The 139,276-nt window shown below is 43.8% G+C and overlaps 5 protein-coding genes across 6 annotated transcripts; 4 read left to right on the top strand and 1 right to left on the bottom strand.

The window, feature by feature from the left end:
- Positions 1–16,422: 16,422 nt before the first annotated feature.
- Positions 16,423–21,985, top strand: LOC119178070 (uncharacterized). The gene is made up of 4 exons (XM_037429233.2): positions 16,423–16,532; positions 16,896–16,957; positions 18,578–18,714; positions 21,610–21,985. The coding sequence occupies exons 2-4, from the start codon at positions 16,906–16,908 to the stop codon at positions 21,919–21,921; spliced, it is 501 nt and encodes a 166-aa protein (XP_037285130.2). The 5' UTR covers positions 16,423–16,532; positions 16,896–16,905; the 3' UTR covers positions 21,922–21,985.
- Positions 21,986–42,664: 20,679 nt separating this feature from the next.
- Positions 42,665–44,732, bottom strand: LOC119178147 (uncharacterized). 2 transcript variants are annotated; one of them, XM_037429314.2, is made up of 5 exons: positions 44,610–44,732; positions 44,377–44,436; positions 43,770–43,782; positions 43,632–43,672; positions 42,665–43,071 (listed from the first exon to the last, which is right to left on the bottom strand). In XM_037429314.2, the coding sequence occupies exons 2-5, from the start codon at positions 44,423–44,425 to the stop codon at positions 42,824–42,826; spliced, it is 351 nt and encodes a 116-aa protein (XP_037285211.2). In that variant the 5' UTR covers positions 44,426–44,436; positions 44,610–44,732; the 3' UTR covers positions 42,665–42,823. The 2 variants fall into 2 exon arrangements, with proteins under 2 accessions (XP_037285211.2, XP_075743461.1); XM_075887346.1 differs by lacking the exons at positions 43,770–43,782; positions 44,610–44,732 and having other exon boundaries at positions 44,377–44,396.
- A 19,521-nt stretch (positions 44,733–64,253) lies between these two features.
- On the top strand, positions 64,254–74,796 carry LOC119178080 (uncharacterized). Its single transcript, XM_037429246.2, has 5 exons — positions 64,254–64,349; positions 65,402–65,464; positions 73,956–73,968; positions 74,093–74,136; positions 74,366–74,796. The coding sequence occupies exons 2-5, from the start codon at positions 65,416–65,418 to the stop codon at positions 74,674–74,676; spliced, it is 417 nt and encodes a 138-aa protein (XP_037285143.2). The 5' UTR covers positions 64,254–64,349; positions 65,402–65,415; the 3' UTR covers positions 74,677–74,796.
- Positions 74,797–74,945: 149 nt separating this feature from the next.
- LOC142797548 (uncharacterized) lies at positions 74,946–86,428 on the top strand. The gene is made up of 2 exons (XM_075887345.1): positions 74,946–75,732; positions 83,313–86,428. The coding sequence occupies exon 2, from the start codon at positions 85,488–85,490 to the stop codon at positions 86,340–86,342; it is 855 nt and encodes a 284-aa protein (XP_075743460.1). The 5' UTR covers positions 74,946–75,732; positions 83,313–85,487; the 3' UTR covers positions 86,343–86,428.
- Positions 86,429–98,498: 12,070 nt separating this feature from the next.
- LOC119178218 (uncharacterized) lies at positions 98,499–138,993 on the top strand. The gene is made up of 6 exons (XM_075887344.1): positions 98,499–98,712; positions 100,933–101,214; positions 119,521–119,595; positions 138,074–138,086; positions 138,251–138,294; positions 138,752–138,993. The coding sequence occupies exons 1-6, from the start codon at positions 98,587–98,589 to the stop codon at positions 138,839–138,841; spliced, it is 630 nt and encodes a 209-aa protein (XP_075743459.1). The 5' UTR covers positions 98,499–98,586; the 3' UTR covers positions 138,842–138,993.
- The last annotated feature ends 283 nt before the right edge of the window (positions 138,994–139,276 follow it).

Below are 139,276 nucleotides of genomic sequence, written 5' to 3'. Positions count from 1 at the left end.
AATCAAATGAAATTGTGAGCCCAATTTCGCTGGTTCCATGCACCGCAGCATTTTTATAAAGCCGGAATGCGAGAACGTGCATACGCTTACGCTTAGGTAAATGTCTACGTAAAATGAGGGAGACTCGTCGGGAGGTGTCTCAGTGCTAATGCTTTTTACAAAACACGGTGCAAATATTTCGTCCAGCGTTGTTAGAGTGCGCAAACAAAGCAAGGGACGTGTATACGAGTCTCGAGGTTGAGAGACGTTATCACACGTGCGAAAAGGATGAATAGAGAGAGAGAGAGAGACTCTCGTTTCGGCTTCGCGAAAGCTTGAAATTGATAGATAATAAAGACAATTTTCTGGCCCAGCAGACGTCAGGGAAAGTCTCCGCAAAGGAGCGTCAGATGCTCGGAGAGCATAAAAAAGTAGAGTACGCGTTATATGGGAGTGACAGCCACTCAGAAAGCGAGATGAAGTGTGACTGTCTTTAGATGTGAGAATCAATGCTAATTAGGAGAGTTGCGTTAATGAGCCAAAACTTTCCTAAATAACGATAATGGAAGCAAACTGAGCATTCATCTAGTGAAAGTGACACTAGTGACAGTGAACTCATAATAGTTGATTAGCGTTGTCACAGGCCGATATATATTTTTATTTGCTTATTTATATTTGGCAAACTATGAGAAGGTAGCCTACGTTAGAGCCGGCTATCCCAACGTCATGACAGTAATGTACAATAGTAAATAGTGCACGGTTATACAGTCACACGTGGCGGTTTCTATCTTCTAGTAACCTTGGGCAAACGCATTCTAACTATTTTTTCTATTTTTGACAAAGTTTCAACGGACGTTTTTGCATTTGGCTTGATTCGAAGAAATGACGATATATCAGCAATAGGGCAAATGCAAGTACTGCTGCAGTGACGAGCGGTTACAGTTCTCAACTACAATCTAGGAGGTACTTGGTTGGATTCGCAGAATCGCTGAGCACTTTTTTTTTTCAAAAGGTTGCTCGGCCTGACAATATGCGTGGTGGCGGGTACTAATTTGTTGAGGAGTAGGCTTTCGCACTTGCTTCTTTTACTCCCCTTTTGACCCAAAAGCGCTGTACTGTGCTCCTTCAAAAATTAAACAATTCAGGGTTCATAATTTTCTCCTCCATCCTCTCTTATCGCAAAAGTGTCCAGTGCTGAAATACCAATATCATACCTGGTATATTAGTTTTCACGTGTTTGGATATTCGACCAGCAATCAGTCTTCACGGTGTTTTGAAGAAAATCTACACATGCAGTGAGCTAGCTGCTTGCAGCCAAGTTGACTGCCTTTGTAGGGACACGCTTACGTGCTAATTTGGTGGACATCATCACATGCAGCAAGACCAAAGAGCACGGACAGTTAGAGCTGACGCAAACAGAGTGATTAGTTTGTTGTGTCTTCTCTCCCGCTATTTGTCATGCTGCACGCTTCAGTGTAATGTCTCTGTCAATGGTTAAATGAACTATAGCAGTTAATCGAGTTCTGCTGAGAGGGTCCCCTATTGTCAAGATTGGGACAGAACAATGGCAATTTGATTTGTGTGATAAAGAAATACTCTGCTTTTGGTTACTAGAATAAATTTCTAAACTGGAAACTGGTAGGTTGGTAAATGAAACAACTTCTTCGAACACACATATTCTGTGTAAGGTTACATTTATTTTTATGCAGTACAAAACAAATTGAAATGTATAATGTCTTAAAAGAGAAATAACTAGAAACAAATTCAGCCAAATCATTACCAAACTTACTCACCAATGATAAACGAATTTTCATTTAAAAGATACATACATACATACATGCATACATCATCATCATCAGCCTGACTACGTCCACTGCAGGACAAAGGCCTCTCCCATGTTCCGCCAGTTAACCCGGTCCTGTGCTTGCTGCTGCCAATTTATACCCGCAAACTTCTTAATCTCGTCTGCCCACCTAACCTTCTGTCTCCCCCTAGCCCGCTTCCCTTCTCTGGGAATCCATTTAGTTACCCTTAATGACCAGCGGTTATCCTGTCTACGCGCTACATGCCCGGCCCATGTCAGTTTCCTCTTCTTTATTTCAACTATGATATCCTTAACCCCCGTTTGTCCCCTAATCCACTCTGCTCTCTTCTTGTCTCTTAAGGTTACACCTACCATTTTTCTTTTCATTGCTCGCTGCGTCGTCCTCAATTTAAGGTGAACCCTCTTTGTAAGTCTCCAGGTTTCTGCTCCGTAGCTAAGTACCGGCAAGATACAGCTGTTATATACCTTCCTCTTGAGGGATAGTGGCAATCTACCTGTCATAATTTGAGAGTGCTTGCCGAATGTGCTCCACCCCATTCTTATTCGTCTAGTTACTTCAATCTCGTGGTTAGGCTCTGCGGTTATTACCTGCGGTTAGGCTCTGCGGTTATGACATTGCATTGCTGAGTAACTCAGGGGACGAATTGCAACTCATGATTACGGAGTTAGACAAGGAGAGCAGAAAGGTGGGTCTTAAAATTAATCTGCAGAAAACGAAGGTAATGTACAACAACCTCGGAAAGGAGCAGCGCTTCGAGATAGGTAATAGTGCACTTGAAGTTGTAAAATACATGCATACATACATACATACATATACGCACACACACATATACATATGTACACCCATACATACATACATACATACATACATACACTCAGGTGTAAATATTAAAATGAATGGCTATAAAACAACAATTCTAATACACTCATTTTGAATATACGACAGAAAGTACCTTACGAGAGAAATTCACCGGCACTGTTATGTCTGAACACGGTGTTTCTCGAACCATCTCGCAAAAGCTTGATGCATAGTTTTCCGCTGCTGCCCAGTGACAAGCAGTTTTTATAAAAAACACAAGAATAAAGCCCTTGACAATGTCATGCTAAAGAAAAGGGCTGTGCATCAATATTTTGTACATGTCTGCAATATCATTCTGTTTATTTACATATCTTGGCTCATTCACAACCCACTAACAAAGCATGTTAGGACACTTGGGCTGAAAGTTGGCACAGCGCGAGTGAATTCTAGACAATACATGAATGATACAATTATAAGCTACTAAGCTCCTTGGTGCAAACAGTGTTTATATTGACAGCTATAGGTGCCATTTCGTTTCCCCAAAACACTTCTCAAAAGCAGAATCAACTTTATTTAGCTAAAAGTTTCTATTCTGGAGCGTCGTGGTGGCTCAACGGTGGAAGTGACTCTTTCGGCCAAGAAAACAAAGACCAACTATTTTTCCAGTTCGTGAATTCACCCCATGCTTACATTGAGGCAGCTGGTAGGAGTGCTTTTGGAGAAAGGAAACCACCACATTCCCACCAGTTGTGGCTTTGCGTAGCTACTTCACTTAGACAAAAATGATGAAAAACACTCCTCAAGAAGACTTCAAAGTTTGCACATCAACACAGTTTCCATACAGCTGTCTATTAGCCTGCTTGAAAAATGTTGAGTTTACTGGTGGGCAAAAACTGTACACTATGTGAGGTGATGCTCCAGTGCACTGCATGTATGTCTTGCTGCTGGCCTCAACTGCGATGTTGCTAAGCACATATGTGTAAAATAACAACTAATACTATGCCACTGCAAAGTAATTATGTGTCATTTGCATGAAACAGGTACCACAATAAGAGAACATAACAACATTTGCCTTCACAAAGTTCAAAAAATGTAAATAAATTTCTACAGAGCTTTCACAGTTCATCTGAGGATAGTAATATTGGTTGTAAGCACATTCTTACTTCCACTAACAAACTATTTTAAGATGCCAGATTCAATATTAGAGTATACCAGCACTTTTGTAGGGCTAAACAATTGTACAGGCACCTAGAAAAACACAAGTGAATGCATGCTATAGCTACATATAAAAATAGATACTTTTATTTCTAGTCTGAGTAGAGCTGCATAGATGATAAGTCACTTGCATCACATTATGAACAAACCTATCCGAGCAAAGTATACATTTAAAAAGTTACACTTACACAGTAGATAACTAGACTGTTGAAGGACGGACAGGCAGTGGGATAATACCCAAGCACTAAAATCTACTGTTAAGATATACTAGGAGTAGTGATGATCCTCTTCCTTCCAAATAAAATAATCCACATAGATTCATTTCCCAGAGCTTATACACTCATGGCATCATTGGTGCTATACAAATGAGTGTACACAGAAGGATTACATCTACTAAGTACATGATTACTGCATCAATGGATTTACTTCTTGTACTACAAAGAATGCAAACACAGTTATCATTGGCGACCATGGATGCTGTGAATTCTGGCATGTAAATGTAGAGGCACGCAGGCACTTAACACACATGTTAAAAACATCAGCTCAAAAATATTCGCCCACTAACACTACAGCAGCCTTTAAATTAGTGTCATAATTTGGTATCTTCCATGCAAAATTTAAATAATTTCGAATGCAAGCCAATGAACTGCTGAATAATGCACTGCTAAGAAGTTAAGCAGCAGCTGCTCCTGACATCACAATGTGCTCTTTCTGCTGTTGTAAACTTTGAGCAGGAGAACAGTCACTGGCAGTCCCTTTATACTTGTTGGTCTTCTGTGCTCTGTTCTTGATACACTGTACATGACCGCGAACCCCTTGTTACTGCTGGAACTTAGAAAAATACAGATCATCGTTACAACCATGCTACATGCAAGAGTGTATAGTTGTCAATTATGTGCTCATATTTAAAGATATTGTATTTTTAGAAGCCAATGACAAGCCTCAACACACACACACACAAACAGTGAAGACTGAAAATATATTCAATATGATACAAGAGCAAAACTACAATGTTATAGATGGAGGCATGAAACTTCTGACAGGCATAAAAAGCCAATAGAGTTTCTTCTATTTCGACTTTACACTAGGTGCGAGAAGTAGACCACAAATAAGTTCACTAAGAAACACAAGTTAGACTGCATTACAACACAACAGCCAATGTTCATAACTTTAAGGCTGTCTAACATAGCAAGCTCACCATACCGCATATAGGAGCAAATGGGCAGTCTAGAAGACACAAAGAGCTTGTGGATTATGAGTGTGCTTGTTGCTGACATCTATTATTCTAAATGAAGGAAACCTTTCAAAAATGCACTTCATCAGGGGAAATAATCATACGCAACAAACACAACGGGCTCCTACAGGTGCCACCAACACTCACCATTATTGTTGATCCCAGTGTGTTGCCGGATGGATATGCTGCGTCCTGCACAGAACACTAAAGGAGCGCTCCATGACTTGGATTGCATGTGTGCTAGCTGCATCGCTCTGCTGCTGAAATAGGCTAGCCACAGACAGAGAAATGAGAAGCCATGGCTTTGAAACACACTGAACGTCACCTTTAGAGATCAACAATGGATACTTAGGTCAGGTACAATTTGTAGAAAAATATATATCACTATGCAATCGTGGTGAACATGTTCGGCTGAAACACAAGCAACAGCACCGAGAGAGAAAAAGCTACATTAGGTAAAAGATGCAGTTACTGGCCCTATGTCATCTGAGGCTTCTTCAATAGGTCTTTCTCCTTGCAAGTTGTGAACAGCCAGGCAATTTTCACCCACTTGCTATTTCCTTCCAGAGCACTTGATCCACAGAGGGAGTCACAAGCTCGAGAGCTCAATAAGGAATCAAAGTATTTGTGCTCGTTTCAAAGCACAAGCTTTTGAGTCTCAGATTATTGGAGTTTCATTCATAAGCTGCAGGCTTTCAGCTTTCAACATTCTCAATTTTCTTGCAATTTAGTTCTATAAATGTTGAATAAGAATTATGTGTAAGAATATTACAGGTATCCACTGAAAGCAACCATGCTTGGGTTTTCAATTTGTGCACAGTAAGTGGTGTTCACGTAATCGTATGCATTAAAGAAAAACTAACCTTGCAGCCAGCGGTTAGGCAGTTTTGTGCCCTCGAAGCTCCCAAGCAGATCGCAGTCCTTCCAGATGAGGCTGCCATGCATGCTTTCACGCCACATCCGCTGAATGATAACAGTCCCAGCAGTGACATAGGCTTGCACAGTTAGGGAGAACGTGTCCTTTCTATTTTTGTACAGGTGCTCCAAGTAATGATGAGGATTGATGTGCCAGAATGTGCAACCGATGCATCACAGGACCTTAACAAACCAATCTCTGCGATCTGTGAAGAGCCAAAAACGAGATATTTAAAAACAATCATTAAAAGCACTCACTTCTAATACTTATTTGAGGAAGCTATCACTTCGTTAAAGTGACCAAAATCTGCTATAATCACTTTGAAATAAACTGAAGCCTCATGTAAAATTTACGTACCGCAATATATATGTCCTACTGAAGTATCGTACTACCACAGTGGTAATTGTCTATAGAACTAATTTTCCAAAATAACATACATTTTTTTAAGCGCAACCTGGCTCCTGAAAAATAAATTCCCATTAACTTTCCAACTATCAAACGTGTCAATCGACAGGCCCAACCTCATAATCAAACAAGAGCTCACTTGTATCAAATCACAAAAAACTTTTTATGTATTTGCTCCATTATATGTATGTATATAACAGTAGTAGTAAATTTTTTATGCTTTAACTTACCATAGAGAAACATTACATCTGATGGGCTTAAAAACTTGCACACGTTATAGAACTGCGTGAATTATAGTAGCGGTGAAATTTACTTCTGCAAGGTGAACTCACCGATGGCAGCATTTAGTAGCCGTCGGTGTTATGAGGAACCAAGTACGGCCAGCAGGCAAAGGGCAACTGCAGACTGGAAGCTGCCGATGACAGCAATGAAGGGCTCGCCAGGTGTGCAGGTCCATTGATAAAGTGTAAGAACTGGCCATGACCGGCTGTTGTCAAGGCTCTAGTGCCGTGCAAAACGATGGCCAGACGAGCTCAGAAACCTGTAGTTAGGCGATATTGGCCTACAACTTCATCCAAAGCAAGGCACCGGTGAAATCTTTGCTTTTTCTGGGGGCCGGAGGGAAGCTTGACGTTTACGGGCTCTCGCTGCCACATAGAACTCTCAAGTTGTTACCGGAGAACAGTCTGGGCGCGCTTCCAAAGTAACACGATCCACAACAGAATGTAGCATCTCGCAGCTTTGGTTGATCACATCACAGCGCTAGGTCTGGGGGCCGGAGGGAAGCTTGACGTTCACGGGCTCTCGCTGCCATATAGAACTCTCAAGTTGTTACCGAAGAACAGTCTAGGCGCGCTTCCAAAGTAACACGATCCACAACAGAATGTAGCATCTCGCAGTTTTGGTTCACCACATCACAGCGCTAGGACTATGGTTATCACAAAAAAGAGAAGTGACGACTTAACAAACAAAAGCGCAAAGCTGCCCCACCACAACTTTGCAGGGCAAAACAGTTATCAACGCTGTCTTTCAATTTTCGGTCACACGAGCACACCTTGTTCACAAGTCTTGGAACGTCAACACAGCACCACTGTTCACAACGAACATCGTTTCACTCCCGCACAGTACATTGCTCTCAAGTAAATAGAAGCGTACGGGCTAACTAGTGGCGAAGCAAGAACCGAGCGCGTAGTTCATTCGTTTCCGTACGTACTTGGGGTCACTCAAGTAACGTGTCAAAACGCTGTCAATCCAAAATGTCGCACAGCACCCAACTGAGAGACTGGAAAGTCAAGTGAACGAACTGTTACCGGCACACAAACACACATTGCAGGCTTCTCTAGTGCTAGTTGCCGTCGATACATCGACGCCGATCCCCGCTTGATAACCACATCGACGCACAGGCTTCGCTGCGCTTCACTGTACACCATTGCACTGCCACAGCTTTCCGCACTGCTTACACGCACCGAAAGAGCTGCTGTAATCACAACACATCCGGTCAAACGCTGAAGTAACTCGTGCGAGAAGCGTTTGCTGAAAGTCGCACCGACCGATATGCTGTTTACGACGCCATGTTGTTTTCGACAACTGCGCAGCACATAAGAGAGCTCTTAGAAAGTACTTGAACTATTTTCACGGCGTGAAAAAATTTTCTCTTATGTGCGAGGGGGATGATATGACGAACAGGACAGGCGTGCCAGATGAAAGAAGTGTTTTGGCAACGTCACGGAGTGAGCTGATGTAGAGGGTATTGCTTCACAACCAATTACAAGCTGCGCTTGTCGGCCAAGCCGTCGGCTGCTCGCGTTTGTCGTCTGCTTCGATCACAGCAAGCGACAGGGGATTCGCCTTCGCAACGGTATTATTCTCAGGTCAAGTGGTCGCTGCGTCGCACAAAATACATGTCAGTGGCTCGCTCTACCTTTGAATGATGTTCGTGCGCCATGTTAAATGGCTGGTAATTGACGTAGGGATGAATTCAGCCAAGGTTTGCTCCAGAATCGTGAGGGTTTGCATATTTTCGGTGTCATACAAAGTTACTAGGGTCATTTCACTCCGATTGCTTGCCATATTATCACGGTTCATATCGGTGTCTGAACAGTGAAGGTGAAGATGCATGATTTGTTTGTAGTTCCATGCGTAATCACGCACACCACTAATACGCTTTGGTTTACAAAGTACGCTTTGTTCCAGATCGTCCCAAAGTGTATCGACAGCTGTATTTCAGAGATCGCAACCATTGGACAGTTAGAGCCATTGAAAGTACACTAGAGCACAAACTTTATGAACCACTCATTGAAAACTTCCTCTCATTTTTATTTCCAATAGCGTGCAAAGAATGTGCTCCCATTAACCTCTTTGGTGGTAATTTCCACCAATGAGGCAAGGATCTCGAGTCGCACTTTTAATTGGATGAGATGGGGCGCAACACAACAACATAACAAATAAGGTTGATCCTATGCCATGCCGCGTTCGAATGCACCGACCATTCACGTGTCACATTGGTTTTCATCCAACCACAAATCTTTGCATGCGTAGTTTTATGCCATTGACGCCCAATATAATTCTTCAATTACTGCGACTTCGAACTTATTGGACGACGGTGGTTGTCAACACCATTCACTGCGTACAAGAAAAACAACACGCGAAGCTCAAAGCGCCGAAAGAAATAAAAACGCACCAGCAGTCATCAGGCAGCCCTTAATGGGCGTGAATTAATTCAAAACCAGCCAGGGCACCAAAGTATACCACCGCGGCAACAGGGTTCTAAGTAGCCACAATTTTCCTACGAGTGGTCCGGACCACTCTTAGGATTTTCTCTCAGCCATGCTGTTTTTACGCACAATTTCACTTCGTGAATCCACTTACGAGCACGTTTCGGTGACGTAAGCAAATATAGCAACTGCATCACCATCGCCGACATGTTCCCGGGCAGTCACAGCGCACTTTATTTGCAGCGGCCGATGTGACAACGATGGCCTCTTACGAGGTTTTTTCGTTTCGTGAATCGACTTACGCAACAAAATTTCTCTTGCGCAAAAATGTTTTCGTAGGTTAGCTTTGTGAATCCGGCCCAAGGTGCGTAGAAATAAAATCGAAAGTAATTGATTTCTTGCTTAGGCATCAATTTAACACCCCGGGATCGCTCTTCTATGCGATTATTATTCAACCTTGAAGAAATGTCTCACTTTCCCTACTGCAAAAAACAGCATCCCCAGCGTGATGCCAGTACGTTTTTTAGCACTGGTAAACGCTGGAGACCACGGTAAACACTGGTTTTACTGGTACTTTGCAGGGCGCACTGGAAAACTGCTGTGTTGCACTGGTAGGAGCGCTAACTTAACCGTCATGATGGTGGGGCACTCCGAGAAGTGCTGAAGCGCTGGAATTTTCCATGACTAGCTCTGGTGAATATTGGAGCAAGAACTGCTTCCACCAGCGCAGCGTGCACATTTATTTAGCGTGTTTCGTGGTATGTTTCACGAAACACGCTATGTTTCGTGTAATTGAACATAAAACGCTTGATCCAACGGCACAGATAGATTCTACACTAACAGATCATGAGTTTACGTAAAGATTTTGGTGCGCATGCCTGTCGCAGCAATTAATGCACTTTTTCTGCATGCCACCATGTAAACGGCAATATTCACATCAGCCATGTATTTCTGAACGATTCCATGTTGAAGTGTTTATAAGCCTAGAGCTGGATGCCACTCCACGTTTCTGTTAGAAACAAGAAATCATTAATGCCGCCAAGCTGAAGAAACGTACATGAGGTCTCCGATCACTTCGCAAGGTTTTCCAGTGGATGCGAGATAATTAGCTGTTGTTCGATACCGGCACAACGCATAAATAGATGTCTGGCCTTGCTCACCCTTCTACGTACTTCAGGTAACAGTTAGAAATGTTCCGAACCTCAAATACAGCAACTTCGACCGACCCAACTGATCGCGTCGAGAGCGGTCGTACCTAGTGCCAGGCCAAGCGAGCATTAGGCCCATTGTGCCTGCCACGTCGGTGTATATGTTCCCGATGCTTCTTGTTTCGTGTACACATAATGTTGAAGTGTGTGAAAAACTCTAAAGCATAGTCTATGAACTTAGATCAACTATTTCGTAATGTGTCATTGCCGACACAAGGAGCGCTGACGATTGATGCGTCGCGCGTCCAGCTACGCAGGCTGTCACCGAAAGGTGCCGGGCGCCCTTAGCCGGTACTTCTTTGACTGATATGTAAGAACACGTAACTTCCAGTTGGTAATTTTGTAGGCCTTCGTGAATTTGCTCCCTGGCATACGTTTTCAGTGGATAGCATTCGTATTTCTTTGGGCGTATTTATGGTTGTTGGTATTGATATAACTGCAACTCTGTACACTGGCACGCCTGCGGTGTACTGCCAGAGGAGGACAGAAAAACAGCTGTTGCTTGGTATAGGTACACCAGAAATGCATGTATGGCAATGATTGACATTCTACTTGCTCTAGGTACAGCTTCGGTAACAGTTAAAAATGTTGCGAAGCTTAAATGCAGAAACTTCAAGTATTGCAACTCAGCTGCGTCAAGAGCAGCTTTACCCAGTGCTCTGTCTTACCAGCCGCGTCGGTGTACCTGCTACCACTGCTTCTTGCTTTAGGTAGGCGCAATTCTAAAGTGTAATATTGACCGTTAAATACAGTTTAATAATCCTTGAGCCTAAATCAATTATTTCGCTGCGTGCGCGTTGCCCGCACAGGGATCGACAATGATTGATGTGTCGTGCTTTCAGTAACGCAGGCTGTTACTGAAAGCTTCCTTCCCAGCGCTGTAGCGGGTAGATATTATTCATATGTGGGATAACATCTCAAAACCACCATATGAATATGAGAGACGCCCTGGTGGAAGGCTCCAAAGATTTCGACGACCTGGGGTTCTTTAATGTGCACCTAAATCTGAGCACACGGGCCTACAACATTGCTGCCTCCATCGGAAACGCAGCTACCGCAGCCGGGATTCATTCCCGTGACCTGCGGGTCAGCAGCCGACTGCCTTAGCCACTCTACCACCGCGGCGGTGCAGCAGCCGGTACATCTCTCACTCGTTTGTAAGAACATGCATTTTTGAGTTGTTAATTCGGTGCTCCTTAGTGCATTAACATATGGGCATACTTTTTCAGTGGATTGCATCAGTATTTTCTTCGGCGGATTCTTAGTTACAGGTATCTATATAACTGCAAATCTGTACACTGCATGGCACGCCGGATGTATACAGCTATATTGTCGCTTGCGCGAAAAAAATACATAATATTCAATCGTGTGCGCGCATGTCTAACCAAACGAGTCATTGTAAATCATTTGTACAAGTCGACCAGTAGCAAGTGCTAGAAGCTCCTATCAAAGAAAAGAAATATCGGCAGCAACAGCCGACAATCTGCGGTTGCTCCTTCAGTCAATTAAGAATTTTTAGAGATAAGATGTAGATTTTTGAAAAATGTTGCGCTCTTGCCAATACAGGCGCGTCATTCAGTGCCCCGAAGCCGTTTGCCACTGTCGAATTGAGACGCAACTGTTATTTAGAAAGAAATATCGCGTCAATCTTGATTGTGCGACCTGTAAACATTGTCGAACGGCGCGTTTTTAGGATTAGTAGTCCTTTCGCAACCCAATCCACATATCATGGTGCGGCTCAAAGAAGAAAAACAAACAAAAAGCTGTGGCTTAGTGGACAGAGTACTCAAATTGAAATTCGAAGAAACAGAATGCTGTCGTGGGGTATTATTTTTTTCATTTCTTAAACTTTTTATTGTTAATGTGCGCAATGTTGCTTCTTTTACTTCTACATTTATTTATGGCGAATGCCCCCCCCCCCCCACCGTTCGACCCTGTGAAACCATTTTGCGCAGAGTACCCAGTGCCTCCCAGCGCTGGTTCCGGGATGCTGCTGCTCCTGCATTTCGGTACCAGCACTGCGAGGCGCTGGTACCAGCGTGATACTAGGCCCATAATCAGGCATGGCACCGAAGGTTGGTTTTCGCAATAGGGTTCACCTGAATAAATGTTCAACAGGTTTGATGGTGCATCAAATAGTCACTAAAGTATGAAAAGAAGCCAACCAATACATATTGTACGGCAAGAATTCGCAAGTGGCGTAAAATCGTGTGGGCATATACATGTTCAAACCACAAAGTATTAAAACTGTAAATGGCATACAAGGGACAATGCCTTGTGTTAGGTAATGACACATTGATTTTTTTTTTACCAAAAGCTTTCGTAAGATATATGAAATCATATATAAACGGACGAAAAATAACGGCTGCTTTTCTGATACATTTAGAGCACTAATTTGTAGTCACGGACCTGCTTATAGAAAAGATGGACAGCAGAAAGGCCCACCTTTTCGAAGCCAAAAAGTCCCCCCTGGCCCGGTGGAACGGGTGATGCTTCAATCGCAGGCTCCGCAAAAAGATTTCCGAGGTCAACAGAAGCATTGAAGGACACTGTAAGGTCCTTTTTAAACAACAATGGGACAATATTTCCAATATCGTAGACAGAAAGATGTGCAGTGCAGGTCTTTGGAACCTTGTGAAGCACCTGTTGAATGACACCAACATCATATCAAAGCAGAGGTGCATGGTCAGTCACACACTTTATTCAGCCAGGCAAAAATTCTCGGACAATCAGGTACTGGAAGAACTGGTTTGAAAGTACCTGTCAATCGCTTCCGGTCAGCCACCTCCATCTCCCATCAACGAAGAGGTGAAAGGCGACGGAGGTGAAAACAAAAGTCGAAGCCAATATTTTCCGCGGATGTGAATTATCTCACTACAGAGCCACGCCTGGTCTTAGAACAGGTATTCAAACAAACGCTCATGCTCGTGAAATGTCAACTATGGTTGTAGTGCTGGCTATCCACACTTAGACAAATACGTAAGTTCTCCTTATATTAGCCACCTCTGCAGGTTAACGTCAATGGTTGCGAAGCGTCATTTGCTGAAGTTGATATATCTAGCTCTGTGGAGGGCTACTAAGCTCGTAAACAGAAGAAATGACATGCCAGCTTACTGCTTCTGAGGTTCCTAATACCCATAATGATCATTACGCAACTGTGAACAACTGGGTATGTAAAACATGTGCGCCTGCTCAACGTATGTCTGTTCGTACAACATTCGTACATATCTGTAGCGATGTGACGACGTCCGACGTGGACGAGCTGTCATTGCTGGTTCAATGAGCTGACGAAGACATCAGTTGAGGACGGAAGTGAGCTGCTGAAGTACAGCAGCGGCCGTGGCGTCAAGCCAGCCTGAAGCTTCGAATATTCTAGGCACCTCGTGCCACGAGGTACTGGCACTCGTCTTCTTTTTCTCTATCTGGTTAGCCGCCACTAGGGCGACGCGACATATCTTTAGTGTCATGCCTTAATGTTTCGCTCAACAACACATTTACAACACAGATACCTTGCTTAGGCATGCATCGTGTCATATCGATTTCGAAAATACGCAAGATCTAATAAAACTTTTCGGCGTGACTACTCACATGTGGCGTGCCAACTTTTTGTAAGAAGAGATGCTCCCCATTCTAAAGCTTGTGTGATCCCCTATCGCAGTATGCAGGGGGTGGGGAAAATAGGAAATGCATTTTGTACGGTAGAGAGAGGGTTGCCACGTGGTCTTCGCTACACTATAGTGGTCAAAAGGCAGAGTAAAACGAAGAAAAGAAAACAATTTCAATAAATTTCTGATGAACCAGCCAGGCAGGACCCAATGCAGGCAAGGTTTCTTTTATATGCGAAGCATTTCTTTGCAAACTTCGGTTACCTTGGCCATATCTATCTATCTATCTATCTATCTATCTATCTATCTATCTATCTATCTATCTATCTATCTATCTATCTATCTATCTATCTATCTATCATTTAACTATCTATCATCTATCTATCTATCTATCTTTCTATCTATCTGTTCTCCTATACAAATTTCAGCTCCCGTAGCTGTTTCAATTAGAGGATCTATGCCAAAAGTGGTATGGCATAACCTGCATGCATGATGAGCATCAGTGATCAGTCGTAACATAAAAGTCATGACTTGTACGTCATGATTGTAACCATTTACATGTCATGGTCTTGCTGCACTTGCGGTGGTTTCTTTCCCATGACATATTGCAAAATAGTATGGTGTGACATCAGTGCGGAGCAAACATGAGTGACAAGCTCTAACGTGGGAATGATGACATGCAAATTGTGAGAACACGCCAGGATCATAATGAGCTCGTCGTCGTTTCACTAGCTTCACTAATACCAAACTAGGTTTAACATGATGTGAACGAATTACGACGGTACATGACACGTCCAAGCATAATTATTATGATAAGCATGTCATCTATAATGTGACTTTATGCTATTCTCATGGCGCACTCGCAGCGGTTTCACTAGCTTCACATATACAAAAGTTTAAGTCACGGGACTTGAATGGATGACGATGGTGTGTGTGCAAACAAGATAATCAGGACAGGCGTGTCATGTAAGAAGATGACTGCATTTCACTCTCATGGCTTGCAGCCTTTAGGCTACCTCAACATATACCAAATTTGGGGTAATTATATATTGCGAGGTCTGACTTATGTTTGAAGATCAGATATTAGACTTCCAACAGGAGAGCACGCCGTTGGCATTGTACTATGGCTGTAATTTGCTTTATTGGGAAAGGGTCCAACCAATAACAATTCAGTGCTTCAATGCATGCGAAAAGGGCCTTCAAATTATCGACTCATAGTCGCGAGACAGTACCTCCGGAATCATCAGTGACAACTTCACATCTACAGCACTTATCCACTTGTAAAACACAAAAAATAATCATCAAGTAGGAACTTCGAAACTCTCCAGTGCTATCGCTATACGAGTAGATGAAGTATTTAAATAGTGAGAGCCTGAAGGATAGGTACAATAATCAATGCCTAATATCTCGGCCATGCGCCATTTTCCGATAACATTGTTCAGTAGCGTGCTGCTTAGAACCTATGCAAATAATAGAAAACCTGCGTAGAAAACTTCAACAAAGACTGAAGACTATTCTCAAGATGACAAGAAAGTGAGCGATGCTAAGTAGCCTGGTCAGGTAACGAAGAAAATTTATGTGCGTAGCACTTCAGGGGGCATTAGGCGGAAACAATTCCACCTCATTGCTGAACAGACACGTTGAACACTTGTGTATTTTAACCAATAAAATATGCCTTTGGTTTCGGAAAACTTCTTCACAAATATTGCTAAAAATTCAAACTACGAGTTGAAATAACACATTTATTTTTTTTTTCAAAAATATTACATATACAGTGCGAAATCAACTTTTATTGGTGAGCTTATTTTCTACGGCCATTTTTCTTTCTGTAGCACATGGCCATAATGAATATGCTTTATTCGAGCAGAGAGTTACAAAATAATTGTGCCATTTATTTGGCACATTTATTTTGTAACTCTCTGCTCGAATGCAAGAGTGGACGAAAGGGCGCTCAAACGCTACTTTTGTCCAACCACTCTTGCCAATTGTACATATTTGTGTATTTTCAGAGGTACTAATAGACAAGGCAATGCTAAAAAACTTCACTTGATCAATTACACTTGTAAAAAGGCACACTGGCATCTTTGCCCTTAGTTGTCAACGCAATATTCGTGCCCAAGTGTTCAAAAAAGTTGTCAACGCAGTGTTGACGCGTAACAACTTCTCTCGCAAAATAATGAAAGGAGAATGTTCGAGATCAAGATCAACCAGACATGCCTCGATATCCTATATAAGAGAAAAGCTGCTAGCGAATGGCTGCTTTTTCACATAAAAACACTTACCGGTCCCGTGCATAGCAGGCCCAGAGATGAGGCACTGATAAAGGGACGTCGAACAATACAGCACTCAACTTCCTTTCAGGTGTGATAGCAAGTATTGCGGTTTTCGCGCGGTATCATTTCAGAACCTAGTCTTTTGTTAAATGTTCTTATCACCATCGAGCGTGTAGAGCGCTACGCTTTTCAGAACAGCAGAGCATGCCATCTCTTTATCAATGGCAAAGACTATGCCTGCCCCCCTACCCCTGTATACCACTCAGTCACCACTCAGTATCGCATATAAAAGCCAGAACTTCAGAGGCATAAAGGCGGTTAACCTAGGACGTCGACGCGCTAAAAGGTTTCTTCAACAGGTGAGTCCAGTGCCATTTGTATTATGACCACATATTTGATTGGTAACCAATATTTCGTCATATCTCACATACCATATGACAAAAACTGTACTGATGTTTTTTGGTAAGACTAAAACTCCAGTGGTAGTAAAGCTTATGTGCGTAGGCTGATTCAGCGCTTTTTCATCTCAACATTCAATTTTAACTTAACGCAACCTTTCATCATTCCTGAAGCAATGGGAATGATTGACGAAAAATGCCATGCACTATTGCATATTTCGTGCAATTTTCGAAGTCTGCTTGCTAAGAATCAATAACATTTTTCACTGCAGAGTTTATAAGATAGAAGCTCAGACATAATAGTTCGGCACACCTGTCTTTCAGGGCCAGCAAAATGAAGTCTGCCGTAGCTACTATTCTTGCTGTTTGCTTTGCTGCAGCAACCTGTGAGTATGAATATATTGTTTTTTGAGTGTTGATCCGAAATTTTATGAGCTAGTAAGAAAAAGCATTTTCTTTGTTAGTGCATGCTTGTTCTATATTACAACAATTGGTATCAGCAGTTGATCTGGAAAAATACAAGATCAAAACACAGCCCATTATATTTCATATCTTGAACTCCCCTTAGTTGTTGAATATCGCGCATCAATAGAATTCCCAGTTTGAGAGAAAATTTAACATGTTACGTGTCTTTGTACAATAAAAAAAACACAATTTAAGATTGTGTAAACGCCCCTCTTTCTCTGCACTGTTGCAGACAGAAAGCGATGCTAACGCTTTGCGCTGCTCAGCTTGTGGACACAGTTTCGCTTTTAAGACATTAAGGTTAATGTTTGGATAGGTGCGCTATGCGAAAACATCGCAGCTAGACTGCAGTGTTCGCTAGAAAACAACGAATGATTATCAGAAATCACTGCTCACTTTCACACTGCAGTATGCCCAATAATCATACAAGTTTTTGGCCCACTAAACTACCAAATATATTGTGTTGTGCTATTTTCTTGTCACTGCAGTACACCCGATAGTGGTACGCACAATTTTCTCATGTTGCGTTCACTTGCCGAGGAAACAATGTGTTTTAGTGACTTTTTGTCAATAACAGATGCAGATGAAGTTTTATTATTTCTGTGACCAACCGCACAATTTTCATTCGTGATCACCTGGTGGACGAAGCGGCCTCTGTGCCTTTTTGTGTGTCACAGTGCGTAGTATTGTGTGCCTTCTAGTCCCGTGTAATTTGTCCTTGTATACTCTCTACGCAGTTTTTTATGGGTAATTTGATGTGTTATATTGTGTCACCCTGCTAATCATCAGTATGTGATCCAGTTCATCAAGTTTCTTTATAATGCTACTGTTACTATAATTCACCTAAAAAAACATGCAATTTTTTACAAGATGAATGCAACGCACATGCAGTATTGAGTGCTCGGTTTGCTTCACTGCTCGACAAAGATAATAGTTTTTTTAAGATTTAATGTACCGATAATAATATTATATAGTCAGGCAGATCATATAGGTGAACTCCCCAATGATGGCGATTTTGTGTTTTTCGGTAACGTGAACAAAATGCAACCACTCTTGTGCGGTCCTTCACATTTTGTCCTGTACACTGCAGCACTCAAGCTGGCCGGGTGTTAAATTTGTACCGTCCCGATTGGTTTACACTGATTGAGAATGAGATACAGCATTCAACTATGAAGGTGCGTTTTTTATTACAAGGAGTAATTTGAAAATAGGCTGTAAAGTCATAAAGCGCAAACGTCTCAACTTATAATTATTCTGTAAAGATTATTTAATACCTGTGGCGTGACTTTCGTATGTATAAATAAATGGCGGTGACGTACTAAGCGGGCACGTGCATGAAACATTCAGGTAAAAGTGCACCTAAAACGTTTCTTGTTTCTGTCTTAGAGAACCAATTTAATGCTGGTATTACAAAGTGCACGAAAGGTATTGTCTTCACCCATGTATTTGGTCTTCTGAGCTGCCCCTCAATCTTGAACCCAGAAAGCCAAAATCGTAACACTGTTGTGCATTTCAAATTTTTATTGCGGTTATTTCTACAGGCTCGGCACATGTGCTCTCAGGCAAGCCGACGGTTGCTGTGAGTGCGCAGGCCCAGAAGCTAGCCAAAGAAGCCACGGACGTCGGAAACATTCTTCTTGAAGTCGCTCAAGGCCTTTCTAAGGACGAATCGAAGCTGGTAAGCTAAGGATAATCATTAATCACGACAGGGCACATCAAATGATCCCACAAAATTAGAAGCTAATGATACAAGAGATAGGAACAGCACTTTGGTCAATTAAGATTATTTATTTTTCACAGCATTCATATAAATTGAATAAAGTTTGATGGGCTCCTTAAAGACAAAAATTATTTTCTAACGCTATTTTCTGCGTAATACCATCACCACAATAATCGCCGTAATCAGCCAGTTTTATGTCTACTGACTAATACCAACAGGGTTCAAGCTCTACTAATGGTCCACCTACTCTCTTGTGCGAATTGGTTCAATTTTATATCTTCGGAGTTTTTATTTTCGCTGCTGTTTTAACTCTCTGTCATTCGCGGCTGCACAGCTGCTGTCCATTCTGTTGTTCGCAGTATTTCAAACATGCATACGTGTAATGAATTGAGTAATGTTTATCTGCCGTAAATATTTCATGGCCGGCCCAGATACAATTGCCTGCTGGAACAACCAGGACATTGATAGTCGTAGACATACTCAGTCAACAGTTGTTGTAGAGGGTGGTTGGCAACTAAACTAATCAACATATTTCCGATAAAAAGCACACTTTAGGAATGAAAACGCTCAAAGTACAACACAAAGATTCTAAGCCACAGCGGCCTGTCACGGGGTTCAAGCTAGTTTGTTTGACAGTAAACATAAGAAAGAGGGCGAGTAAAAACTAAATATCCCGGTGGCCCTGACTATTGCATTTTGAGGCGGACAATTTTTGTCATTCTGGTGTTTTCATCAATGTTACTGCAAGCATAGTGAGTCAACCAAGACACCATGAATGTCGACTAAAAAAAAAAACTTTCGCAACAAAAATGGAGCTCATGACGGTTGCGTGTGGTGAAGCTTCTGTGTTATCATCGCAGGTAGCCTAGATAAATGTAAATGCAAGATAATGTAATAAATTTATTACGATGAATACGTTGTGGTTAAGTTTTATGAGGCGCGCAATTTGGGAGCTTGCAAAGGTGGTCAGTATTTAAAACGTGCGTCGTGCATGTTTTTGAGTAATTATGTGTGAACGTGGTAACTAACACATTCTGACTTCTTTCTGCAAAAAAAATGAAATCTTTAGCTTAACCGCTTCAAGTTTCTTACATAAGGGGCAAAAATGGCTCGCAGTACTTGTGGCCAGAAATCACTTATGTTGGTTTCTTCTAACGAAAGAAGCTGTTGTGGTTTCGTCACACGAAAAATGAAGTTTTGCTCTATTCTTCACACAAACGTGTGCTGACCATGCGACACTGCAAGAAACATCACTAACAATTTTCTCACGTGTAGAGAATACTGTGAAATAAGCATACCGAAGACAAATATGCCGAATGATGTGCAATTGCGCTAAGCCTTGGTAAATACTTTCGTAATAAGTTAACATAGATAAGGCGTGGTTGAAGGGTAGTTAATTAAAACGGCACACATAAATGTGTCTAAAGAAAAAAAATATACACAGCGCTTCTTGTTTTGTGTGTCTTTATTCATTTATTCTAACTCTGCGCTACCAAAATTGGCTACGAATAAATATTATTACACCTAAAAGTAAGGCAAATGACTGCAAAGCAGCTGACAAAGAGAGCTATGTTCTTGGTGTACACAGAGACATACAAAAACATTTATTTTGAATCGGTATCTTTAGCAAACTTAAAAATACTCCCTCACAATGAGTCTGGAATTTCAAGGCTCGCTTTTAAGAAATATATGCACGCTGTGGGATGAAAGACCTTAATTTTAAACATTTACGACACAATTTTATACCTTAAACAAGTACACTGACCTTCTATTTACCTGTTACAATATTGACATTCTGCAGCCAGATAACGCACCATAAACTTGCTCAAGGTTCTGATCCTTTCAACGCCAGCATTAGGCAAGTTGACGGCGTGCTTCCAGATGCAGGTGTTTTGCACTGATAGTCAATGCACTCTTTGACAGATGACACCACAGTGTGTGTTGCGCAGTAGCTTCACCTCTCACCGTAGCCGTGTATGATAGGCAAGCTTAGATATTTATCTCGCATAGGGACAAAAATGTAATCTATATGAACGATTGCACAGTGTGTAATGGTGCAGTTGGCTGTGCAACCTTGTGGTGCACAAGCAAACATGTAATGCTGCAACCTTGTTGCACCATTACATTGCAACACCATATTACCATTGTTACACCATTGTTACACCAACACCATTGTTACACCATACATTACATTGCGAGCATTCACAAGGTTGTAAATAATGTTATCTGTAAGCAGTATGTCGCGCCAGTACACATTTTACGGTTTCGTAACTCTAGAATATGGCAGATGTAACGTATGAAAAGACCTTTCGGAATTCTGAAGGACTGATATTTAATAGAGTCCGAGACGCTGCAGGCCAAGGGGGTGGCTACGCCAATAATTCGACAATAATTCGGTAAACTGGTCGATTTCAGAGACATGGCCAAGTGCCTATAAAACTAAAGCTTTTTAAGGTCCTGCCGCGGTGATATAGTGGCCAAGGTACTCGGCTGCTGACCCGCAGGTCGCGGGCTCGAATCCTAGCTGCTGCGGCTGCATTTCCAATGGAGGCGGAAATGCTGTAGGCCCGTGTGCTCAGATTTGGGTAAACGTTAAAGAACCTCCGGAAGTCAAAATTTCCGGAGCCTTTCAGTACGGCGTCTCTCATATTCATATGGTGATTTTGGGACGTTAATCTTCACATATCATCAAAAGCTTTCTAAAAAAGTATATATTAAAAACAGTAATTCATTTTTCAGCGGTGCCTAAATACTGCCCGTTTCTTAGAAGTTTGTTCAGAAAGGATAAATGTTAAAATTGTGAAGTGTTGAAAACTACATCATATCAGTTCAAAGGCATTTACGTCCGTGCAGGACACTGAGTATTTCCTGAAAGACCTCTTCGTGAAGGCGTCCAACCACATAAAAGAGGCAGTCAGGAAGATCAAGAATGTGATTCAAGGCACTGCACAAGACATGAGGGATACAATCAAGGAAGGAGCTGACAAGGCAAAGCAGAAGGCGCAGGAGAAGGCTTTCGAAATTCTGGCCAAGATCATGGGAGACTCCATGGGTATGTACGCGGCAGAAGACTCGCAGGTCGCTTTTCGCAAGGACGTGTGCGCGAAGCTTGAGCGAGTTGGCAGGAAACTCATCGTGGAGGGTGAGCAGCTCTCAAGGTATTAGGAAAAGTGAACGATAGCTTCACATTAAATAAACGCCTCAATAAAACATGAACAAAAACTGCTGATTACATTTTATGTCTCACTTTATTCTCCGCAATAAGAGGGGAACTTCCTGAGATCAGAGAATTTTTGTTCGGACAGACATTGGGCATCAGTAACCTGTGAACAAAACATTTCAACATAACATTCCGTACAATATGCAGATTCTTGCGACAGAATGTGGTTACTTTGTCACCGCACATATTCCAAGATTTTCAATTGACTTGGTTGATCATTATATTTGACCGTGCACATAATAAAGAATACGCGGGGCATTTCAGGGTTTCAAAGACAAATAAAGAGCGTCATATTAGGAACTTACAGGCTAGCCTACTGTTTTATCTTCCTTGTGTTGTGGATAATGTAGTGTTATTGCTTATTGTATAATTTTTAATGGCTTGATAGCTCATCTCTTAGGCATCACTAGGAAAGGAGAGAGAGCTGCTAAACTCCCCCTCCCCCCTCTAGCTTTCCAGATATTTTTCAGTTCTTCATATGCATATATACATTTACACATACAAATGCACACACGAATGTAGATAAAAAAGGCTGACATCTCATTTTCCAACCCACGACGCAGCTCAAAAATATTTCTTTTGCTATGCTACCCGTCCCTACACTCTAGCCACATTCCTTCCAGCGCACCTGTGTTGGCAGTAGAACACAGATGATAACTTCATTTCCTTTAACTTAAGAATGCTTTATATTCAGCACAAAGATTGCCGTCTACATATCTATATGTGGGCTTGGGCTGAAGATTGCTTTTGCAATAGCATCATGCAGAGTTACGTAGGTAAAAAGCTGTGAAAGAAACATAATTTAAAAAAAAAGCATTTGTTTATCTATAACTCTTTGGTAACTGCACCTACGTTCAGCTAATACATAACGCTTTCAAATGAGATATTATGCATACTTTTTTCCAGGCATCAAATTGACGTTTTGACACTGAATATAGAACTTCCCCCCCTCCCCGAAAAGGAAAATCGCAATTTCTTTTTTCAGTCTATCTGCTATAGTTTCAGCACCTAAATTATTTTTAATTTTTAGCATCTCAAGCAGGCCAGCTGCACGTAATTTATTTGTGCTCTTTGAGCTAGCCATGTTTGCTGAAAAAAAAACGAAATTGGCAACTATTCAGCATTGCTTGTGTGATAAGCTTTCGAAAAATTGATATACATAATTGAGTCACTATTTTACAGCTACATTGCTTCATCACCTTACCACAAATACCGTTTTATTGAGGGAATTTTTAAGCACTTCATAAATTTTTTTTCACGCCTTCTAGCTCACTCAGCACAAAAAGTTGCAGAGTGACAATAGGCACGATATCTCTTGGCAACAAAAATAAACAAACAGGGCGAGTTTTTCAAAAAACGTGAATTTTTTCGGCCATATTTGTGATGGTCTAAAAACGCTGGTTGGGTTGGCATGTCATGGCCAAATTATAACGCTCTAACTGAATGCAAATCACCAAAAAGGGGAGCGTTTTTGAGGGGTTTATTTTTTTTGTTAGACACAACAACAGTAATTCAAGTTACATTTACGCCAGGAAAAACATTCTGGACAATCACTGTATCAACTATAGTGTGCTAATGATGATGGTGTCCATTCAAGAGGTCATGGCAGGTGAAAATGGCTGCACTGTCTGCACTGAATGTAACACAAACCAACCTTTTAGCTTTACCAAAATTGCACATTGAGCTTGCTTGCAACAGTTTGCGAGAGGGAATATACTAAACATGTATGCACGGGTCAATGACCTATTTGTACCTAGTCACAAAACTGTTAGGGTATTCAGGAACCATGGCTCCATAAAAAATAATATTGAGTCAGCATTTACACAACACATGTGTAGTGGTTTAGATACCCTGCCACTACTTCTAAAGTAAAGATAATGTCAATGAAAACACTACCATAAGCTGCAAGCAAACTTATGAATAAATTACTAGGTGAAAAGAACTTTTGTTAAAAAGAAGAGCAGCAGGGCAAAATATGCGCCACTCATTTTGTAAAATCGTGTCAAAACCTTCAAAATGCAGCTGTTGTATAAAAGTTGAATAATGCATGCTCTGCGTACAATTCTCTCTGTACGTTTCATGTGTATTCCACTTGAGGTGCAGGAAGGTAGGCTATTCCACAAAATAATGATTACAATTGCAAAACAAGCTGTGCATCATAATGAAGCGCTGAGACAATATGTGATTCTGCACAAGGTAAGGGCGAAACAACAGTCGTTTCTGCGATAAAAGAAAAAAAGCAACACTTTAAAAGAGTTGATGATTGGGCTAGCTCGTGTTTGGACATAAAAGCCGTTCTTGCTCGCCCATGGCTTTCGTGGTGTCCGCCATCCTAGTAGGTCCTCGCTGTCCTGGCTGTCCTTGAGGTTTCCTCCAGAGATTCTTGAGGCCTGAGCGTCCGGCTTCAATTCGGAATCTACTCCTACTGCTACTTCAAAGGCGCCTTCGTGCTTCATCCTGTGGGGGAGCGGCCGGATAGGGCGGTGCTGTTAAACCTATTAACCTGATGTCAATTTCATCTCCCGGCCAGGCATATTCGGCCTGGTCAGCTTCCCTTCCTAACAGTGATTTTACAATCAATCTATTTTTGCGCAGTGGTCGGAAAAGCGTTCCTGTGGCCCTGGTTCCAACCAACGGCGAGTCTATTCGCATGAAAAATCCGAAACTAATTCAGGAAGAACTCCGGAAGATTTCCTATTATTACCAAATGATTACTGAGGTGCGTCAATTTGGACGTGGAGGCATCTTGTGCTGCTCGCCGGACCAGGCCTGCATCACAGATGTTCTAAAATGCACAACGTTTACCTCAAATCTGATGAGCTGTTTCGTACCTGTCCATTTTGCCTGTGTGAAGGGACTGGTTCGAGGAGTGGACTTGAGCTTTGCACCACCCGAAATACTTGAAATGTTTGCGGCCGCAGGAGCAGTCTCTGTATTTCGATGCTCGCGAAACGTTAAGAACAAAAAGGTCCCCACAGAATCAGTGATTGTGACTTTTGCCGGCACGGCTCGACCGACCGAAATTAAGGCATGGCCACTAATTTATCGTGTAGATGCACTATCCCCTCGTCCACTGCAGTGCAAAAAATGCTGGAGGTATGGGCATACCATCAAGGGATGTAGATCGGATGTGAGGTGTCGCACATGTACTGACCAACGTACACCCGACAAATGTTCAACCCAAGAGGTGAGATTCTGTCTATGCAGAGGAAATCGCGCGGCTGACGATGAAAGTTGCCCCATGAGGACGTGTGAGTTGCAACTTCTAGAGATCATCGAACAACAACGATGCTCCCGGCGTGAGGCCCGATCTATTCTTTCTGAGCACTCACGTGGCTATGCCTCCGTTGCCAACCGGGCAAACCAGATGCATGAGTCGTCGTTGCCTGATTTAATAACATCAACAGTGAAAAAGGCCATGGCGAAACTTATGGAATCTCTATTCGTGAGCCTAACGGAGTCATTGGCACAAATAGTGAGCACTCAGTTGAATCAAATATTGCAGGGGGGTAACCAACCTGCCGTGCCCCCTTCTCTACCTTCACCAGTTAAGGTTACTGATATTCCATCGGAACCAGGCCCTTCGAAGTCAAAGCCAGACACGCCGAACACTGGCCATAGAATAATTATGCCTCCTGTACAGGACTTACATTGGAGCTCGGACTCCGATTCTCATGTCTCACAACCAGAGTAAAGGACTCTGACTCAAGAAATATGAAACGACGTGCTTCTCCTGAGGCACAACGCTCCTAAATTAGTCCGAAATCAAGAAATAAGAGATATCAGAAGGAAAACCCATCAAAAAGGATTTTTTCAAGCATAGCATCTTAGAGAAAGGAGTGAGTGCTGCTGGTATCTTTTCAAAATAGGAAATTTAAAAGTACTACAGTGGAATTGCCGCTCCATTTTTTTCAGCAGCTGCAGACTTACTTCAACTTTGCGATAGTTATTCCCCTGATATTGTTGCTTTACAAGAAACTTGGCTTGCAGAAAATAAGTATTTTAGGATTAAAATTACCGCACATTTTGTCTAGACCGCCCAACTCGGGGTGGAGGTTTGGCAATATTTATCTCATCTAAAATCGCCCATAGAGCTAAAATTATTTCTCAGTCATTGACTTCAGAAAGCGAGATTTCAGCAATAAGCATTACTATTCCTGGGTCCCTCCCATTCTTATTTATTAATGCTAATTTTCCTGCGGGTGTTCTATATTCTTCTGTCCTAGATACTGCAGTTCACTATTGCTAAAAATATATTGTATTAGTAAGTGACTTCAATTCTCATCATATTTTGTGGGGTTTTAAAACTGATCTGAATGGCAAACGTTTATGGGATTAGGTGAACAAGAATAACTTTATATGCATAAACACCAAACTCCTACTTTCATGTGTAATCAGTCCTCCTCGGTACTCGATCTAACTTTTTCTAACGCTAACCTCTCCATCTTATCATGGTCTGCGATTAACTCGGGAACAAGTAGTGACCATATGCCAGTATTGTTCGAAGTGTTATGTCCAATAACCTTCAAGAATAGATCTTCCGTAACACATGTAAATTTTAATATTTTCGAGAAATAGTTACGAGGCACTTTATATAACCAAACGAATGATGCAGACTAGATGCGATCAGAATTAGCGACATTTTAAAAGAGTCGCTAAATAAATCAAAATTCACCTTTGAAAGCTCTCAACCGTCTACCAACCCTTGGTGGAATGCGGACTGTTTGCGGGCTTATAGACTAAGAGAGGCTGCATGGAAAAAAATTAATCTTCAACCAGTGTTCCAGGAACTGGAGTGATTATAAGTATGCCGCCGCTATTTTTAGGAGAACCATCGCTAATGCGAAGGACAAATTTAACAACGACAGATGTGAGTTCCTGTCAAAGCCGGTCAATAGAAAAGCACTTTTTCGCTTTCTGAGAACTAAGAAAGTTCTTCCGGTACAAAGAAATATAGAATCTGTAGAATCATCACCAGTTGAACTGAAGGCCCTTCTAGAAGATATAGCTCAGGGTCTAGAAAGTCGCTTTACGACACTTCTCTCATACCAAGCCCAGTCCCCTCATAGGGCTGAGGATTTTGAAGAGGTTACGCCTGCAGAATAAGCAAACGTAGTCAGAACACTACCCCATTCTGCTCCTGGTCCTGATGGCATAACGACGTCAATGATAAAATCAGTAAATAAAATATACCCACTTGGCCTACTCGAAATTATTAATCACTCAATTAGAAGCTCTTGGTTGCCACCTGATTGGAAAATGAAAAAAGTGATTCCTATAATAAAAAAGCAAAGTTCTGGGTTTACCTTAGATAATATCAGGCCTATTTAACTTATATCAAACCTAGTAAAACTGATTGAAAGAACTTTATATAGACGTATAGATCGATGGATGTCAGAAAAACTGACACTGAGCTCATGTCAAATCGGATTCACGCGTGGTTGCTTCATTTGGTGTGCACACGTGGATCTCGAAAGCAGAATTCAACTTGCTCGATATCAGAAACAATACTCCGCTTTGGTACCCTTGGATATCACAAAAGCCTATGATAACGTGGAGCATGTTACCCTCCTAGATTCATTTTAGAATTTAGGACTGCCTCAATACTTTGTGGCCTGGATCCATGCTTTCTTAGGTGATAGAGAATTTTACCGCTCGCAATCTGCTGTCAACTCTTCAATATACAGGCAAACGAGAGGTATATCGCAAGGGTCCGTGCTATCGCCCTTATTATTTAATTCACTACTATGTACCATTCCCATACAGCAAGATGTACAGGTCTATGTGTATGCCGATGAAATTGCATTTTTTGCTGCGTTGGCGGACATTCACACACTATACCTGATTCTGCAGACATACATGAATAGTCTGGAAACGTGGCTGGAGGATATCAACCTATGCCTCAATACAAACAAAAGTACAATCATAGTTTTCGCACAAAACATCCCAGTGCGAATTTCACTAATGTACCGACTGGACGCCATACCTCAGGTCGAGTCAGTTAGGTACTTGTGGGTAACCTACAACGAAACACTTAACTGGAGTCCCCACATAAAATACATGGCTGCTAAAGGAGCACGTGCCGTAGGAATGCTGCGCAGGCTCAGTAATTATCGTGCTGGTTTGCGTAGAGACGTGCTCGTTATGATATATTGCATGTACATTCGACCAATATTAGAATTCGGCTGTTTTTCTTTTCGGGCGCTCCGGCCTATAAAGTTCGACCACTGATTCTGCTAGAACGCGAATATTTACGCTTATGCCTAGGGCTACCCAAATATGTTGCCAACAATATCCTATACGAAGAATCCTGCCTGCCTTCTCTTATCAAAAGATTTCATATTTTAACAGTACGTACATTTCTTAAAATCTATGCATCACCTCAGCGTAGGTCACAGTATGTGTTCATTAACCAGCAGACCTCATTCTTCAACCACCAATGGCCTAAATTAAGGTGTCCTCAAGTAATATTTTCTCAGAAACTTTTAGATCCCTTAAGAGTTAACCTTTGGGAAACACTTGTGCTCAACACTGTAGATGCAATTAGGATAAAGTTTGACAGTATATATCCCAAGAATGCAAAAAATTTACCATATCGATATATAAGTGGCATTTTGGAAGATCATTTGGCCACTCTAGAAACATCCATTCTGATAGCGACTGACGCTTCGGTTTATGAAGAGAAGGCTGGCGTAGGAATCGTATCATCCTCTCTAGATTGGGATTTCTCAATTCTATTACTCGACTTTAAACCTATTCACAGAGCTGAACTATTGGCGATAGTCCCAGCATTGTGTAAAGTGCCGCAAGATCCATCAGCGGTGATTGTTCTAACAGACTGTCTCGTGGTCTGTACTGCCTTAAGCTCACCAACTTTTTCGCGTACCTTAGAAACTTTCTATTCGCTCATTCCTTCACATGTGCGACTCGTCCGACTAGTTTGGGTACAAGGCCATAGAGGTTTAGCTCTGAATGAGCATGCAGATGCACTAGCTGTATCTTTCCTTGATTGTCCTGTTTTACCTATTTTGCCTACTTCAGAGTATATCACAGCAGCACGCTTTGCAAAACGCACAATGGCCAATAACTTTGAAAAATCCCTTTTGTTTGTACCAGACTTCCCACAGCTAAAGTTCCCTTGGAAAAACAAGTGGTGTTCATCAAGAAAGCAAGAAATAGTGATTACCAGGCTGCGTTGCCGAGTCCCCTTATTGAACTTTTACCTTCACAGGTCGGGTCTGGCACAGTCGCCTTTGTGCCTTTACTGTAATGAGAGGGAATCTTTGGAGCACTTCTTTTTGTCATGCTAAAAATTCAAAACTCAAAGGGAAAATCTACTAGAAGAACCCCTACGAAAGTTGGGCTTAATCATGACACTTCCGGTGGTTTTTTCATTTGGTGTAGTCGAATTTGGATTCAGCCACTTGAGCGTTTTTAGCGCTGTTACAAATTTCTTACGAGGATCTAAAGATTGGAATGCTAAAACTAAGTAACTTCAGTTGTTTTATGTATTTTTTCCTTTTTGTATGTTATGTTTCCTTTTCAAGGTTTTTTTTGTTTAGAAATTTAACACCTTTTTATTATTACCTATATTACCTAAATATTCAAACCCTCTCTTTCAAGAAGTGAATTAATTTAAAAAACAAGGCACCTTCCTATTCATGGCCTATCCCCCTAAGTGGGTTGCGCCAAGGTGTTGAGGAACCAACCAACCAACCAACATAAAAGCCATTGCGAGTAGCACAACTAGACGGGACATCAGACAAAAGCGGACTAGCAACAATATTACAACACTAAACAAAACTGAGAAAATTTGTAACCTTCAGAGGGGATGCTGTCTAATCAATAAACATATTATTTAACCACGCATGGTCCATCCAAGTAAGGTTGACAAGGCATGCTGCAGGTCTCACAACCACTTCTTCTTTTGGTGGTGTCACAGAAAATTATATCTGTTTTGGATGAAGAACGTGTCAAGCGCTTCATGAGCCAAAATTGCAAAGATTGCTACAGAGTGGCGTTCTAAAAGAACCGACATTTGAAAGGAAGATTCTACTGAAGTAATTTTTTCAATTGGTTCATTGCCGACTATAGGCACTGATATATATTAGCTCCCACTTTGCTAATGTACGGTAAGGAAAAAAGGCTAGTTCCGAAAACGAAAACAAGTTTCTAAAAAAAAAATCGAAGCTTGTTGCCAAAGCGCCCAACAAGAAAGCTGGAAGCATTGCCTTACCACAATGTTACAGAATCGGAAAATAGGGTAGAAGGAGGACAATGAACTAACTGTTTCCTTAACCCCTCCTAATATTTGTTTAAATTTCGGAGGTGAAGCCTGAGTTCCCCTAAATAGATGCATGCTAGGCCTTTGTTTTGTGCAACGTGCACATCATCAATAATTTCTTATTAGTAAGGAATGAACGAAAGAACGAGGCATGTTAAGAGCTTGTTTTGTAACCTTAACAAACTGTTATTATTAACAAGAAAACCGATTGAAATATAGTGGTGTATTTCAAGTAATTAGAGTGCTATTGTGAGAAAGGTGGACAAAATATAGTTTCACTTTGGCAGAGACCAAACCTGTCAATTCGGAATACATCCGATGCTCCATCAACTTGTTCATTAGTTCTAATTAACGTGCCTAATGCAAGTGCGCAAGCGCTTAAAGTTCCCCTTATTCTGTAGATTCATAGTAAGGGTCTCGTTCTGTCAGAATGGATGCCCTAAAGTAGTGTGCGAAGATTATTATTCAGCTACCAACTGATAAAATATTACGTGCTTTACCGTTCCAGCAGGCACGAAAAGTGTTCCATACTCACCGTCATGGCTACTAGCAGTGTTAACACTTTCAGCACTTAGGTGGGTCAATCACCCATATATTTTTTGCAACCTCTACTTCTGTGTGGGCGTGTATTGTTTCCCTGAAAATACGAGCTTACATTGATAAGCCTTTTGTATTTGAAAAAGTCTTAGAAAAGCAGGTTTATTTAAGACGCTGCATAGTCATTCAAAAGTCATCAAAGTATTCAGCACCGACGCAGTTTTTCCAAAGGCTTTTTCATTACTGAAATGCGTCCTTGTAGGTGAACTTCAGAGGAAATTAAACGACCCTGGACAGCAAATTTGGAAAGTCGAGACGCTTGTGTGTTTTGACAGTCCAGCGTGCGGAGGCACTCATGACCAATTATTATTGAATAGCGATGTCTCTAAAGTATTTTATTTTGGTTTTAAAGCAAGAATTGGTGCTGCAGGGTAAGATTGAGCTATAGCAGTGTAGCTCAGATGAGCAACAAGATGTGCTTCTGTTTAAGTTGCAAAATTTTTCAACACCGACTTTCCCTGACGAAGGTTTTGCCTCTAGAATGTGGTATGGTGTGTATCAAAAATGCTGCACGCGATATAGAAGACTCAAAGCTCGACTAGTGCGTGCTACCCCCTCCCTACTCGTGCATATACAGCATCACTGTTTGGAAAGCCTGATTTATGCAGAAAAAGCCATAGGAATATTGTAGGTAATATCCACTCTCTAGGGTTAACATGTGACAACATAAAAGTAAGGTGTCACAACTGGCACGACAGCTCACATTCACATCACACCCTTCATTTTTTAAGTCACGGCTTCGGTAACGGCCATTAGCAGCAGCATTGATAGCTTGCAGCAAGAACATGATTTTACCTGACCGTTAAAACTGTACTGCATTTTACACTCGCATAAGCTTTTGAAAGCAGATTTCATACGCAACGACACATTTTAATAACTTTTCAATTGGTTGGCCTAAATCACACAAGCAGTTGGCACAGGATCACTTCTAGCCTTGTTGATGTTCAGTGCAGACATAATAAAATAAAATGGGAGAAGAGGAAGAAGAACCCTTGAACTTGGCACACACACAAGTGCCTGGGTGTGTCCTCCTTCGCTTTGCCCTGTAGTGACAAGTCTGCACTAAATACCATCAACAAAGCTGAAAGCCTATGTCGGCGTCATTTAGGACTGCCCATCAGAAATTTGTGAAGAGAGGAATTCTGTCATGTACGAAATCTGTTTTCAAAGTTCATGTGAGCATAAGGTGCAGATTTTTGGCATTCAGGTAATACAAGCTATTTTTAGCTGCAGGAAACAACATGACGCTAAATACAGATGGTCCTGGAGCCTTGATTCAAAAAGAAAAAAAACCAGTAAGAGGGTGACCTGTGAACGAGAACGATTTAGGTCATGTGCAGTGACTTGACTTTATCATATGGCACTTTAGCTCTAGAGAGTTGCTAGAAGGCACGATATCTCTCTTGACGATTTTTTACAATGAGCAGGCTTGCTCAGCTGTGGTTTCAAACAAGTGGTGGTGTGAAACCAGTGGGCACAACATCATTGAAAGACGTAGGGAACAATCCACAGAAAATAAATAACACTTTTCACAAAAAGCACACTTTATTATACATCATAATAACTGTTGCAGCTGTGCATTGCAGCTTTTTCAGACGTGGACTTGACTCCCTACTCCTACTGCAAAAACATGCAGCTTGGTACTTAGTAAGGAGGGCATTTTTGCACTTGAAGATAAATTCACAGACATCTTTTAGAAGTACAGCAGTACGAAAGATAGAAAAGTAAACATGAATTCGCATGCAGCTATTCATCTCGAGTACCTGCTGGGCTACTTGATACTATAGATTCCTATGAACTTCACCGATCACAATGCTGTCGTGGCTTGAAGTTTTTGACAGCAAAACGCGGTTTAAAGGCATGTGAAAGCTCCGTGTACATATTATCTACTCTGTCCTTGATGCACTGCAAAGAAATTATTAACTTCAACAAACCTTTTTAAGGCAGCAGTTTTACAGCAACAAAGGTAACTCCTATTCACTTTCTTTGAGAGCACTTTACGAAACAGCAGGTGGCCCTTTGTAGATTTCATTTACACTGCATCGCTCCAACACATACACTATGTCTCCTGCCTTGGTCTTTATAACAACCCGAGTTCAATTTTGTTTTAGCCACACTTTCAGATATAACTGGCCTAGAAGAGCGATGAGCTAGAACGAAAGGAAGACCACTTAGAAGACGCTCAACTTGGAACCGAGCTTATTTGGAAAAGTATCTCAGCGCGAAAGCAAATGCGCCGGCACAGTTAGACCTGATTATCACTGAACCAACAACAAATATTTTGTTAAAGAGAACGTGCTAACAGTCTACGATACCGTGAATGGAGCATTTTAATAAGATGCAAACGTAACTTCGTTCAAGGTTGTTTATTTCATTCATTGTCAGATACACTGATGATGCTCTAATGCATGCATCTGCGGAAATTTTAATCTCCCGCCTGTAAAATTTCGTGCTCACACCTGCCCTTAGCCTTGCCCTTGACACCCGCCTCCTCGAAAAGTGCATTGCAGCCACGTGTACTGCGATGCGCAGGAAGGTGCGCCTCATTGTTCCAAGCATTCACCGTAGTTACGTTCCCTCCGAGTCCATCATTAGGGCATTGACCTGTTTGGCCGATGCAAGCTTTGACACAACTGTGTGGTATCTGATATAGCACTTCCATAGCACAGGAGACCAATGACTTCTTATGTTTCTTTTTGCAGACTTCTTTCTGTGCTCTCTCACCTGCAAGAGTGCATAAATTGAAAAACTTTAAGGGTGCTGAGAAGACGAGGTGTAGCTCTTAAGGTTTCGTGAAATCACGTGAATCTAAAAATTTACAACAAACTTGCTGCACTTCTGTCGTGTTGGAACGCTCAGTGAAATCACAATCTGCTTGAGAAGGTAGGATGCTACGGCATTGAGCAATGTGGAAAGAAATTCTGAAGTTGGAAGGTGCGAATTCCGGTGGTCAAAGCTAAGGCATAGCATGACTTTGTTAGTTCCGGGTTGAGGCATGAAGAAGCGATCCCCCTTTTAACCAGTATAGTATGGGAAGAGTATTTGGGATGATAGCGTTTTGATTGTGTCTAATGTTCCCAGCCAATGTAATCGTCTCAATTAAAAGCCTTGCTAAATCAAAAACTGGATTGTATTTTTGTTGGGTCAACATTGCTTTCAGCAGGGTTCATCCAACAAAAATACAATCCAGGGTTCACCCTAATTTAAGCAGAGTTCATCCCAATTAACCACACCGATGTGATTCTGAAAACATGTGCCGACTACATTTCCTGGAAGTATAGCCCACGGTATAAAAAATTACCCTTTCATTTGACTCTTCTCCGTACTATACTGGTGAATAGAAAGATTGCTTCTTCGTGCCTCAACTCGGCTCTGACTAAGGCATGCTCGCTTGAGGTCAACTTTAGCTTCGAGCACAAGACTTCGTACCTTCGAACTTCGGGCTTCGTTGTCATAGCATCCCCATTTTGAACCAGATTGGAGCTTCAGCCTGCCTGTCAACACGACTGGAGTCCATTAAATGAACAAGTTTGTTGTAATTCTCTAAATCACACGATTTCATGCATGGCACAAACCTCGTTTTCAATGCACCCTTAAAGCGTTTCCATTTGTGCACTTCTTGCAGTTGAAAGAACAGAGAAAGAAGTATGTCGAAAGAAGCATAAGAGGCTATTTGTTCACTGTGCTCTGGAAGTGGCACACAAGATACTATTCAGTTGTAGCAAAGCTTACATCGCCCAAACAGGCCAATTCCCTAACAAGAGACTCGGAGAGCACGCAACGACGGTGAATGCTCTGAACAAGAGGGCGCACCTTTCTGCGCATTGCAGTGCATTTGCCTGCAATGCACTTTTCCAGGAGGAGAATGTCAAGGGCAAAGCTAAGTGCAGGTGTGAGCGCAAAATCTTAAAGGCGGGAAAGATTAGAATTGCTACAGACGCATGTGTAAGTGCACCATAGGTGCATTTGACAATGAAGAAATTAAACTTCCTTTAATGCAGTTGAGTCTAGAAACTGAATAAGCATGCTCGTTCATTGTATTGTAGATCGTTAACGCGTTCTATACCCAGATATTTGTTATTGTTTCAATGGAAATCAGGTGTGACTGTGCCTGCGCATTAGCTGTCACGGTGAGACGCTTTGCAAAATATACTCAGCTGAAAGTTCAGCGTCTTCCAAGCAGTCTTCCTTTAATTCCAAGCCTTCGATCTTCTAGGCAATATGTAAACCAACTAGCCAAACAATTCATTATTATTTGGCATAGTACCACGTATAATCGCTGTTATGGCCACGTGTCTACCTGACTTTAAGAACCACAGCACTTAGCAATAAAAGCCACCCCATAATTTTTTTCGCTGATAGGACAGCACAGTTGTTTGGAGTATATTCGCGTTCCCCTGGTGGTTTTATTAGTTTATGCATTTAGCCTTTGATTATCCTTGCTCGGCACATGTTTGGTTCATGAGCATAGCTAGCATGAGTAACTTTTGTCAGAGCAATTTTCTGGATCTTAAGCCTTGCGACAACTATAGCAGTTTCGTTTCTTGGACTTATTCACATTAAACTTGCTTCACTGCCTTCAGGGGGTGGGGGGGGGGACAACACCTTCGGAAATGCTTTATTTATATTCACTACATTTAAGCGCTTTCCTTGGTTTCCGACTTTTATTGTAGCAGTTTGTAATGTGGTCAATTTCTTTTCAAAATTAGAAGATTTCAAACGTGAGTTTATTTCAAGCTACTATTTTGCCATGCAAATCAGCCAATCAACTACCAGAACAGTTACATTTCTGGGTGAGGTCCTTCAAATCTACTACAAAGTGTTCGTCACTTCATCGTGAGAATGCAATTTATGACTAAATTTACACCTTTTCACAATTACAGACATTTTCGAGCAGCTGTGAAATTGTATAGTTTTCTTGAAGAGATTGTCTCCTGGCAATTACAGAACCAAATTTTTGTGACTTTTATATGCTTCAGTGCAAATTATGGGTATAAAAAGGCGCAGTTTCTTCTATTCAGTTATGTGTATTGCCCTGGAGCTCTAAACACTCAACATAGAATTGAAAGCTCTCAACTTAAGAGTTCAATGCGTCTGATTTGCAGACAGGAGCATGACTTGGCCAGAGAAACACACACGTTAGTTGCCGACCTTTCGAATTCCTAGCTGGCCTTACGGTTAGGAAAAATGTGGTGTTCACATGAAGCCACCACATCCTTGTTGAAATAGTCCAGCAGGCCCTCTGACACCAGTCCCACTCTGATTACCAGATTAATTGTTCCAACTCTAGCAGCGATCGCTCTGTAGTGAAAAGACAAATAATTTTTTCACAAGAAATGTTTTTTTTTCCTTTATAGGCAATTATATGGCACACATAGCACCATGTGCAACTGTCAACATCCCTATACTGCTTGGCAATAAAACGTCACACAAAAGCTTGCACCACAAAGCTAACATCTCTTTCACTTTGCTGATAATTATTTGCTATTCCTCTTTTTTACTCATGATCAATTCGATTCAGTTATGCTTTATTAAGCGAATAGATTAGCTCATTTGGTGGAATATTTATTAGGTTTATTTCATACACACTGTGACATAAATTTATGTGAGACTCGGGTACAGAAAATCTTATTCATAATGGCAAGGCTGCGTTAAGTTTTCGATGGATTTTGGGAGGTCGACATACAGTCTCCATACAGTAGGCACACTAGATGTCAACACCTATTTTTACATCCGCTGTTAGCAAAATGTGGTTGCTATGCTTTTTTCATCACACAGATATTCTGCGAGAATTTTATTCAAGCCATGTCTATGTATGTGTTCAAAACTTTTTTTTGCGTACTTTATCGTCACGCAATACGATGGACTAACTTATACACAAATCCTGCTAAGTTCTCACAAATTTGTTATCACTGCTGCACGCATGAAAAAGCAGTCAAAGGACACATGATAGCGAGAGCTTGATAGAAATGAAAAGAACCATCAGTAGACACATGCCAACTAATGCGTACGTTACCCCAAACAAGCACAGCCGTAGACCAATTGATATCTGGCTATGTGTGTGCATCTTCTTTCTGAAAGGTGCCAAAGCTGAGTGTAAATTATATTTTGTTGCAGCAATTTAGTTGCATGCCAACAAGTAATATCTAAATGTGACTTTTGAAGCATGACAAAAATTGCGAGTTATGACTTTAGCGAACACAGAACATGCAGAATTCAGCTGCAAGTGCTTATTCACTGCCTAGGATGCTATGATGAGCTCACAAGTTTATAAAGCCGTTTTTGAACTCAGCACCAGCTTGGTACCACTTGCAACGCGTTTCAAACGTACAGGCGTAAGCAAAAGTGTGCAGACCATGGGGTCACACGTAGCAAAACGCATCGAGCTGCCATCTCTGCTCACCGCCCGCTCTAGTGTGCAGGCCCATCCAGTCGTAACCAAGTGGCCTCGCACAGGGCTTTGTTCGATGAAGTTACGGTGCTCATAGCAAAAACGACCACTGAGTGTGGCTTTCCTCGCTCCATCAAATCCATGCCGCTCTTTTACGTAGCGGCTTAGGCAGGACCAATCGAGGTGCCGAGTGATTAGTATTTTTTCACCGTTTAGCCTATAACCAAAGGAAGCCTAGCATAAAAATTTAAGTTTTCTCAGCTCAGCTTGCCCCCCTTAAGCCAAGTTAAACTTCCCTTGTAAAGCCAAACTGTAGTCAGAACTACTGAAGCATAGTGTAGCATGGTATAACCTATTGAAGCCAAACATAGGCAGATTGAATTAAGCTAATTTTAATTAGGCATAGTCGTTTGCTGTTTTCGCGTCAAGTCGTGTAACACTTTTATGAGCCAAGTTGAGTAAAGTTAAGTATATCTAAATATAATTAGGCATAATTCATCATGGTATCGCTTTATTTACCCGAGCATTATTAGCCGTAATAAGGCAAACCTAATCGCAGACAAAATAATTCAAGTCAAGTTACCCTTGTGCCAAAGAAGACAAGTCCAGGAAGAAGCTGACTACTCTTTACTGACTGGATACTAAATAAGCTTATTTAGGTGTCACATATTTTGACTAAGACTCAGATGTCTCATTCGGAAACAAACATTTCTAGTAGGCTTAACAAGGTGTAATTTGTCTAAATGTAGGACCCCGGGTCTGCTTGCGTCGATGTGAAACACATCAGTGAGTCATAGTTTTAAATAATACCAACATTATTCACCTATATATTACTTTACCAAGGCTTGCCTCAGTCATGAACAATTAGTATCTTCCTGAGCTTGGAATCTCTTTCCTCGTGGGGAATTAAATGTCAACTACATTTGGGGACGTGAGAGGCCACGTGATAACGATGGGATGGATGCGCACACAGCAGCAGGTGCCAAGTTTGTAAAAAGCGCATCGAAGCATTGTGCCCCCTGATTACTTACTCAGCACACTTTTGGTCAGGCCTGTACACTGCATGCACAAGAAGCGGAGTGGAACCCAGTAGCACAGTGTTTCACATTGAACCAATTAAGCCTTCTTGAGGTCTCATAATTATGCAAATCATGCTTAGTTAAGTCAAATAGAAATGCTTGTTGCTGAATGAGACATCTAGTGTCTCAGTGAACACATGTGAGAACTAAATAAACTTGTTTAGTATCCAGTCAGTACAGAGAAGTTATTTTTTTCCTGGGCATGCCTTCCCTGGTTCATAGAGAACTCGACTTGAATTATTCGACCATGTTTAGGTTTGCCTTACTTAGGCTAGTTATGCTCGGCTAAATGAAGTGATACCATGATCAATTATGCCTTGTCAGATTTATTATACTTGATTCAATTCAGCTCATTTAAGCGTTACGTGGCTTAACACGAAAACAGAAAACGACTACGCATTATTAAAATTAGATGAATTTTGTCTGCTTATGCTTGACCATTACAGATTATACCATGAAAGTGCGACGCACTTTCCTGCACTCCAAACTACAGCAGATGGCGTAGTCCGGACCACTTTCTCCGCCACGCGTGCGTGTCATTCTTCATAGGCCAGCTTGTAGGGCGCGATTTATGAACTCTTCGAAGACCGTTGGCGCGGCGCCAGCTATTTGAAACTTGCCTACTGAAATACCTTTTGCGAGATTGACGCTGAGGCTTAGAACAATCCTTCTCTCTTGTTTGTTCTTGTCCAAATGGGCGTATTTGGATACTTCTTTCTGACCCACGCCAATTTTCATCTTGTTTTTAGTCACTCCCATTTCAGACTGGTTCAACTCTCATATTTTCTCATTTTTAATGATTATAGTAAAACTGTGGTTTCAGCCCATTTCATCCCCTTTCAAGGAAGCTCGCATTTCGGGCTGCGTTGAAAAAAACGCTAGGCCTGTGCGGAAGGTGCAACACCGTCACAGCAAGCTAGACGAGCAGCCTTTCAGAGCTTTTTTGAAACACTCATTGGGTAACTACTACAAGCACACTTCCTTATTACCCACTAGGTAATAATAAATTTATTTGGATAGTAGGCCGACCACGCTATGCTATTTTTCGTCAATCTTCTGAGAAGCGTGGTATCTGCTAAACACTTTCAAATAATTTTGTGCCAATTGTTCATGCAGTGGCTGACGACGATAAGGAGTTATGACTGAAGTGGGTATGTGCCGCAGTTATTAAGGAAAAAAAGAAGCTTTTGTGATGGGTTGGAGCATTGGATGGCTCACTCGTTACGATATTCGCATTCTACGATGACTGGTAGTCCTTTCGCTGTTTTAAAACGCTTTATAAGTTGTATTAACGCCATTGCTTTCCCACATAAAGCCTGCCTAAGGCAAGTTTGACAGCAAGTCACAAGCACTGGTAGACCTGAATGGTAGACTACTATAGGCTGGCACCCGGTGGACGCGGGTTCGAGCTCCACTGTGTCAGTAGTGCTAGATCAAGCCTGCCTAAAGCAAGTTTGACAGCAAGTATCAAGCACCGGCGTAACTAAGTGCAACAATACTGAACAGGCACCCAGCGGATCCGGGTTCGAGCCCCTTTGTGTCATTGGTGCTATGTGTTTTTTTTCTATACTATTGCGAGATGTAGTCACGGACACCAGCGGCGGTGGTGGCGGTGGACAACTGCACGTGACCCGACTTGTGATCTTATAATATCTTATGCTGTAAAAGCGCACATACCTTGCCTAAACCGCCCTTATGGGCTTACTTCTGTTTACAATATACCATAAAAGTCATTTTTAGTGAGAGTAATTAAAATGAATGGTAGAAAAGATTAAAATAAAGAAGCTGTACAATTCAAGACACTTATGAAATCCTGTATCACATGTCACTTTTGCGTTACGGAAAATTATTGTGTGAAGGCTCATCGCTGTGTTAACAAACACTGCTTCTAATTGGTATTATAAATGCCTGTTCTCTTAGCTCGCCCATCAATATAGTCACCCTCTAAATCCGTTTAAAACAAGCAAAAGATGGATTACGCGTTCCTGTGCCACATAATGCATAAGTTTGTACAATACTGGAACCGCATCTCCTCTGCAAAGTTTAATTCTATTTTGATCATCATCATACAACTGTTGAAGCGCTGACTTGAAATGAAATTATATTGAGATCGTATTTCGTGTCTTCTGAACATTCATGCATGGCGTACGTGATACGTGTACCTGATTGACATTTTATCAGAACGATAAAAAATGAAATGTGCATAAGCAGGAATAAAACAACCTCAAATTAGTAAGAATAATGGATGTTCTAAATGTTCTGAATGTAACTTGGCGTATAAGAATATGATACATTATCAAATATTTTCTCCTTATACACATTAAAGCTGAAAAAGCGGTCCCAGTTCTTGTTCTTTTCGCCTTATAGTATTAGGAGCGTTTCCCAATGTCTTCGCTGGAGGCTATTCAGGTTGTTTAGGTTATTTAGGAGGACATAAACAGGCGCTCTTTTCTGTCGTTTTGTGACTGTGTACTGTTTGTTTGCGCACTCAAGCTTTCACAGTGCATGAGTCCTTGATCGTGCTAGAAAAAAATGAACTCGTGAAAGTGAATTCATTTTTTAAGAAAACACCTTTATTTGCATGAACCCAACACTTTGAAATTACTGAAATATTATTTGGGAAGTTTTCGTTTTTTAATTTTTTGCCCTTGACGTTCTCTTGAAGAAAAAAAAACGTACTCTTTGATTGGCTAGTTTTAAACGCTAGTTAACACTTGCCAATCATAACAGTCGCACGTTCATTCACGGCCTGAGAACAAAAAGCGACGTCATGCGACCAAGGACCTCATGGGACGTCTACCAATCAACACACGGAATTGATTTCTGTTCATATTGCTATTGTCCGGGAAAATAAACTGGTATCCAGTTTATGTACTTCTGATTGCTTCGAAAGTTTTCGACTGCTACCGCATACTTTAAATATTGAATTACGCGTGACTAATCTAAAGCAGTTGCTTTGAGACTAAAGTTGCCATTTCCGACTTGTCTCATTTGGACCAACCCTGTCGCAGGACGTGTGGTCGTCGTGCGTGAACGAGCCTTTACGAGCCAAGCACCACGAGGTTATTCTTATTGGCCTCAACGTTTGTTCTCTGCGCTAAGAATAGTCTGGCTTTAACAGTCCACCTTTTCGAAGCTTTTAGGTCATAACCTATGTTTGCGCACCTTGTCACCTGATATCTACAACAGTCACGATAGTGTTGTTGTCCAACGGAAGTGGAATCACTCGCGGCTGCTAACAGCTGTGGGGTAACATTGGTGTCAAGGTGCCCTGTTTTTCTGTAACGCTTTAATCTTTTGACCGTGAGTGAAGTCCGTGTTTCTGCGAGGAATTTCGCACATCATTGAAAATTTAAGCATGAAAGAGTGCACAAACCTGAAAGGACCAGTACTTACTAATGTGCACGTGTCACTACCTACTGAAATGGGTAAAAGATGTGACGCTGTTGTTTGTGTTAGTACCTCCAAACGGTGCACATGTGCGAAACATACATGCGCCCGAATGCTTATGTTTGTTGTGGTATGAGCTTTGGTCACGTGGAGTAATTTCTAAAACTGAAGAGCCGTTGTTGCTTTGTATAACTTAAGACACCGTGCATGAGAGGAGTCTGCAAGCGCTACGCCTTTAAAAAAGAATTAATATCCGAGAAGAATTAGGAGAAAATTATTCGAGAATTGAAGTTGTGTGTAAAAGTATTGAAAAATTCGTAGGTTTGTCACGAAATTAGACTCCAATTTCTTTTTGACCACTTAAGGTTCATCGATAGGCACACACAGCTGCACTAAGATGTTAACAGTACCCTTAAAGCATTCACTACATGACACTACGTGTTGACAAAAATGCGGAGCTTCCTCATATTCACACAGGAAATTTATTTTAATCTTCGAACTAACTCCGATCAGACTCGCTAAATATTGTTTCTCAGCTTGGCCTAATTAGAGTCGAGCTCACCAAACTTGACTAAGGCTCACTTCGAATCAAGCTCACACCTCGCTATCTCAGCCAGTTGACGTAACGCTTAGGAGTAACTTATATTTTTATGAGTGAGTTGCCGGCCAGTGTGTTGCACTAATATGAATTTGTGATCCAAGAGATTTGTTTGGACCCCATATATTAGTGCGCATCACATCGAATAACCCAATTGTAAATTGTCCTAATAGAAGCGTCAGCAGCACTTCCAAATTAGAATGGTATAGTACAATGTGGAAACTGGTTTGAGAAACAGTGTAAATTGCGAGTACGCGGCTGCATGTTACTCATTTCCTGACAGAAAGAGCATAATGAGCCTATAGTGGGATAACACTGTGTAGAGTAACAGAACAATATAAACTTTAAATTCATTGTACCAACCATCTCTTTATTTCAAGTGATCAAATACGATTCTTTTTAAGAATCACTTTTAAACCCTATTTTTAGTTGCTGTCAAGCGGTGGCGTTTGATATCCCATCTAACAAACAATATTTGGCGATATCGCTTGCTGACTTGACGTTATGTTTAGCCTTTGTTCAGCTTCTTGTGCACAACGTGTGCGATGGCACCTTGGGCAACGCCACGAATGATGATCGGCCAAATGTGCTCAGAGCCATCTTCACTCAAAACTTCACCATTGGCGGACGCAACCTTAAGGACTTTGATCAAGTCTTCCTGCACGTCATCGGTCAAGGCGACGTCCTCGCCCTGTAATAGTCGCCCCACGATTTCCAGGGTTTTTCCAGTCTTTTCGAGCACTTCCGTCTCAGCCTCTGCAGAAAAGGTGGGAGGTATGAAAAATGTATCAGTCAAATGGGAACACTGCTTCTGTAAATTCTGTCTATACAAAAGTCGAAACGTTTCCATTCAAATTACCAGGCTCTGGAAACGTTTATGAGAAGATATAATTAAAATTGATACCTAAGAGCTTGTGTTTGATGCAAAGAAATTCAAATTAGAAACATCACTTTGAGAGAAGTGCACGAAGGAGGGCAGAAAAATTAATTCGGCCCATTGGCAAATGGCTTTTTCTTTCATGGCATAGCACATTGGATGGTAAAAGATACTCAACTTGTTTGAAAGTTCTCTGAACTGAAACGGTGCGCACATACACTGGTTTTTCGTATGCAGTTATGATTTTTATTACAATTTACATGTTAAGTGTCACGTTGACATCTGCTTTCTTTGTTTCGTCTCAACCAACTCGCATCAGGTCGTACTCTAAGCCTTTGATGGAACTATTGCAACGACCCATTTCAGCAACCCTATTTGAGCTAAAGCTTTATAAAATAAAATGAAAATCTATACAGCCACAAAAATATAAAACACTCACCTTTCGAAAAAACAGGCCTGTGATTGGTCACCTGTGGTTGACTGTATTTATAGAAAGACAAATGGAAAAATATTTTTTTGTGTATTAGTGTACTCATGCTTCGTCGAGCGTCAAATCAGCAATATCACAAGTACTTACATTGTTGCGCCATCTTCATCCAACATGAAGAAAAAGAAAAATAGAATTACCTATTAGCATCGTAAACTTTCAAAATCAATGAAACAGAAAACAACGAAGAAAATAGCAGGAGTGGGTACGTTATGCATAACGGCATAGTTTTGCACACTTACGCTTGCGGGGTAAGAAAGAAGAATATAAATCTCAGAACCATGATTTTGCAAATAAGTTTCCAAGATTTCAAGGATGGGCAAAAAAAGGTCAGCTATATGTTGATAAATGTGTGGAATGAATATTGCGTTATGCGTAGTATAGCTGAAAAGCAATAAAAAAATCTAAAATGTGCTATTAAGGCATAGATATCAAAACATATAGACAGATAATTTGCTTAAAGATCAAAACTTAAACGTTTTTTTTTACTTTTTTACATAAATGTAGTCAATATAAGTTTACTTTCCTTCTCATGACGTAGGAAAAGGGTTGAACTTGGTAAAATTATTAGGCACCACATTATTCTATCCCTTTATGCGCGAGTCACGTCATGAATACACTGTTTTTCTATTTGTTTTTTTTATTTTAGCTTACGCATGTCACATGAAATGTACATTTGAAAAGGTTTCACACTTACAGCATACGGCGATGAGGGAAATGAGTGTAATCCACAGGCAAGCTTTCATTGTTGAAAAGTCTGCATAACAGCGCAAGAGAACGTGTTGCATTTGTGACTCCGTAACACGGTAAAACAGATCGTGTTTTCTACTTATAAGGCCCTTAGATCAGTAGTTCAAATATCAAGCGTCTAGAATAAAGTTTCCTATTTAAGTGAGAGGTACACACCTTGAGAAAAAGGCCAACACTTACTTTTTTCTCAGTTGTGGTAGGGGAACAGCTCTTGCTTCACAAATATGTGACCGGTCTTATATACTCTGCCAAGAGAGGTGATATGGCAAGCAGCACAAAACGGTCTCTTGGGTTTTCCCGATCTCTAATGCTCCAGTCAGTGGAATGTGCGAAACGCATTGTCTACCTTCCGGATGTACGATATCGAGACGGTGACGCGTTGCAGAAGTGTGCACAAGCGTAAAACAATGGGCTTGTCAGCACTTCATGCAGCTCTTTTTTTATCATCAATTGGTTTACCTAGGGGGCAGATTCACAGTCACGCTATACCAGGCAGTCCTATTAACTCAGTAGGCCTGAACAATTTTTTCCTCAAGATCCAAAAAGGCATTCTTATTCAGTGGTATGCACTGAGAATATTGTAACGTCTTTGCAGAGTCTAGATACTTTTATGGTTTTAGTAGGCGCTCTACTTTTTTTGGTCATCACATTATCATATTGCATGAGGTTTCACGGGTGAAATGATGTGCTTATGAGTCGAACCACAGCAGAGTGCTCCAGAAGCTGCAACCATTTGGAGTTCGCGAATGTCTCCTACAACAATCGCCATAAGCAGTTAGCTTCCAACAAATGTGGCCACCACGTCCCGGCCAAAACCTACTACTTTCGGGTCAGACTTCGACAACTGTTATCGCTGTGCCAGTGGTATGAACATGCAATACTTTAACTAAATGCAAAATGGTTCCACCATTTAAATTTCCAACAATAGATATTTAGGCAGGACTACTTTTGTTCTTACTTACCAGTTTCTGTCTTCTAGCACTACCAAGATGCACAAAAGCTAACAAGTTTTGAGGGCACAATCATAATCCAGCAGTGATTGCAAACAACCTACGGATAATATCATGGAATTGTTGAAGAGTACAGACACTCGAACGGGAGAATTATATTTAGCTCATATATGCCTTTGAAGCTTTCACACTTTATCCCCACAAAAACTGACTAGCTACACTCGAATCACAAAGTCACCGCACACACTGGTATTGAGGATGTTCACACTGCTTAAGCCAATCAGGCTTTACAACCCAACCTCAAATAATGGGATGGTCTGGACAGTTGCAACTACTGAAATGAAACTATTGGAAAATGATAGTCCTTTAAGGTTCAACTGACTTGGGACAGCTTATAGCCAAATTCAAACACATGAACCGTAATAAATGCGAAGCGTTTTTTAGCGAATTTCTGCGACTTCGAGCGTACAATCTATCTATCTATCTATCTATCTATCTATCTATCTATCTATCTATCTATCTATCTATCTATCTATCTATCTATCTATCTGTCTGTCTGTCTGTCTGTCTGTCTGTCTGTCTGTCTGTCTGTCTGTCTGTCTGTCTGTCTGTCTGTCTGTCTGTCTGTCTAGCCGCATATGACATTAGCTCTTCTGGCCATTTCTATGATGGGATCTATACCAAAATCAGTATGACATATACCAATACTGCATGACGAGCATAAGAGCCTAGTCATAACAGGAAAATCATGACTTTTATGTCATCAATCTCATGAATTATATGTCACGGTTTTGCTGCTCTCGCGGTGGTTTCGTTCATATGACATATTGTAAAACTGGTATGGTGTGACATGACTGCATGGGGAACAAAAGTGACAGGCTCTAAAGTGAAGAGTATGACATGCATGTCTTGTAAGTCATGACAAGACACCATACGCACATGCTGCGCTCGTGGCCGCTTCACAAGCTTCGCATATACCAAATTTGGTAATACGTGACGTGAATGGATTAAAAAAGTTTATGACCAGTGCAAACATGATATACATGTCGTGCGTGTCATGTATAGCATGACTACATGCTACACTCATAGTGCTCATGACCATTTCGTTAGCTTCACAGATGCCAAGCTTGGTATTATGTGGCATGAATGGATGATGAAGGTATCTGATTGGTGCAAAGATGATAATCATGACATGCGTGTCATGTATGAACATGCGTACATGTCCGCTTATGGCACGCTCATGGCCGTTTCGCTAGCTTCACATATGCTGACTTTGGTATCTCGTGACGCGAATAGACGACGAAGAAAATGACACACCAAACATGATAATCATGATAATCGTGTCATGTAAGACATTAACACTTGCTACGCTCACAGCGCGCTCGTGGTCATTCCGCTAGCTTCAGATAAACCAGATTCGGTATTACATGATCTGATTGGACGACGAACACAAATGCCAAGCTCAAAAAATGATAAGCTTGATATAGAAGTCATGTACGGCATAATTTACATGCGTACCACTTCTGGGGCTCGTACTTCACACTTTAGTGGTACGGGAATATAAATAACATACTTCCACCTTATCTAGATACCCTAGGGCTCATAATATTATGAAGTCTTGGTTTGGAAGACCTTTATTAGGCCCGAAGAACCGGCAGCCGACAGCTGAGATGAACGGACCAAGATGATGGTGATACGTGACAACGATGAGGATGCATGAGCAACACATGATAATGATGATAATGTACAGATGAAGAGGATTGGTATACTAAATGCCCACACTAATTCCCCCACGTGAAAGCGGCCAGCCTGGCCGCGGCAAGTCAAGGGGACAAAGAACGTCGCATGAAGGGCTTCATACGGGAGACATGGACGACCTCAGTAGTTCGATAACGGCGATCAGCTGGGGCTACAAGTGGCGTCACGTGATAATTCACTGGTGAAGTTTCTTCAAGAACTGTGTACGGCCCGATAAACCGTGGCTGGAATTTGTCGCACAAACCAGGTGTGCGAATAGGCGTCAAAAGAAGCACTTCGTCTCCAGGTTGAAAGGATACAGCACGATGGGATTCATCATAAACCAGCTTTCTGTCTTGCTGTCGGGCTTCAGTGTTTATACGAGCACGTTGGCGGCTCTCTGCGAGCCGTAAAACGTATTCCTCTGAAGAGGATGGAGATGAATTCACATGGCAGGTAAAGAAAGAGACGTCCAGGAGAGAAGTAGGGGAGCGTCCATAAACTAGGTAAAATGGTGAGTAGCCGGTTGTCCGCTGAATAGCCGTATTGTAGGCGAAAGTGACGAATGGTAGGACTACATCCCAGTTCTTGTGGTCTGGTTGAATGTAGGCCGCGATCATGTCAGAAAGAGTGCGGTGGAATCGCTCAGTGAGGCCGTTAGTTTGGGGATGATAACTAGAGGCAGTTTTGTGAGTTGTGCCAGAAGCGCGAAGAAGTTCGTTCACTAGTTGTGAAAGGAAGGCCATTCCACGGTCACTGAGCAATACACGTGGAGCACCATGACGCAGTATAATGGCTCGGAGGATGAAATCGGCAATTTCAGAAGCTGAACCGATAGTGACGGATGCCGTCTCGGCGTAGCGCGTCAAATGGTCAACGGCTGTTACTATCCATCGGTTTCCAGCAGCACTGACTGGAAGGGGGCCATAAAGATCGATGCCTACAACTTCGAATGGTGTGGCTGGGCACGGAAGAGGCTGTAGTGTACCGGCTGGAGCAGATGTGGGTAGTTTTCTAGATTGACAGGTAGTGCAGGACCCAACGTACCGAGCTACACTAGTGGTAATACCTGGCCAATAAAACCGACTTCGAAGGCGATCGTAGGTTTTGTGGTAACCCAGCTGACCTGCCGTCGGATGGTCATGAAGTGCTCTGAGGACTTCGGACCGAAGCGATCGGGGTAGAACGGGAACCCAGCGCTGACCGTCAGGATGGTAAATTTTGCGGTACAGCACCGAGTTGTCCAGCTTAAACTGCGAGAGTTGGCGACGGAGCCTCGCATTAGGCGGACGGGAACTGCCAGTGAGGTAGCCTATAATACGTCGACAGTATGGGTCAGCCAGCTGTCGAGAAGAAAAATTGTGCGGGTCGTCCGAAGGCAGCTGGTCCATAGAGGCGAGAGAGGAAACCGCCGTAGACGTGGTCTCCGAGGGCGTGTTGTGCAAAGTGATTGCGGAAACGCTGAGGGGAGCCGCTGGTAGTGGGCAGCGAGAGAGAGCATCGGCGTCGCTATGCTTTCTGCCACACTTGTATACGATGTCAAAATCATACTCTTGTAGGCGTAGAATCCAGCGGCCGAGGCGTCCCGACAAGTACTTTAGTGTCGAAAGCCAACATAAAGCATGGTGGTCGGTCACGATGGTGAAATGGCGGCCATGAAGATAGGGACGAAATTTCTGCACTGACCAAACGATGGCGAGGCACTCCTTCTCGGTGATCGTGTAGTTCCTCTCGGCTGCGGAGAGGACGCGGCTGGCGTACGCAACGACTCGCTCTCGCGAAGAGTTGTCGCGCTGGAGGAGCACGGCTCCTAAACCATGGCCGCTACCGTCTGTATGGAGGAAGGTCGGTGCACCATCGTGAAAGTGAGAAAGTACAGGATCGGTCGTGAGGGCACTCTTCAATTTGTCGAAAGCCGATTCACATTCCTGAGACCACTGAAAGGGCGTACCAGAAGCAAGTAGCTTATGTAGTGGTGCGGCTATGGAGGCAAAGTTTTGTATGAATCGCCGAAAGTAAGAAGCGAGACCAAGGAAACTTCGCAAATCTTTCGGCTTGTCAGGGCGAGGGAAGCGAAGCACCGCAGCAGTTTTCTCGGGGTCTGGACGGATTCCGTCCTTGCTCACAACATGACCAAGGACCTTGATAGATCTGCTGGCGAAATGGCACTTCTTGGTGTTAATTTGAAGACCAGCGCCCGCAAGGCAAGTCAGGACCTCGTCCAAGCGTTGCAGATGTTGAGGAAACGTCGATGAAAATACAACAATGTCATCGAGGTAACATAGGCAAGTCTTCCATTTCAGGCCACGCAGTACGGTGTCAATCAAGCGCTCAAAAGTTGCGGGCGCATTGCATAAACCAAACGGCATAACATTGAATTCGTATACGCCGTCCGGGGTTGCAAACGCAGTTTTTTCTTTGTCCTCTTCGTTTATGGGGATTTGCCAATAGCCGGAACGCAAGTCGAGGCTTGAAAAGAATTCAGCACCTTGTAAAGAATCGAGGTCGTCGTCGATACGTGGCATGGGGTATACGTCCTTCCTAGTGATCTTATTGAGTGCTCGGTAATCGACGCAAAATCGTACGGAACCGTCTTTTTTACGCACCAGAACCACTGGAGACGACCAAGGACTGGTTGAGGGTCGGATTATCTCCCGTTGCAGCATATCGTCTACGTTTTGCTCAATGATTTTTCGTTCGGCTAGGGAGACGCGGTACGGACGACGATGCACAATGGATGTTCCGTCGGTCTGAATACGATGTGCTGTAGCAGTTGTCTGACCCAGGCTGGATGAATGAACGTCAAAAGAGTTTGCATGCTTTTGCAACAAATCAAGCAGCTGCTGCTTCTGCGAGTCTGTCAAGTCCTTGTTGATGGCTGCTGTAAAGGCCAAGGAAGCAGCATGATCTCCAGGATGGCCTTTAGAGCAGGCAGGGGTAAGAGGCACGACGCACACAGGCTCCAGATCGGCAACGCAGGCGACAGTAGTGCCCCGCGGCAGTAAAATTTTATCTGGTGTGGTGTTCGTAGCAGCGAGGACAGCTGATCCATCGTTGAAGCGAGCCACACCTGATGCGAGAGCTATGCCTTTATTAAGGCAACGGGGCGATGGAGTGACCAAAATGTCACCAGAGTCGACGTCGTTGGACAAAACTGTGACTAATTGATGTTCGTTCGGGGGTAACTCGATGTCTACAGCAGCGATGAGTCGAAGTGGCCTGTAGGTTTCGTCACTAAGCAAGTGGTCTGTGTCAGTAAGATGGACGACACGTTGTGCACAACAAATAGCCGTGGAAGCAGACGAAAGAAAGTCCCAGCCTAAAATGAGTTCGTGGGAGCACGGGGATAGCACAGCGAATTGTGTGTGATGAAGAATGTCGTCGATTAGCACACGGGCAGTACAGAGAGCGGAAGTGCGAATCATCGTTCCCTGGGCTGTAACCAGTGTTGGTCCATCATAAGGCGTCGTGACTTTTCGAAGACGGGTACACAAATCAGCACGAATAATAGAAAACCCAACCCCAGTGTCCACCAAAGCATCAACGTCCACTCCCTCAACTGAGACTGCAATCATATTGTAAGGGCGCGCTGGAGGAATTGGAGTACTGTGTAGGAATGCAGTTTGTCCTCCAAAAACTGCATTGCTTAGTTTTCAGGACGCCGATCAGAAGCGAGGGAAGCAGGCTGAAGAGGAGAAGAGGAGCGACAGTAGGGCGATGGTGAACGGCGTCTGGTTGATCGAAGACTACTGCGCAGTTCACCGGATGCTGGCGGAGATGGAGACCGACGCGGCGGTGACGAATAACGACGGCCCTGGTACAAGGCTCCTGCGATATAATCTCGTTCGCGTTTGTCGTACCCTCGGCGCTCATCTTGCTGGCGCTTGCGGCAAAAGCGTGAAATGTGACCACGATAGCCGCAATAATAGCACGTAGGGCGAGTCGATCGATAAGGAGGGTGGTAGCTTGTGTTAGATGCACCGGGAGAGAGAGCAGTGAGAGGGACAGATGATGGCTCAGGCGGTGGTGATGCAAAGCTCGTGGGAAAGCTTCTGGGAGGTGCGGCAGCAACCGACGCGTACGTTCGTGGTGGCGACGTCGAGCTGACGGTGCCTGATGGTGCGGCGACGGCATGCGAGAACGATGGGAGAGTACGATCGACAATGGGCTGCAGGTGGGCCATATGGGTCATGGACGTAAGCTCCTCCCTGATGACATCCCGCAATGACGTTGATGAAGGCTGAATGGTACATACTGAAGGTAGTGTGAATCCCATTGATTCTAATTCTTCGCGTATTATCACCCTTATCGTTTCTCGTAGGTTTGGATCAGTCGTAATACGGGCCGCGTCACTGTCTGGTTGTAGGCGCATCGACTCAAGTTCTTCGAGGCGCTGACAGGTTGTCGCAACGTCAGCAACGGTAGCCGGATTCTGGATTGCAAGGGCATTGAATGCGACGGGTCCGATCCCCTTAAGAAGCTGGCGTACCTTGTCTGACTCTGTCATTGGGGTGTCAACCCGGCGGCAAAGTGAAAGGACATCCTCGATGTAGGATGTATACGACTCCCCGATGTGCTGTTTCCGAGTCGCAAGAGCTTTCTTTGCGAGAGCTGAACGAACAGTCGGTGTGCCAAAGACATGGCGAAGCTGATCTTCGAAGGCTGGCCAGTCGGGGATGTCGATGAAGTGGTTGAGGAACCACGTCTTCGCGACACCCGTGAGGTAGAATGACACGTAAGCGAGTTTGTAGGTGTTATCCCACCGGTTAGCAGCGCCGACACGTTCGAAATCGTCCAGCCATTCCTCCACATCTTCCCCGCGCATACCAGCGAAGGGATGGGGCTCACGTTGGAGGCTGTTAATGACGTGAAAAGGCGCGGCACGAGGTGGCGGAGTGGGAACGGCTGCAGCACCGACCTCTTCTTGGTGCGACATATTTCCGGACACCTGGCCCAAGCGGCGACCTGAACGTAGCTCCAGGGGGTAGAGTGGTCGAGAGGATGACGGGGGATCCAACAGCACGCTCCACCACGTATGAAGTCTTGGTTTGGAAGACCTTTATTAGGCCCGAAGAACCGGCAGCCGACAGCTGAGATGAACGGACCAAGATGATGGTGATACGTGACAACGATGAGGATGCATGAGCAACACATGATAATGATGATAATGTACAGATGAAGAGGATTGGTATACTAAATGCCCACAATATTGCTACTTTTCTTTACTGTTTACTACATTCATGCGTCTCGTAGCGTTGTGCTGATTTTAAAGCGACAAACCAACCTTCCTCATTTGTGCTTAGTTTATCGATGCCACGTTGCGTGGGATCTGCAATTTTTTTGTTATTTTTAAAGCCGCTGGGGTTGATGTCTTGCCGCAGCTGAAGTCACATTTTGCCGCAGCTGAACTTGCATGATCGGAAATAGTTCTGTTGAAACCCAGTGTTTGCAGGAAGTAAACGGAAAATTGTTGCACGCTCCTCTTAACTACGATGCGCACTTCAGAAAAAAAAAACACCATCATAATTGTATCGTGCCAACGACAACCCTTAGCAAATAGCGGACGATCTTTGTGTTTGACATACGCTCCTAAGCAGCAATTTGGCGCAAAAATGAGGAACTGAACAAACGAAACAGCAACAAGGGCGTCATGGAGAGTATTCATTTTCATCTCACCTATACAAAAACCAAGTCTTGCATCTTCTGGAAACGATAAATATCTGCCAACAACTATACTATCTTGTTAGGCACAGGAAGCAGGAAAGTCCAATGTTTAATGTCAGTCGTCCCGCCCGTGCCGACTATTGATTTTTCACAAGACAGCCCTGTGCAATTCGTTTTCTCTGCGGGCAGATAGTGATACGAGAGTTCCCCGGTGACCGCGAGAATGGTATGCCCGCGGGGCAGCCGTCTTTTCCAAATGCTTTTCTCTCACATTTGCTCGAATGGAGAGGTACAAACGAGATTGAAGAAGTTTCACCGATGTAAACCTTAAAATGGTCTCTGCACCTATTCCTCGTTTCGTTCAAAGCAGAACAGGGCGGCCATGGACGAGCACAGTAGCAGGACGAGTTTCGTTCTTGGCGTCAGAACGTCGTTGCCCGCGAAAATCTAGCATGGCCAATGATCGAAATGGAAGGCACTGTTGCTTCGTCTGAGATGTTGAGATTGCACTTTCTGTGTTGCGTTTGTGACTGAGTGCGGCACGCAGCAGTTACGTTCTTCGTTACCTTTGCGTGCTTTTTTTCTCTACAATTTCTTCATATGAGCCATTTCTCTCTCAGTATTCTGAGTGTGTGTACACGCTATTTCCGCTGGGCCTACTGCTATCAACACACGTGTAAAGTTGGTCTCTTGTGTTACAGCAGGCTGTCCTAGTTTTGGGCATTTGAACTTAGGTATGGGCGATGTGTTCGTTTCCTTTTTATCTCTTTGTTTAGACTTTACATCGAAAAGCTGCTCCTCGCACGAACATTCTGGGTAAGCGAGTTTGGTACTCGCACTTAGAAGAGTTGTTTTGCTGGAAAAATGAGGTGAACGGGCGGCCAATGCAGCAAACTCACTGAGAAGATAACTCGGCGCGGGCAAATAGTCTTGAAAGGGGACACTTTCGTGCGCAGGTTAGTTGTGAATATAGCTTCACTCGGGTTCTACCACCGCGTACAATTTTTTTATAGTTTGATGATGCTTTGTAATGCCAAAGGTGCCCGCACACCTAAAATGTAACCTGAAATTCTCTTAGGTCCAACACGCTTCAGGCGCGTTTTACAGGGGTATATTAGACTATCAAAGTATTCATGCCGGCACTGTAAACGGCATTCTAGCAACGACAGCAACATGTTTGTCCGTTTAGATTATTGAGGCTAAATTACGTATATTTTAGGGGCGAAGCGCCTTGAGGCTCAGACTTCCGCGTTTTATGTGTTTCATTGGCCGGCACAGCACGACACAGCACATGCAAGTTACCCACTATACGCCGACCACAACATTCATCAAGGATCAAAGTAAGCACTATGCCACTATGTCAGTCGTCATTCCGCCATTAGTTGAGAAGCCCAATACACATCTGTAAGGCATATTTGCACACTGTTTGGGCTCTATCTGATGACAATAAAGAATAGACACGTTCAGGAGTTATTGTTTTTTTTTGCCGATCCCCCAGCGGGGGTGTGAGACACACCTATGCCGTCATCGTCATCATCTCATAACCAGTTTATAGGTAATTCCACTGAATTTGAATGAGCCTTGGTGGACGCATCATCATCATCATCATCATCTTCATCATCATCCAGACCCCTTTTTTGATCACGGGTGAAAACGAACGTGTGCGCGCTCTCGCGCTCGAAACGTAATGCTGACTCAGAGAACGAGCTAGCTCGGAGGTGATCGTTCGCGAAGTAGCAGTAACGCGGCAACGTGTACAAGCTATTTTTCCGGTGGTACTAGCGTGGCATGCGGTGGCTCAACATTTACGCAGACTGCGAGCCACCCCGATCGTTGGGAACCAGCGTCGAAGTGGCGCCACCGAAAAAGAATTGGCAAGACATAAGAATGGAGGGGGGGGGGGTGCCACTGCCGCAGTTCCGCACCACGGATATTGACTGCATAGAGCCTTGGTTACGCGAGAAATACAGACAAGCGTCGGAGCAACGCAGTCTTCGTGAGGACAAAATTGTATTTGCTGTTTACTTATAAATGTACCGTGCTGAATAATAAGCTAAGTCATTTTAAATATACTGTTGAGTTGTTAAATTCGAGGCTCTGACTTACTAATGATGGAAGTTTGAAAAACAGCTCATGTCTAAAACGTTTTCCATGTTTGGAAAAGGATGCAACTGCATTCTCATTTTATTCGGTGCAAGAGGCATTGAATTCTATAACCATTCCATTCAGGCGTCGCGAATATACGGAACCCTTCCGAAGTCATTTCCATTCCGGAGTGGCAACTCTGCAACGCTGCTGCACACTGTAGTCCAATCACCCCCTTCTCGCGCATGGACATAAGTGACAACGCATGTGTATGTGTTGTCACTTCTTTTTATGCGTGAATGGGTGGGTTATTGCACTCCTCAGTGCTTAGTCCACTCGTTGTGATTCATTTTGTGGAAGTGCGTTAGTTACACAGTCAACAAATTATTGTAAAGTATTCGTTTAACAAAGATTGTTTAAATTATTACCCCGTTTTCCTGGTATCTGTCTTGATACATGTGACATATAGATGTCAGCAAACTAGTTTTGTAGCATGTTTCATCAGCCTTCAATGGAGATTTGATATACAAGTGGTTTCTTGCCAATATAATCGGCCCACTGCTATATGCTTCTTTTCCACCTTTGACGCAAAAATTCAGCGGTTATCACACTCAGTGCAATAGTTTCACAAATGAAGCTGGTATGCTGGTTAATAAAGCTTAAAGGTAAACATATTTGACTGAGAATTGTTTGGCTGAGTAAAATCACAAGAAAAACAGCTTTCCAACAACATTTCATCCCAATAGTGGCCTTTTTTTCTTATTTAAAGCTGTCAATCTTTTTGACATCGGTTGAGACTGAAGGCGTCTCAAAACGTAGATACATAAAAAACAGACTAAAGAAGCCTGGAGAATAGCTTTCTATTTATACATTCAATGAATATAACCTCATTGGTGTGAAGGCTATCTTCAGATAAGTATTTGCCATGGTATATCTTAATATGAGGCCTCGAAGACCGTTTGATGAATTGTTCTACTACTAGTAACACACGCATTTGAGAAAATACTTTTCTAGAGGCAATATAAAGACTGTTGTATCAAATCATCGAAGCTCTAAAGCCTGAATTTTTAAGTTATTTGTAGTTTGAATGCTCATCGTTCTCTTGGGTCACGGGTTCCTTCTTTGACTAGCCCTAAAAATTTCTCGCCTGCCTATAAAAGAATAACAGGAAATTCTGCCTCATGAAATCTTCCTTCTCGAATTAGAAAGCTGTGCTTTTAACTCGTAGGGCACAAGATTTTTTTATGTTTATCATAGCGGTTATGCAGCAATACCACTAACGTGCAATGTAAGAACCTAAATAACTGCCCGATCTTAGTGTGAGATTGATTTTTGCCCTCTAAGCTCAAACCTCTGGGTGATTTCTGCTCAATCTGACATTGAGATGACCGGAACGCATCTCACGTAAATATTCGGGCAGCTCCATTCTGACAACCTTTAAAAAAGCGAAGCAACAAGCCCACATCGTCAGGCTATTTTTATACTGTGTTTTTTTGTGTTTGTAAGCAGTTCTATAATTTGTAAGTCAGTTCTCTAGTCAGATTTTCAGGGTGTACGATTCCTCTTTTTTTGACAGGCTATGTTGAGCTATGGGCAATTATGTGCTAATTCAAAGCCATCTTTGATCGCTGCGAGAATGCTCCAGTATGTGCGTGGCCCATTTCACTCACCCATTCACCCAGAACACGTATTACTGTCACGCCCCTTGCTCCGCCATCTTGATACAAAATAATGAGAGATCCTGTGTTCTTACTACAATTTTTCCTGGGAGGCCGGAAACGCTCCACATAAGCCAAAGTGCAGCAGCATATTTGCTCTGCTTTAGCCGGGTAGGTACACTATGCAGCTTTCCTCTTAACAATAGATAGCGTTAAGCAGCTGCGTTAGTGTAGTGATGGAAAAAATGACAGCATATCCACGGAGTGAATGATGGAGAGTTGAGCGAAGCATCCGTCCGTCCATTCGTTATTGCTTCCGTCCATCCATGCGTCCGTCTGTGTGACCGTGCGTGCGTCCATTCGCCCGTGCATGCGTGCGTCTGTTCGTGCGTCCGCGTGTCCATCTGTGCGTCCGCCCTTGCGTTCGTCCATGCATCCGCCCCTGCGTCCGTCCATGCATCCATCCGTCCGTGCATCCATTCGTGAGTCCGTCCATGCATCTGTCTGTGTGTCTAATCATCCATCTAGTCAACACTCCAAGTACCACCATCTCGCATATTTTCATCACATATTCCGCATATGCACCGCCATCCAGCGGACTCTCCAAGGACTAAATGAGAGGTGGCACACGCACACTTCCTTACGGATTGCGCTTCGTGTCTACTTCCCCCTTTAACCACCTCGAGTTCATAGTATATACTAGTTCACTGTATTCATGGCCCTGCGGCCCAACGCTCGCTAAACCTTTCTATAATCAATGAGGTTATGCCCAGCGAGTATAACGTAGCAACCCTTTCTTGTCAGATAGTGCTCAATGTACATGCCAATGGCCGTTAAGGGTTAATGAGAGACAGGAGAATTCGGCTTTTAGTTAACGCGCACGCTGCGAATTTTTTAATTGTCAACAACGTACAGAAGAAATCTCTCACGGGCACCTCCTTGGAGGTTAAAATGTTATAATCGTTACACACTACTACAACGGCTAAGAGGGACGAACGGGTGCCACTATAAGGAGCATCGCCATCAGCGTTCGTGTTAAGTGTGTGAGTGCGGCTCTCACCGACGCGTGCGTCCAGTGTTTCGGCGTCTCACCCACATTCAGGTTCTCCGGGGCTTCGGCCGAGAAGTCGCCGACCCCTGGGGCCCCTAGGAGGATGGCTTCGAGGCCAGTATGCACCCCGCCAAAAGAACATTGTTTCGCGTTTACCGTTCCTGAAGGCGCGGTCTCCGTCGTTGAGATCATCGAGTGTGCCGAAGAGACGACCTGTAGCGAAGGGGTGTTGATCCTGCAACACCTCGGCGCTTTGAAGTTCTTGGTAGCAATGAGGACAGCAGAACAAGCCACCAAGCTCGTGGTTAATGAAGGTTTTGTCCTTTAGAAGGAAAAAATTCAAGCGGAAGTCGTCGGCCCACTAAATGTGTTCGTGATTGTGTACAGGTTGCCGCCCTACGTACTCGATGACGCGGTCGTCTCTACTTTGCAGCCTTTCGGCAAAGTACGTAGTATAACATATGTTACTCTGCAACCACGTCAGTCTACATTTACCGGTGCACCATTGGTGAAGATCGAAATGGCAAAGCCCGCACCGAATTCCATTTCAATCCATGGACACCGCCTTATGTTGGAGTACCATGGCATGCGTCGCATCTGTGCGCGTTGCCACAACGAAGGCCACGTGGCCGAGGCTTGTGCAACACCTTTTAGTCATAGGTGCAGTGCGTACTGACTCACTGTGGAAGAGTGCACTGAAGCCTGCAGAAGGCGTAGAGGTGATCACCCGACCAAAGAATGTTTTATGCGCAGATCATACGCAGACGCAGCTCAGAAGACGCCGTCACCGAGTGTCCAAGACTTCTCAACAATTGAAGACTCTTTTTCAATCTCCTGAAGTGTGGCCAAGCAATCTAGAACCTATGAAGTACTGCGTCCTCAAAAGAAAACGACACGAGCCAAGACACCAGACCACTGGGATGAAGAGAGCCTGCCAGATGATTTCGTGGACGCGCAGTCGGAAGACGCTACTCACGTCAAGCCGGCCAGTAAGCCAAACGGGGCAACATCAGATGAACAGCCCGCTCAGACGCAACATGAACACGCATATGGGAGTTCCACGGAAACTTCCAGTGATTTTTCTTCACTAGTAGGCAGCACCGAAACTCGACATAACTGCAGCGCATCAATGGCCTTCGAGAAGCGCAAAACGCAGGACGACCAGGTGCCCATTACAAGAGGCATCGCAGAAAGCCCTGCTTTGATTTCCTCTGCCACGACAGCGACAGACGCCAGTGACAGCACACCAAACGCTAGCCTTGGAATGTCGACGACCTTGCAGAACACGAACGCTATGCCTTCGACATCGATGAAGCAGCTAAGAAGCCGACCACCAACGCGGAGCGAATCGGTGGACACCGAGGTTTCTACCAAACCCGCACGATCTGCAGACACATCGAGTCCTTCGAGTTGACAACGCCGATTCAAGCCAGGCAGTGGGAGCAGTGGCAGCGACTCCGCTAAACAGGCAACATTTAAGAAACTCCGCATGGGATCACCACCACGGCAAATGTCACCAACTATGAGCGACGACAATATGTACATTTAGCAATTGGCTCTCCTCTCTCCTACGTTCTCTTTCCTTTAAGCAACTTCCTCGTCTTTATTTCAACAATTGAATCACTTTCTTTTATGTCGTGCATATTTCGCGGTTTCTGAAATCCGGTGAAGCAGCAGGCAGTACTTGACCTCGCGCGGCCGCATCGCGTAGACATGCTATTTTTGCAGGAGACAAAATTTCGTACTAAGCTTGACGTTGCAGAGTTTCAGGAAAGGTTTCATGTAGAGGCCTTCTTCTCACTTACAGATGTGCGTGCACGTGACACAGGAGTTGTTTTCATGAATACAACGCCGAGGAGGGGTGCTCACTGTCTTGTTGACACCGAAGACCGCATTATAACAGTAGATGTAGTACTTTACTGCAAACGAGTCAGATTTGTCAACGTATATGCAACCGTAACGAGATCAGAAACGAATAGATTCTATAAAGGTGTCAGAAATTTTTTGATCGAGCTGATATCATATGTGCTTGTCGGAGACTTCAACTGCGTGCTCGATACTGCACGAGACGTCAGCGGTCCCGGCCAAGATGCCAACAATTTTTACGCCAGAGAACTATAACAATCGGTTCAAGATCTCAAGCTGTCAGATGGGTGGTTAACTCTACAAGGAGTCGGGTTCATCGCAACCCGTGCTTGTGGCATTCACTAAAGCCGAATTGATAGAGTTTATGTGCCCGAGCATTTTTTAGCGAACCTACGAGCATGCGAGTTGGTCCAGCTTGCGCCAAGTCAGCAGAAACTCAGCGACCACGCTCTGTTACTCTTTACGTTTAACGTGAGCACAACAACAAGAATCCACAAACTATGGAGGATGGACCCAACTATTCTTCATGATGACGAAAGCATTTCTGTACTTCAAACTGAGCTGGCGGCCTCACTGGCAGAAGTGGGTTGCATAACTCCGACTACATGCGACCACTTAAAATCTCGCTGGTGCCTGATAGCGCAACAGGTAGGAAAAGCGCGCCACGCTCACCTCACGGCCAAGATGAATGAGATTCTCCGACGCATTCAAATTATTGAGAGAGGTGGGTCAACTACGTTCGCTATGCTATAATACCTTGAAGCACAAAAAATAAATATCAAAATCTTCTAAAGCAGAGGTCCCAGGCTACAAGGCTCGCAAGAGAAATGCACTTATCGACAGATGAAATAGAAAACTTGACATATGGGCAAAGAAACCACGATCGTCGATGCCAGCCCCGCTACATCGATGAGGCGCTGAAAGAGGGTGGTACCAATGTTAATGACCTGGACGAAGTACAAAAAGGTTTCCTAGACTACTTTGCAAAACTGTTTACGGCAGACTATGACGCACAGGACGACGAGTTTACTGCTAAACTCCCAGCCTTTTTCGAAGGTTTGCCATTGCTAGGCTCGGAAGACGGTTTAGTATCATATGCAGAAACGGATCAAGAAGAAGTATGGTACGCCCTGAAATCAATGAATAAGTCCACGTTACCAGGCCCAGACGAAATACTCAGGGGATTTTATCGGCGTTTCTTTGATATCTTGGGAGATGCGATCGCCGATCTCTTGAATATTTTGTTTCGTGATGGCCATAAACCGCAGTCCTTCAGCGAAGGAAGGGTGATTCTATTGCTAAAAGAGGGTATGGAGCCGTCAGATCCTAAATCGTCGGGGCCAATTACCCTTCTAAACACAGACTATAAGTTAATAGCCACGCTGCTACCACGGCGTGTGCAGCCTTTCTTGGAAGAGGTTGTGTCCCCCTTGCAGTCATGTGTAGTGTCAAGACGTTTCGTTTTCGTACCTCTTACAATCATCAGAGACCTCTTCGCATATGCCAAAGAAAAACAAATCTCAGGAGTATATATTTCCCTGGATCACGCCAAAGCCTTTGATAGAGTTGAACATGGGTATCTTTTCGCTATTTTGCGCCTCTTTGGCCTCCCAGAGCAGTCTGTGTGGTTTGTAGAAATACTTTAATAGGAGAGGTGTAGCTGTCTTTATTTCGACAATGAAGTGACCAGAATTTTCGCAATTCAAAAAGGGGTGAAGCAAGGCTGTCCTTTGTCTCCGGTATTATTCTTTTTGTCTCTAGACCCTTTAATTAGAAAGGTGCGAGCGAGAAAGGTGCAAACTGCGAGCGCATAGTGGGTTTCCCGATGCCAGGCAAGGCAATGTTCAAAATTGTCGCATACGCCGATAATATTTCGGTATTTTTTTGTAACTTGTCTAGCTATAGTACATTCCTTGACATTTTTGCTGATTATTCCTGTCTGTCTGGTGCTCTTTTAAACACCACCAAATGTAAAGCATTGCGCTTTGGAGGCTTCAAAGAACTATTGCCAGGAGACTTAGAATACGTCAACCTGTTATGGTGTTATGCGTTTACTTTGAGGAAGGAGATGTATCAAAAAAGACCTGGGATGACGTGCTTAGGAGATCTACCGATGTCATAGCAGCAACCACTCATTTTAACCTCTCACTAACGGCAAAAGCAACAGCCATCAAGACACAGGCATGCGCTTTGCGTTTTGCATAGCACACATCGCCCTTCTACCTCGCCGTGTTACAGGACGCCTCGCCTCTATGGCGGGGACCTTCCTCTGGGAAGGAAAACCAGCAAAGGTACAGAGGAAATTTTTACAGCTTCCCACAAACCGTGGAGGCTTGAGCCTCCCAGATATACCAACGTTCACGAGAGCGCTGGCTGCAAAACAACACAGAAGCTGTTCGATGACAGCAACTACCCTGGGTGCAGGCTCTTGATGTACTGCAGCAATACACTAAAAGGTACTTTCACGGCCAATCCGTATATCGGACCACGAGCAGAAATTCCGCTTAAGTTTTACAGAGCTGCCAGTGGCTTACAACGAACAGTGGAACCAATAGGTTCATGCAGTCTGGAAGATGTTTTATCGCAAGAAATAAGCGAAATGGTGACAAGTAGAACACCGAACAAAGAGGAAGAAACAGCATTCTGCACGAGAAAATGGAAACGATGGCGTTGCAATCGCGTACCTAACTAGGTGCGCGAATTTGACTGGTTGAGAAGATGAGGGCATTGCCTACGCGTGACTGATTAGCACATTGGGGAGTCGTTCCAAATGACCGCTGTCCAAACTGCGGCAAAAAAGAGCGGCCCAACATGCTCTGTTTCATTGCTCGGTGGCGAGGAGCGGCGGGCACATGGTACATACAACGCCTCTTTGGCTTTCGCACGGCGCGCATGGGAACAGATCGTGGGCTGTTTGCAAGACTGGTCTTTACAGTAACCTTGTACGTACTGTAGAGTCGACGCTGTTTAGCGGAAGTACGGCACAAGCCGCATAGAGGCGCCTATCCCGCACTACAGAAAATACGGCTCATTGTGTGGAATTACTTAGATCAGCAGCTGGAAACGCACGGCGAAGAGACTTAACTTCGACGATGGCGCACACGTTTCTCCAAAGTAAGAGAGGGACGGCTGAAGTTTCCAGTTGTCCCGTACTAGCCAAGCGCCCACTCTAGTACGCATGCATAAGTGTTATGCCATAAAAAGTAATTAACCTGATTCATTTCAGTTTCCTTTGACTTGTAATATTTGGATACCCAGTGACCAATTAGATTTCGGGGCTCATTTGTAAAATGTATACACTGTCTGACTTGTTTTCGATGTTTCGTTTGTGTACGTACAAGTTAAGTGTAGAAAAAACTTTCCTTTTTCGCCCCTAAAAGAATGGCATTGTCAAGACTACAGCTGCTCTTAGAGAGCAATAATTGCTTTTCTGAATTCGTTAATGGCTTTAGGAGGGACCGAACAGCCATGGACCGCGTCGTCAACATGGTATTCGATGTTCAACGTGAAAGATGTTGACGCAGATTAGTGACTGCTGTTTTACAGCAAAAGCTGTTATGCGATCAAAACTCGGCTCACGCGCAGTTGCATTTTGTCCGCCGCCACCACCGTCGCCGCCGGTGTCCGTAACCCTATCGCGTGAAATCAGAAAATAAATCACAGCATATCCACAGAGTGAATGATGATTTGGGCGAAGCGCCCGTCAGCCCATCTGTGCTTCCGTCCGTCCATTTGGTCTTGCTTCCGTCCGTCCGTGCAACCATCCGAGTGTCCATCCATGCGTCTATGCGTCTGTCCGTGTGTCCGTCCGTGAGTACATCCACCCACCCATCTGTCTGTCTGTCTGTCTGTTCGTGGGTTCATCCATCCGTACGTCCGGACGCCTATCCATCCATCCGTCCATCTACTAGTCTGTCTGTTTGTCCGTCCATGCGTCCATCTAGCTAACACTCCAAGTAACGCCATTTGCAACCTCGCATCTCTTGTGGCACATAACCGCTCTAAAGCGGGTATGTGCCACTGAATTTGAAAACATTCAGGTTAGCGAGGCGTGTCGCTCCTCAGTTCAACACTGATTCGATGCTAACATTACAGCAACAGGTGTCGCGGGCTCTTTTCAAAAAATGTAGCTGCACTTTGGTCAGTAATAATTTGCTGACACTGTTTCGGTAAAAGTGCTAACTGCCGTTTGAGAATTTTTACTGTGCTTTTGTTAATGAAGTGCTTTTGGTAATAAATGAAGCCACTATGATAGACTTGTTATATATTATATTTACAATTCTGACATGTTTACTTCGCTATATGCTGGTGAAGACGGATAATGATGCTAAAATAAAGCTTTGCTGTCACAAATTCTTTGTTCAGGTTAGACCTAAGACAACAGCAAAGGCCTCATGACAGAATTTCACACTGTAAAAACGTGTTTCTGAATCAAATTTCAATATTTGCGCACTTTCACACGGGTTATTTGTGAGTTTCTGGACGTCCAATTGTGGTTTCTAACTTTGCACACAGATTACAGTCAAAATGTTATTTACGCACAATGCGGTGCCAATACTATTCTTCAGACGCCACAGAGTGCTTTGGCTCCGAGACAAATTAGCACACGCTGATAAGATGAAGGTCAGCATACACACGGGTGTTTTTCATGCCACACTGCGTACGCAGACAGGCACGCGCGTAGAGTATTTTATCGAGGCCGGAGCGTTATCTAACGTGCCAAGCGACGCCCCGTCCTGTTGGTATTTCCCAGATGAATCAATAATGTGTGAAAGACCTGGCACTCTGCCAGTGACACGAGGCAACGTAGAACCGTGACGTCTGTAACTATTCGAATAAATAAACGCGGTACGGACATATCGAGCCACTGTCCGGTTCCATACAGCACGTTCCGATCACTCAGAGAGTGGTAAGTACTGTTTCACTATTCTCAAAGTTATGTTTCGTAATGTCCAATGTAACGTTCGTAAATGCTTATACTTCTCACACAGTTTTACACTTATAAACTTCATTTCTTCAGCCATATTTTCGGCGTAATCATTTGACCCGCGATATTTAGTGACAGTCGTTGCCTTAAAAGGATGAAATTTCTATGGAATCGGTGCGCACGATACGCAGTTTAACCAAACTACAAGAAAGGTGTTTTAATCAACTTTTGAACATTTAAGTAAACTTAAAGTCATTCTAAACTGGGTGCATCAAAGTTTGATGCCCCCCCCCCCTTCAAACCAGACTGTATGCTTTCACGCTTAAGTCTTTTTCGTAACTGAAGCATCATTTATAAATGAGAAGCGTTTTAAAGTCGCACCTGCTCGCTAATCCGGTGTTGGCAGAGTTGTCGACACCCCCACTGCGCATGCTCACGTCTCGGCACGAGAGGCGAGAAAAAGCACAGTTACAGGGCGCACATTATCGATGTAGAGGCGCTAAAGTTGACATGTGTTAGGATAATTGGTTTTTCCTACTCATATCTCAAAGGTTAAATTGCCAGCACCATAAACCTGGCCACACAATTTCACCACGTTTCTGCATCCTTCATAGTAGTGGGCATGCATTTCTTACCACATTTAGCTAGAAATGAGGGTTTGTTGAATCAAATATTATATTTAATAGGCCGTAAAATAGACCCAGAATCCAAAATATTTACACTTTAGCATACCACTTTCATTTTTCAAAAGGTTCCCGCGATTAGTTTTCCGTCCACTCTCAAAGTAGTATTTTCTATCTTTTCGTCTCTATTCCTAGGCTCGTTACATGTATTGCACGGTGCAACTACACATACCTCTTCATAATCACAATATTACGAAGTGAAAAATGAGTTCCTGGTTGAAATTCAATGTGTGTTCTTCGTGAACTGAAAAGCCCAGTATACGAGGAAGTCGAAAGGCTTTTTAAAATAAGACCTGTGAGGACCCAAACAAGCATATATAGCAAACTAATTTGTTGTCTCTTGCCTTACAGACACGACACTCACGATGAAGTCATTCGCACTCGTTTTTTGCTATTCACTTTTTGCGGCTGCCTGTAAGTACCCCCACGGTTTATTTTTAATAGAACACAGAGGGAAGCTCATTTTTAGGCGACAAAAATACAATGTTCGTATACTGAATAGCTATATAGCTATATCAGACGAGCTATATTTTGGAAATTCAGTTTATATATATATATATATAAACATATATATATATATATATATATATATATATATATATATATATATATATATATATATATATATATATATATATATATATATATATATATATATATATATATATATATATATATATATATATATATATATATATATATATATATATATATATATATATATATATATATATATATATATATATATATATATATATATATATATATATATATATATATATATATATATATATATATATATATATATATATATATATATATATATATATATATATATATATATATATATATATATATATATATATATATATATATATATATATATATATATATATATATATATATATATATATATATATATATATATATATATATATATATATATATATATATATATATATATATATATATATATATATATATATATATATATATATATATATATATATATATATATATATCTGCCCGGTTCGACGCTGAAGACTCATTCACGTGCGAGCTGCGCGGGATAAATGAAGAATACAAGGTGCCGAATTTGGTAGAAACCAAAGTGTTCTGGACATTAGCAATTTTCACGAACTTGTTTGTTGGTAGGGCCCAAATTCATCCATTTTAGCTATTCTATTAAAGTCTACTTTCTTCAACTGTGCGTGACAAATCTGGTGTAAGTGCCGGGGAACAAACCCGCCCTCTTCTGAAGTTGGAGAGGGCAATTCGGAGCACAGGAAATTCAGACCCGCCGAGCTGACCTCTGTTCATCTGCATGGCAGCCGTCACCTTCGTGGTGAGGACCCTGAGGTTTCCCCTTTGGATGATGCAAGAACAGTCGTAGTTCTCAGTGGAGATGCTACTGAGATGATGTCCAAGGTCACGCCCACACAAATTGTGGTAGATCTGCCGATGACGCCCGAAACTTTCCATGGTGACGCACACGAAGACGCAGAGGACTGCACCGAGCAATTTGAGCACGTCACGAGCGGCAATGGCTTTGATGCTGCCCGGAAACTATAACGTGTTTGTTTTGTGTTAAAGGGTTCCTCACGAATGTGGTCTGAAACCGACGAGGCTGTCATCTCGAACTGGGATGACTTTCGACCGGAGCTGCTTGACCTCTACTTGAGTACTGATCGTAAGGAGAGAGCCAAAACCTCTCTGCAAGGACTAAACTAACGGAACAATGAAAGTTGATTGATATGACAGGTTTAACGCCCTAAAACCACCCTATAATTAGGAGGGACACTGTAGTGGACGGCTCCGGAAGTTTCGATCACCTGGTAACAATAAAAGTGTGCCCAATACTGTATGTAGAGGACGCCGAGCGGATCCTAACTTGAGTGAAAACAAAAAGCTTCGCCATCTAATGCGAGGTGTAAGACAGGAACTTTTAGCCGGTTTGGTTAGAAATCCGCCGTCCACCGTCGCGGAGTTTCGCTCCGAGTTGACGACAATAGAAATAATCCTTGAGCAATGAGCCAGAATGTACGACCGTGATCTGGGCACTGCCTCCGTTCACGCAGCACCCCCTACATTGGAAAACAGCATGGAGCTTTTACGGGATCTCGTAAAGTCTTTGGTGCGAGAGGAGCTCTAGAGGCACCGACTCGACCACAGCGTTTAAGCATTGTCATCACTGGCCGACGTCGTGAGTGAGGAAGTTAGACAGGCATTTTGGGATCCACAGCATATTCGGGAACGTCAGCTGCATGCCCAGCCACAAGTGTCAGCATCGTTATCGCAGAGAGTCCCATAAGCCGGTGCTCTACTGCTAAGACCTCCCATGCATAAGGACATCACAGCCACTTTAGTGTACAGCATTGCTCCACCAAGCGCACTTTTGCCATCGGATAGGATACAAAGGAAAACTGATATATGGCGCACCCCTGACAGGGTACCTTCCTGCTACCACTGTGGAGAGGCCGTCCAGCTGTATCGAATGTGCCAGTACCACCAGGATGGTTTTTGGCGAATCGCAATTAATGCACCTAGGCTTCAGAACGGGGAGCGTCTTCTCGGAAGCGAGCAGTACCTCTCGTCTGTTCAGTATCCGCATAGCATTCAGCCACATCGGCCTCGCTCGACAGCACCGTTGAGATATCGGTCACCAAGCCTCCGTCGATCATCAGCCTCTGCCACTGCAAGGCGTCCTACACCTAGCCCGGGTCGGGAAAACTAGAGCCAGTGACCTTTGGAAGTAATGCCGCTTCCGGTGCTGAAACAGAACCTCCATCGCTGACCCTGCTTGAAAGCGACGAACTAAGAGCCGATAGAATCATCACATTCCTTCCGACTTTCTTGTGTTTGTCGACAGCTAGGAAGTGAACGCACTAGTAGATATAGGTGCGGAGTACTCAGTAATCAGTAGTGAACTCGCCGAAACACACAACAAGGTACTGACTCCACGAGATAGCCCTCAAGTTCGCACCGCAGGGGAACACCTCATCGATCCGATCGGAACGTGTACCGCAGAAGTCGGAATAAGGGGTTTCACATACGTCGCCAGTTTCATCGTGCAGCCGGAATGCTTTAGAGCCATAATTGTCGGAATGGACTTCCTGAAGGCTAATGGTGCTGTAAATATCTTGCCGGAATCATGCTTCTTATTTTCAACCAAGCACGCAATTGCAACGTTTGACACCGAAGAAAAAATCATTGATTTCTGTAATGCGGACGACGACGTGGCGGTAACGTCAAGGTCCAGCGCAGCGGTCAGGTTGAGAACCAATGCGTTTACTGATCATGAAATGCTCGCTGACAGCAACACTACGTAAATACTCGAAAAGGGAATCTGGATGGCAAGGGGCCTTCAGCAGCGTCATGATGAATGTGCAAACGTCTTGCTGACAAACCTTGGGAATGAACCTTGCGAAGGTATTCATCACTGCAAATATCTATAACTTCGTCCAAGTTGGGAACCTGAGCACCTCTGAGATTACCTGATTTCCAAGACGTGGATTATGTACCGGAATTTATTGAGACAGACCAATGACTGTTGCCGAGCCAGGAGAGACAAGGAAAAAACTTCGTAATAGAGTTAGGCACCTGCTTTTCATTGTCATGTAAAGTCCGACGAACGCCCATTACGAAACACCGCATCATTGTCGACGAATCAGTCTGACCCATCAGCCAGCACACATAGAGGCAGTCACTAAATGTAATTCAGACGTCGGCGAGTCTATGTGCGTCACCGGGGGTACCAGTAAAGAAGAAAGACCAGTCCCTACGATTCTCGTATAGAATACCAAAGGCTTAACTCAGTCACTAACCGAGAAGTTTATCCCCTTCTCAGGATTGACGACACCCTCGATAGACTACGATATGCGAAGTTTTTTTCTCACCTATACCTTAAAAGTGCAGATACTGGTACTGGCAGATAGAAATGGACGAATGAGATTGTTAGAAAACTGCATTCGTGACACTGGAAGGGCTATACGAATTTAAGGTAGTTCTATTTAGTCTTTGTTACACTCCCGCAACGTTTAAGCGGGTGATGAAAAGCGTGCTCTCCGGACTGAAGTAGCAGTGTTGCCTCGTTTATCATCACAATGTTGTGGTTTTTTCGGCTACCTTCGAACAGCATGTCGAACGACTGCTATCTGTGCTTGAAGCTCTTAGTTTTGCGAAGCTGACCATAAAGCCACAGAAATGCCCCTTGCGCTTTCAAGAGTTCTTTTTTCTTGGAGATGACAGTGTAGAGCACATTCGCCCACACCCTGAGACAACCGCAGCAGTACACAATTTTCCGAAACCAATGAACAAAAAAGGTGCTAAGACGGTTCCTGGGATTTTTCACGCGCGGTTGAAAAAGTTGGCTTAAATACAATTGCTAAAATGGACGAACTTGTGCCCTGCAAACAAACAAGTTAGCGAAAACTGTTTATGTCAAGAGCACCGCGGCTTCTCCCTAACTCGGCACCTCGTCTTTTCATCTAACCGTGCCCAGTTCGCACGTGCCTGAGTCGTCAGCGTCGATCCTGACAGTCTTCACTGGAGCTTGTTACGCCTGAGAGTCCACACCGAACGTCAATGCCTCTGTGAAGGCAATCTATGTCAGGGCCAGCGATCGAGCCCACCTGACGCGATCAAGTCAGCGACGTCATCAAGCGGCGGCGCCGGTCTGTCACGCAACGCACATCAAGCTCCCTAACCCCACGAGCCCGATGAACCAATCGGCGCCTTCCAGTCTGGCGCATCTTACGGAATGCGTGGCAACATCCCTCGTCCTTGGTCGCAACCACATGCAGCGGCGGGTCCCCATTTGAGGATTCTGACATCACGGCCAGCGGCGCTTCTGGTTCGGCGTTGGTGACGCAAAGATCCACCCGGTGCCTATGAAAAAAGCCAAGCGGCGTGTCGCCAGCAGTTGACCTATGCGGCAGAGAGAAGCCGACAGATGAGTGCGAGAGTAGACACCTCGGCTCCTCGAGTCTCTAAGCTGTCGGCCCCAGTGCCGAATTTGCACGCCTCCATTTCTATGCGGTACATAAACCTTGCCTTAACTCACCGTCGTCTCGTCCGCTCCTCTGTCAGCTCTGCGCAAAAGCAGTCGCGAGCTGAGTAACACACGCTACCAAACGGCTGGTAACCTTGGCGGCGGAGTTCGGAGCAGTGGCGCCTTCGGGACCGTGCGTGCGTCGCGGCTTCGTAACACGCTTCGCTTGCTCTATTTTGCACGCACACCACACGCAACATTGAGGGCATAACAAACGACTGGCGTGTGAACTTTAAATGTTTCGTGTGTCAATATATATATATATATATATAGGGACGCAATCCGCGTTTTAATTGATTATATGAAATTTTTTACTGCAATCGAACATCAACAGAACCTTTTCTCGTTGTGTGCAAAGGAAGATGACCTGAAACAAAAAATGTACTTTTCAAGTTTAATATTCCTCCTGAATTTCTTGTGGCGAATTCCTTCTCTAGGTTATTTCATTTAAGATGTAGCCCTACGTTTTGTCAGAGTCCTTTATTACCCTTCATTGAAAACTCTGGATTTGTTTATGTGTTTCTCCTTTTCTGAGCAACTTGTCCGTTACATCATGATTCTTGCCCTTGACTGCATTGTTGCGACAATCAAGAGCAGTATAAATGAACCCAGCGCTTCAGAATAATATTTAGGCAAGGAAGTATCATTTAAACTTTAAGAGAAGTGCTACCAGAATTAGTATCCAGGGAACAAATACTTCTCTTTTTAAAGAAACTGTAGTTTCTTATGACGCAACGCCCTGTAATATATCTTAGCAAACATGATCACCACATTGATTGAATGTTATATAGGAATTTTTTCTGGCGTGTTTTAGTCGAAGGCTGGTTTTCGTTTTAGCATTCATCATGTCCCAGAATATTCTCCTATATAGACTCCATGAAGTATTGCATTTCCTTATTTATGATAATAATTATTGTACTTTTCTTTACCACTACCTTCATGAGAGCTTCAACATGCATTGCATGCGGAAACTTCTCATTAGTACTTTAGGTGATTGTGATTGCCTTGGCACGGTACCTCGTAAAGAAGAACAATAAGGTTCTCGGAGAACATGAAACAAGTTTTTAGCCTGTATTTGTTTTCTAATTTGATGATAACCAAACAATCCACTTTTTGATGACAGCGACTGCAAATAAAGTTGACTGTGTTAAATATTTGTAAACATTTTCCCGTAGGTGAGCATCGGCGTTAATTGTGGTCTTGCTTACATCATAAATAAAGATGCTCTTAGATATCTGAATAGTTCATAAAACGTAACCAGCAAGTCCATGAACTAGTACTGATGAGTGAAACAAGTGCGATATCTAAAATTCTTTATAAGACCACAAACACGTACTACACACAGTCTCCTGCGTAAGTGTAATATATTGTCTGAAATTTTCGCAAAACCACAATGAAAGAGTTGAACAGTTAAACATTACCTTTTGTACCATAAAGATTGGCAGATACCACGTAACTTGGTTATAAATGTTATGCGAAGCATGCGGAGGGAATGTGACCGTGTTGGAAATTTTGTATTGAGCGACGTACACGTTATGAAATGCCGATAAAAAAATATGTACAAATATTGCACGTGCCGGCGTCGGTTGAACAGTTGCAAATCTTTATACAACCAGTTCTTCGCACTTGCGCAACGATGCTAACAGGAACACGAGAAGCGCTGGGGCTTGCGTGCATAACAACCCTGGACACTGCTACATAAATCCACTTCGGCGAACGGCACTTAGCTACAAACTAGGTTAACGAGACGGAACGGCTGTATAATAGGATCGATTTGATATGTGGGGTTCAACTTCGCAAAACCATCATATGAATATGAGAGACGCCGTAGTGGAGGGCTCTGAAGTTTCGACCACCTGGGGTTCTTTAACGTGCACCCAAATCTGAGCACACGGGCTTACAACATTTCCGCCTCCATCGGAATTGTAGCCACCGCAGCCGGGATACGAACCCGCGAACTACGGGTCAGCAGTCGAGTACCTTAGCTACTAGGTCACCGCGGCGGGGCAGGCTGTATTATAGGAGTACACTTGTAATGCTTCCAAAACTGGATAGCATGCACTGCAACAACAATTGTAGTTTCCAAATATCGGGGCGTATTTGAGAAGTTCCAAGATTTGGCGTAGTTCTATGGTAGAATACTTTATTTCTGCCGATATCTGATTTTTAGTAACGCTCATGTGTTATTAGTAACGACGTGTGTTCTCGCCGTTCCTCGGTAGATACTAAGTGTCAATAACCTGTGGCACATACCCGCATACCAGCAGCACGTACCCGCACACGGGTATATGGCACTCTCTGGCGCAAAGTGGTTGACAATGTACGTGACGTGATTGTGTGAGCTGATGACCTGCCGCTGATATTTGTCCAGCCATCATCCTCACATACTAATTTTGGCTCACGGCAAGTTAAGAGGGTGATCACGAGAACACCCAGAAGTAAGCGGGCGGACAGACGGATAGATAGATAGATAGATAGATAGATAGATAGATAGATAGATAGATAGATAGATAGATAGATAGATAGGTGACAAATGTGCTTGCATTACGCAAAGAAATGTTTCGCATATACGATTCACATACAGTGATGCAGATGTGGAGGAGGAGGAGGAGGAATAAATGAGAAAGGACAGGGAGGTTAGCCAGTTCTCAGACCGGCTGGCTACCCTGTAGTTTGCACAGTGTCAATACGCTTCCTTTTGTACAGGGCTACAAATTTTGAGCTACCGTGCTTTAATTAGTCTTTGCAGTTTGATCAATTCTCTACATTCTCTAGAAAATTTCCAGGCTCTGCTTTAACTTTCTGTTTTATGCTCACTGCAAGTTCACCTCCTCTTGTACGCAAATTGATGTTATGGAAGTCATTGCATTTGGGCAAGAAGTTCATTTTTGTATTTTCCAGGCATTGGTATGGGCGAATCAATATTACCTTTCCGTCTACTGTTCCAATGACACAGAAATAACTGCTCTAATTTCACATTGCTTCATGGGAACACCATATCACATGACAAAAATGAATTGATTGACAGCATTGTCGTCAAGATAAATAAATTTCATAGCATGTGGCTCACCGCTTCAGTCGTAAAAGCAATGCGAAAGAGGTTTACTTATTATGAATGAAATTTATTTCAGCGTGCGCAAGAGCTGCCTTTTGCACCATATTTATCACAATAGCATTCCACGTATAACATGAATGACCTTATTGCGGTAGTATCTGATCAACAAAATACTCAAGTGTGTAAAAATACAGCATTTACTCAAAAGGTATGTTAGGTGTTGCTCGAACAGAAGAGCAAGACACTTGTTATGTGCACGTGCTCTTTGATTTGCCTCTCAGATTTGTCTCCAGCGTAGTTCACCAGCGATTCCGGTGCCTTAAGTATTGTTGTAGTTGCACATGCACAGGTTAGAATTTTTTAAGTAATTACCACAATAACTCAGACTCCTGTTACATTCTGGTCAACGAGCTCAGATGTTGAGGGAATATTTTTATCTTATAAGACACAGCACGACGTTTATTGTAATTTTTAGGCACTCTTCGGCTGCTAACCCGCAGGTCGCGGGTTCGATTCCCGGCTGCGGCGGCTGCATTTCCGATGGAGGCGGAAATGTTGTAGGCCCGTGTGCTCAGATTTGGGCGCACGTTAAAGAACCCCAGGTGGTCGAAATTTCCGGAGCCCTTTACTACGGCGTCTCTCATAATCATATGGTGGTTTTGGGACGTTAAACCCCACAAATCAATTTTTAGGCACTCTCATAAACAGCAAACTCTTTGCAGTGACTCATGACACTGTTACTATTGGTGATTTTGAAACAGATACTACAGTGATCTTTTTGTTTTTTTTTCACTTTGCAGGTGCTGCCCCATAGTGAGTACTGCGCCGTCATTTTCACCCATACTATGAATTTCGTTAGTCGGTGGATTTTTGGTCATTTAGGTTTTGATAGAGTAAACACGTTATGTAGTATTTATTTTAATGCTATTTTTTTCAGCGAGTCACGAAAAGTGAGTAATGGCACCGAGGAAACAGAACAAGGTACGTCATACTATGTGTATTTTATTCATATGCTTTAAAGCAGGTGTCCGTAACTTTTTGTGCCCGAAGACCGCGTTGCATGAAAGTCGTATGGCGGTACAGTTGTCTCAAATAATTAGTCACGCAATCACTTAACCACACAAGCAATGAGCATCACAGCAATACGGTGTTTTCAGGCACGTGCCATTATAAGTACATAAGCTTAATCGGTGCCACTTTTTCTGTGCAGACGAATTTCTACGAGATGCTCTGACCACGATTTGTCGTGCTGTGGAATCATGGGTTGAAAATAACACGGCACTGGAACCAATGGAGTTGCAGCGACGTCTTGAGAAGCTAGTTGATGACACGTTGGAACAAAACAAGGCATTCGCTGCTATTGGGAATGAAGAAGAAGAAGATGATGACTCCGTAATTGAATACGGACTTGGCAAGAAACTGAAGAAGTGGAGGAAGAAGGCGAAGAAAGCGCTGATCGATGCTGCAAAAGCGGTCGCTATCCAGAAGGCAGTCGGTGCTGCAGCTGCTGCTGTAGGATGAAACATATCAAGACATCATAACATCTGAAAAAACAAGGCGTTGATGCTCTCGATGGTGTTTTATTTTGCCAGCAAAGGCTCCAAGCAAAAGATGCGTTTCACTATAAACAGTTACGTTTGAGTCGTATGGTTTTGTTTCCTTCTGAAAGGTGTGCGATATATTGTGTACCAAGCTGCACCTAGCCAGATGGTAATGATCTGCCAATCGGCAAACAAAAATGTAGAGCTCACTCAGACTAACTCAAGAAACCTATTTTGCGTCTTGGGCTCACTCGGACTCAACTCACCAAAATTTTCCTCAATGAACTCATTTCAGCTAAAACTGACTGATAGGCTACTGCAGACACGCGTATTCGGAAAACTCGTATATGTGTGTTTACAAATGTTTAGGCAAGCGACATTGTTGTTACGAACACCTAGTGCCGGTCTTTTGTCATTCTTTTCTCCGTCTTGATGATTACGATGCTACTGGTATACGTAGCAATTTTTTCCTCAGCCAGATTCAGACCTTGCTTCCCAAAAGATTACTCATCGTACCAACTCAGACTCGGACTCAGGGCTCAGTATGAGTTAAAGTGAGTCTGATTTGTGCAATTCATGACCCAGTTAGTCAATATTTGATTCATGGACAATGGTGCAAATATGTTTAGCTCTGGTATCTTGAGTCATCGGTGCTGAATCACCTTTTGATCTTTGACCGTCACGTATGAGGTTTCATCGGTTCAATGAAATCTATCAGAGACATTATTATTATTATTATTATTATTATTATTATTATTATTATTATTATTATTATTATTATTATTATTATTATTATTATTATTATTATTATTATTATATCGTTATGCATGAAGAGGACCAGGACGTATACGGCTGAAGGAGCCGTTTATTTTGGTCGCGATGAGAAGCGCCGGAGCGGCCAACAGGTTGATGATCGCAGCGTCACCGTCTTTTTCTCTTGCTCCAGCTTGGGATGACCAGCACGTTCACTCATCTACGTTTTCTTTCAAGGCATGCGCAACATTCCTCTCCTAGCAGACGAAACCCGCCGGGCGAGGTAATTGATTGGCCTTTGTGTGTACAACTTCTGTCGAACGACATAGGCTGCTTGAGTTTTAGTGGCTCTTCTACCACTTCTCGTGAGGCGAGCTATTGTGTACGTGACTTCCGTGATTTTGTTGAGAACAACAAACAGTCCGTCATAAGTGGCCAAGAACTTTCGGCACAACCCGCGTCTTCGTGCCGGAGTCCAGAGCCACACTAAGTCGCCTAGATGGTAAGTTACAGGCCGGTGGCGGACGTCGTAGCGTGCCTCCAATTTTTCCTGTGATGCCAAAGTACGTAGACCAGCAATACGACGCGCCTCTTCTGCAAGGCAGATTATTTCAGCGACTGAGAGGTTCTTGTGCGCCGAGAATGGCAAAACTGTGTCGAGTATGTGCCGTGGCGGTCGTGCGTACATCAAGAAAAAAGGGCTATAGCCTGTTGTCTCGTGCTTAGCGGTGTTGAACGCGTACGTTATAAAAGGTAGCACGTCATCCCAGTTCTTGTGGTCGGATGCCGCATACACAGAGATCATGTTTACAATTGTGCGGTTGGTGCGCTCCGTGAGCCTATTTGTATGCGGATGGTATGGCGACGAGTGACGAAGGTGGGACTCACTCAATCGAAGCACCTCTTCTACTATATCTGCCGCGAATTGTCGTCCACGATCACTGATGATCACGTGAGATGGGCCACGTCGGAGGATAGCGTGCTCCAGCAGGAACACAGAGACGTCCCGGGCAGTTGCGGTTGGTATGGCCGCCGTCTCGCAGTAGCGCGTGAGGTATTCGACGCCTACAATTATCCAGCGATTTCCCTTAGCTGACTTTGAAAAAGGACCCACGAGGTCAATTCCCACTTGTTGGAAAGGCTTGCTAGGAGGTGGCAAGGGCTGTAGAAGACAAGCCGGAGCAGTAGATGGGCGTTTGTAGCGTTGAAACTTCTTGCATCGACGGACTGTCACAGTCCCGGCCAACAAAAGCGTTTTTTAGCATGGTAGAGCATCCGCGAGGAACCTAATTGTCCGGACGTAGGATCGTCGTGCATAGCACTTAAAATCGCTTTCCGAAGGCTTTCCGGCACTACCAGGAGGAAACGTGCGCCAGGGCTGGAAAAGGTCTTTTTATACAGGAGTCCGCTGTGTACACAAAAATTTCATGCCGTAGGAGCTCTGCAGAGCGATAATAGCTTGGTGTCTTTTCGCTGTTCGTCTTTAAAAGTACTGAGGTCGGGAAACTTTGGTGACCTAGCAACTACGAGGTGGTCGAGGCCATCGGCGTCACCGTCTGTAGTGTTCAGTGGCGTACGCTACTGGCTATCTGCGTTGACGTGTCGTTGACCGCTTTTGTACGAAAATATGAAGTTATACTCCTAGAGCCGAAGTGCCCAGCGCACTAGACGGCCGCAAGTGTCCCAAAGGTTGACGAGCTAACACAATGGGTGGTGGTCGGTGATGACTGTAAAAGAGCGTCCATACAGGTAAGACGGTATAATTCTTCTCAAGCCTACTCAATTAGCGACTTGCGTATGTGATCATGTGCTCGCGGTTACCATAGCGTTGAACTAGGACGGCACCAATTCCTATGCCCCTGGCATCCGTGTGCAGCTCTGTTGGAGCTGATGGGTTGAAGTGTTGTAGAACAGGCCGCGACGTTACGAGGAACTTGAGTTGACGAAAAGAGGAGTCACACTGCGGAGTCCACTCGAAGGGAATATTCTTCCGTAGCAAACGTGTCAGCGGATACGCGACATCGGCAAATTTAGGTATAAAGCGGCGAAAATCAGAGCAAATCCCAAGAAAACTTCGGAGCTCCTTAACAGAGCGCGGCGCACTGAACGTTTCAACGGCTGCTGTCTTCTGGGGATCTCGATGGATGCCATCCTGATTGACTAGGTGTCAGAGAACAAGGATTTGTTGGTCTCCGAAATGGCATTTATTTGAGTTAAGAACAAGGCCAGTATTTTTTATGCAAGTCAGTACAGTATTCATACGTGAATTGTGTTCGCTGAAGGTGCGGCCAAAGATGACGACGCCGTCAAGATAGCGCATGCAAATGCACCACTTCAAGCCACGAAGAAGTGCCCATAAATCGTTCGAACCTAGCCGGTGCGTTGCACAGTCCAAATTGCATCACGTTGAATTCAAAAATGTCATCAGGGGTTAAAAATGCTGTCTTTTCTGTATCTTCAGGGTGCATGGGCATTTGCCAGTAGCCAGATCATAAGTCTACAGAGGAAATTTAAGAGGCCAAATGTAGACGGTCGATGGCATCATCAACACGTTGAAGTGGGTTCAAGTCTTTTTTTTCGTTAAAGGATTCAATCGGCGCTTGTCGACGCAAAATTTGCAGGATTCCTCTTTCTTTTTAACGAGAACCACTGGAGCTGCCCATGGACTCGCCGACTTTTGAATGACTCCATTTTGAATCAATTGGTTTACCTGCTCATTAATAATCCACCGCGCAGGTGTCAAAACACGGTATGGCTTTTGTCGAATCAGATTGGCCAAACCCGTGTTGATGGTGTGACATGTCCAAGAAGTAGAGATTAAAGGCGCTTTGTCTTTCTGCGCTAAGTTGTATGCAGAGACGCGCTTTGAAAGTACATTCACCAATGTTCGGCGTTCCCTTGTGCTCATTGACTTATTAACCATTCACAGAAGAGCCATTTCCAAACTGGGACTACGATGTTCTTCCGGCGCATCTCTAAGCTCGGTCACCAATAAGTCCTCGTGCTGCCCACTGATGCCGGCTAACTTTAGGCCATTTGGTAACATCACGGGCTCTGTGGAACTATTGACAGTTCATAAACCAGCGCGTCCACGTGTGATCGACACCACACAATGTGGGATCAACGCATTCTTTTTCATGCAGTTGGTGTACGCTGGTTCTGCGTTGGCATCAAAGTTGGCGGAATTGCTGTTACTACTACTAACAGGTGCATGCACGGTTGATAACGGTGGTATGAAACTGTCACCACAGACACACAATGCCGTCTCACCATCCACAGGGGTTTCCAAGAGTGCTGGCGCAACGTGATCACTCAAGAATATCGTTCCTGCGCGGCACCTAAATAAAACCTTCCGTTCTAAGGTATCTGGGAAACACGCACTCATGACAGAAATTTCCGCCCCCGTGTCCACCAAAGCCATCACAGGCACTCACCTGAGTGCCTGTGAGGAGTTATTTCTGATATTAGGACATCTCCGGTGACTTCACCTCCATCAGCCGCGCTTGCTAGTTTTTCTGTGGAAAAGGAGACGTGTTGTGACGCCGCGGTGAAGGAGAACGGGGAACACGAGGTGGTATAGGCGTCAAGCTCTTGTCAGATGTAGTGGAGTGATTCGGGAGGTTGCTTGTCTAGTAGTTGTCGCGAAGAAGTAGGTGTGTTGTCCTCGAGTCAACGTGCGGTCGATCAGACGATCATGTAGAGTGTTCTGATGGGCCATAGTACGTTGCTCGCGGGTCGTCGCGAAGTCGTTCTGAAGGCAGTGCAAAGTGTGGTGTGTGGCCATACCATGGGGCTACACTTCGAGGGTTGCAAAATCGTGAAATATGTCCTGGGAGACCACAATAGTAGCAAACTGTGAGAGGTCGAGGTATTGTTTGTTCATCGATAAATCGAAGATCGTCTTCCCTGGCGTTGTGGCTTGGTTCGTGCCGTATATCATAGGGACAGAGCGGGCGTCGCGAAGAAGGCGGATACTGAGGGCGCCGGTCATGGCGAGGAGCTGGCAAGCGTTTTGTTCTTTTTGTCAGTGGGAGTGCGCTGTACTCAACAGCTGCTGCACTAACCATCGATTGCCAAGGGGTTGTAGAAGGCGGCGGCACAGTCACAGCCTCACGTGGCTTATATACCGAATGTTGGTCGCATTCAGAATGGTGATCGACAGCTTAGTGTCTCTGTTCTCCATAGCGAAAAAGTTCTTCGCGAACAATCTGTGGAATCATCGAGGACAGGTTTAGGCAGGAGCACGTGCCGATGCTGGCAACCGTTGTAACATTCCTGAGCCGGCCGAACTTTGGAGCAATTCTGCGCATTTTGAGCTGTTCGAAACTTCGGCTATGCCAATTGACGTCGGACATCGAACTCAGGTTCTGTTTTCTGATGAGAAAATTATAGACATCTTCAGCTATGCCTTTAAGCAAATGTCCTACTTTGTCTTCTTCTCATATCTGAGCATTGACCACCTTGCAGAGCTTCAGCACATCCTCTATATACGTGGTGCATGTCTCACCTGGAAGCTGCGCGCGTTAAGACAAAGTCTGGTCAGCCCGCTTCCTTTTGGCGTTCGAGTCCCCGAAACACGCTTTCAGCTCCGCAACAAAAACGTCCCACGCTGTCAGTGTGTCCTCGTGGTTTTTGTACCGCACGAGCGCAGTATCCGTAAGGCAAAAGACCGCAGTGCTGAGCTGAGCGGCGGCGTCCCAGCCGTTGGACTTGCTGACTCGCTTGTACTGGACGAGCCACGCGTTGACATCTCTTCCCGAGTTTCCTACGAAGTTTGGTGGGGCTCGGTAATATGACACGGAACATATTGGAGCTGACCTTGAAGAGTTAGATGGCTGATCTCGGGCAATTACAATCGGCGCAGATGGGAGTCCGACAAGGCGGTGGCTGCGGCGAAGTCCTGGTATACTGAAGCTCCCGTCGATGGGTTGGTCTTAACCAGCTCCTCTACCAATCTGTTACGCACAAACAGGACCAGGACGTATATGGCTGAAGGGGCCGTTTATTTTGGTCGCGAAGAGAAGCGCCAGAGTGGCCAGCAGGTTGATGATCGCAGCGTGATCGTCTTTTTCTCTTGCTCTAGCTTGGGAGGGCCAGCACGTTCACCCACCTTCGTTTTCTTTCCAGGCAAGCGCAACAATAATAATAAATATTATTAATAATATTGTTACATCATTGGTGGCTTAAGATCCTAAAACCACTATGTGAGTGTCAGAGACGCCGTAGTGAAAAGCTCCGGAAACTCCAGCTAACTGGGCTCCTGTACCAAGCACATTGATTTATGTTCGCGGGCTTCAGATATTTAGCCTCTATCAAAAATTTACCTTCGGGAACATCGGGTTAGCAGTCAAGCGACACCAGACCAAAGTGGTAGGGCTATGTCATTGTCATTGAAAGAAATGACTCTCGCAGTATATTTTTGTCAGAAATTTCTCAGGAAAGAGTAAGTGGGAAGAAAACTCATGGAAGATCCTCTCTTCTTCGGTAATTTACGGCTCGAGTCAATAGACCATGAGTTGGTGTATGAGCTATTGTGCGTTGAATTATGCGTTAGTAATATGTAGCATAAACCATCATCGATCTCGCTATTTCATCATTGATCTCGCTATTTTACTTTTCTGCTGTTACTTGTGTCGGACAGACGTTCTCGTTTCACGAAGCAAAACACAAACACATAAACAAATGAAATGATGTATGGTTGGTTTTAGCTAGTGCGCAGACACTCAAATCTTCGCTTTTAAGGAAGAAAATGACAGCACATCACAAACGTTCCTTATGACATAAAGAAATAAACGTTCATGTGCCGTCTTCCAGTGTGATGTTCTTTCAGGCCAGTCAGGGCCAGTTGTCACAGATCCTGTTAATTGGAGAGGCGATTGCCGGGCTAAATCCAAGGGCCGAAGTATCGGCCCCCCGAACCGCACCACGAAAGCGTGTACATTAGAAGTGGTCCTACTTGGCGCGCCAGCGGACGCCGGCTGTGCCCCAAAGAACAAGTCAGAGCCGAGAGTTGATAAACGAAACAAAATTATATTCTCAATTATGGCAGATCAAAACGATACACAAGTATGCACACTCGACATTAGTTGAATACAATATGTCACCAATCAAACAATGTACTACACAGTACAATCAGCCACACTCGAAACAACGAACACAGACAACAATACGCACTACAATGCAGTCGCATGCATCGAACAACCAAGACACTTAAAGACTAAAGAGTTAGAAAACTTATTCAGTCTAAAGTTCTTGGAACAAAAGTCTGGATGATACTCTTCCAAGAATCACTCACTCAAAGTCCAGCGTCGTTGTCGTTCCGCTGCCCCCGAAGTTTCTCTTCAAGGAAACCTCGCGACTTCACTTGGCCGCTCTCCAAGCTTCAAACCTCTTCGCCGGAACACGTTGGTTTCTCACACGCAGCTGTTGCCACGCGTCTTCGCTCGATAGTGGTAGACACACACTCTTGCCTGTAGCTCGAGTCTTCACCCCTCAGGTGGAAATCCTCTTCTTCTCCACTTCCTTCTTCTCCTCCTTTGTCACGGAAGACAAAAGGCTTCGCCCACAAGGCGGTACACCCTACGCACTCTGGCGCATACTTTCTTCTTCTCCTGCTTTGTCACTAAGGACAAAACCTTCACCGACAGACGTGGCGGGATACCCTACGCACTCTGGCGTTAACTTCCTTCTTATGCTGCTCTCCCATTTGGGCTGCTCGATTAAATACCTTCCGCGCGAGATTCCAGAAAGTTCTCATCATTTCGTCGGCGCGATACGCAGCAAAGGCTGGGGAGAGGGCGAGACAGTTCGAAGGCCGTCCGCGACGAATGACGCACCCCGGCATCACCACGCCCCTTTCCATCTGGAACGTTCCAGGGCTTGCTCGGGCGCCGATGAGAGGAGGTTTGTCGGCGAACCCACGCTTCCGAGGGCAGAGGGACGCGCGCCCGGGGAGTCTTTGAATGCTTGTTTTCTTTTTTTTTTATCGTTGACCTCGAGGCATTCTTCTGGCGTTTCGTCGCGAGAATTTGGCGGCGCGCCCCTTTTGAGCGCTCATTTTGTGACACCAGTGTAGTTCAAAGTTTAAAGCTTACTTAGTAATAACGACATGTACAGAATATAGACATTTATTACAGAAAAAAATTCATGGCGCAAACACTGTAAGGGGAGCTTATAATGGGAAAAAAGGAAATACTACACAACAGCAAAATGGATGGAGCATATTATTCATAGAACAGTGTTAAAGGGAAAATACAGGAATATAACAGTTGTATTAACAGCAAACAGTTTCCTATCTTTCTATTTTCTGTTACAAGAGTCATCCCATAATCAATTCCTCCTTGCAGGTTACTAGTTATTCTTTTAGACTTATCCGAGCATCCGCGTTAGTAGGGATTCATTCACGAAGTTTATTCCACAGTTATGTTCTTTAAAGCTCGTTTTTTTTAATACCTGTAGACAGTGTCTCGCAAAGTGTAATACAAGGATTTATACAAAAATGTCTGGGCTTTTTTCGCCTTTATTGTACTGTTCATTGTACTCCAATCTGCCAGGTCACGATGTCTTGAAAGGAGTGCGTAAAATGTATGTCTCTCCTAATTCAAAATCATTGTTCTTCGAACTACATACTGAAACGCGTCTCCTCATATCATGGTTAAAAAGAAAATAATTTTTTTGTTTACTGCTGCCTGTATGTTGTGCCGGAGACCAAAGAACAATTCTTTGTTAGTTGCAAAAATGCAATCTTGTTCTGGGGTGTCCTCCAGCGGGCTTTGAAAAAAGGTTTTGATATTTGCTACACTAAACGTTATGTTTTGCCAAAATCACTTGATCAAGTGCCTTTCGATATGTTTTTATTCACAGGTACGCACAAGGTACCGTAAGACGGAAATGCAGTACCCAACAGCTCTTCTAGCATACATTTTATTAAAATGGCTGTTCCCACAAAAGACATTTACAATGAAATTCACTTCAAAGCGGACTGGTACCCCGTGTTGGTGAGGTGCTTCATCTCGTCACCTTTTCCATAACGCAATTTGAAGAACTGTCACTGCTCTACTCAACAATTTTATTCGTTGAGCATTTTCTCAGAAACGCTAGAGCGCTTATTGTCGCTGCTCGATTACACGGATGTCCCACAGTAACAGTGCCGTTTTATGTTCATTCTGGTACACATTTTAATAAATATACATGCACCTCATAAGAGGCCTAAGACTTCGGCGATGAGGGACATTCCATGGTACCTGATAACCTAACGACCGAAGACAGACAAGTTATCGACATGGTCAGAACCCTTGTAAGTGCTATGAGCGTGCTGTTGAGAAAGATGCTGACACCGACAGCTCGAAGCATGTTGCGACTGCTTGACACTATTACTCCAGTTCTCACAAGCCTTCAGAAAATTGCTGTTCGAGAACAGAAACGCCGCTACCATGGCTTCACCATCGGCAATATTTTAGGCGCATAGGACCAAGCATACAAGTTACATAATGCAACCGATGTGCTCATTTGATTGAGACACGTGTGTGACTCGTCCGCTGCGATTTCAAGCACAGAGCTGTCATCATGTAGTCATCAGTAACATTTCTCTCCTTTTCTCTCTCCAAACTTTATTCCCCTTATTCCCTCCCCCAGTGCAAAGTAGCCTACCTAACTGAGCCATGCTTAACCTCTCTGCGTTTTTTTTCACCTTTATTCTCCCTCTATCCCCAAAGAAGCGAAAATTGCAGTGTTGTGTTATGGTAGCGTGTTGGACTTGCAATCTGATGTTCGTTTTGAGGATGAAGGTTGAAGTCACACTAAGTCATATTTTTTACTATTTTTCTGTTTTTGTACTACTCGTATTTGGCCATTCTTACTGCTTGTGCTTGACAAAATCTGTCAAAAATCAATTACCAGCCCGATATCGGCAGAAGTACTGCTTTTTAATTTGTGAAGTGTACTCCCTTCGGCGGGTACATGTTACTCTGCGTCTGGCTGCGTTAAGTTACTCTGTTGAGGTGGACTACGTTCACTCTTTTTGACGAAATCACAATTTTCTGCCCGAAAAAGAGGTGACTTACAGTGGCAAAGAAAGCGAACTATGGAACAAGAAAGTACAGTTCCGAAGACACTGCTCAGCACTCCGTATAAAGTGTCTACGGCTGATATTATTCGTCCCCTTGTGCATTAGTACCTCGGCTCGGCAACAAAATGTTCACCCACAGTCACTCAAGAAACACATTTTGCCATTTCGTCTCACTCCGACTCAGGCTCATCAAATTTGTCTGAGTTGGACTGGCTTGACTCAGACTAACCAAACGATTGCTCAGTCGTATTCAATCCGACAGGCTCTCATGCTGCAATCCGAGTCTAAGCGAATTTGGTGAGTCCACTCACGAGCCAGTTGGCTGATCTGTGCTGCCCCGGCTGCATTTCCGATGTAGGCGGAAATGTTGTAGGCCCGTGTGCTCAGATTTGGGTGCACGTTAAAGAACCCCAGGTGGTCGAAATCTCCGGAGCCCTCAACTACGGCGTCTCTCATAATGAAATGGTGGTTTTGGGACGTTAAACCCCACATATCAATCAATAAATCAATGTGCTGCCCCGGCACACTTCATGAAAATGGAATCTCATGTACGTCACTAACTACCGCACACAGTATGTCCCAATCTTCTTGCGCTTCGGTTAAATAATTTATTCAACAAGCTTATTCAATAGTTTTTAAAACAAAGAAGCAGGTCTGAAAATTGCTAAGGAGAAAACTGAATATTGGTTTACAAAAAAAGATTTTTAGACATTTTTAATTTTCAACAATTTTTACTTTCAGAATTTCACAAAGTAACGCAAAAAAACACAGCATATCGATGGACTGCATGATCATGAGTGGGACGAAGCGACCGTCAGTCTGTCCGCGCTTCCATCCGTCTGTTCGTTCTAGCACCGCCCATCCGTCTTCTACACAGACTTGGCCTTAACCCGATATCTGACCAAGACCCTCTGCAGCCTGTACCAGAGCTCTGGCGTCAAAAGCTATGGGTGGAACCTCTACCCCGTAATATGAACCCCGACCTCCATCCTGGCCGTAGACTAGCACGCGCCGCGGCCCTTCATACGCGACACTCCGATCGTCCTGGTGTTTTCTACGTGGACGTCTCGGGCCCCTCCCCCTCGGGTCACTTCACGGCTGCCGTGATTACAGAGGGCAAACACGTAGATGGCCTCTCTTTTCGAGCAGACACAGTAACGCACGCTGAAGAGGTTGCCATAGCTTTGGCCGCCTCTCACCCTGCCTCACGCACCATCCTGACGGACTCGCGCTCGGCCTGTTCTCAGTACCTTCAGGGTTCCATTGCCCCGCTGGCGGCTAGCCTGCTACAGGCAGCCTCTTGGCGCTTTAACCCTCATCCCATTCGTATAGTCTGGACCCCAGGCCACTCGGGCCTGCCCGGCAACGAGGCGGCAAATGCCGCTGCCCGCGCTTCTCCTGTCCGGGCCGTTGCCCCTTCATGTCCCGAGACGGAATCTGGCAATACCAACCTGACGCGCTTTCGCGAAATTTCGGCTTATTACCGGGCTTCGCGCCGCCTCTACCCGGACCCCGCACGCGGTTTGGAGAAAGCGGACGAACGACTGCTACGCCCCCTGCAGACAAACACCTTTATCAGTCCGGCGGTCGCCAGGCACTTTTTGCTGGAAATCAATGGCACCTGCTCGACCTGTCATGTCCTCGCCGACACATATCACGTTGTAGCATCGTGCCCAGTTAATCCCGTCCCTTTCTCACCCCCTTTTCCTATCCCGACTAGAGAGGCTTGGGAGGAGCACCTGCTCGGCTGCTCTACCTTGGCTGCACAACGCTCCTTGGTGGAGCGCGCACGGGCAGCTTCCAGCTCCACTGGCGTCCCGGAATAGGGTCTTGCCACTCTAGCACGCCGATGGGCCACGTCGGCACTCTCTAGTATACTTTTTCCGAAATAAATGTTTTTTACCACCACCTACCACCACCACCATCCATGCATCTGTCTGCGTGACCGTCAATCCGCCCGTCAGTCTGTCCTGGCATCCGTCCACCCGTCCTTCCATGCACTCGTCCGTGCGTCCATCCAGACATCCTTTCTTCAATCCATCCGTGCATCCACGCGTTCGTCTGTGCATCCATCCATCCGTCCGTTCATCTGTCCCTGCGTCCGTTCATTTAATTACCACTCTAAGTACCACCATCTCGCATCTTTGCATCATATATTCATGATATAGAAGTACCAACATCTAGCGGACATTCCAAAGAGTAAATGAAAGATGGCATGACCAGACAATAGGAGCGGTAAGTGTGCACTGTCTTACAACCTGTGCTCCGTGTCTAGTTCCCACCTTTCACCACCGCTATCTCAAGGCACTGTGGTCCAACCCTCGCTAAACCTTTCTGAAACCTAGGAGATTACGCCCAGCGAGTTTAACGTGGTTAGCTTTTCTGGTTAGACAGTGCTCAGAGTGCGTCCTTCATTTGCTATTTTTTTTTAAAGCGAAGCATTTCTCAGCGAACTTCGGCGACTTTGAGCGTATCTATCTATCTAGCCGCCTACGACTTTTAACTCTCCTGGCCATTTCTATAATGGTATCGATACCAAACTTGGTATCGAATAGCATGACTGTATGAAGAACATGTTTGGCAAGTCATGACATGAAAATCATGACATGCATGTCTTGAGTGTCCTGATTTACTTTTCCTGATCCTGCAGCTCTTGCAGCGGTTTCGTTCATGCACATGGCATGTTGCAAAACTGGTATGGTATGATATGATTGCACGGTGAACACATGTGATAGACCCTAAAATGAAAATCATTGTATGCTTGTCATGTAACAACATGACTACATGCCACGCTAATGATGCGCTGGCAGCCGTTTTCCTAGCTTCACTTATACCAAATTTAGTATTACGGGACGTGAATGGACGACAAAGCTATAATACTGGTGCAAACAAGATGAACTTGAGATGCGTGTCATGTAACATGTCTACATAGTGTGCTCATGATGCGCTCGCGGCCGTTTCACTACTTTCACATGTACCAAACTCGGTATTACGCAACGACATAGGTAAATGACATATACAAACATGATAATGACGACATGCGTGTCATGTAACAACATGACTACATACCACACTTATTATGCGCTCGCGGCCGTTTGGCTAGCTTCACACATGCCAAATTTGGCATTACGTGACATCAATAGATGACTAAGGTATGCGACTGGTGCAAACAATGATAATCATCAGATGTGTGTCATGTGAGTACATTACTACATGCCACAAGCAAGGTGACAATACGTTTCGACGTGACGTGGTACACGTGCTTACCGGCGTTCATTTTGATGCGTCACGCCGTCGTCGCGACTCCAGCCACCGGTCCGGCCATATTCTCGCAGGCGCGCGCCGTGCTGCGTTGCTTTGACACATGCGCGTTTCAGCGCGTTTCAGCGCGCCTGGCGTCCCTCCGCCACGAAAAGAGGGCGACGTAGTGTTTTCTGGGCAACGCATTGGCGCGAAATGGAGCATGTCGCATTTCGCACTGGTTGCCGTCGGGCCGCGCCGACGGACGCTGGTCGCGCCGGTCAGACAATGGAGCGCTCGCGTTATGCTAACGTAGCGTTGCTGTGCCCAGCGTCCGTGCGCGTCAACGCTAAAGTGGAGTATATTGGGCCCTTCATGATGTGAACGCCACCGTTTTGCTAACTTCACATATACCAATTTTTGTCTTAGTTGACGTCAATAAATGACGAATTTATATGACTGGTGCAAACATGATAATCCTGACACGCGTGTCATGTAAGAACATGACAACATACCACGCTTATAGCGTGCTCGTGGTAGTTTTGCTAGCTGCACATATACTCAATTTGGTATCGCGTGACGTTAACAGATGACGAAGGTAAACGATACATCCAAACATCATAAAAATGACACGGAAGTCATGTACCTCCACCAGGTAACGTTGGGCTGATTTAAAAATGACATATCAACCTTTCTCATTCGTGCTTCCCATATCATCAATTCCCACTGTAAGTGGGATCTGCCAGGTTTTTTTGTAAGCATTGAACTCAAAGCAAATTTTATTGATTGATTGATTGATTTGAGGGGTTTAACGTCCCAAAACCACCATTTTATTATGACAGACACCATAGTGGAGGGCTCCGAAAATTTTGACCACATGGGGTTCTTTAAAGTGCACCCCATTCTTAGCACACGGGCCTACAACATTACCGCCTCCGTCGGAAATGCAGCCATCACAACCGGAATTTGAACCCTCGACCTGTGGGTCAGCAGCCGATTACTTTAGCCACTAGACCACCGCGGCGGGGCAAAGCAAATTTTATTAGGAATTAGGTCACTGATACTTGTCTCTATACGTTATTTCATCAGAAACAACTATCTTAATATTTATGATTAACGTGAGCAGGTTTCTTCCGCAATTCAAATGGGTGGGTACCTGCCGCTCCTCTAGACCGGCCGGGAACGTGGCAACCTACTTCTACGACGACGACTTCTACATACATAGCGGACGCACGACCCATGGCTTAAGGAGCTTCGCCCCCCGGAAAATTGGCAGATCTCACGTACAGTGGCAATCAAAGATATGTGAAGCACGAATAAGAAATGTTAATATGTCACTTTAAAACTTCCACAACGTAACGAGGTGGAAGCAAATGATGCCGTACATAATTCCGTGTCATAATTGTCATGTTTACATGTGTAGTTTACCATTGTCATCTATTCACGTCACGTCATACCAAATTTAATATGTGTGGAGCTAGTGAAACGGCCACGAGCACGCTATGAGAGCGGTATGTTGTCATGTTCTTACATGAAACGCGTGTGAGAATTAACATGTTTGCACCACTCATATATTTCGTCATCATTGACGTGACGTAACACCAAATTTAGTACATGTGGAGCTAGCTAAACGGCCGCGAGAAAATCATGACAGGCCCAGTATACTCCAATGTACCGTGGACGCGTGCGCACGCTGGGCACAGCGACGCTACGTTAGCGAAACGCGAGCTCTCTATGGTCTGCGCCAGGCGCGTCCAGCGTCTGTCAGCGCGACCCGACGGCAACCGGCGTGAACAGCGACACGCCGCGTTTTGCGCTGATGCGTTACCCAGCCAACACCGCGTCTCCATATTTTCGTGACGGAGGCATGCCAGACGCGCTGAAACATGCATGTGTCAAAGCAACGAAGCGCGGTGCGCGCCTGCGTGTATAAGGCAGGACCGCCGCCTGGCGTGGTAACGTCGGCGCGGCGCGACGAACTGAACGCCGGTGAGCATGCGCACCGCGTCACGTCCAAATGTATTCGCGCCTTGATTGTGGAATGTATTCATGTTCTCACATGACACGCACCTCATGATTATCAGATTTGCACCAGTCAGAGACCTTCGTCATCCGTTCACATTGTAATGCCAAAATTGGTATATGTGACGCTGGCGAAACGGCCGCAAGCGCATCATGAGTGTGGCATGTAGTCATGTTGTTACATTACACTCATGTCATGATCTTCATGTTAGGGTCTGTCGCTTCTGTTCGCCATGCAATCATGCCATACAATACAAGTTTTCTAACATGTCATGTGAACGAAACTGCCGCAAGAGCTGCAGGAACTTGAAATGTAAATCATGACATACATTTCATGATTTTCACATTATGACAAGTCAATTTTGTTCTTCATACATTCATGTTTAGGCATACCAAGTTTGGTATCGGTACCATTATCGAAACGGCCAGGAGAGCTAAAAGTCGTAGGCGGCTAGATAGATAGATAGATAGATAGATAGATAGATAGATAGATAGATAGATAGATAGATAGATAGATAGATAGATAGATAGATAGATAGATAGATAGATAGATAGATAGATAGATAGATAAATGTTGCCAAATTTCGCTAAGAAATGCTTCGCATATAAAATTCCACGTAGCATACAAGCCTGCGTTCACGTACGAGTCGTGATTGCAGTGCTCCTCTAGACTCGGCGTGCGAACGAGCCACATGTACTGTCACTTAACAGGCGACACAGAAGCCATGATAGTCGTGGCTCTCAGTGTGCAATACCTGTTTCTTGCAGCAGCACACGCAATAACAGCTTCGTCGACTCAACGCTGCCATGAACTATCGTGATTGAAGCGTATCGTTTGCACGCGGAGTGTCGGGGAGCACTGAAATCGCAGCGCTCAAGCGGTCTTGCAACGTGGCATATTCTAAATACGAAGCCTTTCTTAGCGACCTTCGGTGACTTTCAGCGTATCTATCTATCTATCTATCTATCTATCTATCTATCTATCTATCTATCTATCTATCTATCTATCTATCTATCTATCCGCCTACGACTTTTGGCTCTCCTTGCCGTTTCGATACCGTATCGATACCAAACTTAGTATGGCATAACATGACTGTATGAAAAACATACTTGACTAGTCATAACATGAAAATCATGACATGTGTCATGAATGTCATGGTTTACATTTCACGGTCCTGCAGCTATTTCGGTGATTTCGTTCACATGGCGTGTTGCAAGACTGGTATTTTATGGCGTCATTGCATGGCGAACACAAGCGACAGAACCTAACATAAAAATCATGACATGCGTGTCATGTAAGGACATGACTACATGCCACGCTCATGATGCACTCGTGGCCGTTTCGCTAGCGTCACATATGGCGAATTTTGTATGCCGTGACGCCAAATGGATGACGAAGGTATGTGACTGGTGCAAACATGTTAATCATGAGATGCGTGTCATGTGACATGACTACATGTCACAGTCAAGGCGCGAATACATTTCGACGTGACGCGGTGCGTGTGCTCGCCAGCGTTCATTTTGTCGCGTAACGTCGGCGTTGCCACTCCAGGCACCGGGCCTGCCATATACTAGCACGCGTGTGCCGCGCCTCTTTGCTTTGACACATGCGCATTTTAGCACGTCCGGCGTCCCTCCGTCACGAAAAGCGGGAGACGCAGTGTTGTCTGGGTACCGCATCGACGCTAAATGCAGCATGTCGCATTTCGCACTGGTTGCTGTCAGGCCGCGCTGATGGACGCTGGTCGCGCCTAGCGTCAGACTTGACAGTGCTCGCGTTTTGTTAACGTAGCATCACTGTGCCCAGCATTCGCGCGCGTCAACGCTACATTGAAGTATATTGGGACCTTCATGATGCGCTCGTGGCCATTTTGTTAGCTTCACATACGCCAAATTTGGTATTACGGGACGCCCATGGATGACGAAGGTATGTGACTGGTGCAAACATAATGATCATGAGATGCGTGTTATGTGAGAACATTAACCCATGCCACCGTCAAGGCGACAATACATCTCGACGTGATGTGGTTCGCGTGCTCACCGGCGTCCCTCCGGCACGAAAGGAGGGAGACACAGTGTTGCCGGGTAACGCATCGGCATAGAGTTATGTTACTCTATGGAATCGCCACGCAACTCAGCATGTCACATTCTGCACCGAATGCCGTAGGGCCGCGGCAACGGACGCTGGTGGCACCTGGCGTCAGACCATCGAGTGATCGCGTTTTGCTAACATAGCGTCACTGGGCCCAGCGTGCGCGCGCGTCAGTGCTACATTGGAGTATATTGGGCCCTTCATGATTCGCTTGCTTCTGTTTCGCTAGATTTACAAAATACAAATTTGGTTTTACGTGACGTCAATGGTTGACGATATATATGTCTTGTGCAAACATGATAATTCTGACACGCGTGTCATGTAAGAACATGACAACATACCAAGCTCATAGCGTACTCACGGCCGTTTCGATAGCTCCACGTATACTACTACCCCTGTCACAGGTGGCAACTTAAGTGCACTTTTATCGAGTGTACTTAGGCTCACGAAGCGTCATTTGATGGTTCGCTGCTACACGAGAAAACGAACTGTACTTTGTAAATGATGACAGTGGCGATTGACGTATTTGTAGTAAAACGTATATTGGTTATTTTTGTGCCTGTGTCTTCTCGTCGGACTACTACGTTGTCTTCGGGGAAGCAGTACTTGTGGAATTGCAATCATCATCATCATTATCTACATCATCATCAGCTTTACTACGTCCACTGCAGGACAAAGGCCTTTCCCATGTACCGCCAGTTAACCCGGTCCTGTGCTTGCTGCTGCCAATTTATACCCGCAAACTTCTCAATCTCATCTGCCCACCTAACATTCTGTTTCCACATAACCTGCTTGCCTTCTCTTAGAAGCCAGTTAGTTAACCTTAATGACCAGCAGTTATCCTGTCTACGCGCTACATGTCCAGCCCATGTCCGTTTCCTCTTCTTTATTTCAACTATGATATCCTTAACCCTCGTTTGTTTCCTAATCCACTCTGCTTTCTTCTTGTCTATTAAGGTTACACCTATTATTTTTCTTTCCATTGCTCACTGCGTCGTCCTCAATTTAAGGAGAACCCTCTTTGTAAGTCTCCAGGTTTCTGCTCCGTAGCTAAGTACCGGCAAGATACAGCTGTTATATACCTCCCTCTTGAGGGATAGTGGCAATCTACCTGTCATAGTTTGAGAGTGCTTGCCAAATGTGCTCCACCCCATTCTTATTCTCCTTGTTACTTCAATCTCGTGGTTAGGCTCCACGGTTATTACCTGCCTTAAGTAGACATAGTTTTTACAACTTGAATAGCACTATTACATATCTCGAAGTGCTGCTCTTTTCCGAGGTTGTTGTACATTACTTTCGTTTTCTGGAGATTATTTTTAAGGCTTACCTTTTTGCTCTCCTTTTCTAAGTCCGTAATCATGTTTTCTAAGTCCGTAATCATGAGTTGCAATTTGTCCCCTCAGTTACTCAGCCATGCAATATCATCGGCGAAGTGCAGGTTACTAAGGCACTCTTCATTACCTCTTATCCCTAATTGTTCCCACTCTAGGCTTCTCAAAACCTCCTGTAAGCACGCGGTAAATAGCATTGGGGAGATTGTGTCTCCCTGCCTTACGCCCTTCTTGATTGGACTGGTGGCATATGTCATCCTAAATGACCAGAGAACAACTCACCTACAAATGTGCAAGGGTAGCTTGAAGTAAACAACGCGATGAACGCAGCCATTGCTGTAAAAATGCGGCGGCATCCCCCAAGTGGACGTGGCCGCAAACAACCTGACAGGGAAAGTACCGAGGTCATTGTGGTAGTTTATGATATGTTTTATACATAACCATATCAACCATAACAAAAACAATGTTTAATAATAGTATGAGCACCGCTTTAGGCAACATCGTCTTTCTGTACAAGCCACTGGTACCGAGGCTACACACTTCATCGCTGCTGTCACTTTGAAGTGAGGTTTGGGAACGCACTTGTAGGCAGGTGTACTTTTCAGCGAGTGAAACTAACTCGTGTGACAGCGAGCAAATGACACTCGCGGCTAAGTTTACTCGCTCAAAGTGCACTGAAGTTGCTACGTGTGACAGGGGTATAAATTTGGTATCATGTGTCGTGAATGAATGTCGAAAGTAAGCGAAGCATCCAAATATGATAATCATGACCCGGAAGTCATTTACGGCATTATTTACATCCACTTCGTCATTTCATGCTGATTTTAAAGTGACACTTCAACATTTCTCATAAATGCTTCGCATATATTTGATTCCCATTGTACGTGGGATCTGCCAATTGTTCATCATGTGTAAAATTCGGTGTTTTATTTCTAATAGTTGGTCTTTTTAGGCTTTTTTGTTGCGCAGGGTAGTGCCAACAAAAATTATCATCATCATATCTGCGACGCGTACGTTTTCTCCTGCTCAGATTCTGCTTCTTACCCAGAAGCCATGGGTCGACTTGTCTGGCGTGGGTTACAATAATCCAGAAGGACCATCGACAAGTACAGATAGATTAAGACAGAAAAAGACAGAAAGAAAAAAAGGCAGGCTGGGTCAATATCGGACGCAAGTTGTGCTTGCGTCAACTTTACTTTCTTCACATGAACACTGCGTCAGACCTAAAATACCAAAATCGACGTTCCCCATAAGTTTTATGGCTTCATCATCCGCTAGTTTTCGTTAAGGCTATATCAAACAGAAAAAAGAATAGCACAACCACAGCGGCTACCCGCCTCCTCCACCCCGTCTACATTACGGGGTATATATGAGGCGTTTTTATCTAAAAGAGCGAAATTAAGAAGCAGAAACTAGGCTTAGTTTCCAAGGAACGCGCAGTATGCCTCAGTACACCCAATTTCTGCAACAGTTAAAATAAAAAATGGGGCAATGCCTTATAGTAACATGAGCTCCAAAAGGCGTTTTTAATCTTAACTAGCCAAGTATTTCAACTGTTTCAATCAAAGTGAGCCAAAATCATTTACCCAGCACTGCGCTAACAATCATGACCAAAACAACCAACATGGTTCCACCAAATCTGTGTCTTAGTTAGTTTTGCTATCGTTGTTACGTTCGACATTTAAATTTTCTAGCACGAATTGGCACTTGCTGAAGGACAAAATGTTTATTGACCAAACTCGATCGGAAAAAGTAAGAGGCTGACTTGCCTAATTCTTGTTTCATCTCAGTGATTCTTTTCGACAAGAATATTTTTGAATTGAGTGAAATGTACATTTCACGCACTCGCTTCAACACATCGTGGCCTGGAAGATTGGAGTACAGTGAGTGGTACGACGGAGGTGGAAATAGTATACTTCGCAGATCCCTATACAGAGCCTTGCGCAATACTGTGTACAGGTATTCATTCTACAGAAAAGCGAGCTTTACGGTGCTGAACTGCGAGTTAAACTTCCTGCATGAATCACAAACACGGGCGTTGAAAGAAGTTTGCTGAAACAATTACGTCTGGTAAGCAATCAACACGTGCAACCTTTAAGGAGGAACGAATTACAGGCTGGGCATTGTGTCGAAAAAAGAAGAATCGTGACACTATTTGCCATAAGCAAACGTGTTTTAAACTTGACCCACCCTTACTAACTGGCTTGAATATATTGTCACGACGCATGGACTCAAAAGTATACGACCGTACGAAAGTGGCGAACATTCGATGAAAGCATTGTACATAAAATCTTGTGCAGTGGATAAGTTGCAATACATAGTAAAGCTTTGTCGCTAAGAATGTATTCAAGCTTCAGCTCTCCCAAAGATTGAAAGTTGATAAGGAATAAATGTCTGGGCCTTTCGTTCGAGCTTAAGGGAGCACTTCTTTCAGTAATTCGCACTGAATCTATAGAATGCAATGGTACACCCAGGTATGTTGGAGGAATTCATGTCAACTTAATTCCGTCTGTTCACTGCTTTGTATGTGATGTGCCAGAAGTGATGAAACATTGATTTGTTAGCTGTAAAGATGTCGTACTGTTTTGGAATGTCCTTTAGCGAGCACTGAAAAAAATGTTTTGTTAATAATGCTAACACAATACGCCATCTTCTACAAGCAGCGCTTGATGCAGTGCCATATAATATGTTTTCCTCATGTGTTTGCAAAGCTTGTGCGAAAAACGAATGCAGGACCACAATGCCCAGCCCACCACCTCTTCAAACAGGCACATATTTCAAATGGCTATTCACCTCCAACACATTTTATCATCATCATCATCATCATCATCATGATCATCATCATCATCACCATCGTCATCATCAGCCTGACTACGTCCACTGCAAGACAAAGGCCTCTCCCATGTTCCGCCAGTTAACTCGGTCCTGTGCTTGCTGCGGCCAATTTATACCAGCAAACTTCTTAATCTGATCTGCCCACCTACCCTATGTCTCCCCCTAACCCGCTTGCCTTTTCAGAGAATCCAGTTAGTTACCCTTAATGATCAGCTGTTATCCTGTCTACACAGTTACGACGAACTAGACTTTAGACCGGACTGGTACTCCATCTTGGAGAGCTGTTTGACCTCACTCTTTCTTAGTTTCATAACACGATGTGAAGAACTCCCGATGTGAAGAACTCGTGCTTTGTTAGCCATTGAGTGTTTATGAGTAATGCTTGAGCGCGTAAAGTAGCCATTTGATTGTACTTTCCTATACTTTATTTCGTCCTTATTACACAAATACTTTAATAAATACCATGAAAATTTAACCCGCGCCACTCAGTGATATAAATCTGTGCTGGCACTCAGTGGACCCTGGTTCGAGCACCACTGTGTCTTTGGTGCTAGGTTTGCCAAAAAGTCACAAGCACTGGCGTAGCTGAGTGGTAGAATACGGAGCTGTCACGCAGCAGACCCGGGTTTCGAGCTCCACTGAGCCTTTGGTGCTAGGTTTTCTTTTTTAAATTTCACGCGATGGACTTACACACACCGGTGGCGGCGGCGACGACGGAGAACTGCACGTGCCCCGAGTTGTGATCTCATAACAGCTTTCGCTGTAAAAGTAAGCAGGAAACAAAGATATTGGGCGTCTATCTGCTTTTTAAGAAAAAAGAAGTGGTGAGACAAAGCATGGCAAAAAACTAACTGGAACACTTTTCAAGGCTTTCAATAGATGCCAGAAAAAAGAAAATACTCATGACATTCCAGAATAGTGCGCCGTTTGCCAGCCAGTACCCCTCGCTCCTCAAATCTAGTTATCGCAATTACGCCCATGCGTCGAAGCACTTCACTGGAGGATGCACAATAATGATGTCAATAATAGCGCAAAATATTGCTATACCATACATTCGAACCGTTTTACACTTCTTACGACCTAATTCATGTACAAATGAAATGTTTCAATTCATATGAGCCAAATACAAACTTTACTCAAGAATAGTGATGATATTTTGCTATGTATACTTAAGCCACAATAAAAAGTTGTCGTACTTAAGGGAGAGGAACATGCTGGGAAAACTTTGTCTCAGCCCGCCCGACCATATTGTCTGTAGAAGAGAAAGTGCGTTTTTCTCAGTCTCATTTAGATTACATTCGGCTTTTTAGCAAAAAAAACTCCCAAGCATTTCCCCGAGGGTGAACATGGTTAAGTGCGAATACACGGGGTGATGCTATGAGGGGTATTTATTAATTCGCACTATTATATTTATTAATCACACTATGGTGCCTTTGCGGTGTAATGGTTTCTGGGAATCGCAATTTGATCACATGGGGGAGTTTACGTTAACTCACTGGCGAATGCCAACGGATTTTAACTCTACTCCCCCTCACGACCCGCTCTCGACGGGAGACTGAGAGAGAAGGCGGGCGCGCGAGAGCGAGGGGTGCGCGTGCAGCTGCAGCGAGCGAGGAGAGCGGAGGAGCGAGCGAAGGGGGAGGGGTATAAGGCGCGTTACTGACACCGATATCAGCGTCGCGTCCGTGGCTTATTCGGTAGAGAGTCGCGCTGCGGCCCGCCAAGTCCTCTTTCTTTTAAAGATAGAGAGAAGACTGCGGACGCCGCCGACGGCGGTGGATGGTTTGGGGTCGCTTATAAAGTGTATTTACACTTGAAACGCCTCATTTACCAGTCAGACACATCTGCAGCCATGAAGGCGAGTGTGGAGCACTCTTTAATGCTTAATGGCGTCCGTAGTACGGAATCTTAATACAAGATGCCAGCTGACCTATGATCCCTCAGAAATTTAACCAAGGCACCAAGTCTGCCACAATGCCACATCAACACCCCCTCCCTATGAATGAATGATTGATTCAAAGAAGTGTATGTGTTATGAACTCATAATTGCACGTTCATAATTGACAACCTAATTGAGGCAAAACTCAGTCAAACAAAAGAAGACGCAGGATTTCAAACAGGCTACTCAACAAACGAGTACTCAACAAACATCTGCCGTGCATGACGCGCGTGACAACGCGCTAGACTGTGCCTCGCGAGAGAACGACCTGCCGGCCTGGATCATCCGCAGGGCGTCTGCTCGTTCTGAACCGGGCTCGTCCCTTCGGACTCTTTCGGACGGTGGTTTGGCTGAGTTTCGGGTGAATTTCACCTGTTGAAACTAGCTGAAATTGCATATTACTTCTTTAAGCAATCGAATTAGTGCTAATGTCTAATTCATCTCCTGGCCAAGGGCACAGCCCTTGGTCAGCCTCCTTGCCTAATGATGAATTGCCATCGGAATATTTTTTCCGCAGTGGTGTTGGAAGCATCCCTGTTGCGCTGGTGCCCTCGAGTGGTGGATTTATTAGGCTCAACAACCCGAGGGCGATCCAGGTGGAGTTGCAGGCCATGACGCCGCACTTTCAGCTGATAAGTGATGTTCGTCAGTTCGGAAGAGGTGGTTTGGTAAGCAGATCGTCAGATCCTTCGTGCGTTTCTGACATCCTGAAATGCAAGACATTTGCTTCAGTCCCGGTAAGTGCATTTATCCCGCCTCATTTAGCGTGCACTAAGGGAATTGTACGAGGAGTCGACTCTACATTAACGCCCGCTGAGACTCTGGAAAAGCTGTCTGATGCTGGGGTCATAGCTGTGTACCGATGCAACCGATTAGTTAACGGTGAGAAAGTCCCCACTGAGTCGGTTATTGCTACCTTTGCCGGCACTTCCTGTCCATCCAAGTTAAAAATATGGCCGCTCATTTTCAGAGTCGAACGTCTCGCTTCTCGTCCTCTCCAATGTCAAAACTGTTGGCGTTTTGGTCACAGTGCAGGGGGCTGTAAATGAAATTCACGTTGCCGCATCTGTGGCGATACCCATCCATCGAAGGAGTGCAACGCCGAAACCGAAAAGTGCTGCCTCTGTGCAGGAAATCACGCGGCCGATTATCTGAACTGCACCGCAAGGTCTAATGAAACGCAACTTCTAGAAATCATGGACAGACGTCGTTGCTCGCGGCGAGAAGCAATAACAGTTGTGAAGGATAGAGCCTTTGGATATGCCGGAGTCGCGTCGAGGCACGAACAACTAAGTGAGACGAAGATTCTTAAACTTATTGAGGCTGCAGTCGAAAAGGCGATGTCGAAAGCGCTGGAACACATAGTTACGAGCGTGAGTGAGTGCATCTCTCAAGTGTTTTGCTCACAGATGACACAGCTGGCTTCTGCAGTAGGAGTACCGATGGCCAAGTCGGCACCTTGTGCAGCGGAAGAGATACCGAATTTAGCCCCACAGCGACACTCCCGAGAGGAGAAAACCCCAATTTCGTCCGTACCTTCTACGTCGAACCACGTGGAGGATCAGAATGAAATGAACGTATGCCAAGATTTCAGGCGTCAGAAGCGCACTGGATCTCCATCAAAATCTCCTTGCCCAAACACAAAACCCAAAAAGGGCAGCGAAAATGCCAGTGCACTTATTAAAGAGAGTATTTTAGAAGCTGCTGTTGCTGAAGTGTTTCGCTCGTCAACATAGATACCTTGAAAGTACTACAGTGGAATTGTAGGTCTTTGATTTCTGCTTCTACTGACTTACTTTGCTTAATTAATCAGTTATATCCGGATATAATCTTATTACAAGAAACCTGGCTTAACCCTGTTAAGAATTATCATTTAAACAATTTCAGAGCATTTCGGTTAGACCGTCCATCACTAGGAGGTGGTCTAATTATACTAGTCTCGAATAAATTTTGCCGCACAGCGAGCATAGCTTTTCAGCTTATGTCCACAGACTGTGAAATTTTGGCAATAGACCTCTGTCTGCCAGGGCACCACCCTTTTTCACCTATAAACGCATATTATCCAACGGGTTTGCATAATACTCAATAATTAAATACTGTCTTAGCTAATTGCAAGAATAATTTCCTTCTGACTGGTGATTTCAACTCACATCATGTTTCATGGGGATTTCGAACAGGCCCTTCTGGTACTCTTCCGTGGGATTGGATGAGTAATAAAAATCTTATCTGCCTAAATGATAGACAGCCTACATTTATTCGCGGACGGACACGATCGGTATTAGATCTCACGTTTTGCAGCCCAAGTGTTTCAATGAAGTCTTGGAAAACAATTGATTTCTCTTCAAACAGTGACCATCTTCCTGTATACTTTGAAATCTCATGTGCCGTGAAATCTATTGAAAGGACAGAGAAAACATTGATCAATTACAAAAAATTTAAAGACTGCATGCGTTCCAACATTAGGGCAGTGTCCAGTGGTCAAAATGAAGACCACGGCAGAAGTCTCTGTTCTGCTTTAAAAATCCCCAAGAACACTTCAGAATTTGTAATTGCTTCGTCGTCATCCAAAAGTGCCCAACCTAGTAGATGGTGGAATGATGAGTGCACACGAGATTATAGAAGAAGAAAAGCTGCATGGAAAAGACCTATATGTAATCAGAGTCCAAAAAATTGGAAGGATTATCAGTTCATTGCGGCAACATTTACACGCACTGTATCGCGAGCGAAAGAGCAATATGACCAAGAACATTTCGAGTAGCTGTCTAAATCAAATAACAAACGTGCTTTATTCAACTTCCTTCGTGGTAGGAAGAAGACCCATATACCAGGAAACGTTGACTCAGTAGTTTACACCTCACGGGAACTACAGGAATCATTGAATCAGTTGGCTAAAGAGTGGGCATTGGATCTCAGCAGTGATGCCGGCGGCTGACAACCCCCTTTGTTTTTTTGTTCAGCTGGCTGCAATCCTTGGAACGTGCCCTGCTGCCTGCGCGGATCGACTGCGACTGCCTCCTGAGATCGACGCATGTCCCTTGTTTGACTCGTCACCTTGCGTCGACCATGGTTGGCCGCCTTACGCAACATTGAAACCCTACTACGCAGAAGAAGCCAGTGTGACATCGTCATCAAGGCAGACGGACCATATAACCGGCTGGCGGAACCCTTCGCCCTTCAGTGGGCATTGGATCGCAGCAGTGATGCCGGCGGCTGACAACCCCCTTTGTCTTTTTGTTCAGGTTGGTCCCGCCCCACCCCTTTTTTCTAAACGCTCAAACAACCTCTTTCTGCTGCTGTTCCCATGCCCAAGTGTTCTTGCCTGCACCGTTGTGGAGTGTGTTTTTGTTGCTAAAATGTTGTTGGTCAGCGGAGACGTCGAGCTCAACCCTGGTCCCCCGAAACAAGACCCTAGCAAACAGAGCAGTGACGTTCTTCTGGCTATTCAAGATTTAACAAAACACCTTGACCAACGGCATGACAGCCTCATTAAATCCATAGACGAAGTGAAAGAAAACCAAAAGTTACTTGAGTCCAAAGTATTAGATTTGACCACTCGGCTAACTGATCTAGAAAAACGAGTCGATTCATTTGAAGAATTTCTAGACGGCTCTAACGTGCAGGAAATGATAGCCACCACCGTTCGAAGTGAACAGGCTTCGCTCCGAGCGCGTCTGGATGAGTTCGAGGATAGGTCTCGTCGTGAGAACCTGATTTTCTACGGAATTAAAGATTCAGCGTCAGAAACTTGGGCCGATTCTGAAGAAAAGGTCCGATTGATTCTTACCTCTACGTTAAACTTGCAGCTACCTGACGATGCTATCGTGCGTGCTCACAGGCTAGGAACGTTTTCGCGGCATAAAACTAGGCCCGTGATAGCACGTTTCACTTCTTCCAAAACTAAAGATAGTGTTTTGTCTCAGAAGTCTAAGTTTCGTGACACAAATACATCAATCTGTGAGGATTTCTGCAAGGCTACACGCGCCACCCGGAAAAAACTAATCGACTTCGCCAAGTCGACTGGTCACAAATTTTCTCCTAAATACAATAAAGTGGTCATTGTCAATAAAATATACACCTACTGCGCATCTTCAGATCGCGTGTGCGAAATAGGAACGAACTCGCTTGACCCCTCAAATCCTCCTAATCGCGATGATCCTGTCATCAGAGGCCCATCTTCTCCACTGTAGCTAGATGCTAACACAAGTTGTAATACCTCTAACCCTGACTGTTGTTTTTTGCTTTGTAATATCCGAAGTGTTATCAACAAGCGTGATGCCTTGTCTTCGTCAGTAAACACGTGCCTTTCCGATGTGATAGTTTTGACTGAAACCTGGCTGTCGTCAAAAGTTGAAAACCGTGAGATCCTGCAGTGCGACAAAAAATTTTCCTTTTTTAGGTGTGACCGTGGCTCGCGTTCTGGTGGCGGTGTCTTGATCGCTGTTTCAGAGAAATTCATGTCTTTTAAAATTCCCATTGTATGTTCCCTTGAATTGGTGTGCGTTCGAATCCGCATAAGTCACTAAGATGTCATTGTTTGTGCCTGCTATCGCCCTCCGAATGCGCCATCTGGTTTTTCCAATGATTTTCATGACGTCCTAAGTGACTTGGACGTGAGGTTCCCTGCCACACCAATTTTAATCCTAGGTGATTTTAACTTTCCTGATATTTCGTGGAACTCCCATTTATCGCCTGGCTCTGGCTCCTCTGAAAGCGCCTGCTTCCTTAACACATGCACGCAATTCAATTTAACGCAGCTGGTTATGTGCCCAACTCGCATTACACATTCAAGTGCTTCAACTTTAGACTTAGTTCTGACTTCTCACCCCGATCTCGTGCAATCGCTTTCTGTTTTGCCAGGCCTCAGTGATCACAAAGCAATCGTTTTCAACCTCCCCTGTGCATCGCCCCGTAAACAAAAAAGTAAAAAGCGATTCAGGGACTACAGTAGAGCTGATTATGGAACCATTAATACCGAACTTGAACATTTCACCTCGGTTTTCTAGAAGACTTCAACCAAAGATCTGTCAACGATAACTGGATGCTGTTTAAAAATAAAGTTGCCGAACTCGTTAACAAGTACATACAACTACGCGAAATCGCATGTAACAGTCAATCACCGTGGTTCACGCCAACATTGAAACGCCTGTCCAATAAAAACAAGCGCGTTTACCGCCAAGCCAAGCGTTCTAATTTATCCGAAAGATGGGAGGTTTACGAAAAGGTAGCCGATGAATACGGGCGTGCTTTATGCGCGGCAAAAGAGTCCTTTCTTCAGCAAACGCTACTGTTAATTCTGCAAAACAATCCCCACAAATTTTGGCAGGTCGTTAATGGGGGCGATAGGAAACAGATTGAACTTACCACTGACACGGACGAAGTAATTTCCTGTGAGAACGTTTGTATCACCCTTAACCATGCATTTTCTTCATTCTTTACGAACACTACTCCTGTCGTCCTTCCAGGTGTTCAAGCTCGCGATTTCATTGGGATGAATTCTGTACACGTTGACCGGGCCGGCATACGCAAGTTGATCCAAAATTTAAAAATTTCGTCGTCACCAGGCTTCAATGGCATTTCTTCTAAATTTTTGAAAAACACTGACGTTCATTCCTCAATTATTCTGTCGAGACTTTTTGATCAGTCATTAGAAGAAGGTGTTCTCCCAGAGGACTGGAAGGTGGGGAAGGTGGCTCCCTTGTTTAAATCAGGAAACGCTCATAGTCCCGGGAACTATCGCCCCATTTCACTAACCAGTGTACCATGCAAACTTCTCGAACATGTAATTTACACCCACGACGTGAGCTATCTTGAAAGTTACGCCTTCTTCAGCATTCACCAACACGGGTTTAGGAAATATTATTCATGTGAGACACAGCTTCTGGCCTTCACTAACGATTTATTCTCTGCTGCTGATCGTTCATCTACTGTTGATTGTGTCTTCATAGATTTTTCGAAAGCCTTTGATACCGTCTGCCACAAGTTACTTCTTCTGAAACTAAACGTGCTAGATATTGATGCTAACGTCTTAAAGTGGATTGAATGTTTCTTATCTAACCGCACCCAGTTCGTAACTGCTAATGACCATTGTTCCCCGACTAGCCCTGTAACGTCCGGCGTTCCGCAAGGTTCAGTTCTTGGTCCCCTACTATTTCTTATCTACATCAACGACTTACCTAAAGACATTTCATCATCCATCAAACTATTTGCCGATGACTGTGTAATTTACCGTGAAATCCGGACTAACGCAGATAATCTTGCCCTTCAAACAGACCTGGATCACATTTCATCATGGTGCGACGCATGGTTAATGAAGCTAAACGTTACTAAATGCAAGGCTATGCGAATTTCCCGTTGTATTTCTCATAATGTACCGTGCGACTACACACTTAACCACAGCAATCTCGATCTGGTTTCGTCCTACAAGTACCTAGGAGTATATATTTCTAACAATCTCTCTTGGAACACGCATGTCGATTATATTACAAACAATGCGAATCGCACGTTAGGTTATCTGCGCAGAAACGTTTCTTTGGCTCCGACTAACCTTAAACTTCTGCTTTATCAAACATTAGTCCGACCCAAACTCGAGTACGCGTCATCAGTCTGGGATCCACATACCAATTACCTCGCTGACAGCATCGAGGCGGTTCAAAATCGCTCGGCACGTTTTGTCATGTCAAACTACCATCGCACGTCCAGTGTTACCTCGATGAAAGCCAATCTTCAATTACCCACTCTCTCACTGCGGCGTAAAATATCTCGCCTTTGCCTGTTCCATAAGATCTTTCATTGTATTCCGTCTTTTAGCAACACTCTTTTCCAGCCCCCATCGTACGTTTCCTCACGCAACGATCATCAGTTTAAAGTGGGCATTCCTAGCGCCCGCACGAATTTATATTTTGAATCATTCATCCCGAAAACTGCAAATGAGTGGAACCACCTTCCCGCCCCTATCGCTGCTATCACTGACCTCACTTTGTTTAAAAACGCCCTCTCTAACCATTTCGCGTAAATTCGCCACTTAAGTCACGCTGTGTTTTCTCTTGTTAGTTTTTTGTGTGCGCGTGTCATTCAAAGACGCAACCATGTTGAACATTGTTGTTACAACCACCCTGCCTCTTCTTCACATCACGCAGTCTTTCTTTTCTTTTATGGTTTTCAGACCGCCATTGTGCGCATATAATTTTGGTTTGCTGTATTTCCTGATTTTCTGTACGATGTATACCCGCTCCTCTCTGTAATGCTTCGGCCTTGAGAGTAAATAAATGAAATGAAATGAAATGAAATTAGAAAACAGGTTCTCAACGCATCTTCCTAATTCGGCTTACACAACAACCATCTATGACTACACAGAAATATCAACTTCCGAATTAAATCAGGCTATGGAAAGATTGCCAAATGCAGCAGCAGGCCCCGATGAAATAACAAATACAATGCTAAAAATACTTCACAGGGAATATCCGAATGATCTGTTAAGTCTCGTCAATTATTCCCTTAGAAGAGCATGGGTCCCTTCTGAATGGAAGATTGCGAAAATTATACCATTGCTTAAGAAACAGGGGGCAGGCTATAATTTAGACAACATACGACCGATAGCCTTAACATCTAATGTAGTAAAACTTATTGGAAGGGTACTTCATGGTCGTATAATTAGGTTTCTTAACGAGAAACAACTGTTGAGTTCTTCCCAAATTGGCTTTAGATCTGGATATTCCATATGGCATGCACATGTAGATCTGGAAAGTCGTATTCATATTGCCCGTCACAAAAAGCACTTTGCGGCTTTAGTAACGTTAGACATATGTAAAGCATATGATAGTGTAGAGTATTCTATTTTGACTAATCAGTTATGGAGTCATGGGCTTCCACCTTATATAGTAGCATGGGTGACGGAATTTTTAGGTAGAAGAAAATTCTTTTGTTATCAAGGCGGTTTCTCTTCCTGTAAGCACAAGCAAACCCGAGGTGTACCTCAGGGGTCAGTACTTTCTCCGGTTTTATTCAACATATTGCTTAGTACCATCCCCGTTCATCCAGATGTGAAAACCTATGTTTATGCCGATGACATTGCTTTCTTTGCTATGGCACATGACTTCCACTGTCTCTACACTATCTTGCAAGCATATCCTAATAAAATAGAACATTGGCTGGATGGATTGATGTTTAACCTGAATACCGGTAAATGTGCTATTCTCGTTTTTCCAATCAAAGATCCCGTGCACATATCTATTATTTACAAGCTTCAAGATATCCCACAAGTACAATCATTGAAATATCTTGGAGTTATGTATAATGAACATCTAAATTTGCGCCCTCACATTGAATACATCGCGACAAAAGCAGTACGCGCGATGGGCGTATTGCGGAGGTTGAGCAATTGTAGATCAGGTATGAGAAGAAAGGCACTTTTGATTATATATAAAATGTATGTCCGACCTGTGTTGGAGTTTGGCTGCATTCTTTTTTCTGGTGCGCCAGCCTACAAACTTCAGCCGCTCGTTCTGTTGGAAAGAGAGGCTTTACGGCTATGCTTAGGACTTCCAAAGTATACTGCAAATGCAGTGTTATACCTTGAAGCACGAATACCAACCTTATTATGTCGCTTTAACATTTTTACTGTGCAGACCTTTTCACGACTATATGAAGCACCGTTTAACCCTGAACAAATTACTTTTATTTCCAATCCTGACCTATTCTTCTCCGTGCATTGGCCCAGATTTACCAAACCACAAATACTATTTGTTCAATCGTTACTTGAGCCCCGTAATGTACACGTTTGTGATCTGATTCCTTTAACTGAGCAACAAAATTCTCCAGAAATTGTTTACCATGATATCTTCCCAACTCACGCTAAGCTATAATCTACAGGCATTTTAAATGGTTTATTGCAGGACCATTTAAGTACTCTGCCAACAAATGTCATTATAGCAACGGACGCATCTCAATCAAATGAAAAATCAGGCGTTGGAATATATTGCCCCGTACTTGATTGGTCATTTTCACTTCGCTTACCGGACTTTCTTCCTGTCTTTCTGGCTGAATTCATGGCAATAATGTTAGCTTTGCGAAAGGTAAATATTTCCATTCCAGTCGTAGCAGTCATAATTGATTCATTATCAGTGTGCTCTTCTCTGTCCGCATCTGGTCACTCACCTATAGTGAAACTTTTTAAATCGTTGATCCCCTGTGATCTCCGAAGTATTCATTTAATCTGGACACCAGGGCACCAAGGTTTGTTGCTAAACGAAATAGCTGATTCTCTTGCGAAGGTATCCCTTTCAACACCAATTATTCCTATTTTCCCTCATACAGTATACATTACGGTGACGAGATTTCGCACACTTAAAATCAGGCAAAATTTATCTGACCCTGCACTGACGACTTCTCCAGAGTACAAACACTTGTTATTTCCCTGGCGCAGTGAACATTTATCAATTCAAGGATGATGGAAGTTGTCATCACGAAATTTCGTTGCCGCGTTACCTCCCTTAATTTTTACTTGCATAGATCAGGCATATTGAATTCCCCTATGTGCATTTACTGTAATCAAGAGGAAACGATCAGTCATTTTTTATTACATTGTCGCCGTTTCGATTTATTCAGGCAAAGCATACTAGCACCACCTCTTCAAAGACTGGGCTTGCAACTATCACAATCTGATCTTCTTTCATTTGGAGCCTCTACACTGGGTTTCAGCCATAGGGATGTTTTATTCGCCGTTCAAGAATACATCACTGCGACTAAACGATTTTCTTGCTAAATTGCTGTCTCACTATTTTTCTTCTTTTTTTTCTGCAAACTTGATATTGGTATTTCACATCAAAATTAAGTTACAAAAAAATTTGTAGGAATGACGCAATGCTGAAAGTTTAGGGCAAATTCACCTTATATTCGGCCAATCGCCTTCTTTGGGTACGAGCCATTTGCACAGGGAAACAACAACAACAACAACAAACGACCATAATCATACGATCAATCAGTTATAGAGAAGTGCTCAGAATACAGCCAATCACCATACATAGCGTTCATAGATTACGAGAAGGCGTTTTACTCCGTACCAATATCCACTGTCTTGCAGACACTTTGAAATCAGGGCGTCAACGAAGCATATGTAAACATCCTGGAAAAAAAAGCTACAGTGGGTCAAATGCTACCATGATGTTTCATAAAGAAAGCAACAGAATACCAATCCAGAAAGGTGAAAGGCAGAGGAACACAATCTCCTCAATGCTATCTGCTGCATGCTTGCAGGAGGTTTTCACAGGGCTTGAATGGGAAGAGTTAAGGATAAGAGCTGATGGATAGTACCTTAATAATCTGCGCTTCGCCGATGACATTGCATTGCTGAGTCACTCAGACGACGAATTGCAACTCATGATTCTGGAGTTAGACAAAGAGAGCAGAAAAGTGGGCCTTGAAATTATTTTGCAGAAAACGAAAGTAATGTACAACAGCATCGGAAGCGAACAGCACTTCGAGATAGTTAATAGTGCACTAGACGTTGTAAAAGACTATGTCTACTTAAAACAGAAAATAACCGCGGAGCCTAACCATGAGGTTGAAGTAACTAGAAGAATAAGAATGGGGTGGAGCACATTTGGCAAGCCCTCTGACACCATGACAGGTGGATTGCCACTCTCGCGTAGGAGGCAGATATATAAATAAGTGAATCTTGCCGGTACTTAGCTACGAAGCAGAGACCTGGAGACTTGCAAAGGAGTTCCGCTTAAATTGGGGACGTCGCAATGAGCAATAGAAAGGCAAATGGTAGGTGTAAGATTAGGAGACAAGAATAGAGCCGAGTGGATCATGGAAGAAACCAGGGTTAAGGATATTGAAGTTGAAATCACGAGGAGAAAATGGACACGGGGCAGGTATATAGCACATAGAAAGGGTAACCGCTCGTCATTAGGGGAACTAATTGGATTCCCACAGAAGGCAAGTGGGATAGGGGAAGACAGAAAGTTAGGTGGGCAGATGAAATTAAGAAGTTTGCGGGTGTAAAATGGCAGCAGCAAGCGCAGGACCGAGTACACTGGCGGATCGTGGGAGAGGCCTTTGTCCTGCAGTGGACTAAGTCAGTCTGATGATGATGATGATTGTACGTTACGTTTTTATTATATTGCGTCTATTCAAAACACGAGCCCATAAAATTTTCAATTCTTCCTTCATTAACAGTGAGGGTCTAGTTCTGGCAGACTAGGTGCGTTTTCGTAGAACGTGGGAAATAATTGGTCAGCTGCCAACTCATAACACGGTGTCATATTATGTGACGCTAACAAGCAGAAAAAGAGCATTCCACACTCGCCGTCACGGCTACTTGTGGCGCTCAAAGAACCTTCGAGGTTGAATGGCACACAGTGTGTAGAGGAAGGAGGGATAGCCTCCGTGGGAGCTCATTTGGTAGAGCCTTGTACGCATTGTTCGAAGTTTGTAAGCTCCGTTCATTGACACGACGAATATTCTTTCCCTTCTCTCTTACTCGTTCAAAGTTAAGTTACATTTACTACTAACAATGTTAGTATTGCCCGTTCTTAAAAGTATGTTTACCAAAGTAAACAAGCCCTAAAAATTTCGCTTGATTCAGTTACTCTTATCTTTTATTTCCCATAAACTTCATGAACCTCTTCACCGGATCCTACGCCTCGCTGCCCTGTCTAGGTTCGTAGCTGGCAGACATGCAGCTGCTCATATAAAGAGTACGTGTCTTGGATGCCCTCGCAGCAGGTTTTCTTCAAGTGCTGTACAAGTCATCTGTAAATGATAGATGTAAACGCCACGTAATAATACAAAACATATTTCTTTGCGTAAGCTGTTTGTCTCTTAGACCAAAAAGAGAGCAATGTGAATGAAAACACAAAAGTATTATAAGTTGCGCTCTGAATATGCGATTCCTATACAATTGCAGTCCGACAGGGTTTGGTTGCAACAGCGCGTTCATTCATCTTTATTAACGTATCGTTTGCGCAAGCGTTAGATTCGCCTAAGGTTGCACGGCGGGCTTGTTAGTTATCCATAGTATCTAGGGTATAGCGCATCCATGACGAGACAGAGAAGAACACACGTAACACATACAAAGCACTAACATTCAACAATGCAATTTATTCCTAGAAACAGCAATACATATACCCTAACAAGGCGCATCACAAACCACGTGCTCGAACCTAAAATTGTGTATCTAAAGCAACTCATGTGACACTCAAATATTTTATTTATTGCAATAATAAAGATACAGATGGCTTGCAGATACACGTGTCACTAAACTGGGCGATAAATCTCGCTTCTACATTGAGCCTTGTCATTTCGTTAGTCCTCCTTCCGATTATGCTTGTGTGATCAAACAGGGCTTGGCACCGGCACTCCTTGCAGTGAATTGCGAGGAAACTCTCAGGCTGCGCCTTGGCAACTTTATTCTTGTTGGAGCTGGCATACCTGGTGATGGCTATAGCTGAGTATCTGAATGCAAAAAACTTCTGGACGGATATACAGCACTCATGGTTTGTTACATCAGAGGGATGGGATCGTTTGAAGCGCCAAAGACGCGTTTGTGTAGTTGCTGCTGATAGTGAGTTTGCGTAGTTGTTGAAGAGAGCGGTTCTGTCATGCAATTTGTGTTTAAAGTTAGTTCTTAAACATCTGTTCACTCTCTCATTCTTCGGCTTGTTCTCTATCTCCAGCATTCATCTTACTGTGAATGTTGTTCTGCACGCCATTTTTTTTGTGTTCCTTAGGCAGCATAAGAGTGTTTTTTAAACATTCACCTCGTACGATATCCCAGAAGAAATTGAATGAAGAAAAAGGGCTTTGAATTAGATACTTGAAGAAAACCAAGACCACAACACTGGCTGTGAACGAGTTCTATGACCTACAAGTTTCATGCATGCATCTTCAGTTATCCATTGGTTTTTATAGATTTAAAACTTGATGCACTCGTACGCATAGCCTGTTTCTAGTACTTCTCTAAATTCTTCCCAGAAACCTATAAATTTTTACAAGGCTAAAACCATGTACAAACCTCAAAATTAACAAGTTGAAATTCTCGATTCCCCCAGAAACAATGCGCGCTTGGACATATTTTTATATTGTGTTATCCACCATTGTCGGTAGGAAAAAGAAAAAACTTCCATTCTGGTTCTCTTTATTTTTTTATCAGGGGCTGTGTCACTGTGAATATTGAAAGCCGGCCGTGCTGCTTTCATTTGCGTCATGAAATCTACATTTCAAAATAAGTTATTTCGAGACGTGGTGCGCAGATCTGGTTTTTCCCGCATTTATGATGATGATTGTTCCTGTATTTATGAACATAAGACTCGTTGTTTGCTTCTATGAAACTGAAATATTTTAAAGGGGCTTTCTGTAAAACATCCCTACAAAAGAACCGACTTTCGGGCGAGTTCGGGCGTTCATTTACACATGACTGTTGCGAAAAACACAGTTGTTGAAAAACAGGAACTGTACTTTATTCTTCTTTCTTCCCCTTTTTCACGAAAGGTATTTTCCACCGTACCCAAGTGTTCTTACAGGAGGGTGAAGAAAAAGCCTTTATTTCAGCTGGCAATGCCAGATAGCACTCACCCCAACCAGGCTGGTCGACAAGGACGTGATTAGTAGAAGCTGACACCCATGCCCACTGGAAAAGGGTTGGCTGTTTCTGAAGTGTGGAGCCATAAGCACGGTCGTCTTCCAGCCTGTTTGGTGTGGTAGAGGCTTGGGGTTATAGGTGGATTCAGTCGTCAGGCCCAGACGACATGGTAAGTGTTGGCCACTTCATCACCGTACTGAGACTGCCCACTTATGTTTGGGTCGCAATCTTGCAGTATTGCTGGACAGACTAGCTTGTTTGTCTGTAGGTACCACAGGTTGTGCTCCTCCGTTTTCGAAAGTCCTTTCGCTCGTGCGGGATACTAGAGGCGTAGCTCCATGCAGTTTTCTTTTATTTCTCGGAACTGTGCTAGAGGTGTGGGGCATTCAGGTCTATCAGGACAACGGGCAGCTTCCCGGATACTAAGCACATAGGCCACTGTATCAGAAGCTTAGTTACCTTAGGGACCCTTGTGTCCTTGTGTACAATATGACGTTCTGCGGTAGATCATGATTTCTGATGCTCAATTTGATTAGTCCATTAACAAGCGGAGAAATTTCTCCTCTCAGGTAGCTCTCGCACGCTCTTGAAGAGTCCGTAACAATTTGGTTTGATTGAGGATGGGATATCGCCATTGCGATGACCACTCCTCCACCTTATTTGAGTCTGTGGCTTTGAAAGCAAGTTCGGCTACCTGCATTTCTAATGTAACGCAGCCATCGTGTAGTAACGCCTAGGCGATAGTCCGGCCGTGTCAATATCATAGACCCCTACATGAGAGCGAACCGTTTTTTCGAGTGCCTCAGCGTGCGCTTGCCTTCCATCCTCGTTCGCCTCTCGGATCACATCGTAGAGGAGCGGGGACAACCAGAGCTCGGTTCTCTAAAGTCCGGTGATGCGTTCTGCTTGTTCACTGGCGCAATCGTACCTGATCTAGAGATGCCTCAGTAGACACCGAACGAGGATCATCTGCTTGAGTTGTGTAAATTGATTTGTGAGATGTGTTCTTGTTAGCTACTGTATTCGGAATGACCACTGGCTATAGGTGGCATGCCGTGCAAATGAAGATGGCTGTGGCAGGAAGGTGAACCTATAAACTCGCGTATAAAGTATGCAGTGCATCATTAAGCGTCCTGTGTCGCTTTCACCACATAAGCCCTTGATCGTCAACTGAATGTATATCGGACCAAAGAGCTTTCCCAAACAATAGGTGCTGCTAAACGTTTGATACCTAATTTTCACCGCAGTAAAAATAGTGTTGGCGTCAGCTGATCAACCGTGCGTCGTCCATGCCTCGCGTAATCCAGTGCATGCTACAGAGACCTGCGCAAACTAGAATTTCCCACTGAACTGAGCGGCACTCCGAGGTAGTTGGTACCAAGCCTGCCTCGCAGATTTGTCGCAGTAGTAGGTTGCTAGCGCATAGTGAGCCATCGCAGCTGCAAAGGACAGAGTGTTTAACGTGGCAATGGATTCCAAACCAACTACGCCGGCGTCAGTACTTGCGCTGTCAGCAACAAGGAGTCGCTTTTTCAACAGAACACAAGCATTTAACTTCCCATTTAAGTAGCACTCGTGTCACAGTCCTGCTCAGACTCTAACCGTCCGCAATTCACTGCATTCTGATTTTGCTGGTTCCATCAGCGCGATTGAAACAAGAACATCAAAAAGAATATACACGTATGCTTTTCTTCACGTTGAAATTGAGAAAATTAGCCGAACAACAATGACGTTCAAAAGGTTTCGGCGAAGTGTATCAGTAGTTAGCAGAGAGGCGTGAATTGTAGTAGCAACTGCACGCTTCATCGCTGTACCCATTTCGCTTCGCTGGTGAAGCTCTAGCGTGTCGAAGTCATGCGGCGCTTCATAATGTTCACTGTAATTGGGCTGCATGCAATGCACACAAAAAATTATGCTTCTATTTTCACCTCGCTGAAGATTAGTATACACTGAGTAGATATAAACTGACTTATAAGCGTGAAAACACAACGCCCGAGAGGACGTGAAGTGCAACTAGTTCCTCCTGAGTTAGCAGCTAATCGTTCATCGTAGCTGTCATGCTCAGTGAATTCAGAACCTGCTACGTCCAGTAAAATGTCTTCGTCGTAAAGATAGGTTTTTTCAGCATCACTGCTGAAAGCAATATGAATAGTTCTATCCACCAAAAGACTTCGACAACCCCAACACCGCTTCCCTCAGCACGTTTATCTGGGCGAGGAGAACATTTCACTCTGAGACCCGTTCACAAGCGAGCTGCTTGCAGTGTGCTGCCATGTATCAATAAACGCACAAAGATAAGCTGCTCAGCATTATACATCCTTTCGAGAGCAAATTGTGAACCTCCGCGATTCTTGTCATAGACAAAAAAAATTAGCAGAAACCTAATAACCACGAGCGAAATGTTAATAACAGCAGCTGCTACTCATCTACTTGGGCTAACCTTTTACGACCATTTTACTACCCACGTTTCCAAATACTTGAAGTTTGCAACGGTTACTACCTTTTGCGCACTCTTCGTAACTTTTCGTGATGCAGGTATGCAGTGAACTTGTTAAAGGGCCACCCACCAGGCCCCATGCCGAATTTTAGTTAGACAGTGGAGGTTGTTGGGTGTCCGATGAGGAACGTTTTACCACAAAAATTTTTCGAATCGGTTCATCTCGAGCGGAGAAAACAGGTTTTTTGAAGCGGCGCGAAACGAGGGTGAGAGGAGGCAAGCTCGAAACCCTTGCCGCTCCTCCGCGTGGCCTTCGCAAGCCAAATCTCTTTCCCGCCCTCTCCGGCATCCGACCAAGAGGTGACGTGCGCATGACGTGCCCGAACAAGCCCAGCCCCCGTGCACGTGAGCGGCGTTGCTTTGTTGACCAGCGTTATTTTGTGGTCTTCTGCCTTGTCTGCGGGATTGTTTGGAAACGCTGGCTTAGACGCGATAGATTAGATGAGAACAATGAGCCCCGCCGCGGTGGTCTAGTGGCTAAGGTACTCGGCTGCTGACCCGCAGGGCGCGGGCTCGAATCCCGACTGCGGCGGCTGCATTTCCGATGGGAATCGCGAATAGAGTTAAAGACTCCCAGTGCTGATACATTCTGATTTGATGTGACGATGGGTGACTCAAGAGCGCGTTTATATACTTCGTTGGAATTACCATCGACACTGCTGCTTTCGCGTTTAGTCATTTGTAAGTACGCCGTTGATTGTAGAATCTTGGTATATACAAAGGCATTGGTGTACTCGAACACGTCCTAGCCTCGTAGACCCCCGCGTTTGTTTCAGACTCGGCGGGCCATATGGTCTTTCTGTTCCCCACTTTCTATAGCTTTTCTAGCGTAGTGCCATTTTTTTGTTCTGTTGTGAATCAGGAGGTCCAGGATTACTATTTGTAAAACATTTTTGAATGGGTGTACCTAAGACACAAGCGTACAGATTTCTTGTCTTGGGTGCACGTTAAAGAACCCTAGGTGGTCCGAATTTCTGGAGTCCTCTACTACGACATCTCTCATAATAATATGGTGATTTTTGGACGTTACACCCCGTATATCAATCAATCAGTTTTCTTGTCAATAGTGAATTGAGCAAAATCCTTACAATGGATATTGTTTAGGTAGGAATATGTGCCTGAGTCCCAGAATAGCGGACACGAGGGGGATAGGGTTAGGAATAGTGGGTAACGATTTAGAGTACAGGGTACTCTACTATGGGAGAGCTTAAAGCCGTCTCGTGGACATCAATGTTCAAAGCCGCACTAGTGAATCGGCAGCGTGTTATCCCCTCGCAGAAGACTAGTTCTTTTGATAAATAGTGTTTCACATGTTTCGAACACCTATTTTATTAAAACTAGCTTTCGTGATATTGTTTTTTACTCTTTAGAAACGACCGGATAAAGAACCAATACTTCCTAAGAATGTGGCAGGTACTTTTGACTTTCACAGCGTTATGTTAGCTGCATCCATATTACTCTATTCTAAGGCAGATATTCACACTGTGGCGTCAGTATTCCCTCAAACACATATTTCGTCAAACATTGCTGAAATAGATTTCAATAAAACTTACGTATTGTGTGAGCAACACTTCTACATATTATGAGACCACTCCTCTGTGATCCACCAAATACGAGAGCCCCAAAATTACGATAACTTACCGGCTAAGTCGAGGTACTTTGAATATTTCTTCTCACTACCTATAGTAGCAGTTCTTCAGCCGAGCTGTGAAGTTGTACCCCCAAGCGTTTTATTCTCCGTGGACTAAGGACTATACGCAGAACTTCTAAACAACAAACAGATGATCGCGCTAACGTGCTTCTTGGCTAGCAGATATATGCAATCCTTGCATTTTAATCTCCGACGCTGAGGAAAATCTGCGGAGATGAGCTGGGATCAGCCAACGAACGCGCTCGATTTAAACTAGTTCAGAACTGCAACACCACAACTGAATTTTAACTCTGGGTGGTATGGAGGCCCTTTAACGACACAAATTTTAGGCAAACGGTATACATTTCTTAGCAATCACGCATACAATCTGTCTCAATATCCTTTCCATTGAAGAGAAGCCGGAGACAAACATTAAAATCGCATGCTGGTTGCTAAAGCGCGTCGGAACCATGGGAACTCACTTCCATGCGTCCCAGGCAAATATTAGTTTACAGCTGCTTGCGACTACTACAGGGGCTTTGAATGACATCAAATCTTTCTTGCACACCTATGTTACCAGCTTTTAAATATGACTGGAAGACTCGAATACCAAGTCGTTAACATATTTATGCGAATCCCTATGAGGAGACCCCGGAACCTAAAGACATGATAAGAACCAAGAGCTTACAATGCTGCAGGAAACATACTTTTTCGTCTTACTGAAAATGGTGATGGAACCAAATAGGGCCGTCGCAGCAACCACAAATCAATCAGTACCACTATATTTAAGTAATAATGCAATATTCTCCGCCTCCCTCCACAAGCACGTGTTTTGATCGATCAAGCTTTGCAAAACATTCGTGCTTGCATGGCCGGCTGGCGGGCATTTTTTGTTTATTCATTACGTATTCATGTATGTTTGCCGAATGTCACGACACATTATATTCACGCCAGAGCCTCAGAACGTTTTATGTTGATTAAAAACAATGGAATTGTATATAAAGACAGCATGACTATCATCATCAACGTCATGAGCCTGTCAAGGACCAATGCAGGGCAAAGGCATTATTCCTTGTTCTGCCACTCAACTCGGTTGTGTGCTTGCTGCTGCCACTTTATAGCCGTAAACTTCACCATCTCTTCAGCCCACCTAACACTCTGTCTCCCCCTAACCCGTTCGCCTTCTCTGAGAATCATATTATTTACTTTTAATGACCAGCGGTTATCCTTTCTACGTGCTACACGCCCGGCCCATGTCGATTCCCTTTTCTTGATTTCAACTATGCTATCCTTAGCGCTGGTTTGTTCCCTGATCAACTCTGCTGTCTTCTTGTCTCTTAATGTTACGCCTATTATTTTCCTTCCCATCGCTCGCTGAGTCATCCTCACTTTAATCTGAACCCTTTTTGTAAGTCTCCAAATTCCTGCTTTATAGGTTACTACCGGTCATAGGCAGCTGTTATATACCTTCTTCTTGAGAGATAGTGGCGATCCACCAGTCATGATTTGAGAGTGCTTGCCCAATGTGCTCAACCGCATTCTTATTCTTCTAGATACTCTCTTGTGCTTCGGCTCCGCGGTTATTACCTGTCCTAAGTAGACTAAGTCTTTTACAACGTCTAGTGCACTATCACCTATCTTAAAGGGCTTTCTCTTTCGAGCCTCATTTACATTACTTTCGTTTTCTGCAGTATAATTGTAAGGCCTACCTTCGTGTTCGCTTTGTGGAACTCCGTAATCATGAGTTGCTGTTCGTCACCCGAATTACTCAGCAATGCAATGTCATCGGCAAAGCGCAGGTTACAAAGGTATTCTTTATTAACTCTTATGCCTAACTGTTCTCATTCTAGGCCTCTGATAACCTCCTGTAAGCACGTGGTAAATAGCATTGACGAGATTGTATCTCCTTGCCTTACGCCCTCCTTGATTGGTATTTTGTTGCTGTTTTTATGGAGCACCATGGTGGCAGTTGACAATTGGAGATTTCTTCCAGGATGTTTATATATGTTTCGTCAATGTCCTGATCCAGTAGCGTCTGCATGACTGCTGATATTTCTGCTGATGCAAACGCCTTCTTGTAATCTATGAAGTCTATGGGTAATTGTTGGTTGTATTCTGAGCATTTTCCATTACCTGACCGATACTATGAATGTGGTAGATTGTTGAGTAGCCTGTTCAAAATCTTGCTTGTTTTTTTGGTTGATTGAGTTCTAATGTTCTCTTAGTTCAGTTAGCGAGTAGTTTTGTAAATATCTTGTATACGACGATGAACAATCCAATCAGCCTGTATTTCTTAATGTCCTTGTCATCTATTTTCCTGTGGTTTAGGATAATGCTAGCATTCTTCCAAGATTCTGGTACTGTTCCCGTCAGGAGACACTTCGTAAACAAGCTGGCTAGTTTTTTCTAGCCCAATCCTTCTTCCGTCTGTCAGCAGACTTGATGTTACGTGGTCCTTACCAGCAGCCTGTCGTCTTTTCATCCACTCCAAAGCTTGTCTGACTTCTATCACTACTGGTGGGGTGCCATCAGCGATACTGCTAGTTCTTATAGTAAGTTCGTGGTTTTCCAGGCTGCTATACAGATCTCTGTAAACTCTTCTGCTATTTTAACTATCGTATTCATATTGGTAGTTACCTTGCCTTTTTGTTCTTTTGTGCAAAAACTCTGGTTTCTGCTCATCCTAAGTTTTCTATTTGCTGCTTTGATGCTTCCTCTGTTCTTCAGAGCATGTTCAATTGTGTCCATGTTATACCTTCTTACATCGGATAAATTACGCTGACTTATCAACTTTGTAAGCTCTGCCAATTCTATTTTGTCTGTTGTATTTGAGGCTTTCATACTTTGAGGCTTCTTTATGAGGTTGTTCGCTTCTGGGACAGCTTGCCAGTGTTCTGCCTAAATACCGTACGTCCAACTTCCACTGCACACTCCGTAACAATAGTCGTTAGATTATCATTCATTGCGTCAACGCAAAGGGTGGCTTCCTCCATAAGAGCTGAGTACCTGTTCTAAAGCAAGACTCTAAAATCTTATACTTTCCCTGTACGTGCTAGCTCATTGATTGGCGTCTTGCGTTTGAGTTTGTGTCGTTATTTCTTCAAACCTAGCCGAATTCAAGACCATACCGTTCTACGATCAATGCATCGTACCTTGCCAAGCACTTCCACATCATGCACGATGCCTGGGTGTGCACTCAGTACAAAGTCTTTTTCAATCTTACTTTCGCCATTCAGGATCCTCTATGTCCACTTATGGTTCCCTCTTTTTTGGTAAAAGGTATGCAAGATTCGTAAAATATTGCGTTCTGTGAACTCTGCTAATAGCTCTCCTCTTGAATTTCTAGTACCGATGTCATATACTCCTACTGCCTGGTCTCCAGCCTGCTTCTTCTCTACTTTCACATTAAATTCTTCCATCAGTATTGTTTACTGTGTTTTTACCTTATTTTTTGCCAATTGGACGTCTCCATGAAAGTTTTCAACTGACGCGTTACAATGGCTGGATGTAGGCATGTAAGCCTGTACCACCTTCATGTTGTATCTCTTATAAAGTTTAATTACGATACCTGCCACCCTTTCTATAATGCTATAGTATTTGTCCATGTAGCTAGCAATATTTCTGTGGATAAGGAACCCCACGCCTAGTTCTGTCCTATCACCCAGCTCACGATACCAAAGCACATGCCCATTCTGTAGCAATGTATAGACCTTATCTGTCCTGATAACCTCACTGCGCACTGTTACATTTTATTTACCACTCTCTAGCTTCTCGAATAGTACAGCTAGAGTTGCCTTAATAGACAAGTTTTTACAGTTAAACGTTGCCAATTTCAGGTCTCAATGGCAGCCTGTCCGGAACCAGAGATTCTCAGCCCCCTCTGCTGCTTTGCAGATCTGACCACCGCCACGGTAAGCTGCTTCACATCCGCTGCGGATTGAGGGCCATGAGTTATCTGACGTATGCATATGGTTACCTGGGCATTCTGATATAGGCGCAAATGGTTCAGCAGATCATGCTGCTCACACGTCACATGAAGAAGCAAACAACGTTCCAATTCTGCTTTCAAGAACGAATGCGGCGAGGCAGATTCATCAACTGGCCCTCAGTCTCACACTGACTGAGTGGAACACACCAAGCATACAACGTACAAAACTGCATGAGCTCGACCCTTCACTACAACTCCGGCCTCCACCCGGCCTAATCGACGTGAAGCTGCGCTTCTCCATCGCCTTTGGCTGGGAGTTGCTTTCACGAAAGCTTTACCACGTTAATGAGAATTACTGGCAGGGCGGCGTGCGATGTTTGAGGCACCGACGAAAATATCGAACACCTGCTGTGCCACTGTCATCGATTTCCCTCAGATAGACAAGTACTTGCCAACACAATGCGGCGACTGGATGATCAGCCTCTTTCTTTGCAGGTGCTATTACAGCAACGTCCACATGCCTCGACAGCCCACAAGGCAGTGAAATCTTTGCTGTGTTTCCTGAAAAAGACAGGCTTGTGTGAACACCTCTGACATGCGGCAGAGTTCTACACGCTGCAGTGAAATTACTGTCAGTCTCTCCCCCCTTTTTTGTTTTCCCTCTCTTCGCTTTTTCTCATCTTTCTTGTCCCCTTCTCCAATCCCCCAGTGTAGGGTAGTCAACAGGATATCTTTCTGGTTAACCTCCTCGCCTTCTTCTTTTGTTGCTTCCTCCTCCATATGGGAGGTAGTGCAAGATACTCTACCAAGATTGCTAATCTTTATCTAGTGAGGGATTGCGTTACCCGTGGTGTTCACCACTTTGGCCAAAACTCAGGCCTCTTAATGCACTTCCATCACCACGTCGATTAGTTTTAATCTGTTTGGGAACTGCGTGGCCCCGGAATTCAAACCATGGACCTCTTGAATGTGAGGTGGATGCTCTAACCACTACGCCATCGCTGCACTGATATGAAGACAATAACGCTCAAATTCCATTAACGCGAAAAAAAGTGTTTTGTGACCTACTTATTCACTTTCTTTCTCACTCACCTTACGAGAGCTAATATTTGAGTGTGTAGTGGCATACTGTGCAGTGCACTTTTTTGTTTTTCCTACAGTGCAAGACGTTACGAAGTGCAAAGAAAGAGCTAATAAAGTACAAGGAACTCACTTAACTTGTTCTGTGTTAGTACAAGAGGAACTATCTATACAAAACACGCAAAGGTCATCTGAAGATTAGTTGTGGTGAAGGTGACACGAGTTCCAATAAAAGCCGCTCGAGAACGCATTGTCTAAGAAAGAAGCCGAATAACTGAAAGAAGGTGTAGAATTTTCTAGCCGATGTTGCTGATGCTCTTTACAACAAAGAGCTTGGTGCGCCATGTTAGGAGATACATGTTCTGGGTTCTCTTTAAAGCTGAATAAAAGGTTGCTGTATAAAGCACTTATTATATCGAACAGCGCGGACATTACTCTACGAAATTGTTGATTGTGCTGATAAGTCTTAGCATTGTCTAAAAAAAAGATTGTCGAGAAATAGTTACCTGGCATCAAATGCATTCGCCAAAGTTGACAGGACGGCGAAGGCTATCTCCCATTTCTCCTTGGTGGTTGCACTGATGCTCGTCCAATCCCCTCTGTATTGTTACTGCCCCAAACATGGTTTCGAACTACCTCAATAATTGGATGCATCAAAAGCGTTTGGCAGATTAGCTGGTTTGGAACTGGCCCCATGATCGGCTCATCGTTGACTAAGCGAAAATGTCTTGGGAAGGCGCCGTCATAAATATCTTGCAGCATCATGACGCTATAGCGATACCAATAAATGGTATAATACGTATTATGATAACATCTTTGGATGTTCGCCCCGCCGCGGTGGTCTAGTGGCTAAGGTACTCGGCTGCTGACCCGCAGGTCGCGGGTTCGATTCCCGGCCGCGGCGGCTGCATTTCCGATGGAGGCGGAAATGTTGTAGGCCCGTGTGCTCAGATTTGAGTGCACGTTAAAGAACCCCAGGTGGTCTGAATTTCCGGAGCCCTCCACTATGGCGTCTCTCATAATCAAATGGTGGTTTTGGGACGTTAAACCCCACATATCAATCAAGTATCAATCAATCTTTGGATGTTGATTTCTTGCGTCACGTGTGTTATGCCACCGATATGGAGCGCAAACAATGCCACCAGTTATTGTCGCATTTTATAAGACACGTAAAGCTTTGACCTAATTAAAGTATTTTGTAAATGACTGTAAGCTCACAGGGCATGCAGTACAGCTGCAGAAGGGTTGAGAAGCAGGCTAGTCAAGGTAGACTTTAGTTGGTAAAGCCGGCTAGCTGGTAAAGATATGATGTGCAATGGTGCGTCAGATTTTCAAGTTCCTTCTACAGGCTAAACTTTACTGCAATAATACTGAAGTATTGGCAACGCAAACTGGCAGTACCCAGAAGAAGAAAAATTTGCGCACCTTCTTTTGCATCCCGTTTGATTACGCCAAGATAGTTCAGTATGAATGCAGTGGGATATCGGCCTCTACAAAAAACACAAATTCAATGTATAATTGCACATTTTACCTTTCTACAAATGAATGTTCTCTATTGGTAAATTTAGGAGCACTATTTCAGTGTTTTTCATAAATAGACCAATGCGGCGCTAGAAAGTGAAACATGGCACCTTGGTCTTCAGGCCACGTTTTCCTTAATTATTTGTTTAGGAAGAACTCCTAAATAAAGAGAACAAAAAGACTGCGGCCCTCAGTGAGAATGGACGCTGTAAATGTACACCTTCTCGCTGAACCACTTTCGTTTAGGTTAACAAGTTTTGTATTTGTCGTTACGAATCAAGTGTAATTCAATAGTGCTAGTATTGCAAGGGTGCTTGGAACATTGTCCGGGGCCACAGAGTGTTTACGGGTGAAACACGTACTTTAGGGTCCATTTACTTGCTCATTGTCTAGTGTACGGCATAGTACATGAAAGGTACCAACTATGCATTTCCCGTAACTTTCATTGGGTAGGGAAGCATCCATTATGCCAATATGCCACTCGTCATTCTGCTTATAGGCGAGGTACAAGCTGCATATATCTATGATACTTGCTTGTGCTGTGGCTGATGACCATAAAGATCAAGTGCCTTCCAGACCCCGCATCGTCTTTCTGTCATTGATGAAAAAATGGCAAATCTCACGCACAGTGAGAATCCGTGATATATGAAGCCCGAATGAGAAATGTTGATATGTTACTTTAAAATCAGCACAAGGTTAAGAAGTGAAGGTAAATGATGCCGTACATGACTTCCGTGTCATGATTATCATGTTTTGATGATTCATTTACCTTCCTCATATATTCACGTCACGTGATACCAAATTTAGTATATCAGGTCAAGCTGAACGGCCGCGAGCAGGTTATGAGTGTGGTTTGTTGTCAAGCTCTTAACACGTGTGTCAGGATTATCATGTTTGCACCTCTCATATATTTCGCAATTTATTGACATGACGTAACACAAAATTTGGTATATGTGCAGCTAGCCAAACGGCCGCGACCGCGCCATGAAAAGCCCAATATACTCCAATGAAGAGTTGACTTGCATCCACGCTGGGCACAGCGAAGCGACCTCAACAAGACGCCAGGCGCAACACCGTCCGTCAGCGCGGCCTGACGGCAACCGGCGCGAAATGCCACAACCTGCATTTCGCGCCGATGCGTTACCCAGGCAACACTGCGTCTCCCTATTTCCGTGACGTAGGGACCCCGGACGCGCTGAAACGCGCATGCGTCAAAGCAACGCAGAGCGGCGCGCGCCTGCGAGTATATGGCAGGACCGGCGCCTGACGTAGTCACGCCGGCGCGATGCGACGAAATGAACACCAGCGAGCACACAAACCGCGTCACGTCGAAATGTATAGGCGCCTTGACAGTGGCATGTACATTGTTCTCACATGACATGCATCTCATGATCATATGAAATCTGAAGTCTGAAATAATGTTTGCACCAGTCACATACCTTCGTCATCCATTAGCGTCATGTAATACCGAATTTGTCACATGTGAAGCTAGTGAAACGGCCTCGACCGCATAATCAGTGTGGCATGTAGTCGTATTGTTACATGACACGCATGTCATGAATATCATGTTTGGATGAGTTATTTACATGTGTCGTTCGTTCGCGTCGCACAATACCGATATTGGTAAATATGAAGCTAGCGAAACGGTCGTGAGTGCATCCTCAGCGGAGCATGTAGTCATGTTGTTACATCACACGCATCTCATGTTTATCATGTTTGCACCACTATAATACCTTTGTCATTCATTCACGTCCCGTAATACCAAACTTGGTATAGGTGAAGCTAGCGAAACCACCGCCAGCGCATCATGAGCGTGGCTTGTAGTCAAGTTGTTATATGACACGCATCTCATGATTATCATGTTTGTGTGCACCGGTCACGGTCACATACCTTCGTCATTCATTCACGTACTAAAATACCAAACTTGGTATATTTGACACTAGCGAAACGGCCGCGAGCGCATCATGAGCATGACATGTAGTCATGTTGTTACTTGACAGGCATGTCATGATTTTCATATTAGGGTCTGTCACTTGTGTTCCCCATTCAATCATGCCATAACATACCAGTTTTGCAACATGCCATGTGAACGAAACCACCGCAAGAGCTGCAGGACCATGAATAAAAAATATTTAATTCATGACATACAGGTCACGATTGTCATGTTATGACTAGTGAGATATGTTTTTCATACAGTCATGTTATGCCATACCAAGTTTGGTATGGATACCGTAATCGAAACAGCCAGGAGAGCTAAAAGTCGTAGGCGGATAGATAGATAGATAGATAGATAGATAGATAGATAGATAGATAGATAGATAGATAGATAGATAGATAGATACGCTCAAAGTCGCTGAAGTTGGCTAAGAGAGGCTTCGCATTTAAAACAGTGTGAATGCACTCCTACCTGCGAAAGAGAAAGCAGACGCAGACAACGAAAATGATAATTGTTAGGGCTTAACACCCTAAATCTAAGACTATGAGAGACGCCGGAGTGGAGGACTCCAGAAATTTCAACCACCTGGGGTTATTTATCGTGCACCTAAATCTAAGCAGGGAGGCCTCAACCATTTCCACCTCCATCAAAAATGAAGCCGCTGCGGCATGGAGGTGAATTTCGTTAGTGCTTTCCTGGGTATGTGGCAATGTAAATGAATACAGCAAAACTTTAGCGGCTGATATGTTTTGTTTAATTCTTGCAAATCCACAGCCATTTGGAGTAGAATATGGGCCGTGTCAGCTTGTGGCATGCCAACAACAAAAAAATGTTTGGCCAGTGATATGGACGAAGCTCTCGAACTTGGCAGATTCAGTGCGTCAGCAAGTTGTGTATGAGCCGGACCTCTTTCCGCAGATAGTCATCGGTAAGTTCATCTGCGAGAGTGGCAGTAGTGTCCTTCGTAACTGGCGCCAGTCATTCACATGTGGTGTTGTTCGGTACGGTGTGACACATCTTGCAGCTGCGGGCTCAGCGTGGGTGTTCTCTGCCGTGGCTGGCCCAGCTGGGCAGAGTGCTTGCACGACCGGCTGACGGAGTTGCTAACGCCCGAGCTTGGCAGAACTTTTTTCTGGTAGCCACTTAGACGAGTGAAATTCACCGGTTTCCGGGTTGCATTAGTGTCCTTCACCGACCCCTAAGATGACGACGAATAGAAGTGGAGCATGGCGGACACCTCCTAGCTCAAAGAGGTAAGCACGTTCAGGTCAAATGCGTAGGTGAGTCATAAAAAGACATAGAGGCTGCCCGCACTCGGTAGGCCGTGATAGCACTCAGTGTGATTGGGCCTCTAAATAGGTGGCAGATGTTGCCATGTTGGCAAGCGCGGTGGCTGTTCTCGCAGAAGTAAACGTGTACTTTTCCGAGTCCTAGCTCTTCAGCGTTCACACAACACCTTTTTGAGCTGGTGAGATTAGAAAAACATGTCCTATAAAATACGAAAATTCTTCTTGGTGTACCCAATGGTGGGAGCTTTGTAATTCAGCAGAATTCGATTCACTGGTAAAAGTGATCCGATATGTGCACATGTCCAGTCGAGCATCAGTACATGTTCAGAGGAGCCCAAGAAATGGGCCATCACTCTTCAATGCATTCTTTAAAACATATATGTTTTTTTTTTGTAATGTATCATTTCATGTATAGATGTTAGAAGGAGCCCTGCAACACTTTTTTTACCATGGTGAGCAGTACACTGCCCATCGGTAGTCGAGGCTTCTAAGAAGATGCTAGACGAACATAATAGCAGAGCTCAGTGCCTTTAATGCACGATTAGTTGTCAAAGTAGGCGAAAAATTGTTCCCTCTTTTCTAGAAATGTGATGTAGTAAATGCATGTGACCGCGCATGAAACGAAAAGTCCGCACAATTTTGCTTATTTCAGCTTTGTCAACTGCATACTTACCGCGGCCACCGCAAGTTATCACCAACTGCGGCAAGTGAGTGCGGTAGCAGGGGCGGAATGACATCCTCTTCGGTGCACTCACTCGTACTAAAGCAGAGAGAAAGCTCTTGATTGATTGATATGTGGGGTATAACGTCCCAAAACCACCATATGATTATGAGAGACGCCGTAGTGGAGAGCTCCAGAAATTTCGACCACCTGGGGTTTTCTCACGTGTGTCCACATCTGAGCACACGGGCCTACAACTTTTCCGCCTCCATCGGTAATGCAGCCGCCACAGGGAGAAAGCTCTTGAATCATTCAAGAAATCCGCGGAACTCTACTGCCACTTGAAGGAATATAAAAACTTTTGTGGCAGTCAATTGATAAGGTTCTCAGCTCTTTGAATACAGCTTTTGAAAATTATTCAGCAAAGCGTTGTACGGACCCTTAAGGGTGTGTTAGAGAACTGAGGCGGACATTGTAATTGAAAAAGTAAAAGCTTTTTTCACGCGTGATGGTGCAAGCTCATTGAAACCCGTCATCATTTGTTTTTAACTGCAAGTGATAATGGATACGACACATGCTTTAAGCTATTAAGTTGATATTCGAACATTTGATGCTGTCACGCAAATAAATCTATACGATGTTGGTAAAATTTGAAGTTCTTATAAAGTATATTTTGTTACCAACACGGCTGCACAGTCGTATCAATGTTTTGATGGTAAGTTATATACGCTATCGGTACCTGTATTTTATTATTTGATTTTAACCCTTGCATGAGTGTGAATCGTCAGGCCATCTAAAGATAGAGTAACAGATACTATATTATGAGACATATTTACTTTCATTTAGGTTTTTATTTGCTTTCATTTTCTATTTGACTTTCAGGTACTGAGCAGCTTAGGTGACCTATGAACTTGAGCGAAATTACGCGCTTGGTCTTTATAATTAAAAATAACTAGGGATCAGCTTCTTTGAACTCTTTCCTCGATGCAGGGACACCGTTTATATGATTCATTATTACCGTAAAACTCCCAGCTGCCAAGTGACGTTGAGCATGTGGGAGATTAGTCAACTATGTTAAAGAATGCACGTAGGTAATTTCAAACACCCTATCAAGCCACATGTCAGATCTCTCGTTCCGCAACGTTCTTCTTTTTTCTTTCTCTCAATGTGAAGCATTGCGGACAGCGCACTGTGATGACTACAGCGAATGGTATTCATAAACAAGCCGGGCAGGCAGTGAGACCCAGCTGACGTCAAAAAGCTTGAGATTGGGAATTTAAATCTCTTGTCGAGTTTGCATAGTTTTGCTAGATAACCAACATTTTCGCAAGAACACTGACGCAACATTTGTACTCTCAGTAGCTGGTGAATTCACTAGCTGGTCAGGCAAAGTGTAACAACTCTTTCTGCAATGTTAGAATAATGCTGAAAAGCAGTTTGTAGTGTGCATATTAAATTTTCGTGCACTAGTTCATTGAAGCTCCTGTTTGCGAGGTGTTCTTTGTATTCTTGGCCAAAACACTGGTGAAAATAGGTGATTCGTGAGCTCTACTACTTATATTTGTTTATGTTTTGGATGATGTGTAAAAGCACTGGCACAACTTGAAGCGATGATGCTTTTTCTTTCACACTAAGAACGGCATTAAAGAAAAGAGCTGAGTTCATCTCGCAGTTGAAAATACAGTGGTAGGTGAAAAGTCCCTCATTTTTTGTTTGTTTCTTTCGTTATTTCGATCTTCCTTTCTTAAATTCTTTTTTTTTCTTTCTCTCTTTTTTTTGTTCGTTCTGTTTTTCTTTATTTTCTTATTTCTTTCTTTTTATTCTTTTTTTCTCGCTTTACTTCTATCTCTTCTTTCTTTGTTTCTTTCTTTTTTCTCTCATTGTTTCTCTCATTGAGCAGTGCTCCATACTAACTTTTTCCTTCATCATGCCGATAATGCGCCCTTCAACGACGTGCTTGAAGGCACAACACTTTAGTCGGCGGATGCAACGATGACGGTCAGACGTCAATTAACGAAATGCAACTGTGAACTGCGTCAATGAAATGTTACAATATCAAATAACAAGTGACTTAGCGCGTAGATCAGATTGCCATAATACAGACGGACTGCGATTTTGGACAAGACCACGATCGACAAGCCATTAATTTTTGAAAATGGCACCCCGCAGTGGCGTCTGCGAGAGCAGGCGTTTGGTGCGTAGCGTCACCACGGACCCGAGCTAACAAGGAGGGGGGGGGGGGGTTCGACTCCCTCCCACGCCTAGCCGTGCGTGGCTTTGCCATGTCTGCGGAAAAGGGGATCCTGGGGGTTGAGCTGACGCCGAGTGATTGGACCTTTAAGGCCCCCCGGCAGAGACAACACACCCCTTTGTCCCTGGCTTCACGTAGGCAGCACCCCTAGGCTAACCCACCCAGGTGGAATCGGCAGTCGCCTCTTCCTGTCTGTTTCTTCTTACATCTTCGTCTTTTTTCCCTCTAAATCTGTCGTGTCTTCTTCTGTTTTCTATTTACTTCATTGTTTCCTGGTGGCTAGGGTTAACCTTGTGTGGCTATCCTACCTAGGGTAAACCATATTCTGTTATGACGATGGCGTACTGCTGGTGTAAGGCTGACTTGTTCACATGATCTGCCACGTTCCCTTAATTGACTCCGTGGAGGGTGGTAGGCTTCGCTGCCGAAGAAGCCATTTTTTCATGGGACCTCAGAACCCTCCTTTAACCGATCGTTCCATGAAAAGGCTACGCACCGATGCATCCTCTTTGTTTTTCCTACAAAACATTGAAGATTTCCCAAGATACCATGTTGTTCACTTCGAAGAAATATCTACTAAAGCCAGAGCAATATCACCTTTTCTCGTGGCCAAGTGCTTAAAGGACACCATTGGGACCGGCTATAGGGCCACAAAGATGGCAAGTGGGGACATTTTCTTTGAAAAAAACAAGGAACACTACAACAAACTTTCACACCTCGTAGCGTTTGGCAATACCCCTGTATCAGTTACTGCATATCGTACTCTGAGCACCGTGAAGGGCGTAGTATCCGATCAAGACCTTATGACACTATGCGAAGAGGAACTCCTTGACGAATGGAAGGACCAAGGCATAACACATGTACCACGCATAAAAATCAGACGCAACAACACTGAAACGGCAACAAAGCACCTAATACTTACTTTCAATTCAAGCATTCTACCCCAGACACTCGAAACCGGCTACGTAAAACTTCGTGTGCGTCAATAAGTTCCTAACCAGAGACGTTGTTCTAAATGCCAGTGATTCAGACACGGATCTCAGACCTGCCGAGGTCAGCTTACTTGTGGTAAAGTGCGGCGTAACTCGTCACGGTACTGATGAGTGCGAATATGATGAGGTTCACTGTGCAAACTGCAAAGGCAGCCATGCCGCATACGCCAGAGCTTGCTCAGCCTGGAAAAGAGAAAACAAAATTATCACCATAAAACTTAACGAAAATATAACGTTCCGTGAAGCACGACAGCGAGTCTCACCTTCTTTCGCACTAAGAACGTCCTTCGCTGAAGTAGTGCAACGAGGGGCGGCCCCACAATGGCCCTTGGCGTCTACCTGAACCATGCCTAGCGTGCCCAGGTCAAAGCCACCTGCCCCTCTGGTGGGAGCAGCCAGCGCTGCCCCACCCACAGCCAACCAGTCCACACCGCTGGCCTCTACAAGCACTGGCAGCAGCCAGAGAAATGAGGAGGCGAAGGAGGCTCTAACAACCTCGTGCCCGGTGGGGGCGAAGGCTTCGTCGACTGAGGCGAAGTCTAAGCGGCACACAGATTGCTCTTTGGAGTGGGTGTCCAGTGCCTCACAGGAGGCTATGGGCATCACTCCTAGCCAAACGGCGCCGGTAGCACTAAAGGAGCGGAGACCTCTTGTCGACCGCTTCAAAAAAAAAGACCAAACACCAATTACAAGGCCTCACAAAGGCCCTGTAAAATGAACCAATCTAAGTCTTGTCTACGAACAGCACTTTTTCTTAATTCATAATGGATAAAATCATTCAGTCGAATGTTAGAGGGCTACTCATAAATCTAAATGATGCTCAAGACCTTCTCAGTAAGTTCAACCCAAAAGTGCTGTGTGTGCAAGGAACGTACCTAACTCCTAAATACAGCAACTTTATTCGCCAATACATAACTTTCCGGAAGGATCGTGAAAATGCTGCCGTATCATCCGGCGGAGTAGTCTTTATAGAAATTAAAAGTGTGGCATGCCAGCAGATGAAGCTCCGGACAGCCCTTGAGGCCGTGGCCATTGGAGCTGTACTTTTTTTTACAAACTCATCACCTTACGCTCTCTGTATATACCACTTCACCATCAGCTTAAGAGGCGCGGCTTGGAATCATTAAAATAATTACTCCCAGAACCCTTTTTTTGTTTTAGGTGACTTTAACACAAATAATGGGCTGCGGGGTGATTCCCGCTGTGACACTCGAGGACGTCTTATTGCACAGCTTCTTTATTCGTCTAGGTCATGTCTCTTATATACAAAGGAGCCTATGTATTTTAGCCTTGCAAACAATTCATAATCCTTGATAGATCTTAGCGTTTCAACACCATCACTTTTAGCCGACTTTAAATGGAATGTTCTTAAAAACTTATGAGAGTGACCACTTCCCGATCGTCCTGAGCGTGCCAAACAAAGGCCAACTATCTTCGCGGGTTCCGAGGTGGAAGCTTGACTCAGCTGATTGGGAAGAGTACCAAACTTTTACCCACATGACATGGACTGAGTTGTCTGCTCTGACCATAGATGACGCTGTCGCGTATTTCACTGCTTTTATTCTTGATGCCGAATCTAAGTGCATTATTCAAACGAGCGGAATGAGTTCTAAATGGCAAGTCCAATAGGGAAATTATGCCTGTAGGAAACTCGGATAATTCAGAATAAAGCGTGGGCATTGTTTCGTGATTTTTCAACAGCAGAAAACCTGAAAAATTTGATCAGGTCAAATCGAAGGCAAGAAAAACTCACAGACAAGCCAGATGAAAAATCCGGACAAAGTTCATAACAAGCATGAACTCGTACACAGATGACAGAAAAGTGTAGAACAAAGTCCAGAAATTTAAATGCCAACACACATATTCTCTTCCACTAGTAAATACCCTAGGAGAAATCATGGAGAACCAAGCCAACTTTCTTGGTGCACATTTAAAAACTAAATAGAGCTCCTCACACTACTCTGATGCATTCCAAAAATACAAAGCACAGTTGGAACAACAAAACCTAGAAAGAAAATCTAAAAAAAATTGCGGCTTATATTGAGCCAATCTGCTTAGCGGAATTCCAAAGAGCGCTTAACTGTTGCAACACGTATTTCCCAGGTCCTGACACCATAATGTATGAGATGCTGAAGCATCTCATAATGTATCTACCCTCCGAAAGACAAAACACTCTTCTTTCCCTTTACAATCTTGTATAGTTTTCTGGTGTGATCCCCTCTTCTTGGAAGGAAGCTGTGATAATTCCCATTTTGAAGCAGGGCAAGGATCCGTCGTCTGCATCAAATTACAGGCCTGTTGCATTAACCAGTTGCATCTGTAAGGTTTTCAAAAATTTGTATAATTGCCATCTACTCCACTTCCTAGAATCAAGCAAACTGCTAGACCCATACCAGAGCAGATTTAGAGAAGGCCGATCCATCAGCGATCATCTTAAACGGATTGAGGCACGCCTACGTGAATCATTTGTCCCTAACCAATTTTTTCTATCTGTATTCCTCGACATGGAAAAGGCCTATGATACGGCGTGAAGGTTTGGGATATTGAGAGACTTCTCGCATATGGGTATACGTGATAATATGTTCAATATCATCGAAAGTTACCTGTCCGATCGCGTATTTCGAGTTCGAGTGGGCAATGTCTTGTCCCGAACATTTGTACAGGAAACCGGAGTACCACAGGGTGGGGTAATGATCTGCACGCTCTTTATTATAAAAATGAAATCTCTGCGTCAGTACATCCCCCATGAGATATTTTACTCCACGTATGTTGACGACATCCACATGGCTTTTCAAACGTGTTACCTCGGCTTCTGTGAGCGCCAGGTCCAGCTTGCTATAAACAAAGTGTCCAAATGGGCTCATGAAAGTGGGTTCAAAGTCAACCCACAAAAATACACATGTGTCCTGTTCACACGGAAAAGCGGCTTACACCGGGATCCTCAGATTGTCATGAAAGGCGAACTTCCACCCGTAAGCACAGAACATAGGTTCCTTGGTATAATCTTGGATGCAAAACTAACATTCGCAACACACATCAACACGCAACACCTTTAAAATAAATGCATGAAAAGAATGAATATCCTGAAGTTACTGTCGCGCACATCCTAAGGAAGCGACAGAAAGTGCCTCATGAATCTCTACAAAAGCCTGGTACGTTCACGTCTTAACGATGGGGCAATAGTATATCTATCAGCCTCGCCAAGCACAATAAAGATTCTGGATCCTCTACATCAACTGGGCATCCGCCTCTCTACAGGTGCCTATCAAACGAGCCCTGTAGAGAGCTTTTACGCTGAGTCGAATGAGTGGTCACTCTCCCTGCAGAGATCCGGCATGCCTTTTATTCATTATTATCTGAAAGTGAACGGCGATAAGGAACCCTATGCATTCCAAAAATAATGATTTGTCTAGTTGTGCACTTTTTGGAAACCACTCCTCGATGAGGCAGCCTTACTCACTTCGTGTGAGGGGCCTAGCCGAGATAACAGGTGTGCCGCTTTTCGAACAGTGTCGCATGGCTCCTGCTGCACACCTACCGCCGTGGCAGTAGCAGGTGATAGAATGTGATGTATCCTTTGCGGAAGTGACGAAGTATGCACCGATTGCACATATACACACATACTTCATGGAACTTAAACACAAATTCGCTTGCCCTGAATATTTTACAGATGCCTTCAAGTCTCGAACTGATGTGTCCTATGCAGCTGTAGGGCCATCCTTTTCAGCTTCCGGTATTCTGCACCCACAAACAAGCGTTTTCATCGCAGAAGCTCATGCGCTCTCTGTGGCTGCCAAAAATATAAAGCAATTTAAACTAGAATGCACGGTTATATACATGGGCTCTTTGAGTGTTGTAACAGCTTTGAAAATTTGAAAAAAAAAACATAAAAATCCTGTGCTTGTACCGTTTTATTCGCTTTTATGCATGATCTACGCTCTCAAACGGCATGTTGTGGTGGGCTGGGTGCCAGGGCAGCGTGAGATTGTTGGAAACGTAACCGCGGACCAGCTAGCTGTAACCGCGCACGACAACACTGCCACCAACCCATCTTTGACTGTCCCTGAACTTGACATGAAGCACTTCTTAAAACAAAGGCTCAGAGCATATTGGCAGCGCCTATGGGATAGGCAGACTGAAAATAAACTACATATTATCAAATAGAAACTTGACAATTGGCCACAAGTATCTAAATCACGCTACGGACAAGTAACATTTACCAGGCTATAAAATAGGGCACACACACAGCACACATTCATATTTTCTATCTGGTGGAGAACAACCTAGCTGTGAGAAATGTGGTGAACCACTTACAGTTCTCCACATCCTTGTCCAGTGCAGCGAGTTGGATGGTATCAGAAAAAAAACATCTTTACTGCCCTATTGACAGCAGCTTCCACTGCACCCTTCTATGTTTATCGGTAGGGATGCACTCTTTAAACAAAAATCATTGTTTCTATTTTTAAAAGAAGTACATGGTTTTAACACTATATTTTGAGGTGACCCGTAGCACGGCCTCCATACGGAGGTTGCTGTTGCAGTGGCCGCATAGACAGCACCCTGCCTCGCGGCTCGTGTGTTCAAGGGCAGTGATGAGACAAATGTGCTAAATAACATGTCAATCCCAAATATTTCCTTATTCTTGTACTATGAGTATTGCCATTAGTCTTTAGTTTTTTATTTCATCTCACTCACATGGTTTTCATATATTATAATTTACCCGCCCTAAGGCGAGCAATCTTAGGCCCTTCACAGCCCGGTAGCATCATCTTAGTTGATATACCTCACATGTCATTGTTACATTGGAAATCATTGTCACTGTTTCATCCTTTCCATGGGGCTCTTTGGCCAAGACATGGCCCTTGCGCATTTAAAACCTACATATCATCACCATGCTGAAAATTGCATGCACCAGGTCGTGTGCTTCTGCAGCACGTTCGAAAGACAAATTTGTGCGTACTCTTGTTCCCTCACCAATGGCAGATGCTACGCGAACGATGTCAACACCGAAATTCGTTAACGCATAAAAACTTTCTTTAGAAGGTCTATACTTCTATACTTCACAGTTAGTGATTCTGCCACGATTCTTTGCTGTCAAGTGTTACGAATTGACACGACTGTGGAAAGTATTTATGTAAAACAGAAGTCTTTGCCGAAGTACCCATCTCTTGAGACATGTTTGATTATTACCTCGTGAGACATCTGTTATTTTCGCAGAGTCTGTACCCTCCAACCATTTCATGCCGTCATATGGATCACAGTTTTGGGAACAACATGTGAGTGTTCACTGAATATTTTTTTCGTTTAGAGTATCAACTCAGAGAAGCCAGATTTTGACGTAGCACTATGCGCCCGAGAACGCTAAGATAAAAAGAGGACAGGAAAAATGCTAAATCGGAATCACACGTTATTTTGCGGGCTTTGAAAATATAGGGAGGTGAAAACACCAGGTGTTAGCAATAATAGTGCCACATAATGAAAAAAAAACAGATTACACTCTGGCACACTGCTCTATATGTCTAGATATTCACTATCTCACATGAAAATAGGCCAAAAAAGGACATGTTAATATATTTTGCTCAAGCTGTTGATAGCGTTATATTTCGGATTGAGAAAAGATAGGCATTTCAAGAATATACGAGACAAAAAACGGAAGGAATTTATCACTCACACGGCGAGTGCCTGTGGAGAGCGCAATAGTTGAGAGCAGTCTTCATGCCTCCGTTCAGTAATCTTTGCTACATGAGGGCTTATAACGGACCGTGCCTATCATTACCTCAGCGGCTTTGTTTTCCACAATATAGACACTGATTGCATGGTAAGGGGGCTCAGCACAAGCACGACAGTGCTGAAACAATAGCGTACACAATGTGAGAAATGGAAGGCAAAGAGGGACAACACGAGAGCTGACTACCAACTGAATTATATTTTTCGCAACACACATGTTCATATAGACATACCAGCAGGTAAAATCTCTCAACAAGGAAACGTGAGCGACGTGACATAGTTCTGGAGGAGTGTCCATTAAAAACGAACGCACAATAACAAAAGGACTAACTCCTATCCAAAAGCTTCGTTATTATCGGACACTTCCTCGGAACTCTGTCACGTTGCTAACGTTTGCTAGTTCGAAGATTTTACAGGTTTGTATATATATATATATATATATATATATATATATATATATATATATATATATATATATATGTGTGTGTGTGTGTGTGTGTGTGTTTGTGTGTGTGTGTGTGTGTGTGTGTAGTTGTCAGCGCTCATGTGGTCCCTCTTTGTCTTCCGTTCCTTGCCTTCCGTGCGCTCTTCTTCTTTCCAAAACTTCCAAGCTTGCGCTGCGGCCCCTATTAACATAGATTTCAACCAACTTGTTCAAGTAAGCATTCTTCTTCAAGAGTTTATGAGTTGACTCCGTTTATTTAAGAGACAGCAGACATGTTCAACAAGTGCAGCTTTTAAAGTGCAGCTTTTATATAATGTGTGTAGTGAACGCTGCGGACACACACTTTATTTATATATATTTTCTGCCAACCTTGGCTACTGAGAATGCCATGGCCATGTGAGAAATGCGGCACATCTCGTTCTGGGCGTCGGTTTTGTGTGCTTAGAGACATGACTTACCCATAGCAAGGTAGATATGTTTGCTTTGCAGCTGCATAGAATTATTTGTTTCACAGGGGCAGTTTCATTACCCAATGTTGTCCGAGGCGTAACACCGAATACAGAGGTGAAATATTAGATTACGTTTCTGGGCTTAATCTTTTTTCATTCATATTATCCAACCACAATTAAAACTCTAAGTTAGACTCAATGATTGATTAATGGTGTTTAAAATCCCGAAACTACCATATAATTACTGGAGACGCCATAGTGGAGGGCTTTGGAAATTTCTACCACCTGGGGTTCTTTAATGTGCACCCAAATCAGAGTACTCGGGCCTACAACATTTCCGCCTACATCGGAAATGAAGCCGCCACAGCCGGAATTTGACTTGCGGATCAGCAGCCGAGTACCTTAGCCACTAGACCACCGTGGCGGGGCCAAGTTAGACTCGTACTCATGTTTTTTTTACCTGAGATAACACAAATACGCAGGTACGCTAACGTTTTAGGATCAAGCAGATTTTTGTTCCTCAAACCACCATAGCTTGCAACATTTACACTTTAACCTATTATACTGTAGACTGTGGAATGCCAGAATGCTGTTTAAGTTATACATATCCTTAGAATGAAGTCACCTTATATGCATGCACGGAATCATGTGACCATCTATGTTCTGTTGTCATGTAAAAGGTGTCCTTGTCTGAACATATGTTCTCTCATAAGAATCTGCCTAATACGACTTGAAGAAGAAATCAATCATGTGTGGCTTATTTATTGAGTACTTAATACCTCTCACACAGCTCTGTTTCGTTAGTTCCGGTCTTACAGAGCAAAAGTTGCAATGAGGAAGACCTCAAGTTTTATTTCTGCTCCGTGACGCACAGCTGTATTTTGTTGTCGGTAAAGTTTGTATGAAAGATGTAAAGCTATTTCCTAATAAATATTATGATTTAAGGCCAATGTGGTTATTTTGATTGAACGAACGCGTATATGTTCCGCATTTGTATAACCTTCAAACTACAGGTAAACAGAGATGCAGGACCGTCATCAAACTTTGGGATAATGAAATGCTAGCTGTAGCCTTTCTTTGACCGCAATGATACACTGTGAGAAGCGTTTGACGCAGCAAACTTTAGGAATGCGTCGTATATTTGCTTTCAAAATGCACCTACACTGCTCATTTTCACAATTAAAAATATCTATAACGTGACAGACACAAATGTCGCCATGTAATGAGCATGCGAAAGCTTTAGTGGCGTCAAACCACATTAAAGTGACGCACAGTGAGCGGTGACCCACAGATCCACTGCAGCTGAGATTGATGCTGAAGCTGCAGAACTTGGCCGCTTTTTGTGTGGTCCTTCCCATCGTCTAGCGAACCGGTGAAAGCTGCGTTAGATAAGTTTAGTTAGTTCACACGTTTATTGGCTTTAGCATACTGGTTTGTAGCAGTCGCAAACTGGAGATGCTGAATTAGTCACCCACATGGTGGCGCTGAAATCAGAGAGGCAAACACACAAATCCTGTTGCAGATACCTACTACTTTCTACTTCTCTACTGGTGTAATGTCTGGGAGTGGTGTAGTTCCGGATGCGTTGCCTTCTAAGACGTCCTTCACTATGGTCACTTCTCGAAAACAAAGAAATGCACATATAGTTGGGATTGCACAAAACGTCACTGTAGATGTCGACACCTTCAAATATTACCGCAGTACTCTGGAGACGCCTCTGCGGATACCGGGATACCGAACACCCTAATACTCTGTACTAGAAAATTTTAGCGAATGTAGAATCATTTATATATTTCTCACGTGCACGTTCAAAGCCATATGATGGAGAACTGCTTGTGTCAATGCTTCGGAAACCCATGTGTTGAAGCTACCCACACTGTGACTCCAGTGTCCAATTCGCCACCCAGTAACCAAAAAAACAACAACAAAAACTCGTGTACACGAATAAAGCAATACTATTTTATTTAGTGAAAGTGCATGAATCTTGTAGCGTCTGTCATGCTAGCAATAAGAAACGTCTACCCCGAAAATTGTGAAGGCCCCAACCTTCCTCCCACTACACACTTGGGGTTTTCTTATTTTCTAAATTTGTCTTTTTCTTCTTTCGCAGGCGCCCCTGCTTTGTGAGTACAATTCGGCCCAGACACCTGACCTTTCTTTCACCTCTTCTAGCAAATGAGGTTTTCATTGCCAAGGAAAGTCACCTTACGCAACGAAATGTTCTTTTTATGTTTGTGTCACAAGCATTGATGGTATTATAAAAGATTTGTCCACTTTTATTTTTCAGTGGTGAAGCGGTCAAGACGCACGCTGTCAAAAAAACTGAGCAAGGTACTTTTTTTGTTATCTTTCGCTTACAACTCCATGCTATCTACGGCTCAATATTGTGCGCCTTATGGTTATATATTCACAAGATTTCCATTGAAGCATTGCATAAACATAGCCGGCTTTATCACATTCTGAATTCTGAGGACAAAACAAAGCAGCATAGGGAAAGTTTGGTCGATTTTGCGATAACCATAGCAAGAACTGAGGATAGAGAACTATACTAACTAGTTTTTTTTTGTTAAATTTTAGCCACTTTTCTTGCGGCCAAGTAAGCCCTCTAAAAACATATTTTGATACATCGAACGCGTTCACACATACTTTGTAGAGAACTTAGCATAGTGTTTCTTGTGTAAATATGATTAGTTAAATCAGAGCCATATTGTACATTGTGATTCCTTGACTGCTTTCACCGCACACGTTGCCAAACCTCTGCATCGCACTTTTGTTTTCATCTTTGCAGACGAGAAACTGCATAATTCTCTGGAAGTTCCTCTTCGAGCTGTCGGTAGTTCGCTGGGTAGTGACCATGTTCCAGAACTGGTTGAAGTAAATGGACGACTTGATAATAATGCCAACGACGTCAAATTATCAAATACAGAACTGGCGGTCAGCGATGATGTAATTGACGAAAACGGTGATGACACCAGTGAGCGTGGTCTTGTCAAGAAACTGAAGAAATGGAAGAAGAAAGCGAGTCATGCCCTCGGTGATACCGCAAAGGCTATTGGCATCAGTAAGATGGTGGGAGCTGCTGCAGGGGCAATGGGATAATACGTGTGTCCGCTTAGTGGTACTAAACATACTAGCATCCTTAAGGAGCCGGAGCATCTACTTTGCGCATGACTTAGCAATAACAGCAATTGCAAAACCGCCTATAATAAACAAATATTCTTGTATCCTTTTGACTCCCAACATATTTGCTTATCGTAGCAGTGGCTGTGAATACCTTAGACAAATGTTAGTGCAAACTTATGATATTACATCA

This window comes from Rhipicephalus microplus, chromosome 1, assembly GCF_043290135.1.
Source record: "Rhipicephalus microplus isolate Deutch F79 chromosome 1, USDA_Rmic, whole genome shotgun sequence".
Lineage (NCBI taxonomy): Eukaryota > Metazoa > Arthropoda > Arachnida > Ixodida > Ixodidae > Rhipicephalus > Rhipicephalus microplus.
Note: the sequence above shows the minus strand (reverse complement) of the source record. Positions and strands in the feature narration are given on the sequence as shown.

Bases quoted from the DNA above. Each gene is read 5' to 3' on its own strand.
- LOC119178070 (XM_037429233.2), top strand. From the start codon at position 16,906: ATGAAGTCTGCCGTAGCTACTATTCTTGCTGTTTGCTTTGCTGCAGCA. The intron at 16,958-18,577 runs GTGAGTATGAAT...TTATTTCTACAG, and splicing joins TTGCTTTGCTGCAGCAACCT to GCTCGGCACATGTGCTCTCA. The intron at 18,715-21,609 runs GTAAGCTAAGGA...ACGTCCGTGCAG, and splicing joins CTAAGGACGAATCGAAGCTG to GACACTGAGTATTTCCTGAA.
- LOC119178147 (XM_037429314.2), bottom strand. From the start codon at position 44,425: ATGAAAGCTTGCCTGTGGATTACACTCATTTCCCTCATCGCCGTATGC. The intron at 43,072-43,631 runs GTGAGTGTTTTA...CCTTTTCTGCAG, and splicing joins CAGGCCTGTTTTTTCGAAAG to AGGCTGAGACGGAAGTGCTC.
- LOC119178080 (XM_037429246.2), top strand. From the start codon at position 65,416: ATGAAGTCATTCGCACTCGTTTTTTGCTATTCACTTTTTGCGGCTGCC. The intron at 74,137-74,365 runs GTACGTCATACT...TTTTCTGTGCAG, and splicing joins CACCGAGGAAACAGAACAAG to ACGAATTTCTACGAGATGCT.
- LOC142797548 (XM_075887345.1), top strand. From the start codon at position 85,488: ATGAACCCCGACCTCCATCCTGGCCGTAGACTAGCACGCGCCGCGGCC.
- LOC119178218 (XM_075887344.1), top strand. From the start codon at position 98,587: ATGACGCCGCACTTTCAGCTGATAAGTGATGTTCGTCAGTTCGGAAGA. The intron at 98,713-100,932 runs GTAAGTGCATTT...TTTTTTGTTCAG, and splicing joins AGACATTTGCTTCAGTCCCG to CTGGCTGCAATCCTTGGAAC. The intron at 101,215-119,520 runs GTTGGTCCCGCC...TGCCAATTTCAG, and splicing joins CCCTTTGTCTTTTTGTTCAG to GTCTCAATGGCAGCCTGTCC.